This window comes from Callithrix jacchus, chromosome 6 (assembly GCF_049354715.1).
Source record: "Callithrix jacchus isolate 240 chromosome 6, calJac240_pri, whole genome shotgun sequence".
NCBI lineage: Eukaryota > Metazoa > Chordata > Mammalia > Primates > Cebidae > Callithrix > Callithrix jacchus.
This window is the reverse complement of record NC_133507.1, coordinates 8253876-8395828: the sequence shown is the minus strand read 5'-3', so window position 1 is coordinate 8395828 and position 141953 is coordinate 8253876. Positions and strand designations below refer to the sequence as shown.

Below are 141953 nucleotides of genomic sequence, written 5' to 3'. Positions count from 1 at the left end.
GGTGAACTCCAGTGTAAATGGACTCGGGGTGATAATGCTGTGTCGGTGCAGGTTCATCCATTGTTGCAAATGGACCACTCTGCTGGTGGACGTTGGTAATGGGGGAGGCTATGCCTGTAGTGGGAGAGGGTGTATGAGAAATCTCTGTACCTTCTGCTCAATTTTTGCTGTGAACCTAAAACTGCTCCAAAAAATAGTTTATTTTTAAAAAGCTAAAGGACAGGCTGAGATAAAATATTCACCATATATAGCAGACTTAGGATTAGCATGCATAATATATAAAGAAGCTCTGCATATTGGCAAAAGAAGAAACAACTTATTAGAAAATGGATGAAGGATAGAAAACAGGTGATTCACCGAAGAATTCCAACTGCTTGTAAATACGTGAAAAGATGCTGAACAGCTAAATGTAAGCACAACACTGAAAGACCTGCCCGAATGCTAAAAATTAGATGGGTAGTGTGTCCAGAAGGCAACAGAAGAGGCTGAATAGTCAGGGAGAGATCACCTCGGGAAACGAGGGGGGCTGCAGGGCTTGCCTCACTGCTCCTTGAGGTCAGTGCTGGCTGTGAAGGATGAGGAGCAGGTCTGTGGTTCTGAGTCTTCCCAGCAAGGAAGTCAGGCGGGAAGCTCCAGGTGGTAGGACCACAGCTGAGCCCACAATGGCAGCTGCAGGTGGCCCAGCATTGGTCAGGGAGGGATGACGTCCATCCATCTGGGTGGATGACAAGGGTTGGTTAGGACATTGGGGCCCAGCCCTTCTGAGCAGCCTCCTCTCACAGCCTGTCTTTCTGCCTCTCATCCCTGACTCCATAGCCCTTGCCACCCCTTCTGAGGGCAGGGAACCCCATGCTCCCACTGTGTCCCGGCCTCTGCCTCCCTGGCCATCCTATCTCCAGCCCCCACCAGAGCAGCAGCAATGGAGGAAATGAAAAGGGGCAAGAGGAAAGAGGGATGGGAAAGGAATCCAATATCATTGCTTTCCTCCACATTTTTTCCTGCTAAAGACAGTGTTTTACAAAAATAATTAAATCCACCAGTATAAGTTCATCGGGAAAAAAATTAAGGACAAAAATCTATGATTAATCATAGGAACCCAGCAAATGAAACCACCTCGATTTCATTTTATTTTGAGGGCTTTGGGATTGGAAATATGGGTGGTTGGGCTTATCCCCAGCCCCAGAGCTAACTTTATTTATTTATTATTATTTTTTTTGAGAGGGAGTCTTGCTCTGTCGCCCAGGCTGGAGTGCAATGTGGGATCTTGACTCACTGCAACCTCCACTTCCTGGGTTCAAGAGATTCTCCTGTCTCAGCCTCCTGAGTAGCTGGGATTACAGGTACTCACCACCATGCTCGGCTACTTTTTGTATTTTAGTAGAGATGGGGTTTCACTATATTGGCCAGGCTGGTCTGGAACTCTTGACCACAGGTGATCCACCTGCCTTGGCCTCCCAAAACACTGGAATTATAGGTGAGAGTCATCACGCTTGGCCCAGAACGAGTTTTTAATCCAGCAATGAGGAGGGACAGACAAGGATCACCCCAAGGACAGAGGACGTCGCTTGCCTTCATTCTCTGGCTCCTGCCTCTAGCTACATCCTCAGCGGGCCCGGACCCACTCTTCTCACTCTGCTCCTCTGCAGGTCCCTCCATGGGCCCTTTCTCTTGGCCTGAACATGTTGGATGATAAATAATCTCCCTTCCATCTTGAACCTTTTCTCCTGTCTTTTTCTACTCGTTGGTCTAAACCCACCTGATGTCTCCCAGGATACCGGTGCTGGGCAGCCTTCTCAGATGGATATACTGCCTCCCCGAGTCCCAGGGGCAGGTGGGAGAGCCCACACGTCCTAGGTTTAGAACATTGTTTCACAGCCATCTGTCTCCCATGAAAGTCTACCCCATCCATTGGTCTGCCCTCTCCCCATCAGCATCACGGAGCCACCTCTAGACCCAGTCCGGTTCTTCCTCACACAACACCCTTCAGGGTCCCAATTCTCCTGGGATACTTCTCTCCCTCAAGTCTGGTGACCTGTCCTACATCATCCTCACGTGCCCCCATGATGGTCTGAGCTCATGTGCAGTCCCAGAAGCCACCCTCAGAGTTGTATGCAGAAACGAGGTAACTGAGGCTTAGGTATGCTCAAAGTCACCTGGAACTTGTCCTCAAACTGCAGACAGAACTGCAACTGCATCTCTGACATGGTCAAGATGAGGGGAGGGGGACGGGGGATCAGCGGCTGGCTCCCCATGCACTGCCCCTTTGCGGAGGAAGCTCAACTGCTCAGCTGCTCAGCTGCTGTGATCCACACCAGCCACACAGACGCCCTGTGCCTGCCTCTCACAAGCATGAGACTGCTGCCTCCACTGCTGCAGAAAACCAAATTCCTCCTACACCACCTCTGTTGTCAGAGCGGAATGAAAGCTGTGGACAGGAGGCCTGAGCCTCACCTCCCTGTCCAGGTGGCATGCATCCCATTGTCAGGCCCTTGCTGACAGCCCAGAGGCAAGTCAGTCCGAGAAATGCGGGCTTGAACTCTCCACCCACCAATGGACATCCCCAAGGATGCTGGAATGGAGGGACAGGGGCCAAACACCTGCCACACTCACCGCAGTGCCCGCCCCCACCAGGACTCACTCCTTTGAATCCATAAATAATTTTGCTCATGCCTCCCAGGAATGTGTATATGTATATATACGTATATGTGTGTGGGGTGTGTGTGTTTGTATGTCCCCTTGTGTATGAGGGGTTTGTGTGACTGTGTCAGGGGGAGAAGGGGGAGAGACACACACACACACAGTGATAGAGACAGACAGAGAGAGAGAACCCACAAAGGGGCATTGCATGGGGAGCCAGCAGCTGAGCCCCCACCCCCTCCCCACTTCTTGATCATACTTAGAACCTCCTTGAAGACAGGAGACAGGGATGGCCTCACGTCCCCACACAGAGCAGGAGGCTCAGGTCCTTTGGCTGAGTGGTGCAGCTGGACGTGCTCTATGGGAAGGAACCCAGAATGTAAGGGAGACCCAGTGAGGAAGGGAGCTGACTTTCACAGGCAGCTGCACGGCCGTTCATGTAGATGGGGTCAGGTTTTGGCCATCAGAAAAGCTAGGAAAAAAACCTTCCTTTCTGCTCTTTGAACTTTTGAATTACAGATAAGGGACTGTCAGACATTGCTGTTTTGGTGATTTCTGGTTTCCCACAGGTGGGCAACTCATTTCATAGGAGAGAAAACTGAGGCTGGGCCAGAAGGATTGTCTTGGCATGGTCATGGCAGGTGTGGGCTGAACGGAGTGGCTAACATCTTCCATGGCAGGTGTGGGCTGAATGGAGTGGCTAACCTCTTCCGTGGCAGGTGTGGGCTGAATGGAGTGGCTAACCTCTTCCGTGGCAGGTGTGGGCTGAATGGAGTGGCAAACCTCTTCCGTGGCAGGTGTGGGCTGAATGGAGTGGCTAACCTCTTCCGTGGCAGGTGTGGGCTGAATGGAGTGGCTAACCTCTTCCATGGCAGGTGTGGGCTGAATGGAGTGGCTAACCTCTTCCGTGGCAGGTGTGGGCTGAATGGAGTGGCTAACCTCTTCCGTGGCAGGTGTGGGCTGAATGGAGTGGCTAACCTCTTCCAACACTGTTCCAACACCTCTCATGGAGGAAGAACTGGGAGTGGGGGCCGGTGCTGCTGTCCCAAGGAACTCCTAACACACACCCCGGGTTTAGCATTCAAAAGACTCATCTATTACTCATGACTCATTTGCAAGTGACAGAATTCCAACTCACAAGAGCTTATAAGTTTAGGGGCAGATGGGAGACTTACTGGCTTGAGTAATGGGGACTTCCAGGGAAGCTCAGGGCTTCAGGCATACTTGGACCCAGGGGGTGGGCAGGCTGTTGCCCAGCAGGTCTAATGAGGGCAATGACTGGCCCAGCTTCGCTGGCCTCTCCCCATCCGAAGGGGGGTTAAATTGTCTGACTTGCTCGATCTGAATCACCTCTGTCACCTGAGGGTGGGGTCGGTGCCAACTAGAAGGTAGGAGGGGCCTCCTAAAGACAGGCGGCCAGACAAAACAGACATACCTGCAAGACCACACCACGCGCTCATTAACTTATGCCCCAACTTGGCCTGACACCCACAAAGGAGAGGATTCTTTCCGAGACCAAAAACCCTCTCACGGGGCGGAGCGCTCCTCTCTAGCACCCATTTCTCTCTTTAACCTGAGCATCACACTCGGCACGTCTGCAGGGGCGTATTAAAGTATAAAAGCCACAGGAACAAAATTGAAAAGAAAATTTATGACCCTTTTTCAAGCCAATATCCTAAAGCTGACCAAGACAGCCAACCAGACGTGGTCCCGTAAATTGCGGAAGTGTAACGGGCACTTCTATGAAAGCACACGCATACAGGGGGACTCTGCTCATTTTCCAGGTCCCCGGGGAAGGGATGAAGGATGTCTCAAAGATCTTGCTTCAGACAGAGCGATGAGGTGCGCTGGCCAACAACAGCTCATCTCCTCCTCGTTTCTGCTAAAGTCGGCAAAGCTCCTTTGTTTCAGCTCCTCGGGCCTCTCGGCAGGACCGTCACTGCTGCAGAAGGGTTCTGGTGCAGCCTGAGAACTTCTGTTTCTCCGGCTTAGAGCTGCAGGTGGAGGGGCAAATATCTGGGTCAGATTCTGGTCAAGGACGTGCCATTCTTTTTCTTCCTTTTTCAGTCTTTTCTTTGCATCCTTTTTATGCTGAACTTCCCATGCCATAAATGCTTTTCAGATTCTTCTGGGATATCATTTCTTCTGTGCAACCTCCTTTTCTGGCTTGGAAACAATCTGTTTGTTTTCAGCAAGGATCACCTCCTGGGAGTTCAGGGGTGAATCCTGCTGACAGCTGTACATATATGGTGGTGCCAATATCTTGGGTGCTTCATTCACCTAGACATTCTCATTGACCAGAGAATTTACATCTGAACCCTTAAGTTCAGCATTACCCTCTGCATTTTCAAGCAGCTGTGGCAAAACGTCCATACTCTTTTGGAGCCACTGACTCTGTGTCCAGCCCCACTGTTGGCCTGGGCACGCCCACCTCCACCATTGTAAGACAGAATGGCACACATTGCTTCTGTTAAGTTATGCCTTTCAGAAGCTTGGTGGCTTTTCACATATGCACACCTGTGGTGACCTCGCAGTGTTCTTAAAGTGAACACAGAGTTTTCTGCAACAAGTGAAGAGTAAACCACTTTCACAGGTCACCTGAGACCACTTATGGGCAGAGCTCCCCGTCTCTTTAAATGTAACCTTCTCCTCTGGCTGGATGGAACAGGGGCCGTGGTAAAAGCTGTCCACGAGACCCAGAAATGTGTGTGTGAGCACACACACACACACACACACACCCATGGAGAGCCCTCTCCAACACAGCAGAGGGAGGGCAGGACAGACTCTTCACACAGCAGGCTCAGAACATTCCATAGGGCAAGGGCGACCTTTCCACTACAGCAGGCCTGTTGCGTGTCCAGCTAACACCTCTTTTATTGTTTCTTGCTAAGAGAATAGTGTCTGATGACAATGTGCTCAGGAACAAGGAAGGCATCAATTATGAGTCCCTCCACCAGTGACTTGGAGGGCAAGGGTACAGGTGAGCATGTGACCAGCTCTGGCCAATGAAACACAAGGATAAGTCTTCTAGGAAATGATGGACTCATTTTCTATCCTGATCAGAGAGGGGCAAGGGGGGAAATGTTCCCTTTTTTGCTGTCTCCTTTTCTCCAGCTTTCTGTATGTGGTGTCAGGCAGTGCTGCTTCAAGCTGCTGCAACAGGCCAGAGAATCCCAAAAAGGCCAACTCGGCGCCAGGGATCCGCCGTGAAACTGCCCGCCTCCCTGCCCCCTGATGGGTTACATGATAGTACAGGGATCCGCCGTGAAACTGCCCACCTCCCTGCCTCCTGATAGGTTACATAATAGTACTTGCATCGTATGAGAGGGTGTTATATTCTGTTACTTGCTACTCAGAGCTACCAACAGCTATACTCATGGTTGCTTGTCTGACTTCAGACAGAACTGGGATAGGACGTCACGACAGTGCCCATCCTACTTATTCGGAATTCCACTTTTGAAGGTTTTCCACACCTGTTTGAAGCATGCACCATGTAATTTGCCTTGGGGTCACAGCTCCACTTCCATCTAGACATATCAGGGATAATTCCTGCAGCAGTCACCATGACCTGTGTCTAACACCATCTAGCACTACTAGATAATTCTGCATTTCTTTTGTTTTTTAAAAAACTTAAATTTTTCATTTCTTAATAACTGTGGGTTCCTCTGCAGTTGTAAGGAATAATACAGAAAGGTACAGCGAACCCTTTACCCAGTTCCCCCCAATGGTAGCATCTTGTAAAACTATAGTGCAATATCACAACCAGGAAATTGCTATCGGTAAAGTCAAGGTATAGAACATTTCCATCTACACAGGAGTCCCTCGTGTTTTACTTTTACAGCCACACATACTGCCCTCCAGCCCCCACCCCACACTCAGTCCTTAACCCCTGGCAACCACTAATCCATTATATGTTCCCCATTCATAAAATGTTATCATTTCAAAGCTGTTACATCGATGGACTCATACACTAGGTAACCTTTTTGGTTTTTTTTCAGTCAGTGTCATATTCATCCTGGATATTCATCCTGGTTTTTAACATGTGTCAGGAGTTCGCTCCTTTTCATTCCTTAGCATTGCATGGCCCGGCTGTACCACACTTTGTCTAACCATTCACTCACTGAAGAACATCTCGGTAGTATCCAGTTGAGGCTGTTATGAATAATGTAGGGATGAACATTCCTGTACAAATTACTGTGTCAAATAGGCCTTGATTTCTCCAGGGTAAATGCCCAGGAACACAGTTGCTGGGTTGTATGGTAGCTGCACGTTTATTTTCTTAAGAAACTGCCAACCTGTTTTCCAGAGTGACTGTACCAGTTTATCCTTTCACCATCAAAGTGTAAGTGATCCAGTTTCCCTGCATCCTCACCAACACTGGGTACTGTCTCTATTTTTTATTTTAGCCATTCTGATAGGCATGCAATGATATCTCATTTTGGTTTCAGTGTGTATTTCCCTGATGCCTAATGATGCTGAGCATCTTTTTGTATGCTTACTTGCCATCTGTATATCTTCTTTGGTGAAATATCTGTTCATGTCTTTAGCTTATTTTCTAATTAGGGCTTTTTTTTTCTTTCTTTTTCTTTTCTTCTTTTTTTTTAACTGTTGAGCTTCAAAAGTTCTTTATATATAATAAGTACTAGTCCTTTGTCACTTATGTGGTTAGCAACATTTTCTCCTGGCCTGTAGAAGGTTTTCACCTCTTCACGGGGCCTTTGTAAGGCAAAAGTTTTATCTTTTTTTGTTATTGTTTAAGTTCTGGGATACATGTGCTGAACATACAGGTTTGTTACATAGGTATACATTTGCCATGGTAGTTTGCTGTACCAATCAACTGGTCATCTAGGTTTTAAGCCCCGCATGCACTAGTTATTCGTCCTAATGCTCTCCCTCCCCCTTGTCTCTCACCCTCTGACAGGCCCCAGTGTGTGTTATTCTCCTCCCTGTGTCCATGCGTTCTCATTGCTAAATTCCCACTTACGAGTGAGAACATGTGTTTGGTTTTCTGTTCCTGTGTTAGTTTGCTGAGAATGACGGTTTCTAGCTTCATCCATGTCCCTGCAAAGGACATGAACTGATTCTTTTTTATGGCTGCATAATATTCCATGGTGTATACGTTTGACATTTAGGTTTTACCTCTTTATTAAGTCTAATTTATCAAATTTTCTTTTATGGTTTGTATCTTTGATGTTAAGCTGAAGAACTCTTTGCCTGACTCTACATCCTGAGCCAGGTGCAGTAGATAGATCCTGTAGTCCTGACTATCAGGAGGTTGAGACGAGAGGATTGCATGAGCCAGGAGACCAAGGCTGCAGCAAGCCATGATCAAATCACCACACTCCAGCCTGGATGACAGAGTGAGACTTTGTCTAAAAAAAAAAATTGCACCCCCAAGATGTTCTAAAAGTTTTAGTTTTACATTTTGCATTTATAACTATCATCCATTCCAACTTAATTTCTTGTACAAATGAGAAGTTTAAGTCAAGATTCCATGTTTTTTTAAATGGGTGCCTACTTTGTGCAGCACCATTTATCAAAAAGGCTATCCTCCCTCCATTGAATTTTTTTTTAGAGCTCAAGCAGTCCTCCCAAGTGGCCGAGATTATAGGTATGGGTCACTGAGCCCAGCCCTCTACTGAATTCCTTTGCATTTTTATCCAAAATCAGCTGGGCATGTTTTTGTTGGTCTGTTTCTGGATTTCTCTATTTGGTCCAATTGAACTATGTGTGTATCTGTCCATCAATAACATAGAGTTTGCGGGGCGGTGGGGGTGTTTTCTTTTTTCTTTTTTTGAGACAGAGTCTCACACTTTGTTGCCCAGGCTAGAGTACAGTGGCGTGATCTCGGCTCACTGCAACCTCCACCTCCCAGGTTCAAGCAATTCTCCTGCCTCAGCCTCCTGAGTAGCTGGAACTACAGGTGTGCACCACCACACCTAATTCGTTTGTATTTTTAGTAGAGATGGACTTTCGTCATGTTAGCTAGGATGGTCTCAATCTCCTGACCTCGTGATCTGCCTCCCTCAGCCTCCCACCTACCAGAGTTTTGTTACTGTATGTCTCGAAATTGAACAGATTGATTTCTCCAATTCATTCATCCTTCTCAAAATTGTTTCAGCTCTTCTAGTTTTTTGCCTTTCATTATAAATTTTAGAATATTTATATCTATGTATATATCTATTTTTTCAAAAACTTTGCCGAGATTTTGATAGAAATTACATTTAGCCAATAAATCAATTTGGAGAGAATAGGTGCCTTTACTCTCCATGAGTTTTCCAATCCATGAACTTAGTACGTCTCTTGATTTAATTAGAGCTTCTCTGAATTCTATCATCAGTGTTTTGTAGTTTTCAGCATACAAGTCCTATACATGCTTTAGGACATTTATGACTATTTCTTTTTCTTTTTTTAGTGATTATAAATAACACTATATTTTAAGTTTCAGCATTCACATTTATTAATAGTATAAATAAAATTGATTTTTGTATGTTGTTCATCTTTCTGTGTTCTTGATAAATGCACTTATTAGTTCTAGATTTTTTGTATACTTCTTGGGATTTTCTGTATAGAAAATCATATATGCAAATAGAAATATTTTTAGCTCCTTTTTGATTTGTAAACGTTTTACTTTTTTTAAATTACCTTATTGTAATGGCTAAGACTTCCCTACTATGTTGAATAAAAGAATGGATATTCTTCACTTATTCCCAAATTTAAAGGGAAACTATTCAGTGACTCAATTAAACATTAAGTATAATGTTAGCTCTAAGAGGTTTTTTTGGTACATCATTTTCTTCAATATTTCCTTCTGTTCTTAGTTTTCTGTAAGTTTTTTTTAATCATGAAAAGGTGTTGATTTTTGTCAAATGCTGTTTCTGTAACAGTTAATATGATCATGGAGAAGGATAGTCTTTTCAACAAATTATGCTATAAAAAAACTGGACACACACACAAAATAAATCTAAACAGATCTTACACTCTGTCTAACACACTGTTTTAGCTTAAACAAAAGCTAACTCAAATGGATGAGCAAAACTATACAATTTTTAGAATAAACATAGTAGAAAATCTAGGGGGTTTGGATTTGGCAATGACTTTTCTGATATAACACCAACAGCACAATCCATGAAAGAAAAGATTTATAAAATTGATTTCATTAAAATTTTAAACTTTTGCTCTGTAAATGACACTGTGAAGAAAATGAAAATACAAACCACAGACAGTGAAAAAAACATTTACAAAACGTATAGCTGATAAAGGACATGGATCCAAAATACACACCAAAAAAAACCTCTTAAAATTCAACAGCAAGGGAACAAACAACCCATTCGAAAAGTGGGCAAAAACTCCCAAACAGATACCTCACCAAACATGATACACAAATGGCAAATATGCATATGAAAACATACTCAATATCATATGTTACTAGGGAATTGCAAAGTACTGGCAAGGATATGGAGTAATGGGAGCTCTTATTCGTTGCCGATGGAAACACACAAAAGCACAAATTCGGAAGACAATATGGCGGTTTCTTACAAAGCTAAACGTAGTCTTACTATACAATCCAACAATTATGCTCTTTGGTATTTACCCAAATGAATTAAACATTTTGTCTATACAAAACCCTGCCCACAGCGGTTTATATCAGCTTTATTCCTCATTGTCAAAATTTGGAAACAGATGTCCTTCAGTAGGTGAACGGATAAGTAAACTGTGGTACATCTATACAATGTAATACTATTCAGCATTAAAAAGAAATGAGCCATCAAGCTATGAAAAGACATGAAGAAAACAAAATGATGCATATTACCAAGTGAAAGAAGCCAATCTGAAAAGACTACATACTGTATGATTCCAATTACATAGCATTCTGGAAAAGGCAAAACAGTGGAGAGAGTTATTGCCAGGAGTCCAAAAAAGAAAAAGTTCAATAGGTGGAGCACAAAATTTTTAGAGCAGTAAAACTATTTTCTATGGTAATGGAAAGGTGCATATATGTCATTACACATTTGTCAAAATCTATGTATGTACAATACCAAGAGTGAATTTTAATATGAAGTATGGACTTTGATAACTATGTCTCAATGTAGGTTCACTGATTTAACAAATTTACCACTTTGGTGGGCGAGGGGAGGAGATGATGATAGTGGGGGGGAGGCTGTGCATGTCTTATGGGACAGTCAATATATAAACTCTCTTTACTAGCTGCTCAATTTTGGTATGAACATAAACCTGCTCTAAAAAATGAAGTCTATTAATTTTTTTTAAAAGTCAGTTTCTTAATAGTTACAGAGCTATTCAAATTATCTCATTAATATTGAGTGAATCACTATAGCAGGTGCATTTCAAAGAATTGGTCTATTTCATCTTAGTTGTCAGGTTTATGTGTGTAGGGCTGCTTGCAAATTCTTCTATTTTCATTTTGATATCTGCAGTCTGTAGTGATATCCACTCTTGGATTGGAATTGATTGATTTGCTATAGATTGGTATTGATTGATATCAGTAATTTGCCTCCTCTCTTTTTAGTCTTGCTAGAGATGTGTCAATTTTACTGATCTTTAGTTGATCTTTTTGGATCAATTTTATTGATTCTTCAATTGTTTATTTGAAAAAATCTATGTACTGTTTTTTTCAAAGAATCAGCTTTTGGTTTAATTGATTTTCCTCTATCCTTTTCTGTCCTGACCCTTCTTGATTTCTGCTGTCATCTTTATTATGTCCTTGCTTTTACATGCTTTGGCTTTATTTTGCTCTTTTTTTTTTCTTCCTTCTGAAGTGAGAGCTTAGATTATTATGAGACATCTCATTTCTAAAGGAAGCATTTTGTGTTTATATATTTGCCTGTTAAATTATTTAGCTCCATTCCACAATTTTTAATATGTTCTATTTTCATTTCATTCAGTTCAATGTTTTTGAGTTTTATTTAAATTTTCCATGGTAGCTTCCTCTTTGATCAAGGATTATTTAAAAGTATGTTGTTCAATTTCTGAGTATTTAGACATTTTCACACTATCTTTCTGTTACTGATTTCTCGTTTGATTCCATTGTGCTTGGAAAAAAACACCCTGTATTATTTCAATCTTTTATTTACTAAATTTTTATTTTAATAAGCCAGAATATGATCTATGTGGCTATATGTTCTGTGGTCAGATACTTGGTTGGTGAATTCTTCTTTTATAACTGTAATTTCCCTATCTGTCTTCAGTAATTTTATTTTCTCTAAAGTCTACTTCATTTGCTTTTAATATAGCAACTCCTGTTCTCTTTTGTTAATATTGCATGTAAAATTTTTTTCACTCTTATACTTTCAACCTAGCTGTATCATCAGTTTGAGGTGAATTTCTTTTTGACAACATATTATTGAGTCATGTTTTCTCATACTCTGCCAATTTGTTTCTTAATCATCACATCATTTACATTTAATTATTGATATGTTGGGGCTTTTTATTTTTTGTTTTCTGTTACTTCTGTTTTTAGTTTCTCTGTTTTTTTAAACAAAACAATTATCAACCAAGAATTTTGTATCCAGTGTAACTAAGCTTCATAAATGAAGAAAAGATACAGTCTTTTTCAGACAAACAAATGCTAAAACAATTCACCACTACCAAGCCAGCACTACAAGAACTGCTAAAAGGAGCTCTAAATCTTGAAACAAGTCCTGGAAATATACCTACCAAAATAGAATCTCCTCAAAGCATAAATGTCTCAGGACCTCTAAAATGACAACACAATGGAAAAAACAAACAAGGTATTCAGGCAACAAACAGCATGATGAACAGAATAGTACCTCACATCTCAATACTAATGTTGAATGTAAATGGCCTAAATGCTCCACTTAAAGATACGGAATAGCAGAATGGATAAGAATTCACCAACCAAGTATCTGCTGTCTTTAAGAGACTCACCTGACACATAAGAACTCACATAAAACAACAATCCCAGCAAAAAGTGGGCTAAGGACATGAACAGACAATTTTCAAAAGACGATATACAAATGGCCAAACAAACATATGAAAAATGTTCAACATTACTAATTGTCAGGGAAATGAAAATCAAAACCACAGTGTGATACCACCTTAAACCTATAAAAATGGCCAAATCAAAAATAATAGATTTGGCATGGATGTGGTGGAAAGGGAACATTTTTACACAGTTGGTAAGAATGTAAACCAACACAACCACTATGGAAAACAGTGTGGAGATTCCTTAAATAACTAAAGTAGATCTACCATTTGATCCAGCAATTCCACTCCTGGGTACCTACCCACAGGAAAAGAAGTCATACAAAAAAGATGCTTGCATATACATGTCCCATCTATTCATCTTTGTTTTTGTCATGTTTGCTTTTGGGTTCTAGGTGATGATGTCTTTGCCTAAGCCGATTTCTAGAAAGGTTTTTCTAACGTTATCATCTAGAATTTTTATGGTTTCAGGTATTAGACTTAACTCTTCAATTCATCTTGAGTTGATCTTTGTATAAGGTGAGAGATGAGGATCCAGTTTCACTCTTCTACATGTGGCTTGCCAATTATCCCAGCACCATCTGTTGAATAAGGTGTTCTTTCCCCACTTTATGTTTTTGTTTGTTTTGTCAAAGATTAGATGACTCTAAGTATTTGGCTTTCTCTGGGTTCTCTATTCTGTTCCATTGATCTATATGCTTTTTTTTTTTTTTTTTTTTTTTTTTTTTGAGACGGAGTTACACAGGCTGGAGTGCAATGGCGCGATCTCGGCTCACCGCAACCTCCGCCTCCTGGGTTCAGGCAATTCTCCTGCCTCAGCCTCCCGAGTAGCTGGGATTACAGGCACGCGCCACCATGCCCAGCCAATTTTTTGCATTTGTAGTAGAGTCGGGGTTTCACCATGTTGACCAGGATGGTCTCAATCTCTTAACCTCGTGATCCACCCGCCTCGGCCTCCCAAAGTGCTGGGATTACAGGCTTGAGCCACCGCGCCAGGCCTTATGCTTGCTTTTCTTATACCAGAGCCATGCTGTTTTGGTGACTCTGGCCTCACCGTATAGTTTGAAGTTAGGTAATGTAATGCCTCCAGATTTGTTCTTTTTGCCTAGTCTTACTTTGGCTATGCAGGCTCTTTTTTTGGTTCCATATGAATTTTAGGATTTTTTTTCCCTAATAAAAAAAAAGTATCCCAGGCGCAGTGGCTCAAGCCTGTAATCCCAGCACTTTGGGAGGCCGAGGCGGGTGGATCACGAGGTCAAGAGATCGAGACCATCCTGGTCAACATGGTGAAACCCCGTCTCTACTAAAAATACAAAAAATTAGCTGGGCACGGTGGCACGTGCCTGTAATCCCAGCTACTCGGGAGGCTGAGGCAGGAGAATTGCCTGAACCCAGGAGGCGGAGGTTGCGGTGAGCCGAGATCGCACCATTGCACTCCAGCCTGGGTAACAAGAGCGAAACTCCATCTCAAAAAAAAAAAAAAAAAAAAAAAAAAAAGTGAAGAATGATGATGGTATTTTGATGGGAATTGGGTTGAATTTGTAGACTGCTTTTGGCCATATGGTTATTTTCATGATATTGATTCTACCCACCCACGAGCATAGAATGTTTTCATTTGTTTGTGTCATAATTTCTTTCAGCAATGTTTGTAGTTTTCCTGTAGAGATCTTTCACCTCCTTCAATAAGTATATTCCCAAGTTTGTTTGTTTGTTTTTTGCAGCTACTGTAAAAGGGGGTCGAGTTGTTTATTTGATTCTCAGCTTGGTGGCTGTTGGTGTACAGCAGGGCTACTGATTTGTGTAAATTAATTTTGCATCCTGAAACTTTGCTGAATTCATTACCAGTTCTAGGAGCTATTTGGATGAGTCTTTAGGGTTTTCTAGGTATACAATTGTGTCATCAGCAACAGCGACAATTTGACTTCCTCTTTAGTGATTTGGATGCCCTTTTTGCTCTTGTGTGATTGCTCTGGCTAGGACTTCCAGTATTACGTTGAATAGAAGTGACGAAAGTGGACATCCTTGTCTTGTTCCAGTTCTCATGAGGAGCGCTTTCAATTTTTCCCCCTTCAATATATTGTTGGCTGTGGGTTTATTGTAGATGGCTTTTTTTACCTTCTATGCTGATTTTGCTGAGGGTTTTAACCATAAAGGGATGTTGGATTTTGTCAAATGCGTTTTCTGGTTTCTTGAGTGACTATGTAATTTTTGTTTTTAATTCTGTTTATGTGGTGTACCACATTTATCGACTTGCGGATGTTAAACCATCTCTATCCCTGCTATAAAACCCACTTGATCGTGGTGGATTATCTTTTCGATATGCTGTTGGATTCAATTAACTGGTATTTCCCTGAGGATTTTCGCATCTATGTTCTGTGCTCATCAGGGATTTTGGTCTGTGGCTTTTCGTTATCGTTGTTTATGTCTTTTCCTGATTTTAGTGTTAGGGCGGCACTGACTTCATAGAATGATTTAGGGAGGATTCCCTCTTTATCTTTGGAATACTCTCAATAGAACTGGAAGCAATTCTGCTTTGAATGTCTGGTAGAATTCAGCTGTGAATCTGTCTGGTTCTGGACTTTTTTTTGTTGGCAACTTTTTTTTTTTTTTTGAGGTAGAGTTTCACTCTTGTTGCCAAGGCTGGAATGCCATCTTGGCTCACTGCAACCTCCACCTCCCAGGTTCAAGTGATTCTCTTGCCTCAGCCTCCTGAGTAGCTGGTATTACAGGCATGTACCACCATGCCCAGCTAATTTTGCATTTTTAGTAGAGATGAGGTTTCTCCATGTAGGTCAGGCTGGTCTCAAACTCCTGACCTCAGGCGATCCACTCACCTTGACCTTTCAAAGTGCTGGGATTACAGGCATGAGTCCCTGCACCCGGCCTGTTGGCAACTTTTTACTTCCCACTTCAGTCTCACTGCTTGTTATGTGTCTGTTCAGAGTTGCTATTTCTTCTGGATTCATCTTCTCTAGGCTTTCTGGTTTATGCATGTAAAGGTGTTTGCAGTAGACTTGAATGATCTTTTGCATTTCTGTGGTGTCAGCTGTAGTATCTCTTATATTTCTAGTTGAACTTATTTGGAATATAAGCCTTCTTCTCTCATCTTTGCCTGGTTCATGTCACTTATGGTATATCAATTATATTTATCTTTTCAAAGAACCAACTTTTTGTTTGAATAAGTATATTAATCTCACCTTTTCTTATATCCCTCTGTCCTGTACCATTTATAGTATAATTAACTATTTCTTCTACAGTACATTTAAAACTTCATTGACGATGTTATAATTTTTATTTCAACTCTCAAACATAATTTAGAAAACTAAAGATATGAAGGAAAACGTATGACATTTAACCTAATTCTCCACTCATTCCATTGTTCTTTCTTCTTTCCTGGTGTTCTAAGATTTGTCTTTTACCACTTTATTTGTTTGAGATTTTCCTTCAGCCACTCTTTAATGGTAGGTCTGCTGGCAACAAATTTTCTTGGTTTTCATTTATTTGACAATGACTTGATTTGCCCCTAATTCCCCAAGGATATTTTCTCTGGATATAGAATTTTGGGTTGGGATCTAAGAGCTCAAAATAGATGCCCCTTATCAACTAAGATGGGCTGCAAGGTTAAGTTGTGTTACCTACAGGTTGAGGGTAAAAGGCTCAGCTGGCATGGCACCTTTCCAAATTCATACAACCACAAGAAAATCACACCTTTGCTAAACTTCCTAACAACAGGAGCTATGAGGCAAGTCGTCAGGCCCTTCCTAACTTTGATTTACAATCCAGACCACTACAACTCTGAGTGGACAGAGGACTGGCCTTGCGGACACTGTTTCCTGATAAGCAGCTACAGACATCAAGCCAGTTTCAACACCTTACAGAGACTGCACACAAACGGTGTTCGCCCCTCTGTTTCACCTTTTGATATAAAGAGACAAATTCCACCTGATTTTAATGCTAAAACCTGCCCCAGCCTGAACATGGGATATATATTACATATACGTTTACCCATTACACATGGGATCAACTTCCCTCAGAAATGCGAATGGTTTTTCCCCTAAATCTACTGAATATATTTGACTCTATTGTGTGATACAGGCCCTGTAAGAGATAAAACCCAACCTTCCCTTTTTCTCTTCAAAGAGAGAGGACCTTCACTCCACACCAGAGACTGTCTCTTCCCAGGTTACAAAGTGATATCTCCAAGGAAGCTCTTCTGTCTTCTGTGCGGTCCTCCTGGGTGGTCTCTGATGACAGCGCTGACCGTTCTTTCCTTTCAGCCCTTGTTAAATGCTGTGCCACTTCCTTCTAGCCTCCATGGTTTCTAATGAGAAATGTTCTCTTTTAGATTTTTTTTCTCTCTGTAGATAAGATGTTTTTCTCTTGCTGCTTTCCAGCTTTTTTTCTTTGTTTTTAGTTTTCACACGTTTGATTATGATGCATGTTGGCATGGATTTCCTCTAATTTATTCTTTTTGGCTCTCCCTCCGCTTTTTGAATCTGTATTTTGCCAAGTTTCTGTCTTTTGCCAAGTTTGGGTTTTTTGGGTCTTTTTCAGCTGTTATTTCTTTAAGTACTTATTAAGCTATATAAGCTATACATCTCCCTTTCTTTCTGGGGTTTTGACGACACGAATGTCAGATGTTCTGTTGTACAGCCCTCCAGACCACTGAAAAGATGCTTTTCCAGTCTACTGCATCCCTGTAGTTTAGATTGGGTCATTTGCATTGTTCTGTCTTTGAGTTCACTGTTTTCTTCTTCTGGCCCCTCCATTCTGCTGCTGACCCCATCCACTGAACCTTTTATTCCCAATGCCATATTTTTCAGTTCTTTTTTTTTCTTCCATGTTTTCATCATATCTTTTCTTTGCTGAGATTTGTCCATTTCTTACACTGAGCCTCAGTTTTCATTCATTTCAAATGTGTTTGTAATTGCTCATTGAAGCATTTTTATCATGCCTGCTTTAAAATCTTTGTCAGATAATTCTGACATCTCTGTCATCTGTTAGTGCCTATTGTTTTCTTTTTCATTTGAGATTTTCCAGCTTCTTGGTATAAGAAGCAATTTTCAGTTGAAACCCAGACACTTTGAGCATTATGTTATGAGGGCTGGAATCTTATTTAAACCTTCTGTTTTAGCTGAGTTTCTCTGACACTTCTGCAAATGAAGAGAAGTCACTGCCTCGTTACTGTCAAGCCCAGATTCCCTTCTGGCCTCCATTGACACCAAGAAGGGAAAGGACTCCTCACTGCTGAGCGGTGGTGGGAATTCCAGCTACCCACTAGCCCTGGCTGGGAGGGGCGGCAGGGCTTCACCGCTGTTCTCCACATGGCCTCTGCTGACACTGAAGGTGGGAGGGGGTGCCTCACAATTGCTTAGCATAGATGAAAGCCCAGCTGCCTGCACAGCCATTTCTGACACCTCTGCATCACGGGAGCTAGAGCACCTTGCTCTCCAGTCTGATGAGGGTAGAAGTCTAGGCTCACCCACTGGGCATGGGTGGAAGGTGCCCAGGTTTTTCTGTAGAGTTTGGCTGGAGCAGAGTCACTGACTGAATGTTTTCTGTCCCTCTAGGCTTCCCCTTTCCTGGTTCTTTGACTAAAGAGAGAAGCTTTTGTTGTTTTTCACTGTTGCTGTTGTTGTTGTCTGCGGCCATCGGTGTTTCTAGGTTACCTGCTTCTTGAAGCTCCGTGTCTGAGGTATGTGATGCAAAAGGAGAGCCCAGGGAACTCATCACAGTCGTTCCTGGGTCCTGAGGTCCCTGGCCAGTTGCCTTCTTCTCTCAGTCTTCCGGAGTCTTCTGATGCTGCGTTTATTTAGTAGGACCCGTGTTTCCCATTGCACTTAGTCGGAGGAGTAGTGTTAGCAATGCTGCCATCGTCCTGGACAGTTGGTGTTTTTAGGTGGGAATGTTCCTGTGTCTACCCAGGTTGGGCACCTAAGTTGGTTTATCACAGTACAGAGAGGCTGCTCTTTAAATATACTGCAGATCTCCGTGGCCACATGACATTGCTTTGCTTCTGAGGAGAAACTGTGGGGCGGAAACTATCCAAATCTTACCTTACAGTTGGGGTATAGCACCATGACGTAAAACCCAGGAAAGCATAAGAAATTTCCTGAGAATTTTAGGAAACTAATCAACTCTTTGATCCCTACACAAGTCTCAGAGCAAACGGCTGTATCCAGTATTATTCTCATGCTTATTTTGGAGACAGAGGTAGAATTAGAGTGAGGCAGAGCATGTTTCAGAACCCCACTTGATGAGCCTTTCTGAATCCCTAAGAGGGACCCCAGCGGTGTTCACATGGTTACACATTTTATACAATCAACAAGAATGAGGGATTGTATTTGTAGTTGGGTATGACTGCTTTTTGTTGCCATTCTCACTTCCTCTCCATTAGAGTCCCCTCTGTTGGGTAATTTTTGAAGTGGCGGTGAAGAGTTTGGGGAAGGGAATGGGGAATATATTTAATTCAGGTTTAATGAGATGTATTTATGTGATTCATACTCGCTTCCATCTATAGTTAAATTATTGGAAGTTATCTGGTATAAAATTGTTTCAAAAATCTCCTTACTGCCCACCGTATTGACTTGCTGGGCAATATAACAAGAAAATATTGATGATTAAGTGGGTAACAAATGTTATCAATTCAAAGTGTATTTCAAGCCGGGCGCGGTAGCTCACGCCTGTAATCCCAGCACTTTGGGAGGCTGAGGCGGACCGACTGCCTAAGCTCAGGAGTTTGAGACCACCCTGGGAAACATGGTGAAACCCTCCCTGCCTCTAACTAAAATACAGAAAGTTAGCTGGGGGGCGGGGAGTGCACATCTGCAATCCCAGCTACTCGGGAGGCTGAGGCGGGAGAATCAGTTGAGCCTAAGAGGCGGAGGTTGCAGTCAGCCGAAATTGTGACACTGTACTCCACCCTCGGTGACAGAGTGAGACTCCATCTCAAAACAGAAAACAAACAAGCAACAACAAAAACCCTGTATTTCAGATTAGCCATTGCTCAAGAAAACTTGAAATGTCCTGAAATCTCACAGCTCATGTAACTCAGAAACTTGATAAGGATTTCTCTCAATTTGAAATAATCCGAAACTTTACATGACATTTTGTTAATGACAAGGTGTGAAGCTGAAAACTTTTCTAAACTATCAATTAAAAAAATCAAATTTTAGGCCGGGAACAGTGGCTCACACCTGTAACCCCAGCACTTTGGGAGGCAGAGGCAGGCAGATCACCAGAGGTCAGGAGGCTGAGACCAGCCTGGCAAACATGATGAAACTCCGTTTCTACTAAAATTACAAAAAATTAGCCAGCGCCTGTAATCCCAGCTACTCGGGATGCTGAGGCAGGAGAATCACTTGAACCCAGGAGGCAGAGGTTGCAGTGAGCCGACATCGCGCCACTGCACTTCAGTGTGGGCAAAAAGAGAGAAACCTGGTCTCAAAAAAAATCAAATTTGAATCAATAGCCTTAAAGGAAAGCCTCATTAATCTTTTAATTATCTCTGAAGAATATGCCATTGCAAAATATTGTCAAAAGCATAAGAAAGAAGTGTCCTAGAGGTATGTGAACGTAGAAAATTAATTTTAAACATTTTGTATTTTGGGGCTGGGCGTGGTGGCTCATGCCTATAATCCCAGCACTTTGGGAGGCTGAGGTGGGTGGCTCACTGGAGGTCAAGAGTTCGAGACCACTCTGACTAACATGGCGAAACCCCATGTCTACTAAAAATACAAAATTAGCTGGTATGGTGGCAGACACCTGTAATCCCAGCTTCTCAGGAAGCTGAGGCAGGAGAATTGTTTGAACCCAACAGGCGGAGGTTACAGCGAGCCAAGATGGCGCCATTGCACTCCAGCCTGGGCAACAAAAGCAAAACTCCGTCTCAAAAAAAAAAAAAAAATGTATTTTTAAGATATTGTGATATTTGAGGTTTAAAATTAATAATTTCTTATGATTTCTTTTCTCATTAAATATTCACCTTTGTATGTAGTTTTATCTGTAAAACTTTATATTATTTTACTTTGTAGGATCTTCCAATGATAGAAGCGTTGGTCCCTACACAGCTGGACCTGCTCACTTGGAGGCCTCTCTTGGGGCCAGTCTGTAGACTGGCCGGGGCCTGGTGGCAGTCAACAGAAGCCAGTCAGTTTGGTTTCAGCAGGAGGGGATATATTGATTAGTTTGACAAATCTCAGAGTTTTGTTGGGGAGGACTGAAGGACTCAGCTCTGGGCTGTGCCTCCAGAACCACAGAACTGGAGCAAAGCCAGCCTGACTGACCTCAAGGCCACCCCGCCTCCGCCACGCCGTTCCTGCATTCTCCACACAGATGTCCACCCTGCATTGTGCTTCCTAGACCCCATTCTGAGCCACAAACTCACACGGTGTCTGATGGGCAGGCACCAAGTCAGGCTGGGAAAAGACATCAGTGTGAAGGGCAAGATTCACAAAGTAGGGGCTTGTGAAAATGTCTAGAACACTCGTAAAAAGATGATGGGCTTCCCTGATGACCAATGTCTGCTACACCTGCCACATGAAAGAATCCTCTGGGTTCCAGGCACAGACAGGTAAATAAGGCAGAGTCCCAACTGCCAGAACTCCCAGGAGCATGGGGTTAGACAGAGTGGTACCCAGACACCCCAAAGGAGAGCATAAGGGCTCCATCCACAGGCACCATAAGCAATTCTGAGACTGAGGACCATGACAATTCTCCAGCTGGTTGCTCCTGAGAGAGGAGAGTCAAGGGCTGGCCTCACCGGCCCCAGGCTAGACCATGCCCAGCTTAGAGTTACTGTTGCTGCCCTAGCCACTGCCTCGGAGATTCTCAGTTTCTGGTAAATGTTACATTCCATCACATTTGCAAAAAAGAAGAGAGATTTTAAAACCTAAAAATATAATATATACCAAACAGGCTCTTCTTCCCTCACCCACATAGGCACAGAATATAAATTAAGGTGTTTTTTCAGAGTTTCTAAATGTGTATATATCTACAGGATCAAAAAATGAAAGGATAACTAAAATTTTATTTCAAAAATACAATCTCCCAGCAGATGAAACATAAAACATTTGTTAGGAACATTCCTTCTGTAATGGAGGATGGGGAAAGAACACATAAAATAATGATAATTTTGGATATGAAGACCACGAGAACAGAAATAGGGAGAAAGCTGCTGCTGACCCAGCTCGATATTAAGACTGTTTTCCTTTGTGTTGTGATATCATCTGCTTCAAAAAAGGGACAAAGAAAGTGGCATTAGGTTACGTACTCTACGTGACAGTCCCTAGATGCCTATCATGTCCGCTGTTTGGAAATTAAAAGTCTAGGTGTTTCTGAGACATTGTGATTCTCCAATCAGTCATGCCCCTTGGCCCCTGCAGTCCACCGGCCGGATCCCAGGTTCACATATTTGGTCTGGAAAATGCAATCACTATAACTTAGAGGTAAGCAAGAGGACGATGGGTTTACTGAGTCATTACTCTGCACCAGACCCCAAGCATCGCTTTCCATGAGGCATCTCACTCCCTCCTCCTCGCCCCGCTGGGAGGTGGCTACAATTACAACCTGGCTTCCCATTTCAGTGAAAAGACAGATGCAGTCAGAACGTGCTTCTGCAAGTCCCCAACCACCCCCTTCTGTGCCTGCTCATCTTCCCAGCCATCCTTCCCGCCTAAAGCCAGCCCTCCGCCCACACGCCAGACATTGGCTCTGCCCATTCAAGGATATGTCCAGCAGTGCTGGCTTCTCACTCCTGCATTGTTCATTTCCCCTTTGCAGGCTCCTTCCCATCAGACACACAGATGAAGCTTAGAAGTCCCTTCCCCCAGTCCTCTCCAGCTACCATTTCTCATTCCCCTTTACAGCATAACTGAGCAAGGCAAAGGAGCATTATTCTCCCAGTCCTCTCCTCCAGCATAAAGTGAGCCCACGCTGGTCAGCTTCCCTCGCCCCACTCATCCCATGGAAATGCCTCTAGTCAAAGTCACTAGATGCCCCTCCACTGCCACTCCTAATGTCAACTCTCAGTCCTTATCTCACATGACTCATTGGTATCATGGGAAGCAGTTGGTCTCTGCCTCCTACTTAAAGCACTTTCCCCAGGGGGCTCCCAGGACTATGTACTCTTCCAGCTCTCTTCCAGACCCACACTCATTCCTTAGGCTCCTTGGTATTTCCTCCTCAGCTGCCAGACCTCCTGATGTCTTTGTGCCCTGGCTCAAGTTGGCCATCTTCTCCCCCCAACCGCAGTACCCCTGAGGCCTTCCATCCACCATGGCAGTGAGCTGGGAAGTGTGTTTTCCCCAGGTGAGCCTTCAGATGAGAATGCAGCCCTGCTGACATTCTACTGCAGCCTTGACCAGTGAGAGACCTTGAGTCAGAAGCAGCAAGCAAAGCCAAACCCAGATTCTGACCCAGAAAAAACTGTGAGATAATAAATGTTTGTGTTTTTCAAGCTTTAATTTGTTGCATAGAGACAGATAATACATTCTTCTATGACCTAAGTTTTGCCCTATTTAAGCTAAGAGGCTTTCCCCCTAATTCTAGCCTTCTAGTTTCTAGAAGATAAATCTGTGCCTTCTTCAGTAAGTTCCCAAAATATAAGAGAAGTTTGATTTTAGAAAGACAATAATTTCTTCTGGCTGAGTATGGGGGTTTATGCCTGTAATCCCAGCATTTTGGGAGGCTGAGGCAGAAGAACTGCTTGAGACCAGAAGTTCAAGACCAGCCTGGGCAACACAGCAAGACCCCATCTCAAAAAAACTAAAAAATTAGGCATGGTAACATCCACCTGTAGTCACGGCCATTCAGGAGACAGAGGCAGGGGATTGCTTGAGCCTGTCACAGCGGCAATAAGCCATGATCAAGCCACTGAACTCCAGCCTGGACGATACAGCAAGATCTGATCTCTATGCTTTTTTTTAAAAAAAGAAATGGGATCATTTTATATAAGCAGTTTTCTCCATATGTTATGTTATTAGAGATTTAAGCTGGACTCAGAGTTCAGCAGCGGTGAGGAATCTGTGTCCACTAATGTCCTGTTTTCTCTTCCTGCATGATTGGCAGCAACTCTGAAAATTCTCTTTTTCTTTGTGTGCCAAAAAGTCTGGCTTCTCAGCTTCATTCCCAAGGGCTCTTGTCTGGGTTATGGAAGGACTTGACTTGCTGCTGAAGGAATTTTCACACAAAGATGTCTACCTTCTCACAAATCTTGTAGGACCGTGCAATGAGGCAGAGCCCTGGCCAAGTACTCCACGAACCAGATCCAGCTGAAGTAATTTTTGCATTCCAAGATCCAAAGTGTATCCAGCCATGACAACAAGAGCTTCATCTTTTGTTCCGGTGGGACTGGCTGCTTGGAGTGCTCTGTGGAGAAGGATGTGAAGGCCAGGTTCACACTCCATGGGGAAGAATGCCACGGTCAGCGATCAGCTAGTGATGTCTGCCCTCCGGATAGGAAGCGGAGGCAGGCTTTCCGCTGATGATGCTCCCCCATACCTTACAATGTCTTTTCCCCTTGTCCTGAAGGCCTTTGAATGAGGTCTGCAGCCAGGTGAGTCTAGGTGCTTTTTAAAACAGAAAGGTCACAGCTGGAAATGGCAGCCCAAGGCCCACCCAGCCCCAGGTAAGATTCCATTGATCTTCTCAACTGTTCATTCAAGAAAGGAAAGGCAGCTGCGTGCAGTGGCTCATGCCTGTAATCCAAGTACTTTGGGAAGCCGAGGCAGGAGGTTCATCTGAGGTCAGGAGTTTGAGACCAGCCTGGCCAACATGGTGAAACCCCATCTCTATGAGGTTTTTATATCTATATCTATAGTTTTTGTATATGTGTATTTTACAAATACACATATACAAAAACGAGCCGGGCATGGTAGTGTGCACCTGTAATCCCAGCTACTCAGGAAGCTGAGGCAGGAGAACTTCTTGAACCTGGGAGGTAGAGGTTGCAGTGAGCCGAGATCCTGCCACTGCACTCCACCCTGGGTGACAGAGTAAGACTCGATCTAAAAAAAAAAAAAACAGAAAGGCAGGCCAGACGGGAGGTTCAGGAAGTCAGGCAGGGAGCTTCATGCCTGTGTTGGGTGGGAACATAGGGGTGATAGTGACCTGGCACAGGCCCCCCACAGGCAGTGGAGACAGAGAGAGCAACATTATCCTGGATTAGCCGGGTGGGCCCCAAATGCAATCACAAATGTCCTTATAAGAGAGGGGCAGAGGGAGATCTGACATAGAGAAGGCCACGAGAAGACAAGGTAGAGAGAGATTTGAAGATGCTAAACCACTGCCTTTGAAAGCAGAGGAAGGGGCCATGAGCCAAGGAATGCAGTTCTAAAAGCTGGAAAAGGCAAGGAAACAGATGCCCCTGGAGCCTCCGGAGGCAGTGGTCCCTGCGGCAGCCTGGTTCCATCCTAGTGAAACTGATTTGAGACTTCCGACCTCCAGGACCATCAGAGAACAAACGTGCCTTGTTGTAAGCACCAAGTTTGTGGTGCTTTGTTAGAGCAGCCACAGGAAACTCACAAAGTCAGTTTTCAATTCATTGCATCTCAGTTCCAAATGTACCTTTCCATATGTGCTTTAGGACAAAGAATGGAACCTTTGAACCATTTCGCCTTTAAAGTGAGCGTGATGTGAAGCTTTCTCAGTAGATGGCGCTGGAAGGAGTTTCCTGCCATTTCCAGGCGGCAGGGGAAGGGTCGGCCATGCAGAGACTCTACCCTATGGAGTCTGCTGGAGCCTCAGGCCCAGAACACAATCAGTCTGTGACCATGCTTGGCGATGACCGTCTACACACCACTGACGACACAGCAGCTGGCCACCAACCTCACCACACAGCCTGCCACTTCTTCCACAACCTCCCACCCGCTGCAGCCTCAGCACCCTGAAGGCCTTCTGTCCTGGAGGCACTTGGGTTCCCACTGCAGTGCACACCTTTGGTGACTAATCACTTGTTCCCTGCCTGCCCTCCAGAGGGTGGCCTATCGTGTGTCCACCGACCCCAAACCAGCTGCAGCTGTGCTCTGGCTAAACTTCGTTGCTGTCCAGTGGCTGAGCCACCTCCTCTCCAGCTGAGTCTGAACCGCTAACAACTGCATTTTCACTTTGGTAGCTCCCTCAGCCCTAGGCTACTGCTTAGAGCTTTTTTTTTTTTTGAGACGGAGTTTCGCTCTTGTTACCCAGGCTGGAGTGCAATGGTGCGATCTCGGCTCACCGCAACCTCTGCCTCCTGGGTTCAGGCAATTCTCCTGCCTCAGCCTCCTGAGTAGCTGGGATTACAGGCATGCGCCACCGTGCCCAGCTAATTTTTTGTATCTTTAGTAGAGACGGGGTTTCACCATGTTGACCAGGATGGTCTCGATCTCTTGACCTCGTGATCCACCCGCCTCGGCCTCCCAAAGTGCTGGGATTACAGGCTTGAGCCACCGCACCCGGCCTAGAGCTTCTTTTTAGCTTACTCTTTTATAACAGTTAATAATTGTATCTTAAATTTCCTATTTAACCTACTGTGTGATTTCTGTCTCCCGATTAGACCCAGACTGCTACCAGTGGCTCCAGACACGACTCACCTGTAACTTGATTCTGTGTTATTAACATTTTTTCATAAATTCTTAAGTCTAGAAAATCAACAAAATAACACAAGCTCTGATTTGCAGTGTTTGCCAATTTCCATGGTGTAAACACTCCTATCACGTCCAGTCTCAAGCTCCCAATGTGACATCCCAGATTGTGGGCCTGGGAAGAGACACCCAGTAGCCACTGTTAATACTCTTCCCACTGTATCAATAACATGGATGCAAGTCACTCTCAAAGCAAAGAAAACAGCAAAAGTAGTAAAACTCATCAAGAAGAGATGTGTGTTACTTATTTGATTATAAGTTCGTATAATTGTGAATAATGCCAACTGGCTCACAAAATGTGAGAACATTTAATGCTTGGCTCTATTCGATGTTACAAGCCAGCTCCAGTGCAGCACTGGATTAAGGGCCCCCAGCAACAAACCAGGGGGAGCTCAGCATTCTTTGGGTAATTGCTGGCCCCCTCTGGCATCAACAAGGCTTCAGTTCGCCTGTGGCATTGGGATGGGGGGGAAGTGGGGACAGAGGAGATGGCGCAGGCAGGTTTCTCTGTTGCAGGCTTCCCTTAGCACCTCCCATTGCTCCTGTTTTCTGCCCTGACATTGACACCCCTTCATGTCCTGCCCCGAGCATGGAGGCCCCTGGGCCCTTTCTGGCACGGCCAGACCTGTCATTTGCATCTGAGAGTCCTTGTGGTCACAGCTGCTGCTCTTTTGCACCCAGCTGACGTCACTGAAGGAAGAATTGAGGGAGTGACAGAGTCAGGAATCCAGTCCCGACCTTACTCCTGGCTAGTGAGAAGATTGTGGGCCAGTCAGTCACACTCCCAGGCCTAAGCCCCACCTGTGCAGTGAGGTGAGCCTGATGTGACCCTGAGGCTTTCTTCCAGCTCCAGGATGAAGTCCTGCTTCAGGTCCACCTTGATGGCAGGCACAGCGATGCCACCTCCCGGGATCTGGCAGCTGCAGGGGCATCAGTGGGTGCCACAGTCCTGCTGGGAAAGCCTATTCCTGGGAACCAGCCCCAGACCCTGATCTCAGGACCTGCCATCAGATAGCTCAGCCTTCGCCAAGAGAAAACAAAACACAGGCGGGTCATCTGATCTTCCTCTTCCACTTTCCCAGCATCCAACCAGCCTCTAAAATAAAACCCAGAGGAGATGGTCCCTTTCCAGAGATAAAACCCTTCCCAAGCCCTCCCCGCTACTAGGGCAACGCTGGGCAGGGGGTGGCTGGCAGGGAGCCCCAAGAACTCTGTGCCAAGGGGGCTGGGCTGGTGGGGTCAACGTCCCAGCGGCTGCCTGCCCAGAGCCTGTGCTAATGAGGGAGGACAGTTACACTCTGCTTTGCCGCACATCATGACAGAGGGGACACCTCGGGGTCAGGGGTCAGCATGAGGGACATCTCCACAGTTCAGTGTGCAGACAGGACCAACATCTCCCACAAGCAAGATGCTAAGTGAAGACCCCAGAAACAGCAAGTCCAGAACACATGACTGGGAGTGATTCGGAGAGCCTCAAAGTACCCTGGGGCAGGAAAGACCTCAGATACAGACTGGCCTTGCTCAGCCTGATTAAGACCAAATTAGAGAGGGTCATTGTGTTCCACGGGACTCCACCAGAGCCCAGCGAGCCAGGAGTCTGCCCTGGCCTGGGAGGCAGCCTGAAGACTGTGGGGCCAGTGACGGTCCCCTCCTCCCAGGCGCAGTCCTTCCCTTCCTTCGTCACCCTCTGCACACCCCTCTCCATTCCTGCTGTCATGCTGGTGAAGCCTTTGCAAGCTCCACGCTGCGTTCTCAGAGAGATCCTACTCAAAAGGAGCGCTCAGGGTGCACTTTCTTGGAAGAGACTCTTTTCTCTGATGCCCTTCACCAGTGCCCTGCCCCTGGCCAGCCCCACCTTGCCCCCAACTTGCCCGTTTTATCACCTGTCCCTCCTCCCCACTGTTCCTCCAGGCCTCAACCACAGGCCCTCCTTCGGGTCATCCTTTCTTCCTTAAAAGAGTCTGATGTCTGACATAGTTGAAGAAAGTGGTGGCCCCGTGTCCAAGGAGCCAGTCTGCGGTCTGCCCTGGGCACCTCTAGCTGTATCTGCCTGTGCTTAAGCCAAGTGTAACTAAGTGATGAATTCATGGGCCTGTTAGTGCCCTGGCTTCCACGTGCCCCTTCATGGTCTCATTAGTGAAAGGTAGATGAAAGAACAAGGCTAAAGTCTAACTTGCTAGAAGGTTATTCAGGAGGGAGAGAAGGCAGAGATTACGAATAAATATACACGGCCGGGCGCGGTGGCTCACGCCTGTAATCCGAGCACTTTGGGAAGCCGAGGCAGGTGGATCACCTGATGTCAGGAGTTCGAGACCAGCCTGACCAACACGGAGAAACCCCATCTCTACTAAAAATACAAAATTAGCCAGGCGTGGTGGCGCATGCCTGCAATCCCAGCTACTCAAGAGGCTGAGGCAGGAGACTCACTTCAACCAGGAAGGCAGAGGTTGCAGTGAGCCAAGATCGTGCCATTGCACTCCAGCCCAGGCAACAAGAGCGAAACTCTGTCTCAAAACAAACAAAAAGCGCCTGTGGATGACCCTTGTGCAGGGCTGGGACGGCTGGGACTGCTGGGACTGCTGGGACTGCTGTGGACTGCTGGGACTGCTGGGACTGCTGGGACTGCTGTGGACTGCTGGGACTGCTGGGACTGCTGGGACTGCTGTGGACTGCTGGGACGGCTGGGACTGCTGGGACTGCTGGGACTGCTGTGGACTGCTGGGACTGCTGGGACTGCTGGGACTGCTGTGGACTGCTGGGACTGCTGGGACTGCTGGGACTGCTGTGGACTGCTGGGACGGCTGGGACTGCTGGGACTGCTGGGACTGCTGTGGACTGCTGGGACTGCTGGGACTGCTGTGGACTGCTGGGACTGCTGGGACTGCTGTGGACTGCTGGGACTGCTGTGGACTGCTGGGACTGCTGGGACTGCTGGGACTGCTGGGACTGCTGTGGACCGACACCCCGCAGCCCCATGAGGTGCATCTCCCAGGCATGGCGGCACCTCCCTGGGGCTGTCCCTTGGGCACACACTGTTAATCCAGCAGCACCGGCCCCTCTACCTTTCTCCAGTGAGAAACCGTGAGAGTGAAACCCTCGGGCTGAGAAACTGTGAGAGTGTGTCCCAAGCAGGCGCCGGCCTCAAAGCAAGCCAGCCCACCTCCTCCCCACCTGGTGTCCAAAAGAGCTGCATGTTGGGCTCAGGGGTCCATGCAGCCCTCCCCTCTCCCCGGCACCCCCCAGCGTGGGGGCAGATTGGCCTGGGCAGGTCTGCACAGGGAAGGGGTCTGCTTGCTGGACCACCAGTCACTGGTGCAGACCCAAAGCCCTGGCATCCCCTGTTCCTAATTGACACGAAGTTGCCTGCTGGGTAATGGTGGCTCCGCCTACTTGCATAAGGACTCATAAGGACTGAGGCATCTGCCAGGAAAAGACGTCAGGCTTGGCCAGCTCTATCTAGCGAGACATCCCTAGTCACCGGGGAAAGGGCTTTTCACTAAAGCCTCCAGGGAGGTGTTGGGACAGGAGCAGCACAGCTCAGAGACAAGCCATCAGAGCATGTGACAGCGAGGAGAGAGCCAAGCACACTGTCACCAAGCCCCAGGCCACACAGTCCCACAGGAGAGACTCTCCTGCAGCAGTGGGTGTTGGGGGAAGGGAGGAGGGCAAACTTGTTCCTGGGCTCTTGAAATACCCTAGCTTGGCTGTGATGAATACGTGTTAAACAATCCTGCTAACTCCATTTTGCCCACCCGGAGCTATGCAGGGCATTCTGTTCTGAGAGCCTGCGGCCTGAGACACGTGGCATCTTTGTAACCAGCTGTCTGAGAAACAGGCCCACTGGCCTATACACCCCACACTTGCAAATCCGTGCCACTGCTTGCCCCGCATCCTGAGTAAAAAACGACTTTAAGTAGAACTTTTTTGTTGGGCACCCCGCAACCTGCTCCCGCTTCTGTAGCAATCTGCTTACCGCCCGCTGACCCTAAACTGGTATCAAAATGTTGACCGCCCTTTGTTCGTGGCAGAGAGGTTTGAGCTCTAGCGACTCTCGAACGCCAGCCAATTAAAGGTGAACCCTCAACAAACTCGAGTGCGGGGCGCTTCTATTTAAACCCGCTCGGGTGTAACACTCATGGGAAGCCCTGAGGGGCCCCACAGACATGGAAGGGTCCCGGTGTCAGTGGGGGTCCCGGTGTCTGTCAGTGGGGAGCCGGGATTTCCACCAATGCCTTGCTTCCCACAGCCCGGCCTCCTGGGCCCGCGCGCCTCACCTGTTCCAGCCTCTGCGCCTACTCGCATCTCTGGGGAGTCACCCGGTGGGGCTCCCCAGTGCCCGCAGCAGCGTCTCCCTCTGACTTCCAGCGCCCAGCTTGCCCTTCCGCGCTCAGCTGTAGTTTCAGACTGGGACTCAGGAGGCCATTTCCGCGCTCACACAAGGCTGCCAGCGGAGGCTGAGGAGAAACAGCACACCCCAGCTGCGAGGCGACATATTCCCAGTCCTTGCGCCCTTCCTCCTTCCCCGGAAGCAGGACTCCTGGCTGCTTCCGCCTAGCACCAGCAACAGCTGCGGTTAATCAGCCCTCCAAGTCGTACCCGAATCACATGCTTCCAACTGCTCAGACAGACTGGCCTCGCTCAGCCCGATGAACAGCAAATTATCAGGCCGGGCGCGGTGGCTCAAGCCTGTAATCCCAGCACTTTGGGAGGCCGAGGCGGGTGGATCACGAGGTCAAGAGATCGAGACCATCCTGGCCAACATGGTGAAACCCCGTGTCTACTAAAAATACAAAAATTAGCTGAGCGTGGTGGCGCGTGCCTGTAATCCCAGCTACTCGGGAGGCTGAGGCAGGAGAATTGCCTGAACCCAGGAGGCGGAGGTTGCGGTGAGCCGAGATCGTGCCATTGCACTCCAGCCTGGGTAACAAGAGCAAAACTCCGTCTCAAAAAAAAAAAAAAAAAAAAAAGAACAAATTAGGCTCGTCGTGTTCCATGGGACTCCACCAGAGCCCAGGGAGCCAGGCAGAGGGCAAGAGGATCAGGCCACCAAAGGTCACCTACTTACAAGCCTGGACTGGCAATGTCATCGTGGAGGAGGTGGATGGGCATTTTCTTAAGGTCACCCCCTGCTCGGGACACACTCTAGTCGTTTCTAAGCCTGTGGGCCACTGGGGAGAGCTGGAAGGAGCCAGGGACAGCCATAGGGAGGTGCCACCATGCCTTGGAAAGAACTCATGGGTCTGCGCTGCGGGTGACCAAAGTCCCAGCCCCTGCACAGGGATTGTTGGGTCCTTATGGGGTCCCAACGCTCAGGCTCCAGGACAGGCTGTTCCATGGAGGCGGGTAAGATAGAAACCACCCTCAGATCTCTCTTACAGGCCTCTTCACGCCTGTATTCAAAGGAATCAGCAAAAGATCTCCTCCCAGCCTGATGTGATGGCAAAATTCCTTACCCAAGACCAGGGCTGCTTAAATAATATGAGCTCTGCAATGGAAACCTACAAGGTCACTAAAAGAAGCAGGGCACGCTGGTGAGCAGCCGTGAATGGTCGCTGAGATCCATTACAGTTCTGCAGTAGGACTCGGGAAAGTGCTTGCCTGTGTGTAGCAGGCTGTGATGGGGCTTGTGGTCCCAGCTGAGACCCCCACCCTGAGAGCAATAAGGCTGTCCCACGTCCTACAGTTGCTGGGCCTCAAATCCCTCTTATGCATGAGAGTGGATTGTCTGTGAGATCTTAACAGGAGCTATCCCATCCAGGCAGACTTGCCAAGAGGTTCCCTAAGCCACTTGAGCCCTTCTAGAAGGGTGAGTTTGATCAGGGAGCTGGCGAGGGAGGAGACTTTGTCGAAGAACTTCGGGGACAGTTTGACAGGAGCTTTGGGGTGTCAGCCTTGCTCCTACCATGGGGAGTGCAGAAGGGAGCTTCCCGCCCACCTCTCCTCACTCCTCCCCCACCTCAAGCCAGAGCAGAGGCAGAGAGGAGAGCCTCGAGGAGCCTGCCCTGGAGTTGGGTGCAAGTACTGGACCTCACCCTGAGTGGAAGAGGCAGGCTGGCCTGGAGGGGCTGCAGGAGGACAGCAGAGTTGCTCAGCAGGACAAAGGAGACACTGTGGAAGGGGTCTGAGTTCAGGTCATCTTGACCAGCGCCCTCTGCATGGCCCATAGGGAGGCAAAACCCTAAACACTGCATCAAAGTCTGGAAGGGAACAGGCTGTTTGGTCCTTGGCTAGAGCCCTGCCAGCTGTCTCCTGCCCTCTAAGTATAGCGTACACTGTGGACGTAGTTTTCCCTCTGCCTGGCCCTCCTATGTGAAATCCCCTTCCCAGCCAGCCAGCCCTCCCACCTGCACTCCTGGCCCCACCCTTGTCTGAGGTGGCTCAACTCTTCTGTAAGACCTGTGCCTGGGCTTCCCTCCACCCCCACTCAGACCCTCCCTGAGGCCCATGTCTGTGTCAGTAGAATGTATAAGGGATGCCCAAGCCCATTGTGTCCCAAGCGCCTCCTTTGCAAGTGGGTAAAGCCATGCCCTGAGCCCTGGAAGGCTCCAAAAGGGGCATGGTCACAGCCTTCAGCACCGTCAGGGGCAGGAACCCAGAGGAAGAACAGGCCATGTGCAGACTCTGCAGGAATGAATTGACAGAGTTGGGAGGAGAGGGGAGTTTCTGGGAGGTAATAAACTCCTTCTGACATGGAGATAACCGGTTGAGGGTTCCACCCACAGAGGGCAGGAGGCCAGAGGGTGCGGACTCAGAGGAAACCTGCGCAAGCTCACGTGGGACTCACCTGCTCCGGGAGTAAGCAGCCTGACTTGTTCAGCCTGGAATCTTGGCTGGGACCACTGGACAAGTAATTTGTACCAGGCGCTCAGGAACTAAAAGTTATAACAGAGATCCATAATGATGTAAATTAATGTGCTCACATTCTTTGAAAATTAGGTGTCTACAGATGTTAACCAGGACACACAACTCACCAGAAGCCCCTGACGATAACGTTCCGACCTCAGGGCAGGCAACACAAGGCAGGAAGGCATTGCATTGGGAAACTAGGTGGTTTTTTTTTTTTTTTGAGTCAGAGTCTCACTGTGTCAGCCAGGCAATGGCACAATCTCGGCTCCCCACAACCTCTGCCTCCTGGGTTCATGCAGTTCTCATGACTCAGCCTCCCAAGTGCTGGGATTACAGGCACTTGCCACCACACCTGGCTAATGTTTTGTATTTTTAGTAGAGACAGCGTTTTGCCATGTTGGCCAGGATGGTCTTGATCTCCTGACCTCATGATCTGCCCACCTCTACCTCCCAAAGTGCTGGGATTACAGGCATGAGCCACAGAGCCCGGCCGGGAAACCAGATTTTAAACAGACACATAGCAAATTTTCCATAATCATTTAGCATTTTGAAGTAGGGCAAAGCAGCCCTGGGAGAAGTCCCATATAATATCAGACTATCAGGATCCCATATTGCATGTGTGACATTGAGCTCATTGCGTAGAATCTACAAGTAAACATTGTGTTTAGGCCACTCAGGGAAAAAATGACAGAGCCTGATTCCCATAAGGAACCGGCCTCATTTGAAGGCTTTCCATCCCACCTCTCCTCACTTCCCCCACACTCCTTTCCTGCTTCGTAAACTTTCACCACTGCCATTGACCGAAAAGCAAACAGAGACTTGGAAACCACATGTGCAATATGGACACTGAGATCTGATTGATCGCTATTAGGTAAACCAAAATGTGGCTTACCACCCAGGGAGGTGTAATGCATGTGTGTGTATGCACATGCGAGCGTGACTGTGGGTGAGCATGTGTGTGTATGCACTTGTGAGTGTGACTGTGGGTGAGCGTGTGTGTGTATGCACGTGTGTGACTGGGTGAGCGTGACTGTGGGTGAGTTTGTGTGTGTGTGCACGCGTGAGCATGACTGGGTGTGTGTATGCACATGTGAGCATGACTGGGTGAGCGTGCGTGTATAAGCACGTGTGAGCGTGACTGGGTGACAGCGTGCGTATGTGCACATGTGAGCGTGACTGGCTGAGCATGTGTGTATATGCACGTGTGAGCATGGCTGGGTGAGCGTGCGTGTGTGTATCCACGTGCGAGTGTGACTGGGTGAGCATGTGTGAGTGTATGCACGTGTGAGCGTGACTGTGGGTGAGCGTGACTGGGTGAGCATGCATGTGTATGCACATGTGAGCGTGACTGTGGGTGAGCGTGTGTGTGTGTGTGTTGGTGATGACACAGAATAAGGCATGGTGTCTTAGCCTGTATCTGAGAAGATGCATGGTTTGTAGAAACAGGCAAGTCTGTTAATTGCAGGATGAATGGCTCCGGCCACTGTGAGCCCATCACCCTCTGATCACCCTCTGATCAGATGCCACAAAGGAGATCTTGAGGAAAGAGTGAGTTTACTGACATCTCATTAATTCAGCCCCAGCAGGTAACAATGAAATCTAACTTTTCTAGATACCATGGGTTATCCCTGTAATCACTCAAACTTACAAATGAGCTTTTTATTGGAAACATTTTTATGCTTAACTAAAGTATTCAAAGCACAATTTTTCATTTTCCTTCAGACTCTGGGTCCTCGCTGTGGAAGATGGGTCATTGCTTGGGGTTGCAATCAGGATGACACCAGCAGGGTGCCCAGTTGGCCCCTACAGAAAAATGGCTGTAGGTCACCACATCTTGCAGCCTCACATGCACTCGTAATGGTCCTTTGTAACCATGTGGACGAAGCGATTCACAGCGGCACACGGGGATCAATTACAGCGAAATGGCCGAGGCGAACATCATCCTAATCAGTTGAACTGCTTCAGCTCAGCTGACACATAATCAATCACGTCATAATCCATCTAGTGAAAAGTTTGCAGAAGCTAGGAGAGAGGGCTGGAGCCACATCCAGGAGGGCAGAGGTTTGCACCTGTCTCTTAACCTTGGGCAGCTGCAGATCTAGGTCGTGGGGCCAATGTTACTATATCTGCAAGCTCTGGCTGAGTGTACAGACCACAGCCCTCTTGGAGTTACGGGCTGGCTCCCACCCCACCATATTCCACGTGGGACTTGAAGTGGCAGCCACTTGTTGCCATGTGCCTGGGGCCCTTACCCACCAGGCAGCCCTTTGAGCTCCACCGGCTGCACTGGAAAACCAGATTTTAAACAGACAGCTATGTGCAAGTGTTTGCAGCTGGCGGGCCATGCTTATCTGTGGAAATGCTGGCATTGGCACTGTTCTGCTTCCGAGGCTGCCTCCGGGACCTGGAGAGTTGACTCAGTCCTCCCTGGCTGCTGATGCCCCTTTAGGGATCGAGACTAAACCCAGAGCCAGGAGCTGCAAAGCTGAGGCCCGAACCCTGGCTCTTGGTGACTATCACCCTGGAGGGCCCAGTAAGCCGTGAGAATAAGACAGGTCATTGCTACTAATACCAGTAAAAGCACAAAAGGTGGAGAGCTTCCTGTGTTTGTGAATTAGAGTGGATTATAAATATCACATGAGGAGATCTTGAATTGTGTTTTCACATAGATCATGTCATTTGCCTTCCCATGAGGTAGCTTCTGATAATCCCTCCATTTTACAGATGAAGATACTGAGGACTTGGGTGGCTACAAACCACGCTGATGTATCCGAGTGCTCTGGGGCCTCGGCTTCCCACCACGCTGCCACCTGCCTCCCTGTGAGCCGCCTCTCCTGGCCTCCTTCCACCCCCCAGCTGCCGTGTCTGTGCTTGCCTCCTTGTGCCAGCCAGGACTGTCACCTGCAGCTTCACTCATCAGGGTTGCCCACCAGAAAAGACCTTTCAGTGTCTGATTTCATTATCTGCTTACAAAATAATTTCATGACGATCACATCAAAAATTAGCTGACTCAATTTTCCTCCAAGAACTTCCTTTCTTACACAACACAACATTAGCTGCCCCCATATCCATGACACGCTGGGGCTGATCCCAAAGGGCCAGACCAGTTAGGAATGGCATTTGGCTGTCAGGAGCAGACTGCGGCTTAAACAAGACAGAATTTTATTTCTCTCCAGTGGGAAGGAAGGCAGAGCTAGGGTGGAAGCTCCCCGTATCCTTGGGGACAGCAGATATTTCTCATCTGCCTTTCTGTGACAAACACGTCCCTACTCCAGCCTGAAAGAAGGGGGAGAGCAGAAACGGGCAGAAGGACACATGCTGCTTCCAAAGGAGTGGTGTGTGCTGGCCCCATCCAACAAAGGAAAACAAAACCAAAACCAGAAACCACACACGGCCTCTCTTGGTGATGGGTGTCCCGGTGGTCTTGATTGGTGGGCTTCAACGGGCTGGGGTTCCAGCACGATTCAGCCAAAACCTCTAGTCCTAGGCCTATGGAGCAAAAGGAGGTGAAGATGAGTAGTTGGGAGACTGAGAGGAAAAGGAGCGAATGTGGCGGCTGTGGTGACCCTGATACTGGTGACTGCAGGAAGCAGCTGTAACCCCTGGACCAGGGGAGCTCGGAAGAGGGGCTGGCGCTGTACCTCTGAACCCAGCATGCTGAGGCTGGGAGGCAGAGGCCTTGGCATGGCCAGGGCGTGGTGGTGGCCATGCCCATCCTCTGCTGCCAGAGCAGTGGGGCTCTCCAGGGCACCTCTTTGTGTACCCACAGCCAACAGCTCTGGGCAGTTAGTGGGAAATTAAGTCAGAAGCACTGAGGCATCAGACATACACACGGGCAGTATCCCCCCAGTTGCTAGCTAGAGACACTGACCTGACCTTTTTTGGTGATGGATGTTCCGGTGGTCTTGGGTTGGTGGGCTCCAACAAGTCGTGTTTGGAGCTTAGCACGATTCAGTCAAGATCTCCAGTCCTGCAGCCTGGGACCTTGACTTGGTAAACATGAACACATCTGAGACCCCTTGAGGGACTGGACCTAAGTGTGAGTCTGAGTTCCGAATGTTTTATTAAGCCTGTCAGCAAAGTGAGTGCTGCCTGTAGGAGGCCGTCTGTGGGAGAGGGAAGAGCTGAGTCCAATGGGTCTCTCCTGGAGCCAGCTCCAGGTCCACCCTCTCCCCATAGATGTCCTCCTGCGAATGAAAATCACTCAAGACAGATGACAGGAGGGTCCTTAGCCTGAAGTGATGACAGCTGGCTCCGGGCCAGGTTCTAGACACAGGCTTGCGGGCGCACGGTTCTGACACCACCGCCATTCTTGCAGGATGGTCTGGGTCCAAACGGGAGCCCCTCCCAGCCCAAACACCTGCTTACTCCATGTTTTCACATAATTCTAATTCACATCAATGAAGTTATTTCATCAAGGGCAACTGAAGTTATGGTTGGCCACTTTGGGTAGCTTTTTTTATTTTTTAAATGGAGTCTCACTCTGTCGCCCAGGCTGGAGGGCAGTGGTGCAATATTGGCTCACTGCAACCTCCACCTCCTAGGTTCAAGCAATTCTCCTGCCTCAGCCTCCTGAGTAGCTGGGATTATAGGCACCCACCATTACATCGGGCTAATTTTTGTACTTTTAGTAGAGACAGGGTTTCCCCATGTTGGCCAGGCTGGTCTCGAACTCCTAACCCTAGGCGATCCACCCACCTTGGCCTCCCCAAGTGTTGAGATTACAGGTGTGAGCCACCACACCAGCCACTTTGGGTGACTTTCAACATAGACAAAATAGTTATTTTGAGAGGCATCCTAAAACACATAGAAAAAGAAATCCTGACTATCGATGGCCTGCATTCTGTAGTTGGCATCAGGAGACTTCTAAACTCAATTCAGATTCTAAAATTATCTGCCTACGTTATTCTGCCCAGGTCGGAAAAAGGTTTCTGTGATAAACTCAGCCTTGTGCCTGAGATTTACATTCCAGGTTCTTCTGACCTCCTTCGACTGACCATTTGCCGGGAGAGGCAGAGCCTTGCTGGGTACGTGGCACGACCCTAAAAAGGACACAGGTTAACACATCCTTGAAAACACAAACGGCACAAGAAACTCTTTCCACAGGAACACTTGTCAATATTGCCAACAAAAGAAGAACTGGAAGTAAATATCCCATCCTAATTTTAGAAAAAGAAGAGCTAGTGGGGTCTGAGGGATACTGAAGGGGGCTCCAAGGAGGACTGTAGCCGGCCCCGTCTCACCTTCTTTCCCCCTTCTTTTCCTCTAGCTCTGGAAAGGCTCTGGAGGTTAATTATAGCAAACGGTATTTTCTAAAAATGGCCTCCATGCCATTTCTACTTTCGTTGCTTTTCCTGAATCTTCCTGCCCTCCCGCCTCCCAGTCAGAGCGGGAGTTTCTGTCTATTCCCCTTGGCTTCGGGTGGGCCTTTGTAGCTCACTCAATTAATGGGCTGTGGTAGAAGCGATGCGGCCTGGCTTCTGGAACTGGGTTAGAACAGGCAACACCGCGTCCACATGGCCAGCCAGCACGCTGGAAGGCAGCCCAAACCAGACCCGTGCAGAGAGACCACACAGAGAAGCCCGTGGGGCGGGGATCCCCAGGCAGATGACTGATGAGCCTTTGGGTGAGTCCAGCCCCCATCCTCTGAGTCTCCCAGCTGCGGCCCCAGGCATCACAGAACAGAGACAAACCATTCTGCTGTGCCTGTCCAAATGTCTGATCCACAATATCTGTGAAAATATGTGCTGTTTTACACCACCAAGCTTTGAGGTAATGTGTTACACCACCATAAAAATCAGAACATTAAGTAATGACAAAAATGTTCCATTATTATGTGCATACTCTAGAACTAACTAGCCCAGATAAACAAATCTCCCACAAAAGAAAAACAATACATATTACAAGGTCTGTTAAAATCCATGGCAGATACTGTCCTAATTGGTTACAGAGACCTTATATAAATGTAAAATATGATAATGCCAAGTTTCCAGAGGATAGAGAAAAACATTAACCTTCTTGTTATATGTTGATTCTTTTCTTTCCAAAGGAAAGAAGTTTCACTGTGACTTTCATTAATGACTTTGGTCACTAGGTTGCCAAAAATTAGACTATTCACAGCTTTTAAACATGGCTGGAAAATGCTTTAAAAATCATTCTGTAAATATAGAAGAATATATTTTTTAAAAGTTCATTCAGTGTTCTTGGTAGATGGCTTTGTAGGCAAACTAGAGTGAGATGGTGATTTTGAAACATCCCATTTTCAGACATTTTATTTCTGCCTCCATGTGGGATGTAGAGAGCTGCAAAGCGTAATAAAAAAAAATCTGGCTAGTGTACCAAAGTTATCATTTTTCTGGAGTCTATCAAAGATCTAAGGTTTCAAGGCAATCAAATCAGCAGAATTCCAAAGAGGGAGCAGGCCCTCCAGGGGACATGAGACACCTGACGTTTCTCATTTTTGGCTAAGCACAGGAAAAACATGTGGCCACCATTAGGGATGAAGCTGTCAGATAAAATGTTAGTAAATCGGCCAGGCGCGGTGGCTCACACCTGTAATTCCAGCACTTTGGGAGGCTGAGGTGGGCAGATCACCTGAGGTCGGGAGTTCGAGACCAGTCTGACCAACATGAAGAAACCCGTCTCTATAAAAAATAAATTAAATTAAATTTAAATTTAAAATGTTAGTAAATCACTGAAGGTCAAGTGTGGCCTAGGATGTTTAGAATAGCTGGGAAGCCCAGGGAGTCACACTCACTCACAAGAAGGGCTCTCAAAAGACATATTAGGAGTGGGCAGGAAACTGGGACTGCTCCTTCGGCGGCACAGGGTGTGCAGGACAAGGTCAGCTGCTGTTGGAGGACATGAACAAAGCCCCACCCACATGCCCCCTAGATCCTTCCTTTCTAGGCAGTAAAAGCCTTCAGACATTGAGGAAAGGGGACCACCTCCCACACACAGGGCACAGGAAAAATCCATGCTTTCATAGAAAGAGTAGAAGCAAAACCGGAAGAGGGGTAGGAAAACTCTAGCCCCAAGGACACAGGAGAAAATCCTCTGCTGCTGTGGGAAGGGTACATGTAAACGCTTCCTAGTTCTGGGATAAAATTAAGAAGCTATTCAGGGCCCAGGATCCTCTACCAATACCAACCGGAAGTCTGCTACTGGCGAGGGAGGGGAGGGCAGGGAACTCCTGTCCAAGACCAGTCCCAGATACGAGGCGGAATTTAACTGCCATAGGAAGGAAGAGCAGAATTGCTGAGACCGCCCCACCCTGAGGTTTATGTCTGGCTAAGAAGGAGGTTGCATCAAGACAGCAAAGAATCGCTTGAACCCGTGAAGCAGAGGTTGCCGTGAGCTGACACTGCACCATTGCCCTCTAGCTTTGGCAGAGAAGTGAGACTCCTTCTCAAAACTCAAAAAAAAAAAAAGTGGAAGATGAAGAGAAAAGCTCGAAGATAGCAGAGAAAAGCTCGAAGATAGCAGAGAAAAGAGGGAACATTTCATGCAGAACAGCAAAAACAAGGATTACAGGACACTTCTGATCAGAAACTATGCAAACCAAAGACAACGGAGTGACATCTTTAAAATGCTGAAAAAAAGGGGGAAAATCTCTCAACCCAGAACTCCATATTAAGTTAAAATATCATTTAACATTAAGGTAAAATAAAAACGTTCTCAAATAAAGATTGAGACAATTAATTTTTCAATTTGTTTAAAGAAATTTCTTCAGACAGAAGGAGTGTTTTATGATCACCTTGAGGGGCAGGGGATTGGGCCGCCTCTCAATGGAATAGTTTAAACGTCAAGAATGATAAGGCCACATGCACCGAGAAGATATGAAATGTTTCTTGCTCATGCCCCAGGACTTTCTGAAGAGAAAGGGTCAGGTGCAAGTCAGTACAAACAGTAGGGGTGAAGCAGAGTTTGTGGACCCGGCTTGTATTATGACTAGGGGGCAGGACTGAGGAAAAGATTCGAGCACAAAGGGTGGGACTTGGGTGGTTTGAACTTCCGGCTGGCACCAAGGGAAGAAATATGCAGGTCCCTGCACTTGGAGGAGGAAGGAGGTTTGAAAGCTACCAAAGGTCAAACATAAAAAATGGAGTCTTACTGATTATTACCTGGAATGTGACAGCAGACAGAAGTTCGAGTCTATACCAGGGGTGTCCAGTCTTTCGGCTTCCCTGGGCCGCGTTGGAAGTAGAACTGTCTTGGGCCACACATAAAATATGCTAACGCTAAGGATAGCTAATGAACTAAAAAAAAAATCTCATACTGTTTCAGGGAAGTTTATGAATTTGTGTTGGGCCACATTCAAAGTCATCTTGGACCTCATGTGGCCCATGGGCCACGGCCAGAAAAATTGGGTTTACACAAAGAAATGAAGAGCATGAGAAATAGTAAAAAATTGAAGTAGGTATAAAAGACTCCTCTCACTTTTATTGGAGTAACCACATTTCATATTATATGTCCCACTATTTATAACCAACTGGATGAAATCCGTAAAGCAACCATCAGAAGACTGACAGGCAGAGAGCAGAAGGTGAATTAGCCAGGGATTTTGAGACATGAAGAACAACCAGGTGATGAGTTCCTGGTGATTACTTCCTTCCCGTATATCTTCATCTGAGTACCAGAGATGCCCACACTCAGAAACATCAACAGGCACGAAAAACAAAGGCTCCAAGAAAAGCTTGCTTTCTCTAGCCAAAAGTATTGATAAAGAGCAGCCCTGAAAGACAGAACACATTCTACTCCAGATGAACGCCTCAGAAAAAGCTACACCTTCCTCCATCCCCACCCAACACTACAGCTGCAGGGGCTGAGGGCAGAGCCCTGTAAATCATCACTGCCCTCCCCTAATGATCAGGCACCCTTCCTTATCCCCACTTGGAGGATGGTCTTGGAGACTGTATTAGTCTGTTCTCACTCTGCTAATAAAGATATACCTGAGACTGGGTAGTTTATGAAGGAAAGAGATTTAACTGACTCACAGTTCTGCATGGCTGGGGAGGCCTCAGGAAACTTACAGTCATGGCAAAAGAGGAAGCAAACATGTCCTTCTTCACATGGCAGCATCAAGGAGAAGTGCCGAGCAAAAGGGGCAAAAGCCCCTTATAAAGCCATTAGATCTCGTGAGAACTCACTCACTATCATGAGAACAGTAGCATAAGGTAATTGCCCTTATGATTCAATTACCTCCCACTGGGTCCCTCCCATGACACTTGGGGATGATGGGAGCTACAGTTCAGGATGAGATTTGGGCGGGGACACAGCCAGACCATATCAGAGACGGTGGGTAGAGACCTGTTTGCACATTTCTGTCCTGCACTGAGAAGAAAGAACACTTCCTGCATAGCAGTACTTGGAGCAAACTTCAGGGTGAAGCCCTTTCAACTCTTCTGATCCTACACTAACATGGGTAGAAGTGGCATCCCTCCCCCCATACCGATCACCGTGGAGACTGTAGCGTAACTCCTGTCTACCATCCCTCCGCTGCACGAAGCAAATTGCTCCTCTCCCACTCCACAGGTGCATAGACTGTGACTGTCCCCACCAGGCACAGGGCAAACAGCAGCAAAGAGGCAGCACCCCTCCCCTCCCAATGAGAGCAGGCGTGAGCACGATTACAGAGAGGGGAGAATCTGTGTATTAATTCTTCGGCAGACCCCCAAGCAGCCTATGCAGGACTAATAAGGGTCAACATGGTGAAACCCCATCTCAACTAAAAATACAAAAAATTAGCTGGGCATGGTGGCGCTTGCCTGTAATCCCAGCTACTCAGGAGGCTGAGGCAGGAGAATTGCCTGAACCCAGGAGGCGGAGGTTGCGGTGAGCCGAGATCGCACCATTGCACTCCAGCCTGGGTAACAAGAGTGAAACTCCGTGTCAAAAAAAAAAAAAGAATCAACACATGAAAAGATTGAAGAACTGAGCCACACTGTCAAATACTGCCGTCATTTCACATTGCCCTCTGGGCAACACTTCAGCTGGGAAGACCAGGGTAGCAGACTAAATGGGCATTGGAATCCCAGCCCACAAACGTGTACTAGAGCATGCATTCTTAGCCTCAGCAGGCTGACTGCCTGCTCAGAGAACATTTAAATAGGAACCAGAACTTCACAACACAACGCTCAAAATGTCCTAGCTACAATCCACACTCACTCATCACATTATGACCAGGGACGTCTCAATTTAAATGCAAAAAGGCAACCGACAGACACCAACACCAGATAATACAGATGCTATAATTATCCAACGAGGGTTTAAGGAGCCAACAGAAAAACGCTCCAAAACGTAAATAGTAGCACTGGGTGGGGGGGAGGGGGGGGCGGGGAGGAAAAAATAGAAACTCTAAACAAAGGAAAAGAAAAGTTACCGCAAAACTTACAACTGAAAAATAAAATATGCGAATAAAAAGAAACTCACTGAATGAATGGGTTGCACAGCAGATGGAGATGAAATTAGAATTAATGAATCTGAAGCTAGATCGATACAAATTATCCAGTCTAAATAAGAAGAAAATAAGACTTTAAAGTGAATAAAACTTCAAAAATTGTGGGACAGTAACAAAAAATGTTTAAAATTAATGTGGTCAGAGCCTCAATGGGAAAAGAGAAAGAGTGTGGGACCCTAAAATATTTGAAGAAAAAAATCCTGAAAATTTCCCAAATTGGGCAAAAGGCATAAGCTGACAAATTCAAGAGATTAAGCAAACTCCAAGCAGGATAAATCCGAAGAAACCCGTGCTCAGATACATAACAGTCAAATGTCTGAAAACTAAAGACAAATTTGAAAAATTTGGAAACAATGATTATTCCCTACAGAGTTAACACTACTCACACGACAGCATATTTTCCAGCAGATATCATGAAGGCCAGAAGGACGTGTCCTAACGTTTTTCAAGTGCTGAAAGAGAAAGAAAAACTGTCACCCAGAATTCTATATTCGCCAAAACTAACTTTCAAGTATGAGGGTAAAATCAAGGTATTCTCAGATGAAGAAAATCTAAAACAACTTGCTGCCAGCAGAACTCCCTTAAAGTTTTTTTTGCTAAAGGAAGTTCTTCAGACAGAAAAGAAATGATAACAGAAGGAAATGTGGAACGTTTGGAATGAAGACGAGACAAAGAAAGGGCATCTCACTTTTCTATTGCTTTATATCCATTACTAGAAACTTGGAAGCTTAAAACAGCACATTGTGGATCAGTATTCTGGGTATGGACAGCACACTGCGGGTGAGTATTCTGGGTATGGACATTGCGGATGAGTATTCTGGGTGTGGACAGCACATTGTGGGTGAGTATTCTGGGTATGGACATTGCGGGTGAGTATTCTGGGTGTGGACAGCACATTGCGGGTGAGTATTCTGGGTGTGGACAGTACATTGTGGATCAGTATTCTGGGTATGGACAGCACATTGCGGGTGAGTATTCTGGGTATGGACATTGCGGGTGAGTATTCTGGGTGTGGACAGCACATTGCGGGTGAGTATTCTGGGTGTGGACAGCACATTGCGGGTGAGTATTCTGGGTGTGGACAGCACATTGCGGGTGAGTATTCTGGGTGTGGACAGCACATTGCGGGTGAGTATTTTGGGTGTGGACAGCACATTGTGGGTATTCTGGGTATGGACAGCACATTGTGGGTGAGTATTCTCGGTGTGGACAGCACATTGCGGGTGAGTATTCTGGGTGTGGACAGCACATTGTGGATGAGTATTCTGGGTGTGGACAGCACATTGCGGGTGAGTATTCTGGGTGTGGACAGCACATTGCGGGTGAGTATTCTGGGTGTGGACAGCACATTGCGGGTGAGTATTCTGGGTGTGGACAGCACATTGTGGGTATTCTGGGTATGGACAGCACATTGTGGGTGAGTATTCTGGGTGTGGACAGTACATTGTGGATGAGGAGTATTCTGTGTGTGGTGTAGCACACTGTGGGTGAGTGTTCTGGGGGTGGTGTAGCACACTGTGGATGAGTGTTCTGGGGGTGGTGTAGCACACTGTGGGTGAGTATTCTGGGTGTGGACGGGTGAGTATTCTGGAGGTGCTATAGCTCCTTCACTGTTTTGGGGTCTCACCAGGTTGCAGTACAGGTGCTGGTGGGACTGTGTTTCTTTCTGGATCTTGGGGTCTTCTTTCAACCTCATCTGGTTGTTAGAAAAATTCAATTTCTTGCAGTTGTAGGAGCGAGGCCCTCCGATCCCACAGGACACCCACGGATTTTGCGATGTGTTCCTCAGTAAGGAGTTCCTAGCAGACGATCTCACTTCCTCAAGGTCTGCTGTGGTTAGACGACACCCATCTGCAACAACGCGGTGTAATTCAGCACTGCACTTTTTTCAGGGTGATGTTGGTAAAGTCCAACAGTGAGCTGAACATGTGCCCCACCCAGACCTGCAGACTGTACCCCAAAGAATAAGAGCTTAAAAGAAAAAACAATCAGACAGTTCCTACAACATAGTGTCCAAGCCGGGCGCGGTGGCTCACTCCTGTAATCCCAGCACTTTGGGAGGCCGAGGCGGGAGGATCACGAAGTCAAGAGATCGAGACCATCTTGGTCAACATGGTGAAACCCCGTCTCTACTAAAATTACAAAAAATCAGCTGGTCATGGTGGTGTGTGCCTGTAATCCCAGCTACTCGGGAGGCTGAGGCAGGAGAATTGCCTGAACCCAGGAGGCGGAGGTTGCGGTGAGCCGAGATTGCGCCATTGCACTCCAGCCTGGGTAACAAGAGCAAAACTCGGTCTCAAAAAAAAAAAAAAAAAAAAACAACCAACAGTATCCACATTCTCCAGTATACAATAAAAAGTTCTTATACCAAGAACCAGGACATTCACAACTTGATTGAGAAAAGATGATCAAAAGGTGTCAACATTGAGATGACTCCGATGTTGGGATTAGCTGATAAGAATTTTAAAGCAACTGTCATGGAAATGTTTCACTGAGCAACTACAAACACACTTAATACAAATGGAGAAGAAACAGAAGATATAAAACTGTACCAAGGGAAATTATGTAATACCAGTTTAATAATTGAAATTGAAAACTCACTGGTTAGGATGACTCAGTAGTAGACAGGAGATAATAGAGGAAAGAAAAAGCAGTGAACTCAAAAACAGATCAATAGAAATTTCCAGTCTGGGTTGGGCACAGTGTCTCACGCCTGTAATCTCAGCACTTTGGGAGGCCAAGGTGGGTGGATCACCTGAGACACCAGCCTGCCTAACATGATGAAACTCCATCTCTACTAACAACACAAAAATTAGCCAGACATTTTTTACAAATAAAGCCACTCCCTTTAGTCCCAGCTACTTGGGAGGCTGAGGCATGAGAATTGCTTGAACCCAGGAGGCAGAGGTTGCAGTGAGCTGAGACCGCACCACTGCACTCCACACTGGCGACACAGGGAGACCCTGTCTCAGCAACAACAGAAAATGGACAAAAACAAGCTAAACAAACAGCGCTTCAGTGAGACAATAACAAAACAAATCTAACAGTTGTATCATCGGAGTCTCAGAGGAAGAGGAAAAGTTTAAAATTGAAAAATATTTTCAAAAATTGGCTGGAAATCATCTTTTAAAATTTCTATTAGTCCAAAAGTAGGCCAAGAAAAGAGAAAAATGAGGGCAAGCAACAGGTGAAACGAATAAAAAACAATGAATAAAATGGTAGATTTAAATTCAATCATATTACTAGTGACATTAAACAAATGATCTAAAATCTTCAATTAAAAGTCAGAGATATCAGGGCGTGATGGCTCACACCTGTAATCTCAGCACTTTGGGAGGCCAAGGTGGGCACATTGCTTCAGCCCAGGAGTTCGAGAACAGCCTGGGTGGCATGACAAAACCCCATTTCTACAAAAAATAGGAAAATCAGCCAGGTATGGCAGTGCATGACTGTGGTCCCAGCAGCTCAGGAGGCTGAGGTGGGAGAATCACGTAAGTCCAGGAAGTCAAGGCTGCAGTGAGCCATGATCATGCTGCTGCCCCCACAACCTGGACTACAGAGTAAGACCCTGTCTCAAAAAAAAAAAAAAAAAAAAAAAAAAAAAAAAGCCAGAGATTGTCAGATTAGTTGAAAAACCAAGACCCAATATATGCGGTCTAAAAGAAATAGATAAGTCACAAAAGTAAAAGAAGGGAAAAAGATGTATCAAGCAAAAATTAATAAAAGTGGGAGTAGTTATGCTAATACCAGAAAAAATAGATTTCAGAACAAAGAATAATACGAGAGATAAAGAGAGACATTACCTGATAATACAGGAGTAAATTCATCAAGAAGACATCACAGGTTCTTCGAAAAATTAAACATAATTACCATACGATCCAGCAATTCTACTTCAGCGTATATACCCAAAATAATTGAACACTTGAAAGCGGGGACTCCAGTAGATATTTGCATATCAGCATTCATAGGAGCATTATTCACAATCGCCCAAAACAGAAGCAACTCAAATGCCCATGAGCAGATGAAGAGAAAAGCAAAATGTGCTGTATATGTACGACAGAATATTATTCAGCTTTAAAAAGGAGTGAAACTCTGACGCATGCTACAGTATAGATGAACCTTGAAGACATCATGCTAAGTGACACAAAATATTGTATGATTTCACTTAGATGAGGTACCTAGAGGAGTCACATTCATAGAGAAAGAAAATAGGATGTTGGTTGCTAAGGGTAGGAGGTGAGCGTTGGGAGCTGTTATTTAATGGAGACAGAGCTGCATGCTGGAAAAATGAAAAAGTTCTGGAGATGGATTATGGTGAGAGTCACACGATAATGCAAATGTGCTTAATTCCACTGAACTGCACACCTAAAAATGGCTAAGATAGTGAATTTCATGTTATGTATATTTTGTCATATTAAAAAAGGAAGACATCACAATCCTAATTGTGTATGTCTAAAATAGAGTTTCAAAATACATAAGCAAAAATTGATAGAACTGAAAAGAGAGGCCAGGCACAGTGGCTCATGCCTGTAATCTCAGCACTCTGGGAGGCCGAGGTGGGTGGATCACTAGAGGCCAGGAGTTCGAGACCAGCTTGGCCAACATGGCGAAACCTTGTCTCTACTAAAAATACAAAAATTAGCTGGGCGTGGTGTTGCACGCCTGTAATCCCAGCTACTTGGGAGACTGAGGCAGGAGAATTGCTTGGGCCCAGGGGGCAAAGGTTGCAGTGAGCTGAGATCATGCCACTGCACTCCAGCATGGGCAACAGAGCAAGACTCCATCTCAAACAAATACACAAAAAATTGAAAAGAGAAATACAAAAAGCCACCATTAGACTTGGAGACTGCAACATTCCTCTGTTAGTAACTGACAGAATAAGTACACAGAACATTGGCAAGGATATAGAAATCCTGAAAAATATTATCAAGCAACTTGATCTAATCAGCACTTACAAAACACATTACCTGGACCAGTAGAATACACAATCTTTTCGAGTGTACATATAACATTCAGCATGATAGACCATATTTGAGCCATGAAGCAAATCAACAAATTTAAAATAACTAAAATAATACAAATTTTATTCTGTTACCACAGTGAAATTCAACTACAAACTAATTATAAAACTATATCTTGAAAATATATTTGAGGATATTTTAAAACAAAAAGTTTAAATAAATCATTTAAACAATTATCTTTAAATGATTTATTTAAAAACTATCCTTTGGGCCAGGCACAGTGGCTCATGCCTGTAATCCCAGCACTTTGGGAGGCCAAGGTGGCAGGATCACTTGAGTCCAAGAGTTTCAGACCAGCCTGGGCAACATAGTGGGACCCCACCTCTACAAAAAATTTTAAAAATTAGCCCATCGTGGTAGCACACACCTGTGGTCCCAGCTACTCAGGAGGCAGAGGTGGGAGAATCTCTTGAGCCTGGGAGGTGGAGACTGCAGTGAACCAAGATCGTGCCACTGCACTCCAGCCTGGGTGACAGAACAAGATCCTGTCTCAATAATAATAATAATCTTTTGACCAAAAGAAATTCAGAAGTGAACTTATAAAACATGTTTATATACAACAGAATATGTGAGATGTACTCAAAGTTCATGGGGAAATTTATAGCATTAGATACTTACACTAGAAAGGGAGAAATGTCTCATGACCCAAGCTACTACCTTAAGAAACCAGGGGTGAAAAACAGGGTTTGCAATCTGTGAGCATTTTTTATATTTAGTGATTATAATCACAACCTGGCTACTGTCAGGGCCATTTTCCATTTTCTCAGCATGAACTCACTCTTGGTGCCACATTTCTTCTGCTGTGAAATAAAGTCTTTGATCAGAAGCAATCTTGTGTAAAACAGCGAATAAAGCTAGAGAAGGCAAATCCATGCTCAAAGTGTCTATTCCAGTGTGGACAAATCAGCGACCCCTGCCTGATGGGAGGGGTTCAGTGGAATCATCTCTTTGTGCTTATATTTTTATGCACAAGAATATGGCATGCTTCATGAAAGGGAGAACTCACTCACTTAGTGCTAAATCCCTGGGGCTCAGGAGGGTGCATGCCACATAGGGGCTCAGTACTTCTGCTGAATTCAGAAACACACTTACGTGTTGTATAGCACAGAGATTCCACCGGGGCTTTTCTTCTGTTCCTTCGATTATGTTTTCCTCAAGATGAACTCTTCATCTTTCTTTTGCAGACTGTGTTTCTTCCTGCCTTTCCTCTGTGTTCTCTCCTCCCCTTTGCTATCATATGTATACGCGGTTGCTGAGCCATTTCTTTCTTTGAAGACAGTTTTATTGAGAAGTAATTTATATGCTGTAAAGGTCACCAGCTTAAAGTGTAACTGGCTTTCTTCCCTTAGCACGATGTTTTTGAGGTTTATTATGCCACGGTGTGTATCGGTGCTTTCTTCATTGGAGGATGGAATAGTGCTCCATTATATGAATGAACTACATTTTGTTTATGCCTTATTCATCAGCGGGACATTTGGGTTGTTTCCACTTTTTTACTATAAATAATGGTGCTGTAAACAAGTTTTTTGGTGTAAAGTTATAAAATCTAAAACAACGATAGACCAGCTCTTCAAGGAAGGAGTTTATCTGGGATTAGCAGGAGATTGCAATCCAAGATACCCATGCCACAGTGAACCGAGAAACACCGAAGAGGCTGGGGTCAAGAGAAACTTTCATAAAGACAAAAAGGAGAAAGTCACATAAGCGGCTTTGAAACAAAAGCGATTGACTGTTGAGGCTCATAGCTGCTCAGTGGGCACCCTGGCTGTTGCTGGGGAGATGCCTTCACAAAGGCAACTTAACATGGAATTTTTATGGTTTCCAGAGAATCTTTGTAATAGTTCTCATCACAGGTACATTACATTATGTATTAGGAGGACTCCTCCTTCAGGGCTTCCTGGCTCCATGTTGCTAGGGTTTAACGTAAGTGACTCCATTTTGGTACTGACAACCTACACAACATATCTTCACTTCTCTTGGGCATATATTTAGAAGATTTGCCGAGTCATATGGCAACTCTATGTCACACGTTTTTACAAACTGCCAGACTGTTCTCCCTGGCAGCTGCGTCACTTTACAGCCCCACCAGCCACACAGGAAGGTTCCGGTTTCTCCACCTCCTCACCAATACTGGCTATTGTGTTTTCTTTTTCTTTTTTCTTTCATTTTTTTAGAGACAGGATCTTGCTCTGTTGCTCAGGCTGGAGTGCAGTGACACGGTCAGTGTTGATGAAGAGACTTACTCCGAACCAAATATAAGTGAGCCACAGTATCAAGAGGTCCTAAGAACATGTGCCCAAGGCGGTCTGGCTACAGCTTGGACTTACACACGTTAGGGAGACATAAGACACCAATCAATACATGTAAGATGTAGGTTGGTTCCATCTGGAAAGGCAGGACAGCTAGAAGCAGGGGTTTCCAGGTCATGGGTAGATTCAAGGATTTTTGAATTGGCAATTGGTTGAAAGCATTATTGTCTAAAGACCTCTAATCAACAGAAGGGAGTGTCTGAGTTATGATAAGGGGTTGTGGAGACCAAGGTTCTTACCGTGCAGAGGAAGCCTCCAGGTAGAGAATAGATTGGAAATGTTTCTTATCAGACTGAAAAAGGTGTCAGATTTGTGACTGATTCTCTGCTGGGTCAGGGGAAAGATCTGGAAAGGAAGGGAGATTCTCTGCAGAATGGAGGTGTTCTGGAGAGACAGGTATGCAGGGCCATTTATTTCAAGATATGGCAAAGAAACATATATGAGGTTAAAGTATTTTGATTGCCTTATCTGTCATGTGATGCCAGAGTCAGGCTGAAAAGTAAGGCACATCATACAGGGTTAAATAAAACTGCTCTGGGCTGGGCGAGATGCTTACACCTGTATTCCCAGCCCTTCAGGGAGGCCGAGGTGGGCAGATCACAACGTCAGGAGTTCAAGATCTGCCTGGCCAACATGGTGAAACCCCATCTCTACTGAAAATACAAAAATTAGCCAGGCATGATGCAGGCGCCTGTAGTCCCAGCTACTAGGGAGGCTGAGGCAGGAGAATTGCTTGAACCTGGGAGGCGGAGGTTACAGTGAGCCAAGATTGCGCCACTACACTCCAGCTTGGGTGACAGAGTGAGACCCCATCTCAACAACAACAACAACAACAACAGCAACAAAAATTGCTCTAAGATTTTATGGTTTGTAGGGTGCATTTCCCGCCCCTTAGATAGGAATTTGGCCAAAAGAGAAAAAAAGGTCATAGTTTAGTCTTCAGTAGCTCACTGTAACTCCACCTCCTGGGCTCAGATTGCTCCCACCTCAGCCTCCCAAGTAGTTGGGATTATAGGCACACACCTGGCTATTTTTTTTTTTTAAGAGACGGGGTCTGGCTATGTTGCCCAGGCTGCCAGGCTGGTTGAAAATGCCTTTTATTATAGTCATTCCAGTGGATCGTGCGTCACTTCATTTTGTTCTTGTGTAAAAGGACAACTTCATGATTATATGTGAACAAATTCCCTTGGTTTTCTCGTTGAGCGTTTTGAAAGTTGTATTTTGTGTTCTAGTCAACATTCTGTAGCCTGATAGCTAGGGGTGAGGCAGGAAAGAGCTCAGCTGAGACTTTATCTTTGCTAGAAGATGTGGTCTCTGGTTTCTCAGCTAAGATTTTTCCTGAACGAAAGTTTCCTTCCCTGGGAATGATGTAATGACCGGTGGGGGTCACCTCACGCTTTGGATCCTTGTCTGGTTCAGCAGGGAACCCCTGAACCCACCAGAGTCCCTCCCAGTTGTTCATGAGCCCTCTCTCACTGGTCTCTTCCCAGCAGCCTTTTCACTTCCCCCAGCAGTAACGGGAGGAAGATGCAGATACCTCTCTTGTCCCAATTAACCTGTTTTTCTCACCAGTAAGACCCCTTTATTTTTTGAGATGGAGTTTCGCTTGTTGCCCAGGCTGGAGTGCAGTGGCGTGATCTCAGCTCACTGCAGCCTCCGCCTCCCAGGTTCAAGCAATTCTCCTGCCTCAGCCTCCCAAGTAGCTGGGATTACAGGTGTGTGCCACCATGCCCGGCTAATTTTTTTGTATTTTTAGTACAGACGGGGTTTTGCCATGTTGGCCAGGCTGGTCTCAAAACTCCTGACCTCAGGTGACCTGCCCACCTCGGCCTCCCAAAGTGCTGGGATTGCAGGCGTGAGCCACCACGCCTGGCCGACAGTGAGACTTCCTGAGTTTTGCAGAGCCACCAGGGCCATTCGTGGGATTAATCTTACACACCTGAGCAATACTTTTTTCTCCCCGTACTCACCATTTTTTGACATTTTTGGCATTTGGCTGTATCCTTTTGCTTGTCTGCTGTGGAGTTTTCCTTTGTTTGCTGGTTTGGAGCAGGAAGGAGGGGCTGGCTTTTACTATACTGTGTTTATCATTTTACGTATTTGAGAAGGGAGACGCTGTAATCCAGCTGCACCTTACCACTTTAAAAATTCTTAGCAGGGCGGGGCGCGGTGGCTCAAGCCTGTAATCCCAGCACTTTGGGAGGCCGAGGCGGGTGGATCATGAGGTCAAGAAATCGAGACCATCCTGGTCAACATGGTGAAACCCCGTCTCTACTAAAAATACAAAAAATTAGCTGGGCATAGTGGCGCGTGCCTGTAATCCCAGCTACTCGGGAGGCTGAGGCAGGAGAATTGCCTGAACCCAGGAGGCGGAGGTTGCAGTGAGCCGAGATCGCGCCATTGCACTCCAGCCTGGGTAACAAGAGCGAAACTCCGTCTCAAAAAAAAAAAAAATTCTCAGCAATACTTTTAGGTGATTAACTTACTCCAAGCAACTCCTCCTTCCTCATTTATCGAACTCCGAGTCACGGTGCTCCTGCTGTATGGCAGGCAGGGCTCTCAAAGCTGAGCTACAGCAGAGAACCAGAGCCCTGCTTCCGTGGAGCCTCAGTAAATTATGTCAGTGTCTCCATCAAAGCTTCCTTATTTTGCATAAAAATGTTGTGTTGGCCAGACTTGGTGGCTCACACCTGTAATATGAGCACATTGGGAGGCCGAGGCAGGGGGATAACCTGAGGTTGGGAGTTTGATATCAGCCTGACCAACACGGAGAAACGTGGTCTCTACTGAAAATACAAAATTAGCTGCACATGGTAGCGCAAGCCTGTAATCCCAGCTACTAGGGAGGCTGAGGCAGAAGAATTGCTTGAACCAAGGAGTCCGAGGTTGTGGTGAGCCAAGATCATGCCATTGCACTCCAGCCTGGGCAACAAGAGCAAAAGTCTGTCTCCTAAAAAACAAAAAAGATGTTGTGTTTATGGAAGACAATTTCAATCCTTTACATCCAAGAATTTTGATCCAATTTGCTAGGTTACAAAATTAACCAGTTGGTCTAATGTATAGCATAAGGACTAGAGTTACCACATTACAAATTTGCTAAGAGTAGATTTTGTGTTCTTACCATGAAAAAAAGGCATGTAATGTAAGTTAAAAAAATGTCTATGCCCTCTAATATTCATGTGACACTTCATACTTAAGTACAGAATAGAGGGGAAGCTTTAGAGCAGGAGTGGAGGAATCTGCCTTCATTTGTCCTGGTTTTCCCCCCGCTTTTTATGCATATTCTGCTTATGTAGTGCCTTCATTTTTAGGCTTTTTCAATGTTGTATTTGAGAAGCTGCATCAGGTACAGCTCATTTTCCACTCATTGCTTATAGATGAATTAAAATCATTTGCATATTCCCCAGCTGACGATGTGCCCAAAATAAATGCGAGTCTGGCATAAGGCATTAAAAAAAAAGTACAGAGAAACAAACTTGTGTGGCATAGAGAAGATATTTTTACACTTTAAAATCTTGAAGCATAAGATCTTTAAAAAAATCTTTTTCTAAGCACCATAAACCAGAGTTGTTCCTCAGCAATTTGCAGAAACCAGATCAACATGGTGTTACAAATATTTACTTGAAGCCAATTTCTGTATATTATCTCCCGGCAGCCTCCTCCACTGCCAATCCCTGGAATTATACACAGTCCTTTCAAAACCTTCAAGACACCTGTGGCATTAACTCAGCAAGTAAATGAAAGCCTCTGTGTGCAAGGCACTGTTCTAGGGACAATGAAGGTGACAGAAATAACCCAGCACCTTCCCAGGAGGCATTGCTCGGGTAAATGGAAGAGTGCTGACAGAGCAAGGTAGATTCTTAAGGGGAAATCGTGACAGATGGCATGCTGCAGTGATAAATTCTGAGTATCCAGAGAACCATCAACAGAGGATGGTTGCCTGATACGGTTCCCAACCTGTGTGAACAGAATGTCCATCTAATCATATCTCCTGCTCAGCGCCCACAGCTCGCATATGATGGGCTATGTGTATCCTTTCCACCCCAGACTCACATGTAAAAATCCTCACCACCATGGTGATGGTATCAGGTGGGACCTTTGAGAGGTGATTAGGTCATGAGGGTGGCGCTCTCAAGATTCAGATTAGTGCCCTTATGAGGCCCCAGAGCGATCTTCCTTGCCTCTACCATGTGAGCATGCAAGAGGCTATGAGGAAGAGGGCCTTCACAGACACCACACCAGCACCTTCGTCTTGGACTTTCCAGCCTCTAAACTCTAAGGAATAAAGTCCTGTTGTTAAGCCACCCCGTCTATGGTATTGTTATAGCAGCCCCAACAATCTAAGACAACAGAGGACTAGAACCTGAAGGTCAGACTCCAACATGGCATTTTGCTGCCAGCAGAGGCCCATGGGATTTGCTACAAGAGCTCGCACCCACTCGTTGGTGCCCTTTGAAAGTATAGTTTTTTTGTTTTTTTCTTTTTTTGAGACAGAGTTTTGCTCTTGTTACCCAGGCTGGAGTGCAATGGCACGATCTCGGCTCACCGCAACCTCCGCCTCCTGGGTTCAGGCAATTCTCCTGCCTCAGCCTCCTGAGTAGCTGGGATTACAGGCACGCGCCACCATGCCCAGCTAATTTTTGTATTTTTAGTAGAGACGGGGTTTCACCATGTTGACCAGGATGGTCTCGATCTGTTGACCTCATGATCCACCCGCCTCGGCCTCCCCAAGTGCTGGGATTACAGGCGTGAGCCACCGCGCCCAGCCGGAAAGCACACTTTTATTCTGCAGTTACTTTTAGGGGATGTATATGAGTTCACGCTCATAAATCTGTTTGTACTATATTTGAAAATCCCTTCACATTTCCTGCTTGTTCTGTCCCAGGCCATCAGCTCTATCAATTCCTTGATATGAAGCATTCTGGACTGGCTTACATCCTTTAGGTTCCAAGGACTATGCCCTCATGCAAACTTTTTTAGGATTTAGGGACAAGTTCATTCATGTCTCCGTTCACGGATTCTGAATCTTTGAGCTTTCACCTTTCAAACACTGCAGCTTCATTATCCAACTCAGGCCCCAGAGCTGCAAAGATGGTTGATGAAGGATGCTGTTATCTATTTCCACCAATGGCCACGCACACTTCCTCCTAACTTCCCAGTGGGTCCCGGGCTCCACCTTGCATGGCTGCTCAACAGGGAAGAATTAGATTCTCTTCTACATAGAGCTAAATAAGGAGACTCGGGAGACATTTTTATTACGGTGGGCAAAGGGGCAGCTTCTTGCAGAACAGACCCTCTTCTAAAGAAACGCATCTGTTCCATCAACAGTCTCATGGATACAAAAAAGCATGTGTTTGCCTCTCAGAAAGAAACGTCCACATAAACCAGGTCACTCCCATCCTGAAGCACTGCTCATGCACTGTGACAAGTTCCTCGTAAAAAAAACATTAAGATTGTCTGTTTCTGGAAACAGAATGGGGAAGCAAACGCAGTGGGGATGCGCCACATAGTGACCAGAGATGGAACTGTCACTCAACCAAGAAAAGGCTGCGCTTGAACAAGTGATCACCGACATGATTCAATTCACCTTTCAGGTAAACTGAAATTAACAAACCATCTGATGAATAACATATGAAGATATTACCAAAAGATATTTTAGAGATGCTATATGATATGGTTAACAGTCTTCTGGCTAATATGTACAAGTGTTTAAAAAGCAGTAACTCAGATACTCACATTTAAAAGAAAAAATGCTAAAACTTTTTAAATGTTTTAAAAGCAACCTTGAGTAAAAATCTTTTTAAATTAATAACTGGGTTTTTTTCCCCCAATAAAGGGTCTATAACAGATCTATACTTAAAAACATTTATATATTTCCACTGTGTCAATAAACCAGCCAATTATGACTCTGAATGGAGTAATGGCCTGAAAAATCAAAATGTTATTCTTAACAATAAAGGTAAGTTATAATGATTATTCAAGATTATATTTAATATAGAAAACAGGCCCACAATATTTCTTAACTTGCAATTTTATTCATTTTTCAGCACTCTATCTTTTATACACTACTAGGAAAATTTAAACCATAACTAGACATAAACATTCAATTCAAAGGTTCATATATATAGACCAGACTACATACATATTACACTGAAAAACTTACAGATGACTGGAGTTAAGCCAAATAACTTCAATTAGCTGACAATAAAAACACATCCCACTTCCTGCAATCACAGCTGAAAGATTTTCAAGGCAGATTACATTTGGGCTGGAGATACAAGTGATACAGTTTGACTTGAGCAATACAAAACTAAAGTTATGGAATTAAATCGATTTCCAACTACTATAGAAGTCATTCTCCCGGCTTAAGTAAGTTTCAATTTTTTCACAGAAAAAAAATATTTCAGGCAAATAAAAACAAATTTCGGATTAGCATAGTTCAGTGTTTCATTTCTTTATTTTACCTTTATCAAGGCAAACAAAGTACAGATGCTGTACATTAAAAACAGAAATGTATCACTCACACCACGTCAATTGCTATAGACAAAGGGCTTTTTCTAGGCACTGCTCCTTTCTGAAGCCCATACCACACCTAAATGTACAAAGAGCCATCTGCTGGTCCAACGTAGCCAACCCCAATGAGCAGGACGTCTATCAGCGTCCATATTCCCAGGCCACCGAAGCTGAAGAGCTTGCCGAGGCCTTCTCGCCACTGGCCCAAGTAGAAACGGTCTGCTCCAAACCCACCAAGGGTGATGCTGTGACGGCAAACAGACAGGATTCCATGAGACCACCTCCACCCCAACTGCGGCCAGTTAGGCTTCCATCACCGCGTTACGGCAGATTTGAGAGAGGGCTTCCAATGATCACAGCCCTTAACTGGAACACAAGTGACTATTTCACAAATTGACACCAGCAAGTAATTACGGGCAGGAAGACTGTTTAAATGTCAGAAGTAAACATACCATTTTTAGCTAAAACTAACCTACAAATTTTAGCTGTAGGTTAACAATATAGGGAAACCCAGGTTAGGGATATACAGGAACTCTATTATCTTTTCAACTTTTCTGTAAATTAAAATTATTCCAAGTTTCAAAAAAAATTTTTTTGTTGTTTTTTTAAAGCCAGTTGTTACCTTTAACTTGAACCATTGTCAGCCATGGTTACCAACCTTTTTTTTTTTTGAGACAGAATCTCTGTCTCCGAGGCTGGAGCGCAGTGGTGCAGTGCCAGCTCACTGCAACCTCCTCCTCCTGGGACCAAGTGTCATACATGCACCACAATGGCCAGCTTTTGTATTTTTTGGTAGAGATGGGGGTTGCAACATGTTGGCCAGGCTGGTCTCGAACCCCTAACCCCAAGCAATCCGCCCACCTTGGCCTCCCAAAGTGCTGGGATTGCAGGTGTGAGCCATCGTGCCTGGCCTATCTTATTTTTGTTAGTCTCATCTTCTCGCCTGGCCTCCTCTTTTGCTTTCCAGTTACACCTTTCCTGCCAGGCAAGATCCTTCTTTCCCCAGCCCAAATTCTAATGCAGTGGTTCTTAGCAAGGGGTGACTCTGTCCCCTAGAGGACACCTGGCAACATCTGGAGACATACTGACTGTCTCAACTGCAGGGGATGGAAGGTTTGCAACTGACAAGTAGTAGGTCAAGGCCAGCGATGTTGGAAACATCCTGCTATGCACAGGACAACACCAAGAAGAAAGATCACCCAGCCCAGAATGCCAGCAGTGATGAGGCTGTGAAATCCTGCCCTGTGCCTGTAATGCTGCAGGTCTCAGGGTCTCAGACACCAACTCAAAACTTCAGCTGCGGGCAGCATAACCTTTTCACTAGCCAATCCGTTAACCAGGGTTGTACCTGCCCTTCCCTTTGCTGGGAAGAATTACTACGATTTCTTAAAGTGCTGTTGAAAAGTTTAACAAACAGCACATTTCTATGTAAGAAATATAAGCCTGTAATTCTCTCCAGATGGTGAAACTATAGGCAATTTTTAATATTTTTATTTTCATTTTTCCAGTTTTCAGTATTTAGCATGTATTATTTTTATTATAAGTTAAACTTAAGATACACATCATAAAACTGCCTATTTTAGATAGTCCACAGCATTTTACTAATTCGTGGTACATTCAGAATGGGAAAGCCACTGTGCAGGCACCTTGGGAGAAAAGCTAACACATCTGCCGGGAAACTCCACGAGGACTGGGCTCATCACCTTACACTCTTCAGCTGTTTCCTAGAGTCTAACACACACGGTAGCATCTGAGTGAAGAATGAAGTGGCCTGAGCTCAATGTCTGGAAGATTCCACTGATCCCAAAGAACTCCTAACAGCCGTTTAAACTCACTGATAACAAAGCTCACCTCAGAGCCAGAGCCGTAGACCACTTATAGCCTCCAGTCCAATTGCAATACAGCATCTTGGGAAAAGTACGGTTACCTTAAAAAAAGAAAAGAAAAATACATGGTATAAAAATACTCTCAGAAAGACTTAATTGTAATAAATGGCCTCAACATTTAAAATTTGAAAAGTAAACTCTCCTTACAATAATATATGTTTAAGTGAATAGTGCAAAACCCTTACCATCTCCAAGTATACATGTAATACTGAAACCAGCTAAGTTAGGATTACAGCTTAAAGAACGTGAAATGCTCAGCCAGATATCAAGACTTAGGGCAAGTTACAAGTACGTGAGACAGTGTGGTCCCGAGGCATAGAAATTATCCAGTAGGAAAAGATGAGAAAGTCTAGAACCAGAAACATACAATCACTTCAAGCATGACAGAGGCTACACACAGGTCAGCAGGGAAGAGTTGAGACAAGTGGCCATCCATGTGGGCGGAGCCATTAAAGTTGCATCCACCTCACACCATCTACCAAGAGCAATTCCAGGTGGATTCTAAACCAAAATTGAAAGGCTAAACTTAAAACTTTCAAAAGACATCGTAGCAAATTTTCTTTATAAACCTGGGGTAGAAAAAGATTTCTTAAAACCACAACAAAAAACGACTAACTCTAATAACTTAAACTAATTATATTTTTAAAGTTCTCTTCATGAAAATATACCATAATGTTAAAAAAACAAAAAAGTCAAAATCTGGGAGAGCGTTTCAGGGACAGTACAGATAATACCTAAAATATAAAAGAAGTCCAGACAACTTTAAGACTTGAAGAATTCTTGGAAAGGATATGGATCATCCTCATGTAAGCTTAGAGCCGTTTAAAGAGTAACACAACTGGAAAGTACACACTAAAGAAGCTCTTACACATGTGCAATCAGGAGACTGGCAAGGAAATTTTAACAGAGTCACAAGAGCAAAAAACAGCACATAATCAGAATATATTGGAGAGTAGATAAAACTGTGATATAAGCTTACAATAGATGACTACACAGAAGTAAAAAAAAAGAAGTAAGAGAAGTCACATGGATGACTCGTAGAGCCATAATGTTGAGGAAATTAGGAAGTCCCAGAAGACCACCAGCCTGAAGTCATCTTATACAGCCCTAAAACAGGCATTATCGAATATATGGTGCTGTATTTTATTACATACATACAGTAAAACTATGGAAAAGTTTTAAAAGGAAGTGAAGTGATAAGAAACAATTCACAAGGGTGGTTACCTGGGGAGAGGAGGCAGAGCGACCAGCGAAGGCAAGCACTCGGGTGGCTGCAATGGTACCGGCGCTGTTTTCACTGTCATTTTGGGTAAAAGTCAACTGCTGTGTATTACGCTTTACACTTCCCCTAGCTTTCTTATTTTATGAAATATTACATTTTAAAAGATAACGGAAATGAAATTTTCTGGATGCTTTACTTCAGTATGTTGAGTTTATTAATGAGGGTTGGCACATCTAAAAAGCTGCTGATACCTGTTTCTAATTAAGTAATTTGACTCTCAAATTTCTGGTGAAGGTCCCTTCAATAAACGTAGAGAAAAGCATTTTGCTGTCAAACGTCCCTGAACGCTGACTTACCCAAGCAGTGGACGTGGTCCCGCACGGTGCAGTTGGCAGTATAGCGCTGCCGAGGACAGGCCACTGTCATGCAGCTGGTGGAATTGGAACACTCGTAATCTGTTTCAGGAAGCTGCCAGCAAAATCTGCAAGTCATGTTAATGATGAAGTTCTTCTGGGATTTGAAGTCTTGATCCTATGTAGCAAACCACACAAAAGTCATCAATTGCAATGGAGTGGTCTGTTAAGACGTCAGTAAGACTGCACAGCACAGGGCACGACATTCCTAAAACGCTTGTATTTACGACCTAGGAGTAAGTGCCAGAAAAACAGTTACCGAAAACGGTATGTATGCAAAACACATGTATATGGTACGACCCCATAACCATAAAAATACACACCCAAATAAATGTACCCAAGGGGAAAAAAAGTAGATAAATTCACATCAAAATAGCAAAAGTTATTTCAGGGTGATATAATTATTTCATCACTTTGGCTTAGCTAAATTTTTCACAGTAAAAATGTACTTTTGTAACACAGCAAAGAGGAAAATGTATTTTAGAAAGTCAATCACGAATGGATAGAAGGAACTGATGAATGCATTTTCGAAGGTCACTGAGCTTCAAGCTTCAAGGAAGGGGTGGAATCCAGGTCTCTCAACCCCAGCCCAACGTTTCTGCAGTGGTTAACCCCCCGCTTAGCTTCTGCAGTGGTTAACCCCCCCTTCCCGCCCCCGCGCTTAGCTTCTGCAGTGGTTAACCCCCCCCCCGCTTCGCTTCTGCAGTGGTTAACCCCCCACTTCACTTCTGCAGTGGTTAACCCCCACCCCACCCCACTTTGCTTCTGCAGTGGTTAATCCCCCCACTTCGCTTCTGCAGTGGTTAATCCCCCCACTTTGCTTCTGCAGTGGTTAATCCCCCCACTTCGCTTCTGCAGTGGTTAACCCCCCGCTTTGCTTCAGAGTTGCCAGCCTTTCCTAACATCTCCTACCTTGCACAGCCCGGCAACTCAGGGTTGTTACAGCTGCTCCGACCTCCAGAGCATGTGGCATGCTTTATCCAGAGGTGGCCCAACTCAGAGGACTACCTGACGTGTGGAGACTCAGTGAGTGTTCCCTGGTGGCCAGAGATACTTTTTCATTTCAATTTCAAAAGCCATTATTTTGTTTTCTGCTTACAAAAGTACATGTTCTTTGTCCGTTACACAGTTGAAGATTACAGACAAAAACCTATTAGGTGCTCAGAGCTAACTACTTTTAATCTTCTTTCCGTTTCTTTTACATGTATATTTATAAACTTGCTAAAATGGAATTATACTGAAAGCACTCTGTAGTCTTTTTTACTCCACCTGACATTACATTGTAATGCATATTTTTCAAATCATTTTTATGTGGTCACAAAATCATCTCTGGAAGCAGACACACACACACACACACACACATTTTTTTGAGATGGAGTCTCACTCTGTTGTCCAGGCTGGAGTGCAGTGGTGCAATCTCAGCTCACTGCAACCTCTACCTGCCGGGTTCAAGCAATTCTCCTGGCTCAGCCTCCCAAGTAGCTGGGATTACAGAGGCACAGCGCCATGCCCAGCTAATTTTTGTATTTTTAGTAGAGACGGGGTTTTACCATATCGACCAGGCTGGTCTCAACCTCCTGACCTCAGGTGATCTGCCGCCCTTGGCCTCCCAAAGTGCTGAGATTAACACGTGTGAGCCACCACGTCTGGCTCATGTTTGTTTTTTTTTTAACATTTCACAAATTTGCATGTCATTTCTGCACGAGCCATTCTCATTCTCTCTGTATTGTTCCAATTTTGGCATATGTGCTGATGAAGCAAGTAATATTAATGTTCTTGTCAATGCAAAGCCACTTTTCATGGAAAGCATTCAAATGTGGATAAGGCACCACCTGATTCAGGCAAGCAGTTTGACCTGATAGAAAATATGTTTACATCGGCCTATTTTCAGTGATGTGCTTAAAATACAAGTTTTTTTTTTTTTAAATAAGTAATCATTTTATTATGTTATATAATACTATTTTCATGGGTTTGAATGAATGAAACATATGCATTTTTATGCCACCAGCAGAGAACCCACGTTCAGCTATCAGACCACCTAATTTTATATCCTGGAACACCACCTGCTAATGTGGCTCCAACAGCAGATTGGAAATTTTCTTTAACTGTATTTCCATATCTCACAGTAGGAATATTAAAAGTGCATTTTTCGATACTGGAATGCTAGTGTTCAAATGGAAGTAACTATAACCAAAACGTATGTGCTCGCCTAACCCACACCATTAACAATCATTAGTTTATTTGTAGAATGACACGAATTATACAGCATCCAGTGGACCTCTGTTCAAAGATGGCAAAACTGATTACATCCTGATTTATAGAAAGACGAATACACAATATGACAAAAGAAACGCATTTGGAAAGAACCTCAGAGCCGAAGGCTTGATGTTGGAGAAGGAGGTAGGTGCTTTACTATTGTAGATATGTAATAAAATGAAAACACAAGTTTTTTTTAATGGTCTTTTAAAAAGCAGGTAACACTCACGCCTATAATCCCAGCACTCTGGAAGGCTGAGGCAGGTGGATCACAAGGTCAAGAGACCAAGACGATCCTGGTCAACATGGTGAAACCCCGTCTCTACTAAAAACACAAAAATTAGCTGGGCATGGTGGCGCCTGCCTGTAGTCCCAGTTACATGGGAGGCTGAGGCAGGAGAATCGCTTGAACCCAGGAGGCGGAGGTTGCGGTGAGCCAAGATTGCACCACTGCACTCTAGCCTGGGTAATAAGAGCGAAACTTTATCTCAAAAAAAAAACAGTACGTAACCCATGTACAAGGTACACATTTCAAGACACAGCAGGAGAGTGAGCCGTGAGTAGGTCTTGTCTGGCCCAGCCTCTGGAACCACTGCCCTCCCCCGGCCAAGTACCCTCTGCACTTCCAGGGAGAGCTTATTCTACACACAGACACATTTATGTCATCTATATTTAACCTTCCCCAATACTTCCACTTAATTTCGTACACATGTCAGTTCATTATCTCCGAGTTTCCCAGTTCTTTTTAATGGCCACAACGGGTTTATTCTATTACACGTGTACCATAAATTAAGCAGTTCTCTCTTGGACGTTTCACTTCTTTCGAATCTTTTGCTTTAATGAGCAATGCAGCTAAAAAATAAGCATACTTATTTGCATCCATGTATAATAATATATATAACATAAATTTCTAGAGGTAGAACTGCTAGCTAGGTCAATGATTATGTGCATTTGTAAGTTTAATAGATATGACAAATCGCCTTTAAGAGGTTGACCAATTTGACTATATCCATTAATAAGATATGAGTATCTGACCCTTATACTCTCACAAACTCAGTTAAGTCAAATTAAAAAAATTTTTTTGCCCATCTGAGGGTTAAAAATGTATTAGTTTGTTTTTAATTATGAAAAAACTTATACACGTTTTTCATGTACCAATACAAATAAGTCTGTTTTGTATTTCCTTTCCTGTGAACTGTCTGCTCATGTCCTGACATGGGTTTTCTATAAGACTGTCATCTTTTCCACGTGGGTTTTTAGGAAGTGTTTATATATCACCAATATTAGTGTATTAATTGTCACATATGTCAGAAACACCTTTTCCTAGTTTGCCATGTCTTTTGCCTTTATGCTTTTTTTAACATCATGCAGAAATCTCTGATTTTTAGTAGTCAAATGTGTCAATGCTTTCTTTTATGGCTTCTAAACTTTATTTCATACTTAGAAAAATATTCCCCATTTTGGATTATAACAACTATCTCGTGTTCTCTCTGCTACTTCAGGATTTCATTTTTCACATTACATCTCTGGACTATCTGGAATTCATTCTGGCCAAGACAGGGGTTCTACTTAATTTTGTTCCAGAGAGCTCCTCAGGCATTCTGGCATTTACTGAATTGATCTTCTCACAGACAAACACTGGGCCTTCAAAAGCTCCTCTATGGCAGAAAGACACTGCCACCACTCTGTACGCTAGCTGTCACTACTAAGAACACAGAACCCATCTGAACGAATCAGACTTGCTTTAGATATGCCAGTAGACTAAGATCTTCTCCAATCCTACAAAGCAACATTTCTGTCCAGCGCATTTCCAGCAGACATCAACTGGCCTGACAGTTATCATTATGACTAAAACAGTAGTGAGCTGACATGAAAAGGTCTACTGGGTTTTTAAAATTTATTTCTACTTACTCAACAGGGCAAACATAAAAGAATATAAAAGTTATTCAGAATTTATTCTCAATAGTCACATCTGAACTGCTCTTCTAACTTGAGGTTTACAGTGAAAGTATTTGGAATAAGTAAGCTATAGTACTTACAACACAGGTAACAGATGGCTTCACTGCACAGTCAAAAGTGACAGGCTTCCCATAGGTACAGGAGAAATTTGTTGTGCAGTCTATACAGTCTGCAGGAAGTCTGCTACACAAACCATTGCTCGGACACTTCATCACATAAGGTGGGATTTCAGTACTTTCTGTGAGAGGTAAGAGAGAAGCTTATTCTCCTACAATACTGATTCAAATCTCAGAGGAGAACAATCTTCTAAGGTTAAGGACATGATCATTAGCACTTAGACACTGCACTAGAATGGAAAAAGCATGGGACTGGAGCCAGAGACACCTGCAATTAAAGCAGAGTTCTGCAAATAACCAGCTGTGTGACCTGGTGGGCCCCATACTTGTAAAACATTACTTCATTCCTGCCTCCCAAGTGGCTGTGAAAACTAAGGGTGCTCACATACAAATAATGCATAGAAAATTCTGCGTATACATTAAGAGCTTTTTTAAAAAAAAAAAAACTATCATTTTGTAAGTTGAAAAACTAAAACTTACAGTGGGGTTTGTGCAGAATCACGGAGGAAGTCCGTGGCAAAACTGGAACTAGAACCCAAATCTCTCCATTTCCAATCCAGTGTTCTCTTCAAAAATCTGAATTCACTAGTTTAGAAATGAAGCCACTGACATCCTCAGGACATCAACTCTAGAAAATGTCATGATTTCACACTGGTACTTCGATAAGCCATATTTGCTAATAATATTCACAGCTTTATCCTACCAAAGTTCAAAATAGTTCTCTATTTTAATAACTTCTTCAGTGAGCTGCAACCTTTTTTTTTTTTTTGAGACTGAGTTTTGCTCTTGTTGCCCAGGCTGGAGTGCAATGGCGTGATCTCAAAGCAACCTCTGCCTCCTGGGTTCAAGTGATTCTCCTGCCCCAGCCTCCCGAGTAGCTGGAATTACAGGCATGCGCCACCATACCCAGCTAATTTTGTATTTTTAGTAGAGACCGGGTTTCTCCATGTTAGTCAGGCTGGTCTCGAACTCCCAACCTCAGATGATCTGCCCACCTCAGCCTCCCAAAGTGCTGGGATTACAGGTGTGAGCCACCGCGCCCGGCCTCAGCTACAACTTATTTCCAACCAACCTAATCAGGTGTGCAATGTATTTTTACCAACTGAGAGGATCCAAATTGCAAGTATTCCTGAAAAGGGCTTTCAAAAGCCTGCAAGAGTCAAGAACTCTTGTGCTTTCTCTACAAAGTAATCTGCATTTAAAATTCAAGTGCACTACTATTTTTTACATCCAAATAATCAGTAAAATACCTCTGCCAGTTTCAATTCACTCAAGTAATGTCACTCTAAAGTGATGAAATTAGAGTCAAAGCCTCCACTTAGCAAAACACATTAATGCTTATTTAAAACTGGTCCTACTTTACTCACTGTATTAAGTGGACAATTCTACAAAATACTCTTTTCTGTGATCCCATGACTATGTGGCTGGAAGGTGGACATTTAGAATCACAAAGCAGAAATGACTTTAGGCCATCAGACCAACCCCACCACTTTAAAGATGAGAACCAAGGTCCGAAGGGCATAATTTGTTCAAGATCCCAGTAGCAAAACCAGATCTAGATTCCAGGTCTCCATCAGCCCCTCTGTGATCCTTCCATTTCACACAGTCCTGGCGGAGCCTTTGATATATTATATAACATCGGGAACAGAATTCTAGAAGTAGAGGAAATTTGCTGAAGGAAAGAAGCACTGACTGACGGTTACTTTGATGGATGAAGTGGAAAAATAGAAATAAGGAGACAAATGAGCGCGGGACTGGAAAAAGATGAGGTAGAAACGTCAAAAGGTATCCAAATGCCAAGACTATCTACTGAAAATGGCTGTGTATCTGCCCTTAATTCACATCATCTAAAATACAATAAAATATTCAAAAATGGAAAGTGACTTTGTATACTAAGGGAAATTTTTATCAAAAACGAAGAGAAATTACTAGATAGAAATACACACATTTACCAGAATAGAAAATGTCTAGTACCTGCTGCCCTGGGAACTACTGTGAATGTGCGTGTTGGGCCCGGATCCTTTATTGACTGAGCCAGCGCCTGCGATTGCTCTAAATTTAAGGATCGTACAATTAGACAAACATGTTATCCCGGGGCGAGAATACCTCGTTTTGTGTGGTTAACACGGCGGGTCTACACCAGGCCAATAAGCTGCTCATGAAAACCTCACGGCTTGGCATCCAGAAAACACAAAACTTAGGGACGAAACGTCAACGGGTGGGCACCAGTTCAGACCTGCCGGCAACGAGGGACCGAAGGGTGGCATCGCGCTCCAGTTCCGCCTCCCCGGCCGAGCCCCCAAGCGCTCCACCTCCGTTCCAGGGCTCCGCAGCCGCGATGGGCGGCTCGGTGTCGTCGTAACGTAGGGGCGGCCTCGGGCCGGGCGGCCAGGGCGCCAGACTCCAGATGCAGCGACGTGCCGCCCGGAGCCGGGCACTCGGCCTCCTCCCCACGTCAGCCTCCGCCCGTGGGCCCAGCCTCCTAGCAGCTCCCGGGGCCCCGCTGCCACTCAGCTCCACCCCGCGCTGATCCCGGCCTTTGACTCACCACCGCCTGACAGAATGCAGAACTGCGAGAGAAAGAGCAGCACGCGACACAGGGCGCTGAGGCCCCACAGCGGGCGCACCCCAGCGGCCATCTTGCTGGCGTGTGCACACTTCCGGGCCGGGGACAGGCCCTGCGAGTCGGGGCGGGGCGCGGGCGCGCGCGTGAAAGGGGGGCGGGGCAGGGCGGGCGCGGCTCGGAGCGGGAGTGGGCAATGGGCGCAGGCGCGCTGCGTCTTCGGGCGGCTGGCTTCTGCGCTTGCGCTTTCCCCGCGCGGGTAGCGGGTGGTTTTCTTCCGGTTGCGCTCTCCGGGAGGCTCACAAGGAGGATGCGAGCCTGGGAAGTTGCTTGGTTCCCATGCGTACTTGAATGAGGGGCTCACTAATCTTTCCACCGCAGGAGACCTGAGAAGGGTCATCCATGGACCGAAATGCACACCCGAAGCCACCCAGAGCAGAGGCGGGCAAATGTGGGAGGCCGGCCGCCCCGGGTGTGGTTGGATGTTGTGTGCTGGGTCCTGTGCGAAGGTTCCGAGGACAGTATCGCGTGGCGTTTCATCCTAAAGATACTTATTTACAGTCGGGGAAGCGGCCTCGGGGCGACAAGGGCCCGAGGGGTCGCTCCCCTGGGGCCGGCGCTCAAGCCTGCTGTGGTTTTCACTTTTGGCCAGCTCGTGGAAGATACGCAGCACTTCTAAAAAGTGCCTCTCTGACCTGGAGGAGCAGGATGGCCCGAGGCGCTGCGAAGTGAGGGGAGGGTCCAGAGCACAGCCCTGCCTGGGGAAGGTGGGCCATCGGGGGAGCAGCGCGCAGGCCCCAGCTCCCTGCGACCCTCGCCGGTTTCTATCACAAAACACCTGGAAGGAACCATGCTGGTGACCTGCGCTCTCCTCCCACCCACCTGCCGCGGGAATCATTCATTCCGCGGTCTTCTGACTGCCATCCCTCACGTGCATGTTTGATGATTTTTTTTTTTTTTTAATACATGGAAAAGTGCCTGCACATAAGCCCTGGATGTTAGCTTTAAAAATCGTTATCATGGCCGGGCACGGTGGCTCACGCCCGTAATCCCAGCATTTTGGGAGGCCGAGGTGGGCGGATCACGAGGTCAGGAGATCGAGAGCATCCTGGCTAACACAGTGAAACCCCAACTCTACTAAAAATACAAATAGCCGGGCATGGTGGCACACGCCTGTGGTCCCAGCTACTCGGGAGGCTGAGGCGGGAGAATCGCTTGAACCCGGGAGGCCGAGGTTGCGGTGAGCTGATACCGTGCCATTGCACTCCAGCCTGGCGACAGAGCAAGATTTGGTCTTAAAAAAAATCTTGGCTAGGTGCGGAGGTTCACGCCTGTAATCCCAGCACTTTGGGAGGCCGAGGCGGGTAGATCACGAGGTCAAGAGATCGAGACCATCCTGGTCAACATGGTGAAACCCTATCTCTACTAAAAATTCAAAAAATTAGCTGGGCATGGTGGCGCGTGCCTGTAATCCCAGCTACTCAGGAGGCTGAGGCAGGAGAATTACCTGAACCCAGGAGGCGGAGGTTTCGGTGAGCCGAGATCGCGCCATTGCACTCCAGCCTGGGTAACAAGAGCGAAACTCCATCTCAAAAAAAAAAAAAACTTATCACGTAATCTGTGCCTTATACTGCTACATAGGTCTTGATAGATACTGTTTTGTTTTTCCAACAGTTTCACTGTTCACGTCCCTCAGGAAGTTAACTAAATGATCAGTATATTGAACAGAGAGAGAATTTCTGACATTTCCTTTGAATTCCACAGCACCTCAACAAATAAACAATACTTCTTGTTTGGTAGCTGAATTCTCTGTTGACATAATGCCATTTTAATTCAGTTCTGAGCAAGTAACGCATTCCTCTCTTAAATCTGAAATCCATTTCAGTATACAAATCAATGGAATGTCATCCCATCAAAAAAGTAATTTAACTCTAGGTGAGCTGCTTAACTGAAACACTGGAAACGCTGATGGACTTCATTTGGGAATTTATTTTTTCTAAAGCTGAACAAACCCCAATTATGAATTACAAACATTTAAAAGGCAACTCTTAACCTATAGTGCAAACACCAGATTCCACAAAACTGAATTCCTCTGTCAGTAATCCAATATTTAGTAGTAGCTGCTGCTTTTGTGGTAATTGGCTGAAACGCAATTAAGTAATTATTCCAATTTTGAAAATAAAGTTTCAGTGTGAATTTTAGTAAAACAGTCATAAAAATACCTGAGACATATTATATTAGAAAATAAGATTTTCTCTCATATTAAAAAAACTGCAGACTTTTATTTGAAGTCCATCTTTTGAAAATCACAAATCATAGCACTAACATTTCATAATCATTTCCTAGTGTTTTGTTTCCCTTTTTATTTATAATTATAAATATAAATAAAATATAAATTATAAATAATTGAAATAATAAATAATTTTATTTATTATTTCAATAAATAATATTTCCCCATTTAAGTTTCCCAAGGGATTGATTGCTGGAAAATTTCCCACCTGTGCCCTCTGACTGTCCCCCATGGACATTAGTGAATTAAACTTTGTACATGTCAGCTACACATTCACTGTCTCCTTCCTCAGCTTAGTCCAAGAGTGGACCTATCAGTGGCTCCAAAGTCTTAGAAGTACTAACATGTTAAGAAAAATACATTTTTAAGGGTCAAAACAAAGTTACACAGAAGCAAATACCAGGGAAGGACTTCAAAAGTCCTCCTCAGCACTGAGTGCCCGTGACTTCTTGAGATTCTTCAGTTTATCAATGGCAGAAGTTACTAAAATCTCTCCATGAATTCTGTTGTCTCTTGTTCGCACGTTTACAGCATTATTTATCTTTTCCTTTTCTCCAACCACTGCAGAAAGGAAAGGTAAAGAAATGTATTTTAAATCAGCAGTTTACCAAACATTAAGTCAGCAGTCACATGATATGTTTTTATCGAGGTTTTCTTCATTATTAATACATATCATCTAATGAGCATTAGGTTCATCCTCTGATAAGTTTCTTGAGGGAAGGAATGACTTCCGATCCCATCTCTCTACTGTCCACTTGAGAGAACAGCTCTTGTGGTCCTAGGTTGCAAATGAGAGTGGGGAGCTCTTACAGACTCACTCACTCCACCTGGCATACCTAATGAGCCAACGGGTGGACACCAGACCCATGCCAGCCCACCAGAATTTTCTGGAATGTGGGTAAAAAGTTTGTTCTCTCTAGTGACCCATATTGTGAAATGATGCAGGAATCTACAGCCATGCTTCTTGTCATACAGAAGGAAGAAACCAGTCTGCAGATAAGTGGAATAAAGTAGATACTTAAGCATAAAGAACCTGAGCGAGACAGGAGCCAGAAATGGGAGAAACAGTCCTGGTGAGGGCTGAGCTCTGACTGCTCTTCTAGAGGTTTGGTATTTAATTCTACCTTTCAAGTCATGGGAAACTCCAAGACCCTTCCATTAAATGCTGTCTTTGTCTAAACTAAGTTGAGATTTCTGCCACCATAAGAAGCCTCATTGAACAACCACAATACCTACTATAACGTCAAACATGATCAGTGAAACACTGTCAATAGAGCAACTCTATGCATATTTATTTTGCCTTCTGTAGACTCTCAACTTACAGGAAATAGCAATACTATGCCTGCAGTTACGTCAATATTAGTTTCTCTTAACTCTGGAGTCATTTTTAAAGCCTACATTTTAGATTCTGCATCTAATTAGTCATGTGCTAAGTCTTTTCCTTTGGATCATTTTAAATTCGGAATATTTCCTTTTGTTAGTTTAATCCCAAAGATTCCTCATAAGCCAGAAAAGTGAGGGAAAGTATCTCAGGCCAATGAGGCTGAACTATAAGGAATATAATTCTACTGATGGGATCATTTTCACAGTTCTTTTCATTGTTGGCAGGCAATACTAACTACTAGGAAAACTATCCCAGGGGATTCAGGTGAAACTTTATAACTCTCCTTCCAGCAAACAACAAGGGCACCTAGGAACAGCTAAGGCAGGAACACTATGGACTCTTCTTTTTGTGTGAATATTAAAAAGACAAATCATGATAGTCAACTAGTTGAACCATATTTCTTATTTGGTCTTTTGGAACTGAAGTGAAAAAAAAAGCATTTGGAAAAATATATACAAACTTAAATTACCCAAAATAAAATTGTACTGAGCCAGCTGTGCATTTCGTATTTTCTTATTTAGTGTACAACTATGATCTAAGTCAATGTCAGCCATAAATCCTTCTTCAAAAAATTCACTGGATACCTAGAAGAAAATGAAACACTTTTATTGTTGCATTATGGTACCTAGTCTCCAAGAAGAGCCCCAATGTTCCCCACGCTTGGTATTCACACGCTTGTAGAGTTCCCTGCTCACTATACCAGAGCAGGTCCGTGTAACCGTAAGTGTAGAAGCGTTGGTGTATCATTTCTGAGACTAGTTCATAAAAGACTGCAGCTCCCATCTCTCGCTGATCACTAACTGGGAGACCAACCGCCATGTGAGGACATTCAGGCAACCTATGAAGAAGCCCAGGTGATGAGGAGCTGTGTCCACCAACTGTGAGTGAGCCCTGAGGCCTACAGCCCTGGCCCACAGCGTGACTGCAGCCTCAGGAGATGCTCTGCACCAGAATCCACCAACTGAGCTGCTCCCAGACCCTGACTCATAGGAACTGTGAGATAATAAATGTTTGTTGTTTAAAGCTGCTAAGTTTTGGGGTCACTTGTGACACAGCAACAGATAATATTCTTCCCTAATAGAGCCATGTGGAAATGAATAATTACTAATTTTCCAAAAACATTAAGAAATAAAATAGTTCTGATACAGCCACAGAGACATGATGCCTGTGTTACTCCCAACTACTGAAAATATGGATTGTTAACATGTCAGTTATTTTAAATATTTTAAAACATGGACATTCCAAATCAATTACCTATACAGAATTATATGCAAGATTATTATGTACTTTAAACGACTCTGATTTTACCTGAAGTGCATATTTTTCACAAGTTGGCCCCACAGGGATGACCATTACCTGACGAGGAGATAGCCAGAAAGGCCTGAAAAATACATAAAATATGTAGTTTCAAAGACTAACAATGGCTACTTATTACATGATTTTCAAATAACCAAAGATTCTTTTAAAGACTTCACAAGAGGGCAGTTTCAGTAGAGCAGCATGGAAGAAAACCAAATTATATTAAAGTCTGAAGGCAGCAAAGTAAAAGAAGAATTTTGGAATTTTGATAGCACAAGTGTGGGGAGAATCACATCCTTGTAGAACTCCCTGCTCACTATACCAGAGTGGGTCTATGTGACCATAAATTAGTGCAAAAGTGTTGGCACGTCATTTCTGAGACTAGTTCATAAAAGACTGCAGCTCCCATCTCTGCAAAGGGCTGACCATGCACTTACCATATGACCCAGCAATTGCACTCCTGGACACTTGTACCAGAGAAATGAAAGTGTATGTTCACACATAATCCTGCACACTAATGTCCAGAGCAGCTTTATTTATAATAGCCCCAAACTGGAACAGAAAAAAAAAAAAGGAACCAACTAATTGATCTCAACATGGATGATGGATGGCTCTCAAGGGAATTCCACTGAGTGAAAAAAAAGCTGACCTCAAAAGTTTGTGTACTGTGTAAATGTTTATGTAATATTCTTTACATGACAAAATGATGGAGCTGGAGAACAGGTCCATGGTTGTCAGATAAGGACGGGAATGGGATGGTTTGAGTGTGGGGAAAGAGGGGTAGGAGGGAGCCTTACAAGTGATAGAACTGTCCTGTGCCTTGACTGGTGGTCTTACACAGTCTGTCCATGTGACACAATTTTATACAGCTAAATATACATACCCACAAATAAGTGCATGTGAGGCTGGTGAAATCTGAACAAGGCTGGTGGACAGTCTCGGTGTCTAGCTCTTGGTTGTGATACTGTATCGAGTTTTGCAAGGTGTTACCACTGGGGAAAACTGGGTAAAGAGTGTGCTGGACCTCTCTATATAACTTTTTTTTTTTTTTGAGGCGGAGTCTCACTCTGTCACCCAGTCTGAAGTGCAATGGCGCGATCTCAGCTCACTGCAACCTCACCTCCCAGGTTCAAGTGATTCTCCTGCCTCAGCCTCCCGAGTAGCTGGGATTACAGGCACTGCCACCACACCCACCTAATTTTTGTATTTTCAATAGAGACGGGGTTTCACCATGTTGGCTGGACCGGTCTCAAACTCCTGACCTCAGGTGATCCACCCGCCTCAGCCTTCCAAAGTGCTGGGATTACAGGCATGAGTCACCACGCCTGGACTCTGTATAGCTTCTTAAAACAACAAGTAAACCTACAATTATTTCAAAATATAATTTTTCTAAAAAAATTAAAATGGCACAGTAGGTATAAGCAATGTCTGATGTGGGACATGTTTGCCTTTTCCCTTAATCTGAAGGCGAAAGGACATATGAGGGCGATTTCAGACAGCACTTTATAAATGTGCATATATATATATACTTGTTTTCAAATAACAAACACAAAATAATACATGATAAATGGTAAAACACAGAAATACAGGGTATATAATGGAAAGCACATGTCTCCTTTTGAGCTCTGTCGTCACCCCATCCCCAGCCCTACTTCCCCAAAGGAACCACATTTTAGCCATCTTTATTTTTGGCTCTGGGGAGATTTCCCCACAAGCCTGACCACTTTCTGGAGTGTGGATGTATGAGGTACAGGGACAATACCTCAGTCTCTGCGACAAAGGGAGGCACACTCAGTGCACTGGCCCCAACCACCTCCTGTCTGCCTCTCCATCTCCTATTTCACTAGTCCCCCTTTTTTTTTTAAACCACTTTCACTGTTACTATTCTAATGCAAGACACCATCATCTCTCACCTATGGTAAATGATTTAAAACCAACTGGAAAGAAAGAAAAACAAGCTAACTCATCCTTAGGTAGCATACACATATTCATATCCATACTTTTGGCTTATCTGTAACTTCAATAGCTTAGAAACTCCATGACATCTAAGTGTATTTTTCTATGATCACAAAATATCAGGAATATACACAGACTCTCTAGCTACCCAGGACTTCTGGAAGATAATTTGTTTAGGAAACTTCCTACCTTATGTTTTCTGCTCAAAAATGTGCTTCCCCAGCCTCCATGGACATGAATGCTAGTATGCATGGGTGTGATCTAGGTTCTGCTAATATACAAACAGAGCACTCGGACTTAAGACAGAGTGGAGAAGGAGGCACCACATGGAATCCATTCTGGCAAGGAAGGGTAATGCAGAGACATGGAGCTTTTGGAGGAGCTGGTTGCAGGGACACTAGCAGTAGCATCCAGGGCCCGGTGTCTACAGTAGGAGCTGCAGGGACTGTGCCCAGCAATAGCAGCAGTGGGGGCAGTAGTTTCTGAAAAGAGAACTAAACTGCATGAGCAGATCCTCAGCCAATTTCTAAAAATGGAATGGAAGGTAGAAATGTCACAAGTGGTTGCTGGTTGGCAGCATTTCCACAGGCTAGGACACATCACCACAAGATGCTGTCTGCCAGCTGGTGCCATAACTGCTAGAAAAGTCACTTGCTTCTGAGTGTGTGGTGATAGTAGTGAATCCCATAATGTCAGTGCAATGCTTTATTTGCTATAAAATCTTTTTCATTGTCAGAAGCACTACTGTGTTTCTGGCAGCACATAAGTACATATTTAGTGCTGCTGGCAGAAGCATGGCAGCAAAGAAGAGCAAAGCAAAATCCATAGTGGGTCTCTCTTCAGTGAGAGATCATGGTTAATCACTACTGATGGCGAGCTGAATCCTCAGAAGAGATGTAGCCAGATGGAACTTAGCGAAGCAAGGTCCATGTTGTTGAGCCCATGCACATCCACCAGTGGCCACTTTGCCCATGAGCCACTGACCAACTACCAGGGGAAAAAAAGAAGCTGATTTTCACGGAATGGGTCCTCTTCTATTGGAATATTGAAAAATTCCTCAACAGTGGGGGCCTTTTGGTGGCAATACCGCCTCTGTTGGCCCATTCTGAGTGATCATCCACATTTCTGTTTCCCAAATCTATGTAATTTAGTTTCCAATCTAACTACTTCTAAATCTCTGACCTTGTGTCCAAAACAGTAACTAGAGCACATGCATCCATGTAACCACACCGCTGCCATTCTTCCTTCCAAGCTTTTGGACAAGATGCACCACTCAAAATTCTGCCGTTTAGGACACTTCCCTTCCCCACTGTCATCCTAAATGCGCTGTGCTGCTGAGCCTTCTTCTTTGAGTTTGTGCCATTTATCAATCAGGTTTACCCGTTCTCCTCCTCAGAGCTTGTAGGGAACCCCAAAGGCAAACAATATGGGTTGAAGGAGGGATGGCTGGAGGGGAGAGGCAGTACCTAGGAGTGTGAGTAACATGTTTTTGAGACAGCAACTAGATCTCTGAAGGGCTTGAATATAGGTAAAAAGGTAACTTTAATTCTTCTGAATCCCGCAAAAGGTAAATGGCACAGTTTTATGCCACTCTGCCTTAGTTTTTGTTTTCTCATCTGGCAGATGGAACAAGAACTCTTTATTCGCTGTTTGGATACTTGCTAACTGTAAGGCAGGAAATGCCCTTTCTTTTGTTACTACTTTTATCTTTTACACATGATTTTTTAAGAATAGAAATATTTTTAAAAAGGAATAAAAAGTAAATTAATAAAAATTAAAAAGAATTATAGGCATATAGCTTTTCTTTTCCATATCACTTACCATTTTCCCCCATAGTTTTCTGAAAGAATGGCTATCATTCTTTCCACTGATCCCAAAATGGCTCGATGAATGATCACAGGTCTCTTCTTATCATCCCCATCCTTACTAAAAAATGAAAATTATACATTTAAGTCTTTTCCTAATAATAATAACAATATTCTAGCCTTATATTTAATTTTGAGAATAGATTTAGATTAGTGGTTTTGGATACCTCTCCATTAACCTTATTTATTCTGTGACGTCTTGTTTTCTCACTGCTTTCTTTGCTAACCTTTTTTCTTTTCTTTTTAAAACTTTTTATTAGGGAACACTGAAAGATATACAGAAGTAGAGAGGACAGTATAATGAACTTCCACACACCCTCTCTCAGCTTCACAAAGTGTCAATTCACAGCCAATCTCATCTGATCCAAATGTACCCCCATTCTTGCCACTATCTCCCACATTATAATCTTCATTTTTAAAGTGTTCCTGATATGTGTTCTCAAAGTCCACTAGTCAAATTCCCTAAAACCGTCATGAGGTATACCTTACAGTTAATGATTCCCTCTTCCCCTTAGGGAAAAAAAAGAAAAAAGTAAACAATGACTTAATTGTAAGCCACTTCAAGATCTCTGCACAAGTTTCTCTGAAAGATAAATTTCACATTATTGCAACAAATGTAGCATGTGACACTTACAAAGTTCTTTAGAGAAATTTTTATCTAAAAATTATGCCAGCTAGCTACTACCAAAATAAAATAAATTTAACAAATTAATAAAACAAACAAATACAAACAGAGAAACTCATTAATTAAACCTACTTCAAATGAGTTACAACTGAATATCACCACTGCCAACCATGTCTGCCAAGAGCCATTATAGAATAACTGCAGGCAAAACCTCTGTCTAGACCCTATAGGAGGCTTTGGGGCGGGGTGGGCAGTTTGAGTCCATTCCTAAGCAGGTATATGAAGAAATTCATCCCACAAACTGAAACCAGTATGAAATATTCCCGAATGTTACATCATGTTGTTTTTGTGTGGGGAAGGAAGAGAAGCAGGCTGATCCTTTCACAGAGGCTGGGTATCCAAAATTTCTGTCCTATCATTTGTTTTAATCATGTCTTCTAGCCTTAAGAAGAGCAAATAGTGACATAAACTGTGCTTACACATCTATGCTATCAGAAACACTGGGATGAATGCCAAATTCCCCCACAATAACCCCATTGGATTTGGTTATATTCGATTAACAGATAAATTTGAGAACTAATAACTTCACAATGTCAATTCTTCTCATTCCAAAGTGTGGTATGAATGTTCATTCAAATAACTTTTTTATGATCTCTGAGAAAGTTTATAGTGTATGCTTATAAATAACATCTGTAGTCATGTGTCGCCTAATGACATTTCGGTCACCAATAGTGGTGCCATGAATTATAAAGAAGCTGAAAAAGTCTTATCATCTAGTGATGTGTGTTACAAGCACCTACGGTATTCAGCACAGTAACATTCTGTACACATTTGTAGCTAGGAGCAGTACACTATCCCATACAGCCTAAGCGTGTAGTAGCCTGTATCATCTAGGTTTGTGTAAGTACACTCTGTGATGTTCAAATAATGAAACTGCCTAACGACACATTTCTCAAAACACTTCCCTGTCGTGACTATATTTATGGATATGCATGACTATAATTACATTTATTAAGTTTATTCCTATTTTCTATTTTGTTGTTGCTGTTGTTTCTGAAATGTTTTTTTCCATTGCATTTCCCAGCAATTTATTGCTAATATTATGAAGGCAAATTGATTTCTACCTTCCTTTTTTATCAGTTCCCATTTTCTCCATTTGATTCTGTTGGATTTCTCTACATTTTAAGATCTATGAATAATAATTTAATCTTTCTTTCATATATTTGTAATCCAGAATAATTTTGAGTAACAATACAAATAGCAGTCATATTCATCTTCTTCCAACTGTGTTGAGATGTTATTGGTTTTCTGATAAAGGCTCTTTATCATGATAAGGAAATTTCTGTTCATTTCACAGGAATGAATGTTGACTTTTATCTGATGCCTTTCTGCATGCTGAATGTAATGAATGACAAGAGCATACTCTCATCCACCCTTGCTTTTTTAGGGAAAAGCCCTTCATCACAGTGATGACTTTGATGCTTCTGTCTTTCCTCTCATACATAAGCCTGAGCAATTCACATCAGTTCTTCCTCCGAAATACACTCCTAGTATCCCTGCTTTGTTCATCTTTATGCCACTTGGCTCCAACCGTCATGGTTACTTACCTGGTCTGCAATCCACTCCTTCTGTCTTTGCTTGCTGACTCACCATTTGCCAGACAACACCTATGATGGCTGGCTGGGCTGATTTGTCTCTCCTGTGCATCTTTCTTAAATGATTAGTTTCACTTGCATTCTGATGGCCGGCCCTAAGCAACTTTGTTGTAGGACTGATCCTGAAGGTTTGACTTTCTTACTAATAGTTCTGACCCTTGCTCCTCCAAAAGGGAGAGATTAGACTTTTCAGTCATACTAACTCCACTGTACCAATCAGGCAAAAAGTTAGGGGTCAACTCCCAGAAGCTTTTCCATTTTGGTGCATGGTATGACCTATGGGACTTGGCCACTGGGTGGCAAACACATAGAACATATCTGAATATCACTACAGTAAGGCTTCAATAACTGAACTGACACTGAAGCTCAGCCCACAATAGTGGGTTGGGAATTTCCACCTGAACCTAACCAGGCAGATTCACTCCCAAAACAAGACAGTCTCCTTAGGATTTAAACAAGACACAGCATCTCATAATATTCAAAATGTTCAGGATACAATCCTAAATTATTTAGTATATGAATCATTAGGAAAATTCTCAATTTGTGAGAAAAAAGACAAACAAGAGTCCAACAGCAAGAAAACACAAATAATGGAATTACCAAAGGCTAGAAAGCAGCCATTATAACTGCACCCCAAGAAGCAGGGCGAACACACCTGGAGTGACCAGAAAGACTAAAGTCTCAGTAAGAAATATAAACTATGAACAATAGAGACTGTGGGACTGAAAACTACAATCACAGAAATTTCTACAAAGCCATTAGATGGATTCAGTAGCAATGGAGATGGTAAAGAGTTGGTGAACTTGAAGATGAGTAAATAGAATGCATCCAATCTGAAAGATATACAAAGGAAGACTGAAGGAAACATAAACAGCCTCGGAAACTGGAAAAACACCCAAAGGTCTAATATTCAGGTCACCTGAGTCCCAGAATGAGGGGAGATAGAGTACAAAAGAAATATGGAAAAACAATGGCTGAACACTAGCTAACTTCCGCAAACGAATAACTTACAGATTCAAGAAGTTCAAACCCTCACGACATAAACTTGAGTTAGTCCACAGTCAGACACATCTCAATCATGTAACACAAAAAGGAAAATTGACTCAAATTACGAAATATTTCTCATTAGAAATCTTAAAAACCAGAAGGATGCATAAAAATATTTTTTATGTTTTTACTTTGCAAGAAAATAAATTATACAACTTAAATAAAATCCCAAAACTAAGCAGTTCATCAAAATATTTCAGCCTACAGCCTACAGAGACTGCTACCATTTAAAACTGTACAGCGTTATCATCTCAGTGTGTAGTGGCACACATGCAAATAAAATAGACCACATGAGGACAGACTTACAACTCAGAAACTCAAATCTGTTCAACATTCTAAACAACATACAGGAAAGCTCCATGTAAATGAAAGAATCAATAAGGTAGTATCTCAGGCATTTACATTAAAACAAAAATCGGCTTAAGACAGCAAATCTTTCTGTAAAACTAGCATATCTTCCACCCAGATTGAAGTTTTCATTCAGCAATGTTCTTAAAACATTCAGTAAGCCATGCTGCAAACAGATATGCTGTCATCTAGGCTTTGTGGTTCTACTTCTAGAACACAGGCAGGGTAGATTTAGCATAATCCCTGAGGGTTCTAAGATCTTCTGAATGGTAAATGAGCATTGGTTTCAACTCAAAGTTACCAGCTGCATTAGCTCCTAACAAGAGGGTAAGCCTGTCCTTTGAAGTTCTGAAGCCAGTCACTGACTTGTCCTCTCTAGCTACGAAAGTCCTAGATGGCATCTTCTTCCAACAGAAGGCTGTTTCATGTATACTGAAAATCCATTGTTTAGTGTAGCCATCTTCATCACTGATCTTAGCTAGATCTTCTGGATAACTTGCTGCAGCTTCCACGTCAGCACTTGTCGCTTCACCTCTCATTTTATGTCATGGAGATGGCATTCATTCATTCATTCATTCATTCATTGAAATGGAGTTTCACTCTTGTTGCCCAGGCTGGAGTACAATGGCGTGATCTTGACTCACTGCAACCTCTGCCTCCCAGGCTCACCAGATTCTCCTGTCTCAGCCACCCACGTAGCTGGGATTACAGACATCCACCACATGCCCAGCTAATTTTTTTTTGCTGTATTTTTGAATTTTTAGTAGAGATGGTTTCACCAACCATATGGGGTTGGCCAGGCTGGTCTCAAACTCCTGACCGCAGGTGGTCCACCTGCCTTGGCCTTCCAAAGTGTTGGGACTACCGTCATGAGCCACCGTACCTGGCCCTGGAGATGGCTCCTTTAACTTCATGAACCAAGCTTTGCTAGTTTCAAACTTTGCTTCTGCAGCTTCTTTACCTCTCTCAGTCTTCATAGATTTGAAAAGTTAGGGCTTTGCTTTGGATTAGTCTTTGGCTTCAGGGAAGCTTTCCCCACATCAACAAGAAGGCTATTTCACTTCCTTATCATGTGTGTTCACTGGAGTAGCACTTTTTTTTCTTGAGACTAAGTCTCACTCTGTCACCCAGGCTGGAGTACAGTGGCGCGATCTCGGCTCATTGCAACCTCCACCTCCCGGGTTCAAGCGATTCTCTGCCTCAGCTTCCCAAGTAGTTGGGATTACAGGTGCCTGCCACCACACCCGGCTCATTTTTTTGTGTGTAATTTTTAGTAGAGATGGGGTTTCACCATCTTGGCCAGGCTGGTCTTGAACTCCTGACCTCATGATTCACCCCCCTCAGCCTCTCAAAGTGCTGGGATTACAGGTGTGAACCACAGCACCCAGCCTGGAGAAGCACTTTTAATGTCCTTCAAGAGCTTTTCCTTTGCATTCACAACTTGGGTAACTGGTGCAAGAGGCTGAGCTTCTGGCCTGTCTGGGCTTTCAACAGTCCTTCCTCACTAAGCTTAATCATTTCTAGCTTTTAAGGTGAGAGGCTTATGACACTTCTTTACACTTGAATATTTACAGGCTATTGTAGGGTTATTAATTAGTCTAATTTCAATGTTATTGTGTCTCAGGGAATAGGGAAGGCTGAGAAGAGGGAGAGAAATTAGGGAGTGGCCAGTGGAACAGTCAGAACACACAACATTTATCAGTAAAGTGCACTGTTTTAAATTGGCACAGTTCACGGTGCCTCACAACAATTACATCACTGATCACCGTAACAGATACAATAATAATGAAAAAGCTTGAAATACTGCAAGAATTACCTAAATGTGACACAAAGACATGAAGTAAGCCCATGCTGTTGGAAAAATGGCACTGACAGACTTGCTCGACACAGAGTTGACACAAACCTTCAGTTTATAAAAAATGCAACACCTGCCAAGTGCTATACAGTGAAGCGCAATAAAACGAGGTGTGCGTGTGTATACACAGCCGTGCACTGCAAAACAGTGTTCTGGCCAACAGAGAGCACATATATGACAGTGCTCTAAGAAGAGTATAATGGAGCTGCTGGGCGCAGTGGCTCACCCCTGTAATCTCAGCACTTTGGGAGGTCGAGGCAGGTGGATCAAGATATCAGGAGTTTAAGACCAGCCTGGTCAACATGGTGAAACCCCATCTCTACTAAAAATAACAAAATTAGCCAGGTGTGGTGGTACGCACCTGTAGTCCCAGCTACTCAGGAGACGGAGGCGGAGATTGAACCTGGGAGGCAGAGGTTGTAGGGAGCCGAGACCATGCCATTGCACTCCCGCCTGGGTGACAGACTGAGACTCCATCTCAAAAAATAAAAGAAGAGTATAATGAAGCTAAAAAATTCCCCATTATTCAGGTGGCATGGCTGTCTACATAGAAAATCCCGAGAATTCTACCAAAGAAAAAAAAAATTCCCAGAACCAGAAAGTAAGTTCAGTAAAGTCTCAGGATACAGGATTACAGGATCAACATTTTAAAATCTGCTGTATTTCCTGATACTGGCAATGAACATGTGGATGTGAAGATTAAGAATATGAAACCACTTACAGTCATTCAAACACCTACATCTATTTCTGCATCTAACAAGATAGGCATAGGACAGGACTTCTATGCTGAAGGAAGGTCATATATTAAAATACTTAACGTAGTTAAGATGTCAGTTCTATCCAAACTGATCTCTAGGTTTAACAGAATTCCAATAAAAATTCCCACCAGAATTTTTTGTAGACTCTATTAACAGCCAAACAATTAGAATAGCCAGCCAAAGCACTTCTGACATAAAAGAATAAAGGATCCACATTACCTAATTTTAAGACTTCCTATAAAGTTACAGTATTCAAGACAGCGCAGTACTGATAAAGGGATAATCAGTGGTCCCACCAAACAGAATTGATAATCTAGAAACAGACCCACATATATATGTCCAACTAATTACTGACCGAGATACAAAGGCAAGTCAATGGTGAAAGAATGGCCTTTTCAACTGATGTGAGAAGAATTAGACATTTGGATGTACACAATGAATCCTGACCTAAACATCACATCTTACACAAACAATTAAATCAGATCTTAGAACTAGAAAACTTTTAATATAAAACATAGAAGAAAATCTTCATAACCTGTGCTTAAGCAGAGTTTATAGATGTGATGCTAAAGCATGATCTATAAAAGAAAAGAATTGAGAAATTAAACTTTATTGAAATTAAGAACTCAGAATAAATGGGAAACTAAAAAATGAAAAAGCAAGCTATAGACCAGGGTTAAATATCTGCAAATCATATATCCCTCCAAGGGCTTATATCTAGAATATATAAAGAATTCTTAAAACTTTCACTCAATTAAAAATGAGCAAAAAGACTCTGGCAGACATTTAACGAAAGAGGATAAATGAACAGCAAATAAGCACATGAAAAGATGTTAACGTCATTAGCCGCTAAAGAAATACAAAATCAAAACATAATGAAATGCTATTACACACCTATTAGAATGGCTTAACAAACAAAACTTGACAATACCAAGTACTGACAAGGATGTGGAACATCTGGAACTCTACACATTGCAGGTAAGAATGCAAAATGGTGCAGCTACTCTGGAAAACAGTTTGGCAATTTCTACAAAGTTAAAGGATCCAGTTATCATATGACCAATTCCCAGGTTACCCTAAAGAAATGAAAACTTCTATTCACACAAAAACCTACCACTAATACCTACAGCAGCTCTACTCATAATCATCAAAAACGGGAAGCAACCCAAATATGCTTAAATGAGACTGGGTCCACAATGGCGCACTGGTCAGTGATAAAAAAGAACAAACTATGGATACATGCAAAAGCATGCATGAATCTCCACAACACTGTGCTACAGGAAAGAAGCCAGTCTCAGAAGGTTCTATACTGCATGACTCCATTTACATGACATTCTGGTACGGGCAAAACTATGCTGATGGGGAACGCATTCGTGGTGGCCAGGGGTTAGGAGGAGGAGGAGTGTGTGACTACAAAGGAGCAGCACAAGAGAATGACGGAATCATAACCATCACCTGTACACACACACACTCAGACAGTTAATTTTACTGCATGTTCTTTTTTTTTTTTAAAGAAGTTGTTGGTTTACAGTGATAAAATTGCCTTTTTTCCTCTGCTTTTTCAAGAAAACATCTCATCCTTAAGACACAGACCCAATGCCAGCATTTTGTGAAGTCTTCCCCTCTGACCCGGGAGAGTCGGCAGCCTGGATCATGTTTTCATGGGACTCTGTTCTTATCTCTACTCTCACGTCTACCTATCCTTCCTCCTCCTACCAGACCAGAAAATTCAAGTTGATTCCCAACTGGATTATGAGCAGGTAAACAAATATATGTTGAGCTTATAGCACATATACTAGACACTCGCTAATGTTTATTTTTGTATTGCTAATACTCAAATGACAAAAAATTAGAATATTAGTACTATAGTATTGATCACATTCAGTCACTTACCTAACATATGTGAGATTGAATCTAATAGGCAGTTGGAAGTCCAGCTGAATTGTAGCACACTGATGGTATCTGCCAATAGCATCCTTGATTTTTATGTCAATCTATAAATTAAATAATATTTGCTTAGAGAGTATTTATTTTTCTTTTACATTTTAGTTTTTGGAAGCATATTCTACTTACTTTAGGGCCATAAAATGCTCCATCTCCTGGGTTCATTTTCCATGGTTCTCCAAATTCCATCAAGCTATTCTGCAGTTGCTTTTTTAAAAGAAGAAAAAAGATACAATTATATATTGCCTCTTTATTTGACATACAGCTCATAAAAGTTACTATAACTCTTAATTATCTATGTTAGTTCAACACATATTCATTGAGCATCTTTTACATTCAATAAACTATTGAGCAGAGACTATACAGAGATGATTAGGGTGGTACCAGCTCTCAAGAAAAATCAAAATTTCAACTGGGAAGAAAAGATCATTTATAATTTGTTCCAGTGAATTCCAGGTAATCATTGAGTAGTGAATGCTTTGGCCCTCCTCCCAACACAACCCTGTGCCCTACAAACCAACCAGCTTCTGCCTCCTGGTGACAGTTCCGAGACCCATTCTCCTTGTAGGTGGGGCCTCCACACATGAAAGCAGGAAAGCCTTGATCTCATTCCCTCTTCCACTCTTGAGTGTGGGTGTTAGAAGGCCAAGACGGCAGGCCTTGCCACTTCTTTTTTGCTTTTCCTTCACCTCTGCACATGTCTGGGAGGGTTAGAATTTACAGGGGTGTGGGTGCATGAGTCTCCACTTTTGTCTTCAGCCTAACCCACTACATGCTTTCAACTTAGCTTGCAGTGAAGATGTTCCACATTGAAGGTGAGGGTGCAAGTTGTGTATTAATGAAAAATTTCCCTGAGTCTTCCAGTATTCCGGTGAATCCAGCTTCCCTGAGAAGCACCTGGGCATCCTAAGTCCTTGGCCAAAGTACTGGCAAAACACCAGCTAAACTCCCGTTATCACCCCCAACATACTGGTGCCTATGAGAGGCCAGACTTTTGGGAGCGACATGCCTCATGGGGAAATCAAAGCAGTGGCAGTCTTAGGGCTAAAGCTGCCATCATGAAGAAAGCTGATGCCTGGAGTCCTGACAGCCTTTCCCAGAACCTCAGTCAGGATCTGATCTTGAGAGAGAAAGAGATTTAATTCCTGGGATCCCAAGAGTGTCCTGCATAGGCCTGACCCTAAGAAGCAGCTTCTTTTCTACTTAGGACCAGAGAAAGTCACCCCCTTGGAGACACTTCTGGGCCTGGAGGCCATACTCCCCTGTTCCACTCTGTTTCTGAGAGTAGAAGGAACAGTTACTTGTTTTCAAGACAAATGAGGCCCTCCTACAGCAGATACCAAGTGATGGGAAGAATTCTGGGGACTGCAAGGAGCTAAAAAGCCAAGGAAAGGCCAAGTTTTGGAGAAGAGTATAAAGCAAGGGTCACTGTTGCTCCCTGGGCCTTGGAGGACATGGAATAGGAGGGCACAGCAGGAGCTGCCAGGGCTGAGAGAGCACTGGATTAATGCGAGGTCTGTCTCTTTCAAACCATTTCAGACACTTCTGAAGACAAAATATTTAAATGCTTATCTCAGTGATTTCTGGGCCAGGGGTAGTTATTTGAGGCAAGTGCTCCAAAAGTGGAAGCAGGCCCATCCCTTAGCGGGACAGCTACACCTCTGGGTTGACCTCAGGCTTGGCTGCTAAACTATTTACCCCCATCAGTTAAACAAAAAAAAAAAAGAGCAAAAATGCTGGGACTTCCAGTGCATCCTCCCCATGCCAGGCCCACACCTGGTCCATCCCTTTTTCAGCTCTCTACACCCCTCCAAGTTTCAAATGAATGGAGTAATGATAATGATGCCAACACCTAACATCTACTGGGCACTTACATGTACCTGGCACTATGCCTAACACTCCATGAGAATTACTTCACTGTAGTTCCCCATACCCTTAGGACGTAGGTGTTATCACTACATCCACCACCACCACCACTGTCATCATCATCATCATCATCATCACCATGTCATGCTTGATCCTGATGCTTAGAGAGCATTCTATAATTTACTCATGGAGATGAAGTTCTTTCAGACTTTAAAGTCTGGAGAAAAATGGCTCCAGAGCTGAGTTCTGTGTCCTCATTCCTCTTCCTGCTTCCATGTGGCTAGCAGGTAAACTGAGTCTGCATCCTTCCCGGGGTAGATAGGCTATCTCATTTGTCCTTCTTCCTCCATGCAGTGGATGTGGAAGAAGAGCTTAGGATGGGCATGGGGCAGTGGGGAGAAGAAGGCCCTATTTAGAGGTGAAGGCTAAACTGCTTCTGTGCAGCCTCTGCTCGGCTTCTGTTTCTATTAATCATGTAAAAATAATTATTACACTATTAGTCCAGTGCTTCTCTGGACTTATTTCTTATAATGTGTGTTCAGCTCCCATGAGTATAGCATCCCCCTTATCTGTGGTTTCATTTTTCTCAGTTTCAGTTACCCCAGTGGACTGTGGTCTTAAAGTATTAAATGGAAAATTCCAGAAATAAACAACTCATTGTTTTAAGTCATGCACTGCTCTGAGCAGCAGGATAGAGCACCATCCTACTCCATCCTACCTGGGATGGGATTTGTCCTTTTGTCCAGAGTCTCCACACTGGATGCACCGCCCCCTGCAGTTAGTCACTTAGACGCTGTCATGCTTATCAAATATGCAGCATCACAGTGCTTATGTTCAAGTAACCCTTATTTTCCTTAACCATGGCCTCAAAGCACAAGAGTTGTGATGCTAGCAATTTGGATATGCCAGAGTGGAGCCACAAAATGCTTCCTTTAAGTGAAAACGAGAAAGTTATCCATTTAATCAGGAAAAAAAAATCCTATGCTGAAGTTGCTAAGAGCTATGGTTAAAAAAAAATCTTCTATCCATTGGGTAAGTTGTGAATTAGTGAAGAAGGAAAAAGCAAATCATGCTCGTTTTGCTGTTGCACCTCACAATGCAAGCTCCAGCCACAGTGCATGAAAAGTACTTAGTCAAGAAATGGCATTAAATTTGTAAGTTGAAGGCATGAACAGAAACATGTCCTGTTTGCCATCTATTTGGTACCATCTAGGGTTTCAGGAATCCACTTGGATTCTTATTCCCCATAGATAAATGGGGACTATTGTATTCCAAGAAGAGAACTAACAGGCAGAGCTGGGTGTCTGGCCATGTCACCATCCTCATTTTTAATAAAAGCGAACACAGGAGACACACTATATCCTTTGCGCTTAATCAGAAAAAAAGAAAGCAACATGATGAGCTCCTTATCTTGGTTTTGGAAAGCTTAGCTGTAACGTCTTAGTGTGGGTGTCTCCAGACAGACACAGGGCAGGGCACAACAGGACGTGGCTGTGACAGGGACTCCAGCATCAAGTATGCACATCTCCGTCTAGACCATGCAGCCCCCGGGCCCCACAGTCAGACTAAGATGACTCAACAGGCAATGGTTTAAAATAAACTACACAATCCAAGCGGCACAGCAAATAAGAGGATTTCTTTAAAAACCTGGGCCAGTTGTTAGTGACCAGCACTGAAAGAGTATCAATACAAGCCAGATATAAACTTAAAGTGTGACACAAATGTAAGGTATTATTATCACTTTTACAAAGAAAATGAGATAACCACATTCTACAACTTATAAATTTATCCCATGATTTCCAATTTCAAAATTTGTTACCAATTATCGCATCCTCCTGCAAAGGTGTTTTCCACATGACTAAATCGAAGAGGAAGCACAAAGTACGTCTCTCACCTTCTCAGCCTCATTCCACATCTCAATCTCTCCTAGGAAGTTTTCAGGCCTTGTTGACAGGTTTAATTGAAAGGAGAAGCCAAATGTTGAGTAAACAGACTGTAAAAACTGCAAACATCCCTTTATTTCTTCTTCAATCTGAAATCAAAGCAAATGAAACATTCAAATAGAACACCAAATTAAATTCATTTATGTTTTAAAAACTAAAACTCTTCATGTCAGATAGAAATAAAGTGTGTTTTTAATGGAGAGCAGTTGATGACCCTGTTTTGGTTGTTAACCAATCCTGAGCTGAACCTTCATTTGAGCGGTAGGCAGGTGGGGACCGGCAGTGGCTCCAGGCCAGTACAGGGAATGGAGCAGGAGTAGGGGAGGGACCTGTACTGTGAAAAGGCAGCAGCATGCAGAGGAGAGCAGCAAGGAGGGGCCACCCAGAGAAAGTGAGACCCAGCTAGAGCAGGGGATAAGCAAGCACTCTGCATGGAGGTAGCTCAGGAGCTCTGTGAGCAGAGGACACACTGAGTTGAAGTCTCAGCGGAAAGATAAGCAGACTAAGTCAGGGGGCTGCATATGATGGGATAAAGGGCAGAGGGGCAGTGTGGTAGGTGAGCAGGCTAGAGGCAGGCAGGCGCCAGAAAAAATTAAGTGCTTCCAAAACCAGGAGAATGTATGGACTTTTTAGCCTGAGACCAACAGGGAGGCAATGAAGGGTTTTTGTTTTGTTTATAAGCAGGGAACTAACATGACCCAATGTGTTCTTTCACAGTATGAGGAAAGAATTTGTAAGATTAGAAGAGAGCCCCAACGAGAAGCTGGAGGAGTCATTTAGGAGCAAGATGACAGTGGCTTAAACCTGAGAGTAGATGCTGAAATGCAGGCAATTTGATGGATTTGAGACATCAAGTCTTTCATTCATTAAATGTGATGGCTATTTTTTTGTTTTGTTTTTTGAGACCATCTTGCTCTGTCTCCCAGGCTGGAATGCACTGGTGCAATCTCAGCTCATTCCAGCCTTTGCCTCCTGGGTTCAAGCAATTCTCATGCCTCAGCCTCCCGAGTAGCTGGAACTACAGGTGCTCACCACCATGCTTGGCTAATTTTTGTATTTTTTTAGTAGAGATGGGGTTTCACCATGTTGGCCAGGCTGGTCTCAAACTCTTGGCCTCAAGTGTCCCACCTGCATCAGCCTCCCAAAGTGCTGGGCTTATAGGTGTGAGCCATCACACCCGGCCTTGTTTTATTATTAAGTTCCTGGGTACATGTGCAGGATGTGCAGGTTTGTTACACAGGTATTCGTGTGCCATGGTGGTTTGCTGCACCTATCAACCCATCACCTAGGTATTTAAGGCCAGCATGAGTTAGTTATTTATCCTGACCCTCTCCATCCCCGCACTTTCCTCTGACAGGCCCCCGTGTGTATTGTTCCCCTCCCTGTATCCATGTGTTCTCATTGTTCAGCTCCCACTTATAAGTGAGAACATACAAATTTGGTTTTCTTTTCTGTATAAGTTTGCTGAGGATAATGCCTTGTGATGGCTACTTTTAAGTGTCAACTCGACTGAGCTAGGAGATGCCAGACAGCTGGCCGCCCTTAAAACATTTATTTCTGGGAATGTCTGTGGGGGTATTTGTGGACGAGATGAGCCTCTGAAACAGTGGAATGGGTAAAGAAGTTCTACCCTCACCAATGTGGGTGGACCTCATCCAATCTGTTGAGGGTAGGAATAGAAGTCAAAAGCAGGAAGGGCAAAATCTCTTTTTTTGAATTGGGACCGTTATTTTCTCCTGTTCTCAGACATTGAGCTCCTGGTTCTCAGGCCCACTAACTCTGGGACTTACACCAGCTCCCTCCCCTGCTCACCCCACTGCGGCCTTCAGCCTCAGACAGGGAGTAATACCATCAGCATTCCTAGTTCTCCAGCTTATAACTGGCATATCACGGGACTTCTCGGCCTCCAAAATCAAGTGAGTCAATTCCTGTAATAAATTTCCTCATATATCTATATATCCTACTATCTCTATTTCTCTGGAGAATACTTATCCAAAGTATTATCATATGTTTTGAGACGCTATTATAATTATTGTTTCTTATTTGCAATTTCCAAGGGTTCATTGTTATGAAATGCATATACAATTGATTTTTACATACTGATATTCCATACAATTTTCTAAATTCATCTTACTTCTTTCTATTAGCTTTTTGTAGATTCCATCTAATCTCTACATAGATGATGTCATTTAGAAGAGTTCATTCTTTCCAATCTAGAGGTTTTTCATTTTCTCTTTCTTAACTTACTGCATCAGAAAGAACTTCCAGTACAATGATCAGAGAAGTAATGACAGAGTCCTTACCTAGTTCCTGATCTTAAGGGCAAAGCATTGAGACTTTCACTATTAAGTATGATGTTAGCTGTACGTTTTTCATAGAGGTCTTTTTATCAGGTTAAGAAAGTTCCCTCCCTTCCTAGTTTTGAGAGTTTTTATGAGATATAGATGTAGAATTTTGCCAAATACTTTTTCTTCTATCTACTAAGAAGATCATATTTTTTTTTCTTTTTGTTTGTTTTCTTTTTTAGTTTGTGAAAGTGGGAAATTACAATGATTCATTTTCTAATGTTAAATTAACTTTTCATTCCTGGGATTTAGTCCATTTCATTAAGATCTATGATCCTTCTTTTAAAAATTACTAGATTTGACTTACCAAAATGTTTAAATTTTTTGACTTTATGTTCATGAGAGATGTTGTTCACTAGCTTTCTTTTCATTTCTTTGTCTTACTTTTCTATCAGAGCAATATTTGCTTCATCGGCTTCACGAGGTGATAAGGATTTCCTCCTCTTCAATGTTCTGGATGAGTATCTCTAGTTTGGTATTTCTTCTTCAATGTTTGGTAGAATTCACCAGTAAAGCCATCCTGGCCTGGAGTTTTCTGTATGAGAAGGTTTTTAACTATCAATTTGATTTCTGTAGTAGACACAGGGCTATTCAGATTATCTACTTCTTCTTGAGTAAAGTTTAATAGCTTGTGTCTTGAAACGATTTATCCATTTTATCTAAGCTGTCGAATGTATTAGCATAAAGTTATTCAGAAAACTGCCTTATCCTTTTAATAGCTACGGAATCTGTAATAATGACATCTGTCTCATTCTTGACATTTTTTATTTGTGTCTTCTCTTTTTTCCTCATCAGTCTGACTAAAGGTTTATCAATTTTATTGATCTTCTCAGAGGACCAGCTTTAGTTTCATTCCTATTCTCTATTTTCTTTTTCTGTTTCAATGATTTCTGCTCTGTTCTTTCTTGTTTTCTTTCCTTTGCTCATACTGCATTGGGTGTGATTTGTTCTTCTTCTCTCTTAAGTAAAAGCTAAGTCATTGATCTTCTTTTCTAATGAAGGCACTCAGTGCAAAACACCCCTCCAAATACCACTTAAATGGCATCCCACAAACTTTAATCCATGTGTTTTTATTTTCATTTGTTACATAAATTTTTCAAAATTTCCTTTGGATTTTGTGTTATTGATTTCTATTTCAATTCTATTGTGGTCAGTTAGGTTTAGGGTTAAACATTAGGGTTAAAACATTAGGGCTATGCCGGGCGCAGTGGCTCATGCCTGTAATCCCAGCACTTTGGGAGGCTGAGGCAGGAGGATCACGAGGTCAAGAGATCGAGACCATTCTGGCCATGGTGAAACCCCATCTCTACTAAAAATGCAAAAATTAGCCAGGTGTGGTGGTGCGCGCCTGTGGTCCCAGCTACTCGGGAGGCTGAGGCAGAAGAATCGCTTGAACCCAGGCGGAGGTTGCAGTGAGCCGAGATTGCGCCACTGCACTCCAGCCTGGCGACAGAGTAAGACTCCGTCTCAAAAAAAAAAACCAAAAAACAAACATTAGGGTTAATTAAAACATTTTTAAAATTAAATCCCTTTTAATTTATTGAGACTTGTTTTATGGCCCAGAATATGGTCTATCCTAGCAAATATTCTACAAGCAGTTTCAAAGAACAAACATTCTGACCCTTGGGTAGTTCATAAGCATGATGACTCGGTGTACACACATGTGTAAGATGTGCACCCTCATACCTTGGTACAACATAGGCACATTACCCATTCAACATAAAGCCAAAATAAGAAAAACCAAAGAATGTGTATTCTGCTGTTTTTCTATAAACATCAATTATGTCAAATTGTTTGACAGTAACCCTTTGCATGGCAATTTTAACTTGAATTAACAGAAAAACTTGAAAAAGTAAATTTTAAGTTCTAGGCAATATTGAAAAACAAAACATCCAGAATTCCAGAATTCCACCAAATCCCTTAAAATACTATACTTAATGGAATTTAGGTTAATAAAATCACTGAAGGAAGCCAAAGAAAAAGTAATACATTTCATGTGAAGAGATTATTAATCTATTGACCTAATTTAGAGAATCACAGCAGGCTAGAACTGAATGAGATCTCAGAGACTAGACCAAACATCTATGTTTCAGTAACTCTGAAAGAATACAAGATGTGTTCGGGGCATCACACTGAATTTGTGACCACCACGCTTCACTCTGTTATTGTTTACCTGCTCCACTGTGCAAAAGATGTGAGCATCATCCTGCTGGAAGCGCCTCACTCTGGTCAAGCCGCTGAGAGTCCCTGACAGTTCATTTCTATGCAGAACTCCAAAATCAGCAAATCTAATAGGCATTTCTCTCCAAGATCGTGGACGATGGGCAAACATTAGACTAGAAAAGATGTAGTAGCACACAGCTTTTACATAGCACAGAAAAGATTAAATAATTATCTGAATATAAAGAAATTACAATTAAGCCTCAAGATCCGTAAACTCCTTATTCTAGTTCTTATTCACCAGGTTAAAAAAAATTTCTTCCATGAATTAGTGAACCTTGCATTTACATCACTGCAGCACTCTGGGAAAGAAGCTTGTCTATTATCTTCTTCCGGAAATGCTGTTCCCTGCCCTCAACCACACAGTGAATCACCATTCACTGCTTATGATTCATTTCAAAGGATACTTCTTGAATGAAGCCCTCCCAGACATTTCCCTACGCAGAGCTAGGCAGCTTCTCCTCAGGCTCCTAGAACACCTTGAACATGCCGCCATTACAGCACTGGCCTTTTTCTGATTGCCTACATGCATGGCCCTGCCCACTCTGCTCATGAGCTCTATGAGGGAATGGATTGTGTCTTATCACCTCCGAGCTTCTAGCTCCAAGTGCACGAAACACTCAACTAATGCTCCCTATTGAATGAAAGACTTCTCTCCTGCTGAAAGCACTCCTGGCTCCCATATCCCATTACCTCTAAGCCACAGTGGTCTTGCTTCCTTATTCTGAGGTGTGAAATGACAAACTTAAATTCTCTACTTTCATTATAGCTGAAGTCTGAGGCCATAATTTTTAAAAATGGGTTGAAAAAAATGAGTTAAGAAATTATTAGTACTTTTTTTTTTTAAAGATGGGGTTTCACCATGATGGCCAGGCTGGTCTTGAACTCCTGACCTCAGGTGATCCACCCACCTCGGCCTCCCAGAGTGCTGGGATTACAGGCGTGAGCCACTGCACCCAGCCAAGAAATTATTAACAGAAGTGTTTTACAATGCAAAGCAATAACGTAGCTTCTACCTTCTATTTAAAAAGCGATGGTATAGAATGTTTATATACCAGTATTCCTAAAATTAAAGTTACATATATTTTTTATATGACATCATCATAAAGTTAAATTTCTTCTCATCTTCACTTAAAAGGGCAAAGAGCTTTCTTCAGTATTCAGATATCGGTTTTATTACCTTCCACATAAATTTACTTGAAACCATGTATGTTGATAATACAAAAACTACGATTGTTGGGATTTTTTTTTTGGTGGACAATTATGCCTATTCAGTTTCAATTGTAAAATATGTTTGTCTTTCAAGGTTGAATTTGTATACCAACTTTATGATAATTACCGTCTTTCATAGAATCAAAGACAGCATTGATTATTAAATGTACCTTTATTTTATGTTCTACTAAGAAAGAAAATAACCTATTAATTAAATTATGATATAATACTACAATGCCACCAACTGTAATGTGCATTTCAACTTCAGAAATGTTGAAATGTGGAAGAAAAATGGTATCTTGGAATCAATGAAATCCAGAAAGCCATTGATTATAACCCCATTGATCTTGTTACAATCCACCCAAACAGTATGAAAGAACTAAATATTCTGCAAGTTGAACAGCTGAAGTGCATTACTATTAGAAAGACAAACATTATAAAACCTACAAAATTGACACATAACATCATCCAAAAAATGCAGTGGTTACCCAGCTAACATTCCATACCTGTCAAAGATCAAATATATTTTCAGAAGTAAGTTCATTCTCCAGAATGAAACAACTTTGTACAAATTAGTAATCACCACTCTTCAGATTAAAGGGATTCTTTCATTCTACTCCACAAAGCAAAATAATATTAAAAGCTAATTGTGATGAAGTATGCTATGTGCTCTCACGAAAAGATCTGCTTCACTTTTAATACTCACCAGTGCCCTGGACAATTCATGGGTTTGAGGGCAAAAGTGTCCTTTTCAATCTCAAAGGTAAACATGTTCTCGCTGTAATGCTGCCAGTGGCCTGAGGCTTCCCAGAGTTTACTGTTGTACATATTGGGAGACAGCACCTCCGTGAAGTCACGTTTGTGATATTCCTCCTTCAAGAAACACACATTCAATGTTAAAATCTGCTAGGGCAGATCACAATTTCATGCAAAGTAACACTATGAGAAAATATTTTAAACTTGGGCTCACGTCCTATATTAATTCATGATTAATGTACCCTCAGTTTTAGGTGTGGTGGTTTCTGGATCTCAGCATAATTTGTATTAAGTATTTATTTTATAGCATATAATATTATATAGTATGTAATGTTTTACTTCTTTGAAAATTAGTAATTGAAATACAAAATATATAGAAACTCACTGTAACTACAAACTCCAAGTCCTTCTAGATAAAATGTTTTTTCCTATTAAGAGGCAGAAAAAAATTTATAATTTAGTAAGTCTGAATATCGTGTTCCATGTTATAATTTTGATTTATTTAGTTTTAGTTTGAAACAGAAGGAAGAATTTTATGGTATAACACCTTGAGTAGCTGATATCTATTAAGTCATGAGCTGGCTTCTCTCCCTCCCTACCTATTAACGGCTTCCTTAATTGAATCTCTGAAGACAGAAGAAGAGAGTTTTTTCCAACCAAAGTTTTAATTTTATTTAAACTTCTTAAAAAAAAATTAGGTGATCGTTGTTGGGTAAATATTTTATGTGCACTTTCCCAAAATGCATATTCTGCTGTTGTTTTATAAATGTCAATTAGGTCAAATTGTTTTGACAGTAATTAATAGGGACCCTTTGCATGACAATTTTAGTTTGGATGAACACAAAAACCTCCATAAGTAAGAATTCTAAGAATCCTTAGATTCTCAACATTTGTAAATCACTCAATGGACATCTAGCACAAATCTAGAATGCCATACTTTCAGCAAGTTTTAAAAATTGTTTTTACACTTTAAAAAACATAAAACATAACATTTTAAGATTACTACAACTGAAAGGTTTTCTGAAAGGAATGTTATCTGATACTCTTCAGCAGGGCATCTTGGCAGTCCATGGTAGACAGCTTGGGTCTCAGCCATTCAGTGAGCTGCTGTACCCACCCTTTGTTTTTACTAACTTAGAAAACGTTAACAGGTCCGGTGTGGTGGCTTATGCTTGTAATCCCAGCACTCTGGGAGGCCAAAGTGGGCAGATCACCTGAGGTCAGGAGTTTGAGACCAGCCTGGTCAACATGGTGAAACTTCATCTCTACTAAAAATACAAAGATTAGCCAGGTGTCATGGTGTACATGTAATCCCAGCTACTCGGGAGGCTGAAGCAGGAGAATCACTTGAACCCAGAAGGTGGAGGTTGCAGTGAGCCAAGATCATGCCATTGCACTCCAGTCTGGGCAAGAGAGCTAGACCCCATCTCAAAAAAAGAAAAGAAAAACATTTTACAAAATGATGTCATTAAGAACAACAGTGATTATTGGCTATTTCAGGTGGTTCCATATATTCAGATCAGCAAGGTCCTAGAAATTAAGGGTAAGTGTGTGGGTGGGGGTGGGGGCAAGGTGTGTGTTTGCTTTTACTAAAGACTACTTTTAAAGTCTAGCTCAGGAGATACTGCTCAATGCATTTTTAATTCACTCTGAATACAATAATGTTAGGAATGTATGTTTCATTGAGATGTTTAGAAATGATTTTAAACTATCCCTGAAATGGACTGAATGTTTGTCTCCCCCAAAATTGTGATATTGATACCTTAACCCCAAGGTGATGGTATTAGGAAGTAGGGCATAAGGGTAGAGCCCTCATGAATGGGATTAGTGACCTTATCAAAGGATTCCCAGAAAGCTTTGTGGGCCTTTCTGCAATCTGAGGTTAAAAAAAGTCAGCAGTCTGCAACCTGGAAGAGGGCCCTCACCAGAACCCAACCATGCTGGGACCCTAAATCTTAAGACTTCCTGCTTCTAGAACTGTGAGAAATACCCTTCTGTTGTTTATAGGCTACCCAGTCTATGGTACTTTGTTATAGCAGCCCAAACTAACTAATACAATCCCTATGAGATAAAGTGTCAAGAACTACTACATTTTTACATATATATATATAGAAGATATCTACACATAGAACATTATGCTGCTATAGCTTTCCATATTATAATATACATATTGTTTTGTCTTTCTCTCACATACAGAGAGAGAAAACAACTGGGAAAATGTTACCAATTGATGAATCCAGATGAAGGAAATATGGATGTTCATTGTACTGTATTTTAGTTTTTCTGTATATCTGAACTTTTCAAGAGAAAAAGTTGGGTAGTAAAATATGTCTAATGCCATTTCATTAATTTCTTTCTCTAAAGAGTAAAGAAAGCCAAGGCTGGGAAAGAGTAAACTCTCAGTGACTGAGCAGTTCACAGCTCAGTCCAGTCTCCTGAAGAAATCCAGAAAGCTTATTTGGAACATTAAAAATCATATTTCATCCCTGAAGTAATAGTTCAGGTTATTGAAGGAGCTGAATCCCTACCCACACCTAGTGATCTAGCCACTTGAAAACATCTAAATAGCATCTAAGAATCAGTGTCATAAAATTGTTTTCAAGAAATTTGTCCTCTTAAAAAATAAAGTAATTCCACATAAACAGCTCCTTTCCAAACCCCCATTAAAATAAGAGTAAAGAAAGTTTTTAAAAGAACATAAATCTACCAGAACAAAGAGAAAAGGAGAGAAGATGAATGCTATAATAATTTAGAATCTGGAAAGTACGTAAACAAGTATTAATTGCCTCAGAAGACCTAGGAAAGCCAAAACTAAGTTGGCAGTAGGAGAAATCCAGAAGCAAGCTGCTTTAGCTGGGTATAGATTTCTAGGCTTCGCATTTCTAAGGCATTGTTTCTGTCTTCTGTTTTTCAGTGTTTCCACTGAAAATTTCAATGCCGTTTTGATACGCAGTCCTATGTCTGTGCCTTTTTACTCTCTGGAAACATTTAGGAGAGTTTCTTTATCCTTGGAGTTTTGGAATCTTTCAATAATGTGTTTTGGTGCCCAAAGGATGTTTTCACTAAAAACCAAGACATGCTTGGGAGTTGAGATTGTCCCTTGCCCATTATGGCCTCCCTTTGCTATAGAAATGATAGGCAGAAAAAGACTAACTACTCTTGATCCCAATTACTGGGAGAAGGACTTACTACCCTTGATCCCAATTACTGGGAGAAGTTGTACTGCTTACAGCCGAGTAAGGAGGGCTACGTCTGAAACTCACTCAATGAGAAGTCTTAGATACCCACACATCTAACAATAATAGTCAGTGGGAAACCCTGAAACCCAATAAAGAAAGCATTACTGAAAACTTGGATCCTTAGGACAGATTTGGGCCATCCACTGTTACTGGTTTAATTGTATTCTCCAAATAAGATATTCTGAAGTCCTAACTCCTAATACTTCAGAATGTGTCCTTATTTGGAAGTAGGGTCTTTATAATCATATTAAAATGAGATCATTAGGGTAGATCCTAATATAATATGGCTGGTCTCTTTATAAAAAGGAGAAATCTGGATGCAGAGACAGATGCATACAGGGGAAGACAATGTGAAGACACACAAGGAGAACACAGAGGCTGGGAATGATGCTTCAATGAGCCAAGGAACGAAGATGATTGGCAACCAGCAATAGCTAGGAGAAGGCAAGGAAGGATTCTCCCACAGGTTTTAGAGAGAACATAGCCTCAACACCTTGATTTTACACTTCTGGTCTCCAAAACTGGGAGATAATAAATTTCTCTTGTTTTAAGTCACCTAGTTTATGGTATTTTATTATAATACCCTGGGAAACTAATGCACCCACCAAATAAAACACTGCCCATCTAGGGTGCTGGCAGGATAAGGGGAACATGGAATGAGTGATGGAAAAAGAAGGCTCTGATGTATCACCTTGGCCCTAGTGTCCATCTACAGAGTCTGGGGGTGAAACAACTACATTTAGTTATGTCTTTTCCTTGCATTCTTACATGAAGGGCACTCACGGTGGCCAATGTCACAATTTAGATTTAGGTGAAATTGAAATGACATCACCACATGATGATACATTGGCTGATGGAACTTTGTGCAAAGAAACCAATGCCCTCATCCAAGCAGAAGGCAAGAATGTGCTGAGAGGTACGAGGGACGGGCGGGCTGGTTATTTTTCATCTGCCACTTCCTGTCTCACCCCATCCCAGTCCATTTTCCTTCCTTCACTGACCTGCTCTAGGTCCCCCAAAGCTGACTTCTATGGGCTCCACAGAAGGCTCACTTGCTGTGATTATTATTTATTTTATAAAATATATAATTTTAAACACAACAGTATAACATGCTTAAATAATGTTTCATGTGAAAAAAAATACACAATTTATAAAGAAAACCTTAACATCTCTCTCATTCCACCCTTTCCTGCCCTGAGATAACGCTAATGGCCTGGTGTTACTGTATTTCAACCCTCATCTGCATGACCATGCAAACACAATACACACATACTGGATTTTGTTGTTTTCTGCTTTTACCTACTTTTAAAAAGGATATACTATACATTTACTGTGTAACTTCCAGTTTCCAATGGTAAGATATATTGACTCCCCTTGGAGTTATTATGTATCTACATATTTTCGTAATAACTGCATAGTGTTCTATTGTGTGGACGTATCATAAAGCATTTAACTCTTCCACTATTGATAAACATTAGACCTTCTCTTTTTTTACTACTGCAAACTATTCTGCAGTCAAGTTTTTTTCTATGTGATTTTAACTGTATATTTTAGATTCCTCTCTAATATTTACTACCAGATTAGTAGCAATTTAAACTTTCTTGAGAAGTGTAAGATACCTGTTTCCTCACATTTCCTTTAGCAATGAAAATTATTTAATGGGTACAAATCTTTTAAGTAGAAATACTTCAGTATTTATAGTTTCTGTTGTTGTTGTTGTTGTTTTGAGACAGTGTGTTGCTCTGTCACCCAGGCTGGAGTGCACTGGCACGATCTCAGCTCACTGCAACCTCCACCTCCTGGGTTCAAGCAATTCTCCTGCCTCAGCCTCCTGAGTAGCTGGAATCACAGACGTGCACCACCATGCCTGGCTAATTTTTCTATTTTCAGTAGAAACAAGGTTTCACCATGTTGGCCAGGCTGGTCTCAAACTCCTGACTTAAGCGATCCATCCACCTCAGCCTCCCAAAGTGCTAGAATTACAGGAGTGAGCCACTCTGCTCAGCCTTTAAAACTTTTTTAACTAAATTTTATTACATATATTTGAGATTTACATGATGTTATAGGATACAAACAAATAGTAAAATGGTTAGAGAAGCAGAAATAACATATTTATCATCTCACCTTTTCTGTATCACAAGAACAGTTAAAATCTAATTATTTAACAAAACTCTGATAAAATATAATTTTGTTAATTTTAGTCCTCATGTTCTACAATTAGATCTCTAACTTTGTTCTTCCTACATATCTGTTATTTTATATCCTTTGATTTACATCTCCCCATTTCTTCTCCCTAACCAAAGGTGTGTTCAAGACTGTTGATAGCAGCTTTATGTACTATAGCTCTAAACTGGAAATAATATAAAAGTACAACTACAAGATAATGAAAAACAGGTTGTACCACAGCCATAGTACATGAAATATCTCAAAATAATACAAAAAGACCTATCATAGCTATCACAACTTGGATGAATCTCAGATGTTAAGCTCAACAAAAAAAACACAGCAGAAAATATTGTATGATTCCATTTATATGAAGTTTAAGACAAGGCTAAATTAGTCTATGGTAACAGAATCAACATAGAGATTACCTCAGGTGAGAGAAGGCAGGCAAGAATCGACTAGGAAGTGACCCAAGAAGAACTCATGGAGGAATGGAAGTGATCTTTGTCTTGATTTGGATGGTGGTTGTGTAGATGTTCACATGTGTGAAAACTGATTGAACTGCGTGCTTCAGATCTGGGCATTTTAATCAATGTAACTTACACATCAGTCAATAACCCTGGCATGAGACTCTATCTGAATACAGTCACGTAAGGGACCCAATCCAAGAACCAGCCAGATGAGCCTAAAATCTGGAACTATGAAAGACAGTAATGATGAAATGGCAGTTTCAAACTATTGATTTCTAAGATGCTTGGCTATGCTGCAACAACCATCCAGAATAGAATTTCAAACTGGATGTAGGTACTGCTATAACTAAGAAATAAAAATAAAATCTTTAGCTCCCCAACTGACTGAACAGACACGCTCTTGGCCAAGGGGACCCCAGAGAAACCTTAAAAACTGAGTTACTGGCAGTGACAGGAGGTTGGGCACACCTAATGATACCCACTCCCTCACTAACCACTATTAGGCTTTCTTTCCTAAGAGTTAAACAGAAACAAGCCCTTCAAAAGACTCCACCACTGATTCACACAACTGACTAGCATTCCTTCCTGGTAAGAGACCACTAACCATGTACTGGTTCTGGTTGGTTTACAAAAGCTGCATGTGGGATGCCTCTGTGTCCTCCATTTGACCTTTTGATTATACAGCCCAATTTTAATGCGTTAAGTCTCGACCTCAAAGTGAACAAAGGATGCATGTAACATGCATGTTTGCTTACTATGTATGTACATGTCCCCTCTTCGTGAATATTCATAACTTACAACCTGTTAAATATTTATACTTGGCCAACTTCGTCAGCATAAATTCCTGTCTTACTTTTCCCTCCCTCGAAATGCCTGCCTGCTTCTGGTTTCTGCCAGAAGGATACCAAGCTGCAATCCCTCAAAAGAAATGAAGCTCTCCTTTCCAATTTTATGAACCTCATGATTCTTCAGTTGACCTAACAATAACCTAAAAGATGTAGCTTTGGGGACAGGTAGTGGGCAGACCCTAAAAGGGATTTTTATTACAAAGTGCCAGAAACAGATGGTGGGTAACGTTGTCACCAGAGGTAACAAGGAAAACAGAAAGAGTACCCAAAGAACCATGAACTTAGCTGGGGAGAAGTCCTGGCAGAATGTAGAAAGTGACAACCAATTTCTGGCTGCCTACAGTAAAATATAAGAGAAGTATAAACCAAAGGTGAAACTAATTAACTTTTTGAGCCAAATTTAGAGAAAATATAGTCACGAGGACCTGCTAGGTTCATAAATAAAACCTTCTTTTCCTTAGACTGTCCCAAAAAAAGACTCACAAGTCTTCAGGACAAAGATCAAATTCAGATTATAATCATCAAAGCACAGCCTCAGGGTAAAGGTCGTAAGGGTGGGGCTGTAAGACACTCTGTGAAGACCTCAAAATGATCTTCTGTAAGTGCACCTAGTAAGGCTTCTGAAAGTCTTAGGAGTGTGCTTTGTAGACCCTCTCAGTTAAACACAAAGGCTTTGAGACTGCAGTGTACTGTTGTCTCACAGTAGCCTCCTAGGTAAAGAAGGATCTGTGTCAGAAAGATGTGGATGTGGCTTTTATCTAACCATGTTGATGATAAATTTATATAAAAGGCCTCACAAAGTTTTTAAAGGAATTGTACTGGCTTAGAATTGAAAGACAGCACAAAATGAAATGAGGGCTTTGGACCACCACCAGCATTTTACAGGAAGGTATCAGGCTGAGAATACTAAGAAAGCTACCCCAAAATACACATGGGCCATTTCTTATGGAAGAGAAAGGATGTCTCAGAGGGCAGAATCACAGCCAGGCAGAACAAAACTGGATCTTGATCAAAGCGTATCTTTTGACCCTGGGGCAGTGATAACTGGTAAATGCCAGAATTTCTACAGACGGTGACTACTGTGTGCCTCCTACTCTCCCCAACTCCTTTTTGAATGAGACTATCTACTGCATCCTTTTCCTCTAGCATCATTTTATAATGTGGAGGAGATGGGAGGATAAGGTGGCTGGTAGATAATTTGTGTCTTTAGTTCACAGGTCTTAAGATGGAGAGGAAATGTACTTGATGATGCACTCCCAAGAAACTGCACCTGAGGAGCCTCATATGCATCTAGGCCTGATTCAGATAACATCCTACTGGATTTTTTTTTTTAATGTGTGAATCTGATCCTGCCATTTTGATGCCCGCTGGTTGTTTTGCCTGTTAGTTGATGCAGTTTCCTTACTCGATTTTTGAGCCAATGCAGTAATTAGATGAGACTTGGAATTATTTGTTACTCAAGAACAGAATACATTGGAGAGCAGAATGGACTTCCCTACAGTCCTATGGGGCTGAAAAGACACAGATCTGCCAGCCTGTCAATTGGAAACCCAAGAGGGTCATGGCCTAGAAACAGGAATCAAAAGTTGGTTGAATTTTATTAAAATGGAAGCCAGCCCTAACCCTGTGCAATCTGATTGAACTAAGTGATCAGTCTTTAATACTGGCAGGGGGTGAATGGTCCAGTGGGAGATAACATCATCTAGAGCCTCTATACTTATATTAAATACAGTATCTTGCATATAATAAAATATTACTAGATATGGGAAGAGACATGACCATATAACAAAAAACCAATGGAAAAAAACAGCTGAGTTCCATAACAGGTTTTAATTCTTGGTAAGGCCAATTCCTTCAGACAAGGGTACCTAGAAATTCGAAGTTCTCAGCATTGTCTGTGTCTGTCAAATATTCCCATTCCAAGCCTCAGGAACCCATGCCTTCCCAACCAGTACCCTTACCTTAGAATAAGGGATCACTGGGTTTGTGTATTTAAATGCCTTTACAATTTGGTGACCCACACAATCAAGCCCTGGTCCTGATCATCAGCCACGTCTGTCTTGCATCTATAAAAAAGAAGAGATCCCCTTAATGCCACCGTAAAGGCTTTCTGTTCATTCTTCATCTATTGTACTCCCAATTTGAGAGTACAGGGTGCCAGGGGCCATGCTGATTTTCCAGAAAAGACAGCACATCCAAATCAGCAGCTATGGTGGTCATCACCATCTGCCTAAATCTAAATCTCGGATAATTTTCAGTGATTCTTCAAGTCTCTCCCCCTGCCCTCTGATCTCCTACCACTGCCTCACATTGGCCAGGCCCTACTGAAAGATTATGAACCCCAAGTGATAGAATCCATAGACGTCAGCCTCCAGGGGCACAGCACAAGAAGGAAAGGAAGGAGAACATGACTAGTGAAGCAAACAGAGAATGACCAGCACAGGCCACATGCTATAGACTCTTTTCTCAGAAAGATACTCAAGAAAGTGATCCCCAAATGAGAACTAAGGATAAACGAAGAAGAGATAGGTAGGGACCAGGAAACGGGACTCAGCACAGCAAGAGACATGAGGACAGTGGCCAAGATGATGAAAATAAGCCCTAAGACATCCATTTCCAAGAATCTTAATAGCAAGTTAATTCTGGAGTGAGAGTACCAAATTTGAAAACAATTTACTGAGCAATTACCTGAATCATTGCAGAATACACTGCAGGGAGATATGTAGCTTTTTCAGAGAAATCTGAGGATGAATTAGTGGTAGGCACATAAAAGACTAAGTAAATGAAAAATTTAGGTAGCGATTAGAGTAAAGACAAAACGGTGCAAGAATGGAAATGTAATCCTAGTAGCCGACCTGCATCACCTCTGAACGGTATCTACACAGTCCCCACCATGTAAACACTAACGACTTTCCCATTTATGAACCTGTATTACAAGTAGATATTTACACTATTGGTTTTTTCCTCTTTCCTCTGGAGCTGCCAAATCACCTGGGAGTCAGGCTTTAGGCAAAGGAAAGCACCAGGGCCCATGGACCACATTTGGAGAAGCAATGCTTCACGGTTCAACACTCTGTGCCAGAGAAGACACTTTCTCCTTTCTTCTTTTCACAGGGAGCGCCACACCTAGTCTAATGCTTGCCTTTACATCTACATGCTTTAGAAACTTACATGGACAAAAAGTGAATTTTACGAAATCCAGGAATGTACTCAGGGAAAACAGAAATTATCTCCATGTTGTTACTAGAAGGTACAATCTGTTATCTCACTTTTCTTTTTTTGAGACAGAGTCTTGCTCTGTCACCCAGGCTGGAGTGCAGTGGCATGATCCCAACTCACTGCAACCTCTGCCTCCCAGGTTCAAGCAATTCTCCCGCCTCACCCTCCTGAGTAGCTGGGTTTACAGGCGTGCATCACCATACTCAGCTAATTTTTATATTTTTAGTAGAAACGGGGTTTCACCATGTTGCCCAGGCTGGTCTTGAACTCCTGCCCTCAGGTGATCTGCCCACCTTGGCCTCCCAAAGTGCTGGAATTACAGGCGTGTACCACTGTGCCCAGCCAGTATCTCACTTTTAGCCTCAAACTTCTTATTAATATTACCAAAGTAAAATTAGTGGAGATGTTTGACCATTTTGTTACGAGAAAAAATAGTAAAATGCAAACTGGAATTGAGTAAGAATAAAATATTTTAAAGTCAACTTACTCGTATGAAATCCACAAGTGTATTATAAATGAAGGCTCCTCTGGGAAGGAAAAAACAGCTTCCAGGACTCAAATCATGGAAAAAGAAAAGTTCCTGTTCCTAGATTGAAACAATAATTGCATTTCAAATGTCATCTGTTGTGGCCTAATATTTACTGCACACACATGATATGCTGGGAATAAAACACATAATACTCAGTTACTTCCATCTTCTCTAGTAATAGACATTCCAAGGCCATTCAATACTTATATCTAAATATATGTAAGAGCATAGTAAAATTTCCATTCATATTTATGGCAAGTTAGCTTTGAACTTAGCTTTATGTCACCGTCTGCTATTTTCCGGTAATTTTTTTACTTGGCACACTTGGAGTATGGCACTCCTGGGAAGACAACATGTAAAAAAAGACCAAAAAGTTCATTGCAGGGGGGGCTTTAGGTGGTGATCATCATCATCATGGCTGTCACTTACTGAGAACCTGTCCCGTACCACGCACCATCATCAGGTATCTGTCTTCACATCTACCCTGCAAGGCTACCCAGCAAGGAAGACGAGAACATGGAGTTTCATAGGTGAACACCTTGCCCATTGTCTAACACAGCTAGTGAGTGCAAGAAGGACTGGGACTAAAGCTCAGGCCTAGCTGCTTTCCAATCTCACTTTTTCCTTCTATATGCTGCTCTGTTTCACAGGTACAACGGATGTATCAAGTGCATGGAATATAAAAAAACAACTTTATTTTTATATCATGACAAAAATAAAAGAAGGGTGCAATTTTTATAATTTAATATAAGATACAGGAGAAAGAGGTTAGAAGACATCTGGGGTATTAGAATGAAAGAATTCTGCAGCAGACTGTGAGTGCCAGCAAAACAGATAGGAGAGAAGAAGAAATCTAATTTTTAAAGCAACTGAGTTTTGTGAGACAGAAACATTCCATGTTGGCTTGCGATGACATCTCCCTAGCGGTAAAGATGAGGGGCATACCTTCCCAATCTTCCTGTGATCTCTGTTCTTTGCTTCCTCTTGGAACTTTTCCCAGTTTCTCATCATCTTGTTATCAGGGAAGGATATTCCATAGATTCTCTGCAATGTTTCCATTTCAGGATTGCCCTCCCAATATGTTGAAGAATTCTAAATATCAAAGAATTTTAGTAAATATATCAAACATTCTATTGTAAGTAAAACTGTTCTTAAATATGAATGCAATTTTCCATTATAACATCAACAAAGCAGCCTGGCACAGTGGCTCATGCCTATAATCCCAGCACTTTGGGAGGTCAAGGTGGTAAGATCATTTGAGCTCAGGAGTTTGAGACCAGCCTGGACAAGATGGCAAAACCATCTCTACAGAAAATACAAAAATTAGCCAGGCACGATGGCAGATGCCTATAGTCCCAGCTACTTGGGGGACTGAGGCAAGAGGACTGCTTGAGCACAAAAGGTTGGGGCTACAGTGAGCAGTGTGTGTGCCACTGTACTCCAGCCTGGGTGACAAAGCAAGACCATGTCTCAAAATCAAACAAACAAACAAAATCAACAAAGCTTACTTACAGAAGACTGTTTGTGGTGCTGGGAACAATATTAAAAAGGATTCTAACTAAACCTTCCCAGCCCAAATTATATATTAATCAGTAAATTATGTAGAGTCTGCTATGGATTCTAGAATGACAGTGAGAGCGCATGGAAAGGAGTGAAGGCTAAGCAGCAATCATGATCCCCAAGGACGGGGCAGAATACAAGGCAGGTGCAGGGAAGTAAAGGTTGGTTGGTCTTGCTGACCTATGGTCAATGATTAAGAACAGTGCCACTAGCCAGCCCCCCATTTTACCTGTAAGAAAACCAAAGCCCAGAAAGGCTGGGACTGCCAAGTCAGTCCTGTGCCTCCTAAATCCCAGAGCGTTTTCTCCATTACACCATCATATCCCCTTCTGCTGTTTTCTTTTTTGGGAAGTATATTACTTTCACATGCAGACAAATATTCTTGCTCACTTCAGGGCAATTCAAGAAAACCACAGTATAAAGAACAATGTTTTTAAAAAAGCATATGAAAAAGGCCAGGTGCAGTGGTTTACACCTACAATCCCAGCACATCGGAAGGCCGAGGCAGGCAGATCACCTGAGGTCAAAAGTTCGAGACCAGCCTGACCAACGTGGCGAAACCCCATCTCAACTAAAAGTACAAAAATTAGCCAGGCGTGGTGACTGTAATCCCAGCTACTTGGGAAGCTGAGGCAGGAGAATAGCTTGGATCTGGAAGGCAGAGGTTGCAGTGAGCCAAGATCACACCACTACACTCCAGCCTGGGCAACAGAGCAAGACCCCATCTCAGAAAAATAAATAAATAAATAAAATAGAATAATATATGAAAAAGAAATGTTATAACACTCGCAATAAGGTAAAATAATAAACAAAACCTACCTATAGTGTTCTAATTATCAAAATTCTAAATGATTTCATTAGTTTTAGTCAAATAAGAATAAAATATTTTAAAATATGATGTTCAGACTACAAAAGACATGATTGAAATCCCTTAATATCTAGTGCACCTTAAGTTTGCTATATTAAAAAAAAATCAATCCTTACCTTAAAAATTTTGATGGTTTTAATTTTTCCAGTGTGTCTTACATGTGGACCTTTGCAAAGGTCAATTAATGGACCGCACCTATAACGAAACATTTAAGACATGCTCAGGCACAGTTACAGTTTTTTGGACTATTCATGATAAGCCATAATATCCTATATTTTAGGTAGAGTTTCACTTATATGTGACAAGGCCATTTTAAATTTAGGGTGAAGGAGAGAGGCAATTCATCTAGCCTGAGTCCACTCTGCCCTCTAGATTCAAAAACCGCAGAACATCTTCTGAAAGAAACTATGCAATTCACTGATTAGAAACTTAAAAATTACAACAAATATAAAAAGGGACTGGCTCATAGCCTAGCAAACACAAAAATGTCATCTCTTTCAATGGCCAGTCTTTGTGTATTGTTCTCTAGGGAGACAGCTTCTGAGTAAAACTCAGATGAAAGGAAGGAATGCCGAATTAGCACGAAAGCCTTCGATACTCTAACCTTTAAATAGAAAGCCGCAAAAGCTTTAATGGTTTTTCAAAAATTAAATACAAGTCATTCAAATTGGAAAACTACAAAAAGTGTCAATGTTGACCTAGGTAAGGTTCTAAACCCCAACAACTCAAGCCAGAAATTTAAAACTTAGCCTGTTTCCTATATTTTCATTTATTTTTAAATTTTAAAATGGTTATACTAACATTTATTTGAATTATAAACAACAAATAATAAAACTTTATGAGGTCATTGGATAATACCAAAAAAAAAGATAAACATGGCATTCCACATCAATATCAAATGGCATTGAGTGCACATTATAATTTAAGGAATGCACTGTGCATAGCTTTGCACAAAGGGGATACGATTTTACTTATAGTACAATTAAACCAGAGAACCGTAAGTCCTTGAATGTGGAAAATAAGTACCCCGAGGAAGAATATCTGTGGTTGTAATTAAATAAATACCAGGTCTTCTAAGCCAGTACTGTGAGGGTCCCAGCAGCACCCAGATGGTCAGAACACACAGAAAGGGGAATAGCAATTACATATAAGGCATATAAACATGGATAAATAAAAAGGAGTTCAGGAACCTGAGGTTAAACTAAGTGATTCTGGTATTAATTTCACTTGTCTCCTCTTACATTTGATTCTGCCTTTGTTTCCCAGTATTTTCTTTTGGTCTTATCATGAATATGCTGCTAACTCATGAAGGCTGCTACACTTGGACTCTGGACAATGGGGCAGATTTTTCTACACCTGGACACTGGAGAGTAAGTACGAGGCAGAGAATCACTGGTAAGGAGATGCCCTGGAATGGCCCCTGTTCTGATTAATGTGGAAGGATGGAATGGAAACTCCTTTCCCAACAGTATCACCCACATGGAGAAAAACCCTTATAGGACACCCAGAAAATAAAATACGGGTCTCAGTACCATCCTGACTACTAAAACAGAGAAAATAATTTCTCTTTAGTGAAAACATTTTGAAGATCCTAACTAAAGTATAATATAAACTACAAAACTTGAAAAACGATACAACTCCAACCAGAGGACAAACCGCCTCTACTGCTAGCACGTTCAAGTTTACTAATGAGCAGCATTTAACATGTGTGGACACAAACCTGTACACGGTGGTAGTTGCAGTGCTAACCTTCTCATTCAGAATGCGGCATTTAAATTTATTGTACTACAAAGAAAAACATATTTACACATTACACAAAATGTTTAAATGAAGAAAACAACACTACTTTTTTCAAGAAACATTGAAAGGGCATCTACTGATGTTCTAGGTGCTAAGACATGAGGTATACAAACAGCTCACAGCCTTGAGCTATACCGTCCAGCAAGGAGGACACAAGCCACATGGCTACTGGGCATTACAAATGCCACTAATTTGTTTTTTGGGTTTTTTTGGTTTTTTTTTTGAGGCAGTCTCACTCCCTCTCCTAGGCTGGAGTACAGTAGTGCCATCTCGGCTCACTGCAGTGTCCGCCTCCCGGGTTCAAGCAATTCTGCCTCAGTCTCCCAAGTAGTTGGGATTACAGGCGCATACCATCACACCTGGCTCATTTTTATTTTTTAGTAGAGACAGGATTTCACTATGTTGGCCAGGCTGGTCTCAAACTCCTGACCTCAAGTAATCAGGCTGCCTCAGCCTCCCAAAGTGCTGGGATTACAGGTGCAAGCCACCGCACCTGGCCTCAAATGCCATTAATTTGAAAGAATGTGTACAGAGAGTATAAAACACACTGGGCTTTGGAAGTATAATATCGTGAAAAGAAGAATAAAATCATTCATTAATCATACTTTATACTGGCTACAGATGAAACGATACTTTTTATATACTGGGTTAAGAATTTTGTTAAAATCAATGCAACTTTCTTTTACTTTGAAAATGTAGCTGCCCTAAAATTTAAGGTTACACACACGGCTCAGATTTGTGGATTCCATTATGTTCCTATTGGACAGTACTGTACTAGAAGATCTGATTTTAACTCCATTAAATAAATCAATAAAATTCTGATAAGGACACAGCTATATTGTTAATTTGTATAAAAACAAAAGCAAAGTTTATAGTAATGATGATACATTTATAAAACTAAGGTTTTTTTCCTTTTCCTTTCTCTTCTGCTTTCATCACTATTATCCTAATATCCAAGGCACTTTATATTAAATAACTGCTTAACGGAGGCAGCTGTTAGGAGAAAAACCCGTCTCTGTATGATTTAACTGTTTTATATCTATATATTCACATCAAATCATTTTCCTTAACAAAGACTGTGTTTAGTTCTTAAAAGTAGCTGCAAAAAAGGCAACCCACAGAATTTTTAAAAACTTTGCAAATCACGTATCTGTTAAGAAATGGATATTCAGAATATATCAAGAACTCTTATAACTCAAATATAAAAAACCTGATTCAAAAATGGGCAAAAGTCTGGGCGCATGGCTCACACCTGTAATCTCGGCACTGTGGAAGGACAAAGCAGATGGATGACAAGGTCAGGAGTTTGAGACCAGCCTTACCAACATGGTGATATCTTGTTTCTACTAAAAATACAAAAATTATCCAGGCATGGTGGTGGGTGCCTGTAATCCCAGCTACTCAGGAAGCTGAGGCAGGAGAAGTGCTCGAATCCAGGAGGCAGAGGTTGCAGTGAGCAAAGATCGCATCACTGCACTCCAGCCTGGGCAACAGAATGAGACTCCATCTAAAAATAATAATAATGAAAATAATAGGCAAAAGACCTGAATAGACATTTCTCCAAAGATATTTCTTCAAGAAAATGCCCAAATGGCCATTAAGATGCTCAACATTACTAAGTCATTGGAGAAATGCAAATCAAACCAAAACCCCAGTGAAATACCACTTCACAACCATTAGGATGTCTATGAAAAACATAATCAAACAAACGTTGGCAAGGATGTGGAAAACCTGGAACCCTGTGCATCCCTGGTAGAACTGTCAAATGGTACAGCCACTGCATCAAATGGTATGGCAAGTTCTCAAAAACTGAAAAGCAGAAATGCCATAGGATCCAGCAATTCCACTTCTAAGTATATTCCCAAAAGACGTAAAGCAGAGACTCAAACAGAACTTTACACGCCCAGGTTCACAGAGGCATTGTTCACAATAGTAGCCAAAGGTAGAAGCAACCCACGTGTCTATAGATGGATGGATGAATAAGCAAAATGTGGTCTATCTGTACAGTGGAATGTTACGCAGCCTTATAAAGGAAGGAGATTCTGACCATGCTAAAACATGGATGAATCCTCAGGACATTTTGCTGAGTGAAACAAGCCAGTCACAAAAGGACAAATATTGTCTTGATTCCACTGATCCGAAGTGCCTAGAGGTTCGACATTGATGGTGCTGGTTTGACAACACTGTAAATGCACTTAACGCCACAGAACTGTATACTTAAAAATGATTAAATGGACAATTTTATATGTTATATATTTTACTGCACAAAAAAGAGTACCTGCAACTTTTTACCAAAACCAACTCTACTTTTTTATTCAAGCCCACAAAAATAATACTACTCTGTTTTAAAAATGTATGTTTTTGGCTGGGCATGATGGTTCACACCTGTAATCCCAGCACTTTGGGAGGCTGAGGCAGGCAGATCACTTGAAGTCAGGAATTCAAGACCAGCTTGGCCAACATGGCAAAACTTCATTTCTACTAAAAAGACACAAAAATTGGCCGGGCATGGTGGTGCATGCCTGTTGTCCCAGCTGAGGGACTGAGGCAAGAGAATCCTTGAACCCCGGAGGCAGAAGATGCAATGAGTTGAGACAGTGCCACTGCACTCCAGCCTGGGAGACAGAGTGAGACTCCATCCAAAAAAAAACCAAAAAAACAAAATGTATGCTTTTCTCCAATATGTATGTTTTAAAACAGAAAACCAGGAATATATTTTAGTACATTGGTCAAAAAAAATAGAGAGAGAGTTACTGTTTCACACAGGTTACTCTAGGTTAAAATTTGAAAAAAAAGTTAACAGAAAACTCCCAAAGAAAAGAGAAAAAGGCAGCATTTTATATGGGATTATATATATTATGGAATTTGGGAACCAGACATCACAGTACTCAGAATTAATCAATCAGATTTATAAACAAACATATGAAAATTATTTGCCTGGCCCTTTACCTGCCTAGTTTGTCCTCAAATTTCAGGAAATAGACAAGAAGGGAAGTGTCACATCAAGCAACTGATAACAACCTCACAGTAGCTTAACAGAATCAGAACAATTTGCTGAGCAACAGCTAACTATTTGGGGGAAGGTGGTGAAGCTAGTCTACCTGATTTTAATATTCCTAGTAAGCAGTTGGAGAGTTTCCCAAAGTTACCTTAAACATTTCCAGGAGGATTTCCTTGCTGACTTCTAGTCTTTCAAAAGGTTGCTTTTCTTTTATGATGACTTTACAGATGTTCTCCAGGGCTGACAATTCTGTGCTGGACACTGCTCTGAAAGGAAGAGCACAGAATCCACATCGACCTTCCGGACATGATGCATTCCCTCTTTCCTTTGTCCTGATGCTTCATCAGTGATGCATTTTCTAACTTGAATCTGGTGTCTTATCGTTCCAGGACTTCAGAAAGTCAAACTTCATACAGTTGCTACTCCTGGGTCTCAAAGAGGGAGACTGGGGCATCAACAGCTGCCACAACCTGCCTCATTTCTCCTCCACTGCAAGATGAGCAGGAATCCCTGCTAGAAGACACCAGGGGAACTATGAGCTCCTTGGAGGCCTGTTTTTCTGTGCCGTCTTCCTTATCCTTCACACATTTTGGTTTTGCTCAGGAGCGCTCATCATGTCCCTGCCCTCACTGGCCATGGAACCAAGTCTGGGAAAGGTGTGTACTGCAGAGTTGTGGTGCTCCAGCAGCATTCAGCCTCCACTATGCACGGACTGACTTCCTTTCAGTCTCCCCCTAGTCAGTCCTCACTCCCTCCTGCCACACTGGCTTCCTTGCTACTCCTTAAACAAGCCACCCCAGGACAGTCCCTCAGAGGCCTGGAACCTTCTCCCTACAGATGTCATAAGTACCCCCATCCTTAGGGCTTGCTCCATCTCTCCACTCCACTGTCTGCATCAATGGCACTTGCCCCTTCCCGCCCACCTGCCTGTCATGGCCCACACCTCCCACACCTGGCTGACATTCCTATGCTCATCACCACCTGGCAGCAGATGGCTGCTCATGCATTTGCTATCTTCCCCCAACCAGACTGTTAGCGCCGTAAGGACAGACTGATTCCTTCAGTGCTGAATCACCAACATGAAGCACAGGGCACACAGCAGGCAGCAAAAACATTTTGTTGAACATTTTCATAACAAGAGATGACCTGGATGTGATACTGCGACACACTAAGAAACATATATTTGGTCTTCGTCCAAGTTTCTGGTACAGGGTTTTGAAGATCCTACAATCTCTGGAGTGATACAAGTGTCTTTGTGTGCTAATGAAATGACTGATGGCTTGGTCCCCTAGGTAGCTTCAGAATGGGAAGTGGTCACCAGAAAGACCAAGGCATGATTAAAGGGTTGGGACTTTCAGTGCCCCCACCTGCCTCCTTCAGGGAGAGAAGAGGGGTTAGAGACAGGATTATCACCAATGGTCATAGCCGTAAGGACAGACTGATTCCTTCAGTGCTGAATCACCAACATGAAGCACAGGGCACACAGCAGGCAACAAAAACATTTTGTTTTTGATTTAATCAACTGTGCCTCTATAATGAAACCTCCATAAAAATCCCTAAACAACGAGATTCAGAGAGCTTCCAGGTTGTTAGACACATCCAGGTGTTTGGGGCATGGCACCCAGAGATGCATGAAAGCTCTGTGCCCCTCCCACACACCTCACATAAGCATCTCTTCCATCAGGCTGTTCATCTCTATCCTTTGTAACATCCATTATAGTAAACTGGTAAGGTAAGTAAACTGCCTCGAGTTCTGTGAGCCATTCTAGCAAATTTATTGAACCCAATGATGGGGTCATGGGAACTCCCGATTTGCAGCCTGTAGGTCAAAAACATGGAAGGCCCAGACTTCCGGCTGGTATCTGAATTGGGGGCAGTCTTGTGGGACTGAGCCCTTGCCCTAGGTGACCAGCACTAACTCAGGGTAGGGTCAGAATTGAGTTGAATCATTTGACACCGAGTTGGTATCCAGAGAGTTGGGGCCTTGCTGTTGGTGTAGAAAAAAATCCACACCTTTGAGATCAGAAGTGCTGTAGGTAAACACAGTTCATGGTTGTAACAGTGGTTCAGTCTGTAAGTAGCAGCTACAGTGCGCTGGGTGCTTGCTTGGGGAGGTCATTAAGCATCTCGCAGGAGAAGGTAAAGACAAAATGCACCACAGTTATCCAGGCCACGCAGAAGTGAGGAGAGCGGGCAGGAGAACTATTTAGGAGATAAAATTGGCAGAACTGGACTACAGCTGGATGGTGGCTTGGTGGGGAGGAGTAGGGAGGAAGTAGAAGGATCAGAGGTTTCAGTTTTGGCAGCTGGAGGTACCCTTAAGAGCTGTGAGGAATTCAGGGCAGGAGGCGGACGGAGCAGGCTGTTTGCTAATGAGTCGAGCACAGGTCTATGGAATGTGAGGCTCTGTGAACCATCCCTGTGTGGCATTCAACTGTGAGATGTTTGGCTGACGTTAATGGTGCCCTTGATTATCGTGGTGTGAATTAAACTAACTTCTCTCTAGGAATTAAGTTTTCGATTCTGGTCTTAATTAATACCATGCTCTAGCAAGTCCCAGATTAGAGAAATAGCATATCATACTCTTCTGGGGACAAAAAAGAAAACTATTTTAGAGGTGTCTCTTGAATCTAAACTAGAGATAACTAAAACTAATTTTTATTTTTAAATTAAAATGGTTTAGACCATTTCTAAACTAAAAAGTAATTTTCAAAATTGGTCAACCAATCTATAATCATATCATCCAATACAGTTGACCCTTGAACAACAAAGGCTAGAACTGCATGAGTCCACTTACATGTGGATTTTCTTCTGCCTCTGCCACCCGAGACAGCAAGACCAACCCCTCTACTTCCTCACCAGCTTACTCAACATGAAGATGAAGAGCTTTATGATGATCCACTTCCACCAAATGAATGGTAAATATATTTCCTCTTCCTTATGATTTTCCTAAAATCTATGTTCTCTAGCTTATTTTAAGAATATAGTATATGATACACATAACATACAAAGTATGTGGTACTCAACAACAGGCAATTAGTAGTTAAGTTTAGGGGGGAAGTCACAAGTTGCACTTGGATTTTCAACTGCATGGGTGCCAATGCCCATAACCCCACATTATGTAAGGCCCAACAGTACATGATTGATTATATTTACTGTATTGCATGATATGATTATAGTTACTAAGCTAGTATGTAACCATTACAAAACAATAAAATGGAAACATGCATTCAGAGGCCATGTTCAGTGTGTTACCTGTCTTCAATGAACATGTCATAATAAAATCCATTTTCAATGGGCGGACCGTAGCACAGGTGGCCTCCATAGTAAAGCTCCATGGCCTCCCCGAGAATGTGAGCACTGGAGTGCCAGTACACCTGCATGGCATGGACAGAGAGGCCATTAGCTACCAAAAGTATGACATGGAAAATTAGTAGTAAAATGATATAAACAAGTAGAAAATTTTAAGGAGATAAATGGCAAGACCAAGGGCAGCAACAATCAATTTGAAAGGAAAATCTTCAATGCCCACTTAGAAGAGAATGCTCTCTGAGCCCTCCCTTAAATTCCACCAGAGCCACTTGCTCAGTGCCAGTGTAGAGCTGCTCTGCTGAGAGTGGCGGCTAAAGCTCAGCTACAACCCATTTCCTCTGTGCATGTCAGCCACGGAGGATGAACACCGAGCGAAGCAGCTGCGTGCGAACCTGATTGAAGCCGAGTGGGAGGAAGACTGAGGAGTGCCAGATGCTAGCTCTCTTCCTTTTTCTCCAGGATTACCCTCTCTGAGCTGGACAGAGAGCACTGAAGTGTTCATGACACCACTGGAGTTAACAAGATTTTGCATCTCCACAGCAGTCTTCACGTGCTGAAGAGCATGTGACTGCGGAAGTGTGGAAGATGGCTCCGGAAGAAAACAGTGTTGCCAGGGAACGTCTCTGGCTGCCTGAGCACCCTGAGAAGTGTGTACATGGGTTAACTAACCACAGTCCAAAGCCTGGTTGTCAGTCCTCCAAGTTCAAAAAGTTGATATGGTTTTCAGTTCCCAAGGAATTCATTTCAGTTTATGGATAGAATGAAACTAACCAAAGTCCCCAAATAAATATAGGTACCAAAGGAGTAAGATGATCAAGTCATCTGTCAGCAATTTCCTTCCTTTTATTAAATAGAAAGGAAATGACAATTAAAAAGCTGTTTGATAAAATGAATCAGAGCAGAAGTAGTCAGATGATGGAGCAGTTATACGCAATCCCAGCCCACAGCAATAGGCTGGGATATGATTTGCAGACAGACCCAGAGAGTCAGTGCTTAGGGCACAGCACTTCTCCTCTGGATGCTGCTAGGATGGCAGGCTGACGGCTAGCATCAGCCCCAATCTCCCACTGTGTTATGTGCTGAGGATATAATAGTGAAACAAGCAGACACGGTCACGGCCCCCATACAGTTACAGCCTATTGGGGAAGACACGGGCAATGAACAAACCTGGAAGTGCATAATTATAAGACGTGAAGGGTATTTAATAGGAAGTGAAAAGGGCTCTATAATAAAGAAAAACGGTGAGCCTCCTATATTGACGGGGATTCGGGAAGGCTTGTGTGCCTAACACATAGGGGATGGGACAAAGCGTAGCTTGAGAAAGGAAGGGCCCGAGACCATGCAGGCCTTGGGGAGGAGTTCGCATTTTACTCCAGATGCAATGGGATGCATTCGAGGGTTTTAAGCAAAAAATGATTAAATTTACATTGCACACATCATTTGATAGCTCAATGGGAATGGATTTTGAGGGCCAAAACAGCAAGTAGGCAGTTTCTTGGGTAGTGTTCTGACAAGGTGAGTGCAGCTTCTCAGGCAGTGGCAACGGAGAGAGAGAGAAGTGGACGGATTCTAGGTATGTCAGGAAGTAAAAGCTACTGGGCTTACCCCTCACTGGAGATCAGAGCTGAGGAATGGGAGTAACCACACATAACCTCCAAGGTTCTAGGTTGAGAAACTGGAGATGTGGTGGAGTAGTGCACTGACTTAGGCAAAGAGGGAAGAAATAGTTTTGGGGTTAAAATCAAAAATTTCATGTTGAATGTACTGAAAATTCTTGTACAATATCTAAGTGCAGATATCACAGAGGCAGTAGCGCATAAAGACTGACGCATGGCTAGCTATAGCTGGAGAGTTGTGAATTCAGTCTACAGTACTGAACTTTCTGAAAATCACTTTTAAACATGGTTTAATTAATAGTGTACTGTTTAGATATTTAATGGTTATACTTGGCATGTTTTAAACAAAATTATAATATGCTTCTTATAGTTTAGATTAAGAAATTTAGCATAAGCCTTGCAATTACTGTAACCTAAGCTAATTGTAAGTTAGGTTTAATGGAGCTTGAAGGGTGAGTGCAATGTTAAGGGGACAATGTATGTCAGAAATCATATCACACATATATGTGAAAATGTGATATTTGTTTTATAGAAAATTATATTATGCATTTAAGGATATCTGAGTCTTGTAATTTCTTCCAATTCTCCTGTACATGTTAAATTATAAAGTAGACTCATTTTAACAGCCTATTAAAACACACATTGATTTAATAACCAAAGCATTCTAACTTAAGGAAACCATTATTGTAAGAAATGATAAGGCTTGGCACAGTGGCTCACACCTGTAATCCTAGCATTTTGGGAGGCCGGGGCAGGCATATTGCTTGTGCCCAGGGGTTTGAGACCAGCCCAGGCAACATGGCAAAACCCTGTCTCTATAGAAAATACAAAAAATTAGCTGAGATGGTGGAACACACCTGTAGGCCCAGATAGCTGGGACAGTGAGGTGGGATCACCTGGGCCAGGCGAGGTCAAGGCTGCAGTGAGCCATGATTGTACCACTGCACTCTAACCTGGGCAACAGAGTAAGACGGGGAGGGGAGGGGAGGGGAGGGGAAGAAAAAGAAAGAAGGAAAAATATAGGCTACTTTAAAAACTGATATGTATTTATATATATTCATGCCACAAACATTAAACATCAAAATTCAAATTTTAAATCTCAGAAAGCCCAAAAAAAATGCAGCGTTCTTGACTTCAATATGTGTCTTCTTATATAACACGGTTTTTAGCGTAAGTACCCAAAGTTTGGCCATCTGATTTTTAAATACTCACAGCTTGAGCTTCCTCGTTATCAAATGGAAGCAACTCAAGAGAAGAGTCCCCTTCCAGTGGGCGGTCCAGGTCCCACAATTCACCATTTACTTTGGCTACTATTGTGCTTTCCGCCAGTTCCTGACTGGAAGAGAAAAACAGCTTGGGAGTTGACCTTATCATTGCTACAGTGACTCCTTAAAATTAAAAGAATTTCTAGGGTGTTTTTGTTTTGTTTTGTTTTGTTTTGTTTTTTGAGGCGGAGTTTCGCTGTTGTTTCCCAGGCTGCAGCGCAATGGTGCGATCTCGGGTCACCGCAACCTCCGCCTCCTGGGTTCAGGCAATTCTCCTGCCTCAGCCTACTGAGTAGCTGGGATTACAGGCACGCGCTACCGTGCCCAGCTAATTTTTTAAGTGGATAGAAAGTACAAATGTAAGCTAACAGGACAGATACTTTTTGTTTTGTAAATTTATTTTACGTAGAAAAGTAATATACATTCACTGTAAAAAAAAAAAAAACCATGGAAAACTGAGAAAGCACACAGGATAAAATAAAAATCGCATATAAATATCAGAAATCACTACTCATAACATTTCGGTACATTTCTATCCAGTGGTTCTTCTACCTCCATCCACCCCACCCACACATATGTGGTGTCTTTAGAAGCAGTTGCCAACATAATCGTATAGCTTGCGTTCTCTCTGCCATGCCTCAGAGAGCCTTCCTAAGCAGTCTGAAGTATCGTATTTATTAATGAAGCCTCCACTGCTGCACCCTGAGGTAGCCTAACATTTGCTCTCATAGAGTATACCCCACAGATATCTGTACACAGGCATCTTGTGACTTCTGTGACTGATTTCTGGGAATATGACCACAGAGCTGAAATTACTAGATCAAAGGGAACGTACCTTTGAAAGAGTTCTGATAAATGTCATTTGAACGCATCACTTCCATGGACCCTGATTTTTAAAATCTTTGTCACTGTGACATTGAAAATTGTTGTTTTAATTATTAAATTTGTTTCAGGCTTACAAGCTATCTTTACTTTCATAAACTATCTACTTCCTTTGCCTATTTTGTTTTTGTTTGAGACGGAGTCTCACTCTGTCACCCAGGCTGGAGTGCAATGGTGCAATCTCAGCTCACTGCAACTTCCATCTCCCAGGTTCAAGCCATTCTCCTGCCTCAGCCTCCCCACTAGCTGGGATTACAGGTGTGCACCACCATGCCCAGCTAATGTTTGTATTTTTAGTAGAGATGGGGTTTCACCATGTTGGCCAGGATGGTCTTCCAGTGAGGTGCTGATCTCTTTCTTTCTCTTATTTTGTGTATCTTTTAAATAACATTTATTTTTTGAAAATTGTTTATTTTAAAAAAATTTAATTTTTTTAAATAAAGTAGACCAATTTTTAACAGTCTAGTAACAATGTTTATTTCAAACACACATTAATTTAGTAACTAAAGCATTCTAACTTAAGGAAAATATTATTGTAAGAAATTATAAGGCAGGGCACAGTGGCTCACACCTATAGTCCTAACACTCTGGGAGGCCGAAAGTCAAGAAAGGAAACCTGGAAAGCACAGAAAACACAAAGGAAAAAAATCACCTATAATTCCATCACCAAGGAATTACCACTAATGTTTTGTTTATAGCTTTCCATGTTAATACATATTAATACATGTGAATTCCATGTTTAATACATAGGAATAAAAATGTTTAATAGTATCACAATTGTTATTTTATAACCTACTTCTTAAACTTAACAATAAATCACAGCACTTTCTTCTAAAACAGACTTCTAAAACGCGGTATTTAACAGTCATGGAGGAACCAATATTTGCTAGGTATTTCAATTATTTTTATGGGTACTTTGGAGGGCGAGTAGCAATGAAAAATAATGCTGCAATGAACATTCTCGAACATATATTTTACTCAATTATTTTCTTGGGAAAAATTCTGGAAGTAAAACTGCTAGGTCCAGGGAAATGCATTTTTAGTCATTTCTGTCAGAATATATTGCAAAATTTTCCTACCAGCAGAACAAGAGTATCTTGTCTTTGAGTTCTCATGTTACGTACTATTGAACTGTATCAACTCTACAATGTAATTTTGGTTTTTCTAGACAGAGTCTCGCTCTGTCACCCAGGCTGGAATACAATGGCACGATGTTGGCTCACTGCAACCTCTGCCTCCCAGGTTCAAGCGATTCTTCTGACTCAGCCTCCCAAGTAGCTGGGATTACAGGCACATGCCACCATGTCAAGCTACTTTTTGTATCTGTAGTAGAGACAGGGTTTTACCATATTGGCCAGGCTGGTCTCAAACTTCTGACCCCAAACTTCTGCCTACCTCCACCTCCCTCCCAAAGTGCTGGGATTACAGGTGTGAGCCACCACACTCAGCCTACAATGTTATCTTTTAATTTACGTTTCCGTCATTAACTTGAGCAGCAATACAGCATTGTCAGAACACAGGTGAAAGGCCAACCTGGGTTTAAATACTGGATAATTTACTCAGCTTCTCTTAAGCCTCAGTTTTCTTATCTATAAAATGGGGATTATAGGAATTCCTCATACATTTATACTCACGATTCTGTCATGTATACATATGATAACAGGAACTTAATAAATGTTAGATGTTATTAATCAAGTAAAACTTTCCTTTCATTGTTACTGGCTGTCATAGATGGCTACGTGTTCCACAAACCCATTCTGCCCTTCTCCCACAGAAAGAGTTTTCCAGCCTTCCTTGCAGCTAGATGTGGCCACGTGGCCAAGTTTGGAGCCAATGGATAGAAGCAGAAGCATGTGTGACACTTCTGTGTCTCATCATTAAGACAGTAGAGGCCACTTCTCCATCCTCTCTCCACCTTCTGGACACGGGAACCCATGTGCTGTTCTTTCTGAACCATGTAGACAAGGGCAACATTGTACCAGACAGCTCAGCGACCAGATGGGAGAAATCTGGGTCCCCAAATGACTGTATGGAGAAGTGTCACCCAGTCAACCTGGACCACCCACATCTAGACTGCTATATGAAAGGACTTTGATCATGTTCAAGCCACCGAGTTTTCTGTGATGTCTTTGTTGCAGCAGCTTAGTATTTGTCTTGGGTAATACAGAAGTAAGGACCTGGAAGTGAAAAACCAAAACATGGCACTGGCTCAGCAGCCTGATATGGAAAGCCAATAACCTCTGTCATAGTGTAACAAAATATCTGATAAAACCTGCAGGCAGACCATGTGTCACAGTGCTTGTAGCTCACAAGAAAGCACACATAAAAGGGGAGAGTGTTAGTATACCCTAGGTAACTCTTGTTGCTTTCAGCATGAAGCTACCAGAATGAGCTATCTCAGATGAAAACAATCTAGTTTGCAAGTAGAGATGGAAGGGATAGGGAGGCTCCCTCTGCCTGTGTCCTGTAATTCAATTGACCAAAAGTTCAGAAATGTGGGACTATGTGAGGTTCTGGAAAGACAATCTTCTTTCCCAAACAGCAGGAGGGACAGGCATTGACAGCCCTTCTCAAAGGCCTCACATAAATACAGACATAGAGGCCAGTGGAACTGCAAGGGTAAGAGAACAAGAGTGCCTCCCTCCCACAAGCCTGTTGCTTCATATGACCTCAGTCCATTAAACAAGGAGAGAGGAATGAGCCAAATACAAAAGCCGTCTCTGTCTAGAAGATTCTTTAAATGAGATTACTTTCACGTGGAACTGATTAGTTGCAAACAGACCAGAAGCCTACTACGGTTAACTAATCGTGGAAATTATATTGCCAAACAAATTATAAGCCCAGCTCACAAATATCTGTGACTATGTGATCCCTAAAGGAACCCTCAGGTCCCAAGTGTGCACCACAGAACTGAGCTGTGCAAACTGCACAGACCCCAAGAGGACAAACTGTCGTGCACTTTAGATGTGACAAATGAGGATAATGGATAACTCTGAACTTCCCAAAGAGCAAAATCAGGGCCCAGGGAGGACCATGGACAAGACAGCTGCTTCCAGAGAAGCAAGCGAGAATAGATGGGCTGACACAAGCACTAACCGCTGCCAGGCTGTGGGGCCTCACAGTCGCTTCAAGCAGAATCTGATGACTTCTCTAAAACACTGTCTGCCATATTTCTCCTTTTTTTTTTTCCAAACACACACTTTGTGATCGTCTTCTGTGCACCGTATACATGTGTAGTGTGAGCAGACTTGTCTATTAGCTTGTTGCTAGAATACAACTGGTCAGCCTGATGGGAGGTGTTCTGTACATCACTTGGAAATTCCAGGCTTTGAGCTATGGCACTTAAGAGTTGACTCACTTGGGGAGTGAGTGTGTCAGATGTTGAAGAAGAGTTCCCACAGATACCTGGATGTCAGAGGGGCAGACTGTGGCAGACTCCCTGTTGTTCCACAAACCATTCCTCTCTTCCATGGTGTGAAGGCTTTAGCTGGACATGTGGCTGGGCGGCCAATAGAGCTATATTCCCATTCTCTCTTACAGCCAGGCATGCATGTGACTAAACGTGAGCTAACAGGATGGAAGTGGAAATTGAAGCGAGCCACTATGGGGTCTTGGCCTTAAAGCATCATTGTTCTGCAGTTTCTCTTCCTCCTGAATGCAGGCAGGCCCATGCAGGGACCCAGGTTCCACCACTAGACACAAAGAAACCCTACCTAGGGGACAGGAGATCAACAAGATGGAAGGAAGCTGGGTCCATAAATAACTGCATGGACCAGAAATGTCCATCCAGAAATATGGCAGATGGACTGGTCACTTCTGGACCATTAGCTTGCATCAGAAGCCCCTGGAGGGCTCATAAAAACAGACAGCTGATCAATTCAGGGGGTTTGAGGTAGGACCCCCCCAATTTTTTTTTTTTTTTTTGACAGAGTCTCCCTCTGTCACCCAGGCAGGAGTGCAACGGTGCAATCCTGCCTCACTGCAACCTCCACCTCCTGGGTTCAAGCAATTCTCCTGCCTCAGCCTCCCAAGTACCTGGGATTACAGGCACCTGCCACTAAGCCCAGCTAATTTTTTTGTATTTTTAGTAGTGATGGGGTTTCACCATGTTGGCCAGGCTGGACTCGAACTCCTGACCTCAGGTGATCCACTGGCCTTGGCCGCCCAAAGTGCTGGGATTACAGGTGTGAGCCACCACCCCTGGCCAAATGTGCTTTTCTAAGAAGTTCCAGATGCCCATGCTGCTGGTTTGGGAACTACACTTTGAGAAATACTGTCCTAACACATTTAACATGCAACCTGACTCTCCATGAGAAAACAAACTTGTTCATGCCTCAAAACCTCTTTTTTCCTAGCACATCATTTCTCCTGGAAAACATGAAAACAGGTTGGGAGAGCATTTAACAATATAATAGGATGAGTCAGAAATACAATCCTAGCCATCATTTTCAAAGAAAATCTGAGAATTTCAATTGTTGAAGCAGTTTGCTTTTTAAATGATAAACATTTATTTACATGGCATTGAATACGATTGTATAGAAGCTATATAACTGTATTTATGTAATAGCTTCTATACAACTGAATTTAACACGAGGAATTAACATTAGTCAACACAATATAACTTCACTAATGTATCTAATTTCTAGAAAGCTCAAAGGACTTTTCCAGGATTGATAATAACTCTAACACATGTACCTTCAGTCTATAATTAAAAGACCTGTAAACTCATGGAAATGATTTGATTGATGAATAAAGTCAGTGTAAAAATGGCCTGTCAAGAATTACAGATGTTTTTTTCTCTCCTATATATTTTTATTAGAACAGGAAATCACTGTGTTCTGATATTCAACTACTTATTTAAATGGCCTCTGGAGAAGCCAGAGGAAAAAAAAATAATTACATTTAATTTATTCAACTGAAGAAAAATATATACATTTTAGCTGATACGGTTTGGCTGTGTGCCTACCCAAACCTCATCTTGAACTGTACTTCCCCAAATCCCCACGTGTTGTAGGAGGGAGCCAGTGGGAGGCAACTGAATCACGGGGGCAGCAACCTCCATGCTGTTCTTTGATAGTGAGTGCATTCTCATGAGATCTGATGGTTTTATAAGGGGTTTTCCCCCAACTTTGCTCTGCACTTCTCCTTGCTGCTGCCATGTGAAGAAGGACAAACTTGCTTCCCCTTCTGCCATGACTGTAAGTTTCCTGAGGCCTCCCAGCCCTGCTGAACTGTGAGTCAACTAAACCTTTTTCCTTTATAAATTACTCAGTCTCAGGTATGTCCTTGCAGCAGCATGAGAATGGACTAATGTTAGCGGTCCCTAAGAAAACATTTTCACCAGGCTCCAGTATACTTATTTAATATTGTATTAATTTAATATTGAATACTAATAATTTAGTATCTTTCCACACTACGGCTTACCTGATTTCAGCAGCCACTTGGTAAGGCGTCGTCTTCCAGACTTCCCCTTCCACTGTCTGCCCATCAGCCACTCTTACTGTGATCACATTGCTTCTATCTCCCTTTTTTCCATAAATGGCAAGTAAGAGCTGATGGTCTTTCTTCAATATTTCAAAAAGATTCAATCTTTCTTTTATGAAACTTGGTTGCTGTTTCACCTGAAAATTATTAGAACACAATGAGATTAATATATACAGCCCACTATTTTCTAGCTGCTCAGCTCTGAATCAGCTCTGCCCCCTCACTGCTTTCCCAGCATACCATAGGTCTAGCCTCTATCGCTCTACAGATGATCCCAAACTTACCACAGTTTGAATTACAGTTTTTCTTTTCTTTTCTTTTCTTTTCTTTTCTTTTCTTTGAGGAGTCTCACTCTCTCGCCCAGGCTGGAGTGCAGTGGCGAGATCTCGGCTCACTGCAACCTCCACCTCCCAGGTTCAAGTGATTCTTCTGCCTCAGCCTCCCAAGTAGCTGGGACTACGGGTGCACCCCACCACACCCAGCTAATTTTTTTTTTTTGGAACACACAGAGTTTCACCATGTTGGCCAGGATGGTCTCAATCTCTCCACCTGGTGATCTACCAGCCTTGGCCTCCCAAAGTGCTGGGATTACAGGCATAAGCCAACATGCCCGATATTTTTTGTTGTTGTTGTTGTTATTGTTATTGTTATTTTTTTGAGATGGAGTCTTGCTTTGTTGCCCAGGCTGAAGTGCAGTGGTGCGAAGTCAGCTCACTGGCACCTCTGCCTCGTAGGTTCAAGTGATTTTTTTCCTGCCTCAGCCCCCCGAATAGCTGGGATTACAAGCACATGTCACGCCATCGGCTCATTTTTGTATTTGTAGTAGAGATGGGGTTTCACCATGTTGACAAGGCTGGAACTCGTAACCTCAAGTGATCCACCTGCCTTGGCCTCCCAGAGTGCTGGGATTACAGGCATAAGCCAACACGCCCAGCCATGACTTTTCAACTTCAATGATATTGTAAAAGTAATATTCATACAACCACTCTGTTTTTCACTCAGTAGAGATATTTGACACTTCCTAATAAAATAGGCTTTGTATTAGAGGATTTTGCCCAACTGTAAGCTAATATAAGTGTTCTGAGCACTTTAAAGGTAGGTAGGCTAAGCTATGATGATCACTAGCTTAGATGTATTACATACATTTTTTTTTTTTTTTTTGAGACGGAGTTTCACTCTTGTTATCCAGGCTGGAGTGCAATGGCACAATCTCGGCTCACCACAACCTCCGCCTCCTGGGTTCAGGCAATTCTCCTGCCTCAGCCTCCTGAGTAGCTGGGATTACAGGCACGCGCCAGCACGCCCAGCTAATTTTTTGTATTTTTAGTAGATACGGGGTTTCACCATGTTGACCAGGATGGTCTCGAGCTCTTGACCTCATGATCCACCCGCCTCGGCCTCCCAAAGTGCTGGGATTACAGGCTTGAGCCACCGCACCCGGCCATTACATACATTTTTAACTCACGTTGGGTTTATTGGGACTTAACCAAACTGTAAGACTAGGAGCATATGTACTTCCCAACTCCAAAAAACTCCTCTCTGCTTATCTAATTTCTCCTTAGCTCTAACCGTCCACCTTAAAGCCCGCCTCTTCTACCTACTTCACCCACTGGCACCTCCGTTTTCCACTGTTTACAGAACGTGCATAGTCACACATTACAGCATTTACTTGTACACTATTGTACTGCTCCCTAGTTGATGTTCTGAGTCTCCCCAAACTCCTCAACCAGACTGGTACCTTTGGGCCCAGGTATTCCTCCTGCACTCCTAGCAAATGTTGATGCCAGATAAATACTTCCTGGTTGTTTTAATGATTTATACACAAAAGCAAAGTAGCTAGTTTCCTGAATACAAGGGAAAAAAAGCTTGCACAACTTAAATAGATTAAATACAGGTGTTTATTAAATATGGGCAGCTCATTTCTGGAGACATCTCAAATTTAAGGCTTGAAAAGTTTTAAACACACCAATATAACCCAAGTAATAATTTGATCAGTAATTTTTGTTGGAAATCCTGGGTAATTAACTATAGACACATATTTGAAATTACAAGTAGTAGTTTATATTGTTTCCATAGCAACAACTTACCTCATGGTCCGGCTCGCTTTCCTTCATTTTCTTCTTTTTCATGTCCTTTTCTCGGCTTTGACTAGAAGGAGGCTGAAAGATAAATTATAAATGACTCACATCAATAACAAAAAAAAAAAAGCAACACATCTTAAGCCGAGAGCTATGCCAGCAGGCTGCAAGTGCCCATGTTTAGAGGCTCATAGCTGGCTCTCCTGACCACACCAACACCTCTCAATCGGCAAGTCATTTTCCAGGGTTCAGTCCTCCCTGTCTGCATTTCTTTCACACTGTTGCTAAGCATATTTAATATATTTTGCTCTTGAAAAATTTCTGTCCTGAACTTTAAACAAACAATGTGGCTGGAAAATGTGTGGTTGCTGCCTGCCACTTCAAATGCACTCTTTCATGAAGATGTGGCTAGTTCACCACAGCTGTCTCTCCTAAAGGACTATACTGAACATCTCACAGCCTGAGAAGCTTCAGGACTCAGAAAGTTTATGATGTTAAAATAAGATAATTTATCCTTCCTAAAATCATAAAAACACTGTATTAAATAACAACGTTGGCCGGCTGTGGTGGATCACGCCTGTAATCCCAGCACTTTGGGAGGCCGAGGCAGGAGGATCACGAGGTCAGGAGTTCGAGACCAAACTGGCCAATACGGTGAAACCCTGTCTCTGCGAAAAATACAAAAATGAGCCGGGCGTGATGGCGGGTGCCTGTAATTCCAGCTACTCGGAAGCTGAGATAGGAGACTCGTTTGAACCCCAAAGGTGGAGGATACAGTGAGCAGAGATCGCGCCACTGCACTCCATACTGGGTGACACGGAGAGACCCTGTCTCAAAAAAAATCAAAACAAAACAAAAACAATGTTAAATATACAGGTATCCTCTCAAGATAGGCCACCAAAACAAGGGCACAAAAAGCTAAAACTTCTCGTCCAAAAAAAGCCAACAACAAAAAACAAGAACCAGAGGGAATGAAACAGTTGACATTACGCAGCTGTCTTTCTGCCCAAGGCAAGAATAATGAGTTTTAAACACTTCAGCATTTTTTCAAACAAATGAAAACACCATTTCTGCTACTGAAAAAGATGTGTGGCAGGCTCTCCAACGGGCGAGGTGAGAAATCAACAACATTTAGTAAACTGGGCGCCTGTTGGAAATCCAGCGGCTCCCCAGGCCGCAAGGGAGAACAGGCAGGGCAGGGCAGGGCAGGGCAGGGCAGGGCGCTGGGCGGACACTCCCCCGGGGCGCCCCCGCACCTGTCCCCGGCGCTGCAAACCGCTCGGTGCGCACTATCTCGGCCCGCCCCGCCCGCGCCCTCTCCTGCGTCCCCGCCGCCGGGTTACCTGCGCGCCGGCCCCCGTGCGCCCGGCCTCCTCCTGCGCCGCCACCCGCGCCGCTCTCCCCAGCGTGGCCTGGCGGCTCAGCTCCTCGGCCAGGCACAGCCGCAGGCGGCACAGGCGGTGGCGCAGGTCGCGGTTCTCGGCCCGGAGCTGCGCCACCTCCCGCGTGACGCACGGCCCCTCCGCCTGGCCGCGGTCTGGCGCGCTCAGCTGCTCGTCCCTCAGGCGCTGGACCTCCGCCCACAGCCAGCGGATGTCCTCCTCCTGCCGCTCCAGGCGCGACGCCACGGCCTCAGCCGCCAGGGCCTCGGCCGCCATCGCGCGCGCTCCCTCAGGCACAGACGCCGAGCGAGGTGTCCGCGACTGCGACGAGGGCGGCGACCGGGACGCGGCGACTCAGGGCAGGGCAGGAGACAGCGCGCCCGGGAGGGGCGGGGCGATGGGATGGGGGCGGAGCCGAGGCCGGATACGTGGTAGGGGCGGGGAGCTGGGCGGGGAGGGGCAGGACGCTGGATGAGGAGGGGAGGGGCCTAAGCTAGACACCCAGCCCGGAGGGGCGGGGCCTGAGGGCAGGCCCACCGTAGGGTTGGGAGCGATGACTTCCGCCTGGGCAGTAGGGGAATGGGGTCTGAAGGACCCCCCCTACCTTTCGAGGCCTGTCAAGGGGCTACTGGCAGTAGCTTTAGTCCGTTGAAACGAAAATCTTCTGAAAACTTGCAAAAAGACCATCATCTGCATTCTCCAAAAAGGCTTCACCATTTCTCCCTCCTGAATTCTGGCAGTCACCGTTCTATCACCTTGCAAACAGGTTCTAAAAAGTGGCCATTAAAAATGGACTTTCTGGCCTTTCATGCCAAAATTGCCCATGTGCAGAGGCCGCTCGGCCAGCGCACATAGAAAATCGCTATGAAATCTAAATCTGACCAGCACGAAATTGCTAGCTCCACGAGTCTAGGACAAACGCCACATGTGTCATTGTATCCCTCATAACAGTGAACGTGAAACTTCCTGGAGCAGGAACACAAATTGATTTTTATCACTATTCTTAGGCTTAGGATGTGACAAACACTGTCCCGAACTCTTTGTCATAGTCGTAACTCCTTTAATCCTCGTAACGAGATACTGCTATATCCGCTTATAGCTGGAGAAATGGAAGCACGAAGAGACTGTTACTTGACTAACGTCACACAGCCACTACATGACAAAGGTGGAATTCAAACTCAGGCTACTGCCAGTTTCTATGCACTTAACACTATGGTGCTTTTCAACTTTGGCAGAATCTAATCTAACATGTCGTATAATGTGATACAGGTAAAAATGGCCAAAGAGTCCTTAGAAATGAGAGAGCTTAGCTTGAACTGGTATAGTTTGAAAAAGGGAGAAATTGCTCTGGAAAATAAAGGTTAGGGTGTGTTAGCAAGGAGGAAAGGCAGGTAAATTCCACCCTAGGAGCAGAATCAGTGCAGGAGAAGGAGCGGAGAAGGGCAAGCTCATTGGATTAAGCCAGGTGGAATCCCGAACAGCACTCCATGAAGTTTGGTGCTAACCAATACCACTGTGTCTTTCTCAGTCTTTCCTCAGGAAGCATCTGCATACAGTCATAGGACCCACTGGCTCCTCATTACTCCTCAGTATTCATCATTTCTCAACCCAGTGCCACTGAGTTTCTGCTTCTGCCATTCTACCATGACCAACACATCATCAAATGTCATGAACCCACTTAAGCCACCCCAGAATTTCCTTAGGACCCTTTGGAATTTGTCTCTCTTGGACCTCCACTCCCAATCCCTAGGGAACCACCAGTCTGCTTCCTGTCACTATAGGTCAGTTTGCATTTTCTGGATTTTCTATAAATGGAAGCACACAGTATGTCTTCCTTTTGTTTAGCTACTTTCACTCAGCACAATAATTTTAATATTTACCTATGTTTGTGGGTATCTATTGTTATTTCTTTTTTTTCTGAGTAGTATTCCATGGTATGGATATACTATAATTTGTTTATTCATTTATTGATGGAAAATTTGAGTTATTTCCAGGTTTGGGCTAGGATCACACAATAGCCAGTGAGCCCATTGGGTTTCCAAACTCCCATTGTGGTTATTTTCTCATTCCAGAATGCAGAGTTTGAATAGACATACTCCAAACTAGCAGAACCCCTACAATGTTTCCCTGACCCTCAAACATAAGGCTATTCTGGTAGGAAAGGCCAAGCAGAAACCAGTAGAACTTTCCCAACATACAAAAATAATAAATCAAAAGCAATACTGCATTTCTGAAGGAATTGCAGATATTACTGCTGCCCTCAAGAACCTGAAAGACTCAGGGGTGGTGATTCTCATCACGTTCCATTTAGCTTACCTTACCATCCCATTCACATTTAGCCTGTGTGGAAGACAAATGGATATTAGGGAATGATAGTAGATTAACATAAATTTAAGTGGGTGGTGATTCCAGTTACAACTGCTCTTCCAGATGTGATTTCATTGGTGGAGTAAATCAGCATAACCTCTGGCAACTGATATGCACCTATTGAGCTAGCTGATGCTTCTTCCTTTAGACCTGTTAGTTAAGGGCTATCAAGCCCATTTTACTTCATCTGACAAGGCTGGCAATACATCTTCACAGGGTATCACCTCAAAACAATATAAACTCTTTAGTTTTATGTGATAATCTAGTCCACAAGGACTTTGATTGCTGCTGGTGTCCTATCATTGATGATAGCATGCTGATTTTCCCTGACGAGCAGGAAATAACAAGTACCGTAGTCACCTTGATAAGGCACATGGAGGTCACAGAGAAGGACATATATCCTCAAATGTGAAAATTCGGAGGGCTGTCACCTCAATGAAATTTCTAGGCATTTAGTAGTTCAGAGCGTTTAGAGATGTCATTTCCAAGGTTGAGAAAAAATTACTTCTTTTTACTAAAAGGCATAATGCCTAATGGGCCTCTTTGGAGGCAACATACACCTTATTTGGACATATTTTTCTAAACCAGTCACTATGTAACTCAAAAGACTGCAAGTGCTAAGTAAGACAGAACCTAAGAAGATTCTGAAATAGGTAATGCTGCTATGTAAGCAACTTGTCTATGTGGGCCGCATGAACAACAGATCTGTTGGTGCTTGAAACGTCTGCAGCAGATAAGAGTCATCCAACCTAGAGTACAGTGGTATCTCGGCTTGTTGCAACCTCAACCTGCTGGGCTCAAGCAATCCTCCTACCTCAGCCTCCCGAGTAGCTGGAACTACAGGCGCGCACCACCATGCCCAGCTAATTGTTTGTATTTTTTAGTAGAGACGGGGTTTCACCACGTTGACCAGGATGTTCTCGATCTCTTGACCTCATGATCCACCCGCCTTGGCCTTCCAAAGTGCTGGGATTACAGGCGTGAGCCACCACGCCTGGCCGACACTTTGTAATATTAAGTGCCACATTCCACAATGAAAATATAGCAATTGTGAATATCTACACACCAAATTACACACCTGTAATTCGAAAAAAACTACAGAAAACTAAAGGAGAAATACAAATGCGCTAATAAAAGGAAAATAACAAACCACTCTGAGTACATTCAAGTGCACACACAAAAAAGTAAGGATGTAAAAGATGCAAACAATATAATCAAAAAGTAGATATTTTGAATATATTCACATTATGAATATGTATATATAAATATGTATCTGTCTATATAAACTATTCCCTGAAAATGGAAGATGCGCCTAAACAAACGTGTAGATTCTTCATATCAATTGATCTTTCTTGAGCCCTACTCAAGAAAGACCTCAGTAGGTTTCATGAAGTAGAAATGTTAGATACCACACCCTTAGACCCCATGCACTAAAATCAGAAATTAAAAATAAAACAAAAATCAATAAAAAGACTTTTGACATGGAAATTTCAAAACTCTTAAGCATCTCTTTGTTGAAAACAGAAATAATTAAAAAAAGTATAGACTTTCTTTAAAATAATGATAATGAAAATACTACAAATCTATGCCACACATAGATCAGTAGTCAGGAAAAAAATTCATAATTCTAACACCTGTATTGGTAAAAACAAAAGAATGAAAATAAATTCTCAATCGAAAAATTCAGAAAACAGCAAAATAAACCAATGACAGCATTCTAATAACACTAAATATACATTTCTTCTTCAACCCAGCAATCCCACTTCTAGAAATTTATTCTGAAAATACATGAATGCAAAAATTCATGTGCACAAAAATTCAGTGTAAGAGTATTTGTAACTAAAGTACCTCGTAGGAGATTGGTTCAATAAGGTCTAGTACACAAACGTAATGGGGTATTATTATTTTTTTTTTTTGAGACGGAGTTTCACTCTTGTTACCCAGGCTGGAGTGCAATGGCACAATCTCGGCTCACTGCAACATCCGCCTCCTGGGTTCAAGCAATTCTCCTGCCTCAGCCTCCCGAGTAGCTGGGACTACAGGCACGCGCCACCATGCCCAGCTAATTTTTGTATTCTTAGCAGAGACAAGGTTTCACCATGTTGACCAGGATGGTCTCGATCTCTTGACCTTGTGATCCACCCATCTCGGCCTCCCAAAGTGCTGGGATTATGGGCGTGAGCCACCGCGCCCGGCATAATGGAGCATTATGCAGCTGATATGGAACAATTTCCAGGAGATATTGTGAAGCAAAAAAAGTAATGTTCAAAAGAGCACATGTACTATGTTACATGTTTTATAAGAAAAAAGAGAAGATAGAAAATATGCAAATATCTGCTTACCAACACAAAAAGAAACAGAATATAAACTAGACAACAGTGAATTTGGTTATTTACAAGGAGAAAACCAAGAGATAAAAGTACAGATCTCTAACACCTTTCCACCATGAAAGGGCTCCTGGCAGAAGGGCCTGCTCCAGAGCTGGGACACTGTCTTAGTCCATTTGTGTTGCTATAAAGAAATGCCTGAGGCTGGATAATTTGTAGAGAAATTTGGCTCACAGTTCTGCAGGCTATACAAGAAGTATGACATCAGCATCTGCATCTGGCAAGGGCTTCAGGAATCTTCCACTCATGACAGAAGGCAAAGGGGAGCCCACGTGTGCAAAGGTCATAGAACAGGAGAGCAGAAGCAAGAAAGAAGGGATGGAGATGCCAGTCTCTTTTCTACAAATAGTTCTTACAGGTGCTAAGAGTCAGAACTCAGTTACTACCATGAGGACCGCACCAAGCTGTTCATGAGGGATCTGTCTCATGACCCAGACACCTCCCACCAGGTCCTACCCGCAACACTGGGGTGAAATTTCAACATGAGATTTGGAGGGGACAAATACCCAAACGATATCAGACATGTAGGTTCGAGATAAGCCTGGAGCATCTTGTTTTGCTGGAAATTGAGGAAGCACTCCCCACAAAAATGAGAGAACATGATACACGGATATAGGAACCAGCTCAAAGGAATCCCACTGGCCAAACCATTTGAACTTCAAAAATAGTTGGCCGGGTGTGGTGGCTCACACCTGTAATCCCAGCACTTTGGGAGGCCAAGGTGGGTGGATGATGAGGTCAGGAGATCAAGACCATCTTGGCTAAAACAGTGAAATCCTGTCTCTACTAAAAATACAAAAATTTAGCTTGGTGTGGTGGTGCGTGCCTATAGTCCCAACTACTCGGGAGGCTGAGGCAGGAGAATCGCTTGAACCTGGGAAGCGGAGGTTGCAGTGAGCCAAGATGACATGACTGCACTACAGCCTGGGCGACAGAGCGAGACTCCATCGCAAAATAATAAGAATAATTAAGTACAGTAATGAATTGTAAACCATTAAAAATATAGGAACTCATGAGTCCGTAGCGATAATAGAAAAAAATGGGAGAGAAGCCAGAGCTCAGTTTATAGTCTAATGCCAAGAACTAAATGGCAAACGCAGAGGTAAATGTGCAATTAGAAAACCAATGCTTTGCCGTCTTCAGAGTAAAGACAGGATCAGACAAGAATCATCGTGCTCAATCTAGGGGACAGCTGAAAAGCGGCAGGATACTGGCATGGACGTAAAATGTTAACGAGTTGGGGGGAAACCCTGCAAGAGCAGAGGCAAGGGTCTGAAGCCTCAGCCTGTGCTGATATAAATATAGAATTAGAAAATTAGAAATAGAGTTACATAGTTATTCCTATATATAATCATATAGCTATTCATATGTAATCACAAATATATACATGTATATAATCATATAATCTTTAATCTTACTAATAAGTCTCAGGTCAAGAAGTATGGGACTGAAGTAGCACTGGAAAAGAGGTGACCTGTGGGTAACCCCCCATATAGGCACCGAGGAATGAGAGCTAAGCAGAACCCTGGCACAGTTAGGGCTTGAGGAATATCTCACTTTATAGTGTTACTACTCAGCTATTTCCTTTTATATAATCCTTTATATATTAGTTTATAGAAATAGGGCTTAACGAATCCCTTTATATAATCCTCTATGTATGATCATATAATAGTTGATAGTATGAGTGCCTAAAGAATATTTCCCTACATATATACCTATAATTATATCTTAGTTCATAATCGCCTCCAATTATGAACTAGAGTGGAATGCCTAGAGTGGACACAGTACAGAGCATGAATTAAGAAATAAGCAGCTTATAATCAGAGGAATGCCTAGAGCAGACACAGTGCAGAGCATGATTTAAGGGAAAAACAGTTATACCAGGACAAGAATCCATGGCCCGGCAGCGTTCAGTATGGTAAAGATACCTGCTGTATGGCAGGCTTAGGGCAAGAGCCACTCCTCCTGATAAAGGAGTTGTAGGACCTTGCTCCAGTTCTTGTGGAAGGCTGCCCTCAGACCAAGGTGCATTCCACCTTGGTGACTGTGAACTTTATCAGCTCTTGCTACTGTGCTGCTTGAAAAGCATCTTCCCATAGAACCCATTGGAAGCTGCCAGAAGGTGGCAGTAACCCTGACAGCTCTGTGTGCTATGTGACTTAAAGCATCCTACTATAAATCTTCTTAGAAGTAGTTTGACCATAGATAGAAGTATTGCACACCGCGCACGGCCCACCTTCAAACCTCGGTGACCTAAGCGGGGTGGACCCCTTACTGCGCACGGCCCTTGCCATTCATGGGAATGGGCCCTTTGCTGCATACTGTCCACCTCCTGGCCTAGGTGACCTAATGGGGGTGGACCCCATGTTTTATTGCTCACGATCCTATCACTATCCTTAAAGATGACTTCACTCACTGCCCTGCCCCCTAACCTATACCCAATAAATACTCATGCTTCTGGACATTCGGGGCCTCGCCTGACTCTGCTTATAGGTGGCGTGGCCCCCCCGAGCCCAGCTGCGTTTTCCTTGTACTTCTGTGTCCTGTTTCTTAATGTCTCGGATCCTGCGCCTCAGCACAGCATAAGGCTCCCCCCACAACCCTGTGGGGCACTCAGCCCTACATCTGGCTCCCAACGTGCCCTACAGTGACCCTAAGGCAAGATGCTCTAAGTCCTCTGTCACACCCACATAAGGGCTGCTGGAGGACACCTCGGCTGGGTAGCAGAGCCAGCGCTGTGAAAGCACCCGCTGTTTAGCCAGCTAGGGAAGGAGACTCCAAGATGGCTGAGATGTCTCCTTCCTCGGGGAAGCGAGGAGAAAACTCCGCTCTTCCAAGCTCTTGTGGTAGGCCTGACGGCTGTCCGGGACACCCACAGACATCTGGGGGCTTAATGTCTCCCTGTGGTGCTGTGCTTCAGTGGTCACGCTCTATGTCTACTTTCAAGTTCTGCTTCTGCACCTGGTTCCTCTTTTTCTTAGAGGATAAGAATTAGTAATAGTAACTTAAATCTTAGTGACCTTGTCATTTCTGGACAAGCATGAAAGAAGCGCTGACGCCTTAGGTTTCCTCCTTGCCTCGGCTTCTTCAAAGTCCTGGGCCCCCTGTCTCCAAGAAACAATATTTACCTGGCCCCGTCGCTGACCCCCATTACATCCTACCTGCCCTTCCCCATGCTTTGTTCTCAGTAAAAGTCAGAGCGTCCAGGCACTCGGGGCCACTGCTGATCTCTGCGATTTGGTAGCAGTGGACCCTTGGGCCCAAACTCTCTTTTCTCTGTCTCTGTGTCTTGTGTCTTTTATTTGCAGTTTTTCATCTCCACACCAGCAGGGAGGGACTCACTGGACCCTATAGGGGTGGACCCTATATTAACTAGTTGCAAGGGAGGCTGTTAACTAGTTGCAAGGGAGAAAACAAGAAGTAATTCCACAGTGGAGAAATCAGGCAATACCCTGAGCAGGTGACCAAAATGAACATCACCTGTGAGGAACAGGTGGGCTTGATGTGCCTCCAGATGTGGTATTCTAAAGAAGGCATGACATCCCTGTACAGAATGTATACCAAGAATCCATAACCCCAATCTAATCACAAGGAAGCAGCACAGAAACACAAAATGAGGAACATTTGTTTTCAATGGTGGAGGGCAGGAACTATATTCTTCAAAAATGTTTGTATAATGAGAGACAAAATCTGGAATGCTCCAGATTAAATGACACTGAAGAGCCACGGTGATTCAGTGCAATACCTCATTCCAGAATGGATCCTGGATGGGGTAAAAATGCTGTAAAGAACCTACTGGCACACTGACAAAATCGGAATACAGATGGTATATTAGATAACAGTACTGTGTTCATGTCAATTTATGAAGTTGATAATTGTTCGAAGGCTCTACGAGACCTCCATTCTTAGTAAAAATCAGCTGAAGTATTTAGTTATGATGCATGTAGCTTATGTCCAAATGGTTGAGAAAAAAACTATAGACAGAGAGAGAGCAAATGTTAAAGCAAAGGGTGAAATGTTTGCCTCAAACATAAGCTTCTTAAAACATCTGTAAGATTACGTTCACTCCCCTGGCTAAAGCCGTCAGGAGCTTTCTACTGCAAATAAAGTAAATTCCAAATTCCTTATCAGGACCTACCAGGCCAGCAAGATCGAGTCCCTGACGGCCTCCTAGATTATATCATGACCCAACACCCTGCAACCCCCTGTGCTGGTTCGTGGAGCTCACAGATCCTTGGAAGCATCCCTCTCTCCTACCTCTGGGATCTTACACATGCTGCATCTTGGCTTGTTAATATCTCAGTCCACTCTCAATGTCTGTCTTCTTTTCGTCCTGGCAGTTTTAGCTTAGTGCCACCTCCCCAATCTATTTAAGGCCTGCCCCATTCTCTCAGTATCCTTTTCTACTATAGTGTAATAGTTACTTTTTTTATTTCTTTATTCATTTATTTTTTAAGATGGAGTTTCACTCTTGTTGCCCAGGCTGGAGTGCGATGGTGCAATTTCAGCTCACTGCAACCTCCATCTCTCAGCTTCAAGCCATTCTCCTGCCTCAGCTTCATGTGTAGCTGGGATTACCAGTGCCTGCCACCACGCTTGGCTAATTTTTGTATTTTTAGTAGAGATGGGGATTTCTCCACGTTGGTCAGGCTGGTCTCGAACTCCTGACCTCAGGTGATCCACCTGCCTCAGCCTCCCAAAGTGCTGGGATTACAGGAGTGAGCCACCACGCCCGGCCTAATTCTTTTCATTTGTCTACTTTACTTTTTTGTTTTTTCTATCCCTACCTGCACCTCCTTCCTGGGGTAGGAAAATACAGGAATTCAAGAGATTCTTCTGTCTCAGCCTGGAGTCCATCCCAATATGGACTTCGAGATGCTCCAGGCTGTCTCTCTCACTCATCGTGATTCTATACTACACACCGAACACAAAGCAGGCAGCCAAATAAAGAAAATCTTAGAGTAAAAACGGCCTGCAAAGAAACCGTGAAGACAGTGAAAAGATCAGTCATTGCCAGGGCTTGAAGGGAGGGAGGAATGAATAGGCAGAGCATTAGAGGATTTGGAGGCAGTGAAACTACTCTGTATAGACACATGTTATTATACTTTTGACCAAATCCATAAAATCTCCAACACGCCAAGAGCGAATCTTGATGTTAACTGTGGACTTTGGGCCATAATGGTGTATCAATGTAGGTTCATTGATTGTAACAAATGGACCTTTCTGCTGCCCATGTTGGTAGCGGGGAAGGCTATGAATGTGTAGAGCTAGGAGCTATGTGTGAACTCTCTGTACGTTCCGCTCAACTTTGCTGTGAACCTAAAACTGCTCTAAAAATGATCTATTTAAAAGAGAGAGGAGGCTGGGCACAGTGGCTCAGGCCTGTAATCCCAGCACTTTGGAAGGTCGAGGCGGTCAAATCACGAGGTCAGGAGTTCGAGACCAGCCTGACCAACATGGTGAAACCCTGTCTCTACTAAAAATACAAAAATTAGCCGGGCGTGGTGGTGTATACCTGTAATCCCAGCTACTCAGGAGGTTGAGGCAGGAGAATTGCTTGAACCCAAGAGGCAGAGGTTGCACTGAGCCAAGTTCGCGTCACTGCACTCCAGCCTGGGCGAAAGAGCGAGACTCGGACTCAAAAAAAAAAGAGAAAGGAAATGGCCTAAGATATTACAAAATACCACAAGATGGCACTCTTTCTCTGAGAAGTTTCAACGATGGTTGCATTTACAGCAATTGCTGCGGCTGAAGAGCATAGCAGGGATCGTGACTGCTCCAGACCGTTATTCATGAAGCTCAAAGAGCGTCACAACCTTGTCACAGCCCAGCGCCAGGTTTTTGTACTTTCCATGGGTGTGATTAAATGCAGGTTTTATTATTCAGGTGTGATGAGGCCAACAGATCAGGATATGACTGCCACTGGAAAGATGGTTTTTTACTGTTCCCAAGAGGAAGGGGCACCAGGTAGGTCAGGAGATAGAGCGGGAGGAAAAGGAGGGCAAGAGCCTTTCTTGTGGTTTCCATGGGAAGGAACAGGTGAGGCCGGGTAAGCAGGCTTAAGCTTGGCCGCTTTGAATAATTTCCCAGCTCTGTGGCATAGAGCTGTCCCTGCTATTCTGGTACTGGCCCTGGGGTGATTTGGGCAGGTAAATCCCGGCCCAGAGTATGAAGGCCTGAGAAAGGAGGGGGCTGGGGTATGAGCACTGGATTGGTTGATTTTTAATTTTATTTTATTTTATTATTTTCTTGAGACAGAGTCTCGCTGTGTCGCCCAGGCTGGAGTGCAATGGCACGATCTCAGTTCACTGCAACCTCTGCCTCCCGGGTTCAAGAGATCCTCCTGTCTCAGCCTCCCCGGTAGCTGGGACTACAGGCGTGCACCACCATGCCCCGCTAATTTTTTGCATTTTTTAGTAGAGACAGGGTTTCGCCATGTTGGCCAGGATGGTCTGGAATGGATCGGTTGACTTGCGTATGAGAGGCAGGCTTTCAGGCAAGTTCTTTGCTGTCTCTAGGAACTGGCTAACCCTGGGAAAGGTGGTCTCTCTAGGTCACCAAGTCTCCAAAATGTCAAAGCACCTGAACCACACGGTTAATACGGTGGAGTAGAGTGACGCATAGCTAAACACTCCAGGCCACAGACGCGGTCAGAAGCAATTCCAGGAAAAGTTTTTTTTTTTTCTTTTCCTTTTTTTTCTTTGAGATGGAGTTTCTCTCTTGTTGCCCAGGCTGGAGTGCAATGGCACAATCTCGGCTCACCGAAACCTCCACCTTCTAGGTTCAAGTGATTCTCTTGCCTCAGCCTCTCAAGTAGCTGGGATTATGGCATGTGCCACCACACCTGGCTAACTTTGTATTTTTCATAGAGGTGGGGTTTCATCATGTTAGTCAGGTTGTGGTCTCAAAGTCGTGATCCACCCGCTTCGACCTCCCAAAGTGCTGGGATTACAGGCGTGACCCCTGTGCCCAGTCAGGAAAACTATTTTCTAATGGCTACTCTTACCAGGCCACTCAAAGGAGTTTCAATTTTCTTAAAGGAAATCTTCCGGCCGGGCGCGGTGGCTCATGCTTGTAATCCCAGCACTTTGGGAAGCCAAGGTGGGTGGATCACGAGGTCAGGAGTTCAAGACCAGCCTCTCCAATATGATGAAATCTCATTTCTATTAAAAAATACAAAAAAAATTAGCCGGATGTGGTGGTGTACACCTGTAGTCCCAGCTACTCGGGAGGCTGAGGCAGGAGAATTGCTTGAACCCTGGAGGAGGAGGGTGCAGTGAGCTGAGATCACACCACTGCACTCCAGCCTGGGCAGCAGAGTGAGACAGTGTCTCATAAAAAAATAAAATAAAAGGAAATCTCCCACACAGATGCTATAGAAAAAGATCTAATTGGTTCTATAAACTGGCAAGAATATTACCATACCACAGATTTTTTTGCCAATTTCCTAACTGGAAAAACGTAGGACATATTTGAGCTCCTTTAAGTCACTCCTCAAGGTGACTTTTAAAGAGAGGACACAGGCCATGTGAGTGGGAGAAGGGCCCAGGTGCCACACCTCACTGTTACCAGCAGATGGAGAGGAACAGCACGGAAGAATTGATCACCGGCAGACTAGGCCAGGAGTGTCCTGAGGTTACTCGGGGGCCTGAGAGCTTCCAGGCAGGTGTAAACATGAAGGCTGGCTGGGAGCAATCGTCTTACAGCTGCACAATCCGCAGTGAGGCATTGTCTGTGGCAGCAGCCACCCTGAGCTGGCAATAATCCCTTTTTCTAATCTGGTTTCATTAAGTGGACACCAGGCATGGATCAGAAGAGAGGGGTTCTGTATGGGATCCCTTAGAAGGTTTTGAGTTTCTAAAACAAAAAGAGACTGTGCTACTAAGAACTGGCATGCAGTAGACAGTTTAGTAAAACTGAAACGCTGGACGGGCGCAGTGACTCACGCTTGTAATCACAGCACTTTGGGAGGCCGAGGTGGATGGATCACCTGAGGTCAGGAGTTCGAGACCTACCTGGCCAACATGGTGAAACCCCGTCTCTACTAAAAATACAAACTACAGGCACCCATAGTCCCTGCTACTCAGGAGGCTGAGGCAGGATAATCACTTGAACCCAGGAGGCAGAGGTTGCAGTGAACCAAGATCATGCCACTGCACTACAGCTTGGGTGACAGAGCGAGACTCCAACTCAAAAATATATATAATAATAATATTGGCTGGGCATAGTGGCTCATGCCTGTAATCCCAGGATTTTGGGAGGCCAAGGCGGGCTGATCACTTGAGATCACGAGTTCGAGACCAGCCCTAACAACATGGCAAAACCCTGTC

General features: G+C 43.4%; 2 protein-coding genes, 1 long non-coding RNA gene, 1 other non-coding gene and 1 pseudogene across 14 annotated transcripts; 2 read left to right on the top strand and 3 right to left on the bottom strand.

Moving 5' to 3' along the window:
- Positions 1 to 23045: 23045 nt before the first annotated feature.
- Positions 23046 to 67895, bottom strand: TM2D3 (TM2 domain containing 3). Of its 10 annotated transcripts, none has more exons than XR_013536585.1 (10): positions 67771 to 67895; positions 67197 to 67274; positions 65187 to 65344; positions 60835 to 61009; positions 59222 to 59297; positions 49641 to 53807; positions 45155 to 45378; positions 43914 to 43979; positions 36940 to 37057; positions 36214 to 36557 (listed from the first exon to the last, which is right to left on the bottom strand). XR_013536585.1 is itself a non-coding variant. In XM_078375963.1 (6 exons), exons 1-6 carry the CDS (start codon positions 67859 to 67861, stop codon positions 53501 to 53503), a joined length of 885 nt encoding a protein of 294 aa, XP_078232089.1. In that variant the 5' UTR covers positions 67862 to 67895; the 3' UTR covers positions 48591 to 53500. The 10 variants fall into 10 exon arrangements, 4 of the variants coding, with proteins under 4 accessions (XP_078232089.1, XP_002749108.3, XP_017828751.1 ...); XR_013536588.1 differs by having other exon boundaries at positions 36945 to 37057; XR_013536586.1 differs by lacking the exons at positions 36214 to 36557; positions 36940 to 37057 and adding an exon at positions 23046 to 33094.
- Positions 62552 to 62652, bottom strand: LOC118154960 (U6 spliceosomal RNA; annotated as a pseudogene).
- Positions 67896 to 69754: 1859 nt separating the features above from the next.
- Positions 69755 to 129217, bottom strand: TARS3 (threonyl-tRNA synthetase 3). 2 transcript variants are annotated; one of them, XM_054257191.2, is made up of 20 exons: positions 128831 to 129217; positions 127497 to 127568; positions 125350 to 125546; positions 118991 to 119114; positions 116106 to 116227; positions 112999 to 113116; positions 109770 to 109834; positions 108166 to 108244; positions 106567 to 106713; positions 105580 to 105678; positions 95104 to 95270; positions 93139 to 93301; positions 88572 to 88709; positions 85333 to 85512; positions 84941 to 85018; positions 84761 to 84861; positions 76536 to 76640; positions 72768 to 72840; positions 71929 to 72043; positions 69755 to 70636 (listed from the first exon to the last, which is right to left on the bottom strand). In XM_054257191.2, exons 1-20 carry the CDS (start codon positions 129143 to 129145, stop codon positions 70488 to 70490), a joined length of 2607 nt encoding a protein of 868 aa, XP_054113166.2. In that variant the 5' UTR covers positions 129146 to 129217; the 3' UTR covers positions 69755 to 70487. The 2 variants fall into 2 exon arrangements, with proteins under 2 accessions (XP_054113166.2, XP_035159568.3); XM_035303677.3 differs by lacking the exon at positions 85333 to 85512.
- On the top strand, positions 80509 to 99035 carry LOC128932309 (uncharacterized). The gene is made up of 3 exons (XR_008481970.2): positions 80509 to 80581; positions 84434 to 84627; positions 98699 to 99035. It is a non-coding gene; the product is annotated as an uncharacterized LOC128932309 (long non-coding RNA).
- On the top strand, positions 92585 to 92685 carry LOC118155182 (small nucleolar RNA U13). Its single transcript, XR_004745398.1, has one exon. It is a non-coding gene; the product is annotated as a small nucleolar RNA U13 (small nucleolar RNA).
- Positions 129218 to 141953: the final 12736 nt, after the last annotated feature.

Coding starts and splice junctions, on each gene's coding strand:
- TM2D3 (XM_078375963.1), bottom strand. CDS start 67,861: ATGGCCGCTGGGGTGCGCCCGCTGTGGGGCCTCAGCGCCCTGTGTCGC. Junction 61,010..65,186: donor AGCCATCTGTTACCTGTGTT/GTAAGTACTATA, acceptor TTTGCTACATAG/GATCAAGACTTCAAATCCCA. Junction 53,808..59,221: donor TCTACGGCTCTGGCTCTGAG/GTGAGCTTTGTT, acceptor TTTGTTTTTTAG/GAGACAGACTTTTGCTCTTG.
- TARS3 (XM_054257191.2), bottom strand. CDS start 129,145: ATGGCGGCCGAGGCCCTGGCGGCTGAGGCCGTGGCGTCGCGCCTGGAG. Junction 85,513..88,571: donor TGTGGAATGAGGCTGAGAAG/GTGAGAGACGTA, acceptor TAACCCTCCCAG/ACATGTGCAGAGGTGAAGGA. Junction 76,641..84,760: donor TTCAATCTCACATATGTTAG/GTAAGTGACTGA, acceptor TTCATTTTTTAG/TAAGGATGGGGATGATAAGA.